Raw genomic sequence first — 143,353 nt, forward strand, 5'->3', positions numbered from 1 at the left:
TGTGAGGTAGATTTTAATTTCAAATTTTTTCCACAGGAAAAACTAACTAACATTAAATGACAAGCAGATGATCAAGGTATTGAATGTCTATCATCGGCTGGAGATGCAGTAGAGAAAAAGGAGTAAGCATTATTGCAGTGTTTGGCATTAAGCTGCAGAGCCATGAGCAAACTCATCTGAGACAGAAGTAAATCCACATGAGCGAGGTTCGTCGACAGATGTCTCTATGTTGGTCCAGATGACTGTCAGGACAGATTAGACAGAAATACACCCTGCCAAGATGTGTGTTTTAACTTCCAACGTTTCCAGCGCTTTCCTGTTTGCGCCTGCAATCAATGCTCAATAGCATCGCCTGGCTGCATTCAAATGGTTTGTGGCATGTTTTTGTATCATGATATTGACCATTGTTCCTCTGAGTCGAGAGCGGTGCTGCACACAGGAGGCCCTTGTCCCATCCAGCTTCCGACAGTTTCTCAACCCCAATACACACACACATCCACACATATGCGATTTTCTCTGGGACGAAGTAAACCCCAAGAACAGTGCCAACGGCTCAGCGCTCATATTGATGGAGTCACTTTTGCTCTTGTTTTGCCGGCTGTCATTTCCTACAAATTCCTGTCTGACTTCACTCCTCCAGCCCTTTACCTCTGATCTGCGTCACTGTCTGCCAGTTGTCTTTTGTCTGTGAAGAGAAACACATGCAAGCTCCAACACACATACTTCATGTAGCCTCCCCTGACACACTGTCCATATTGTTGTCTGCAGTCCTCTTCTCTCGCTCTCCGTCCCTCACATAATTTCTCTCTCATCATGTGATTCCATAAAAAAAAAAAAAAAAAAAGAACCAGGTCAGTCGTGCATCTATGTTGGGTATTTTTTTGCTCAGCTCGACCGCTGTCAAAACAGCCTCCTGGCTTCATTGGTTTACCCTTAATGTGATACTCCACACAAACTCTGCCATCCCAGTGTCAAACGTTTTACGCCAACACCCCGTTGGCTTGAGACGCAGCTGTCAAAGGTTTGTTTGTAGTTTCCTCCTCCGAGCTGAGCACCAGCGTGTGGTCAGCTGCAGTCATCGCAATCAGTTCCAACAGTGGCAAGGTTTCATGATGGAAAAACGTATCAGATTCAATTCAGAAAATAACCAAATGACTCTTAAATCAAAAACTGCTTCTGAACTGTCCGTCTGTATGTTCCGAACACAAAACGTTTGCAGCAGAACTTTGATCATCCAAGAGGTATATGAATATTAAAGGGGTAGTTTGATTTGAGATGATAAACATTTCTTGCTGAGGATTAAAGGAGAAGATTGATACCAACCATACGTGCATCTGGTCTATATGAAGTGACAGCTTGCCGTGGCTTAGATTAGTTTAGCATAAAGCATGGGAAGAAGGAAGAATAACCCGTCTGGTTCTGTCCAAATAGGTGCATAGGGTTGTGTGTTTCACTGGCTGTAGCTTGAATGAATGCGCAAACATTTGGTATAAATCTTCTCATCAAACTCTCTGCAGGATTAGTATATAACACCGGATCACATGGCTACTTCGTTGTTGTTAACACATAGACACTGATGTTCCTACTGAGCAGCTCCTGTCAGCTCTGATTTACCTTCTTTTAGCTCACTGTTTTATTTTAACTCCTTGTGAGATTCTCAGCAAGCAACTGTTCCACTGTTCAGTAAGTCCTCACAATCTAAATGTCTTTATAGATCCTTACCCTCAATTCAACCCTGAAGAATGTTTCTTTATTTACTGCTCTTGCCAGCACCAGTAAATAAGTCACAGATAAACTGTTATAAATGACAAATTTTTACACTATTCTTGATGTGACAGTGGTTTGGGTAAGAACTATGGAACAATCAGATCATGGGAAGTAGATCTTTGTTGTCATGGTAACATTGATAAACATATGCTTAAGGTTACAGAATGATCACAGTTTAAAGATGTTAAAATCCACCCACCATTCAGTATCTGTCTAACACTCACACAAGGGTCTTTACTGGAGCCTCAGACTATTGGTTTTGTCCCTTTCCTATTCCAACACTCATGTTGTTTAACTAGAAAATAACTTGTTCTCATCTATGTGTCCATGGTTGTGTTGATCATAAAACATTTCAGATTATTGATTGTGGTTTTGACTCACAATACACTCAGGGACGGTAAACCAGTAATTTACCGTTGTGAGGGGACAGTATCAAGATGATGATATGCACATACATGGGCTAAATGAATGGCAATGTGCTCTGTCTGCTTTTACTGGTTGTGTTAAACAATCAGCTGTAGGTGACAATGTTGCCAAATCAATTTCACAACGCTAACATGCAAATGCTTAGCAGGTCTAATGTTTCATTCCCACACATTATCATGCATTTAAGCTGTCTCCTACGTAATGACGTTGTCCTGCATGGTGACATCTTATTATGTTTGTGGCTCCTCTTTCAGATATTTGTCTTATCTTCTTTTGCTTTTTTTTTCAATTTTGCGTCAACTCACTTGCTCATTCTGACATTTACTCAAGATACTCAAGGTCTAGCAGGAGAATATCTGAGAAATGAGCAGAGCAGCTGACCTAGACATTTGGATTCTCACGCTGCCCCCCAAAAATGTTCTAGGAAATATCCGGAGCTCAGTCTTAAGGCAGCTTTAGTTCTGCGGAAAGTCCAAGTGAGGCTGATGGAGTGTCACATTAGTTTGATGTATTTGATCATCAACCAAAGACTTCTTGGCCTCATGGTGATACTAAAGGAAAAGCTTAAGTTATTAGAATTCATCCTCTGGCGACATAAGAAGGTCTACACAATTTTATTTGGCCTCATTGATTGTGGTTGAGATATTTCACTGGCAATATAGCACAAATGGGATCCGCACTTGAGGGAAAGTGAATCACCAAAGTCAACAGGCTTCATCACCCTATCCGATACTTGTGTCATTATACTTCATCATACTTCATCGATCTGTCTTTAAAAGAAAGACAAGAAGAAGACCCAACCAAAATGTAGATAATCTTTTTAAAATAACCAGCATGCTTTGTTTCTCTTTAGGAGGTAGGTTTTGAAATGTTCTCCAATGCACCAGACTCAAAGTCAACTCAGAGGAAGCAGTTAAACTGAAATTAAAACATAAGCGACACCACATTAAGATGACTGTGTAAAAAGGTTTTCACATGACGAGGAAGAATGTTGATAAGAGGGAGAAGACAGACAGAATATTTGACAAACGACTGTGATAATGCGGGAGTGTATCAATTTACAGTTTTGTCAGAGTACAGTGTATCATCTGTTGGCTGTGGCTGTCTCTCTCTCTCTCACACACACACACACATTTACAGACACACACAGACACACACCCTCTTCTTGGCTTAATCTGTCACCCACACCATCCCTCCCTCCGTGCCACTCCCCCCCCCCTCACTGTTGATGTGTTTTTCTGTCCGAGGGTCCAGAGGTTAAGTTGGCCCCAGCATGTGTTAGTGCTCAGGTCAGCAGCAGCCAGGACCTGTGATGACAGAGTGTGTGAACACTGGGGAGTGTCAGAGGTTAAATGTCTGTACAGGGGTTGTATGGCAAGCCGGGGCATAAAGGAGACACATCCTACCACCTGGTTACCCCCTGTGCAGCAGCGACATGGTGCAATGATGTTTGGTATGTCGTGAAGCAGTGGTGTGCAGATGTTTAAAAAACATATATTCTGCCAAGGCCCAGCAGTTCTCTTATTTGCCATCAAGCTGCACCAACCTGTTGACACTCATTGATATCAGTGTTAGAAACTGTTTTTTTTTTTCATCTCTCAATTAAATATTTCCCCGGAAATTGGTGAAAATGTCAAAAACAAAACATCACATCTCACAATGTTGAAGAAAAATCCTTCATCTATGCCTTTGTCCAACATGTAATGGTTCCTTCATGTCCAGTGTCCCATCCTCTATAATTATTAATGGCGGATCCTGTATCGTGTTGGCATCTGATAGTGGTGGTGGACCACGATGAGGTGGCAGCTGATGGTGGATCCTATTGGCGGCAGAGGACAACGAGTGTGGAATACGGTGGCATCCGATCTTGATGGTTGATCATGATCGTGATGGCTGCTGACCGTGGACTATGATTACAACGAGACTGCCTGATATAGAATATTTCTTCTCAGATACTAGACCATTACTGACAATAATCCATCAATTAATTGACCTTCCATTATGCTACTAAGTGTTTATTCTAATCAAAGCTGCAAATAGCCTTATCCTTCTGATGTTCCCCTTTCCACGTGGTATCTATTGCACTTCTGTCCGTCCTGGGAGAGGGATCCCTCACATGTGGCTCTCTCTGAGGTTTTGTTAGTTATTTTACCCTGTAGTTTATTCTTCCTCTTGTTGAGGGTTAAGGACAGAGGATGTCACACATTGTTAAAGCCCTATGAGACAAATTGGGATTTGTAAGTATGGGCTATACAAATTTGATTGATTGATTGATCCTTCTTCAACTTTCATGGAAATCTGTTCAGCAGTTGATCCTGCTGACAAACAAGCAAACAAACAAACCAAGCAACAAAGAAACAAACAACTGGACGGGGTGGACACAAAACCTCCTTGAGGAAGGTAATAAGACAAAGTCCCACATCAATTTAAACCCTCAACACTGAAGATTGGATTTCATCCAAATGTTGCAAGTTTTTTACCAATCTCTGAGATACTGAGTCACATTATTTGCCTCAGCAGGCTTGATAGTGCCTGCAGTTGTTTGCTATAGAGATTATGGTTCTTTTCAAAAGTAAACATGTCGATCCAACCAATTCTCTGAACTGCTCATCCTTTTCAGAACTCACACATTCCCATATAGATAGAATTTTTGGTTCCATTTTACCCAGTCTACCCAGTCTGTGTTTGGAAGCAGAACATCTGTGGTTAAGCCACACGGACGCAGGGAGTACAGGCAAACAGCTGGTCATCACATTTCAAACCTGTGCTCTCCACTGTGTCCGTGTGCCAGCAGCTTCCTCTCTGACCACCAAACAATTTTCAAGTTATTCACTGTGGTGGACTTAAAACAAAGAGCCACTGCACACATGGTATAGTCATAGATAATCAGTTTGCACACACACACACTCTCTCTCTCTCTCTCACACACACACACACACACACACACACACACACATACACACACACATTAAACATAGTGAGAATGACAGAAGCAGCTGCTGGCATGATCTTGAGGTCATGTTGGATCACAACACTGAGAGAAAACAAATTCTTTAACCCAGGGGGTTGTCTAAGATGTGAGTTACTAGATCACATGGTCGTAAAAGGCTGTGAATGTTTCCTTGGATGTGTGTCGGAAAAAAAAAAGATTGTGTTGCTTTGTGTGAGTGTGTGTGTGTGTGTGTGTGGGTGTGTGTCTGAGAATGCGCATGTTGTGGGGACCAACAACTGTTTACACAGTCACATTATGGGGACTTGTTTTCCTTATGGGGACAAAAATCAGGGCCCCATAATATTTAAAGGGGTAGTTCACCCAAACAATTAAAATTAAAACACTTTTGGAGTTTCAGGGGTAAACAGTGTTGCAGCCAAATCCAATACAATTGAAGTAAATGAGAACCCTTCTTTAGAACGACAGAAAAACCATAACATGCCTCCATACTGCTTGTTTGGTGTCATCCAAGTGTCCGGAAACCTCGACATTCATATTTGTCTAAAAAAAAAGGCCTTTACGCCATGTTTTTAGCCAAAATGTCATCTGATATCCTCCTCGGAGCTGCTTTCAGTTCTCACGGACACACCGGAAAAACTCACACATACTCACCCAAGGGCACGCACATGGTGAGGGCTGGCATCAGTATGTCTGCTAGCATAGCTTCTTCCAGTAGTGGACTTTTAGTCATAAAACATGGTGTATATGATGCCGTTTCTGTTTGGCTGCAACACTGTTTACAACACTGTTGATTTAAACACTTCACCCACTCCTCCTTCGGCATAGTGGCAAGTAGATAATTACTGTATGTTCAGGTGAACTATCCCTTAAAGGTGAAGACATGGCTTTAGGTTGGGAAGAGGTTAATTTGAGGTTAGGTTTAGGTTAGTATAAGGGTTGGTTGGTTGGTGTGTTTTTGTGTGTGTGTGAGTGTGTGTGTGAGTGTGTGTGCTAGCACATGTGTGTTTGTGCCATTGTAGGGGAATTAAGATCAGTTGGCTGCTATTAAATATTTGAAGACTGTATAAAACGACAAGGTGTATGTTTAAAAGTGTGCATGTGCATGTACACTTGCGTGCACATGCGTGTGCCGTTGTGTGGGCAAGCAGTGAAAAAAAGACCTGTTGGCACTTAAACTGTCCAACAATCCAAAATTTGTCATAATGTGGCAGAAAGAAATGCCATTAAAATAGTTCCATGTAACTACACTCTAGGGTGTATTAGAGAAACAATAGGCTTTTCAGTGCACAGGAGGGTTCATTAATAAAAGTAATGTTTCGGCTTCGAAATTCTGCAGGTGTGATTTGTCTTCATCTTTAATGGTGTGGACTGATTAAGAAAGCAAACAGAGTGTGTGCGTGTGTGTCTGTGAGTGTGCATGTGCCCATGTGAAGCAACGTGCTGGGTGTGTATGCCAGAGTGTGTATCTGCAGGTGATTAGAGCACCATTGCGCTTACTTTTCCAGTGTGTGTATGTGTGTTTGTGTGTGTGTGTGTGTTGGCATGTGTGTCTCTGTCTCTCTCGTCTCATTGGATAAATTGTTCAGGCTTAGCAAACAGCGCTGACAGATTGTGAGTGATCCTAAACGTTGTTATTGACTTAAACTTTATTTATAGAGTGTGTGGTCCGGCTACATTAGCTGCACACAGCGCCGCCCCTTCGAGCAGACACGATTAATCAGAAGAAAGTTATAATTAGGCCTAATACCCTCAGCCTCAGGCGGCATGAGCACACACACACATACACACACACAGAAACAACACTATATGTGAACATGAACATTATGTATGAATGCATGTGGTGCACAAACACACACAGAGGGGGCCCTGTGTGTAAGGCAGGGTGGATGGGCTGCAGAGGTTTTTGGAGGGGCTGGGTGTGCTGTTTGTCCAAAACGCTTTAAGGCCTGTTCTCTTCATCTGAGAGGTTGTTAAACAAAAGTCAGTTTGTTACAGTAGCAGGGGCCAGCGTGGGTATTAATACACACCAATGCAGAAGTCTGAGCATTTAGAGCCATCCGTGAGAAAGCCTGTTGTGTTCGGTGTCAAATCTAATGTCTGGTGATCCCCATTTGGCTGGCCCCTATTTTGGTTGGAGGGTTCACATGAGCGGCTTCAAAAGTACATATTTGTCTCCGACAGCACTTGTATCCTTCTATAGAGTGAATCACAGACACTTGCTTTCTTTTCCTCAAGCCGTGGCACAAAAATAAACACAAAGGCTCCATTTTGCAATTATCGCTCACCCGACCGAAAGTGGATAAAACTATTAATAAAGTGAATAAAGCTATTTTCAGAATTTATATTTTATTATAAATAGTAGAGATAATGCGCTTGTACACATGACATTTGTCACATCGCTTTGTCAAATAATACAAAAAATATATCTAAGAAATGAAAGGGCTGCTTCACTCTAACATAGACAAAACAAGAGCGCGCGTGAAGGCACTTGATGAATTAAGTTTGTTTGTCACTTGTACAACGTGGAGAACGACACTGCTGACACACAATACGTCTGTGATGATAAATATGCCCACAATGCATCAGAACACTCTTTTTTTACATCCCGCTTTTTACAAAATGGAAACAAAAAAGGTCCAGAGCAACACAAAACATTTAAAAAAATACTTTTTTGGCTTTGTCATTCCTGGTCATTTTCTGTTAACATAGCTATTCCCTCAATTTGCTCTTTTCCTCATGATGCTTAAGTCCTCACAAATGTGGTCCCCTCGGTGTACAATTACAGCAACATTAACAATGTTTCCTATTTGTTTTGGACCCAAGAGCCTCCCAAGGCACATCTGTTGTTCCAGAGTTACAAACTAGATCCAGAGTAACCGTTTCGTAAACCATTTTTTGTTTGACTGTTTTAATGGTGAGGTTGACTCTGAGATACATGATATTGCACGTCTAGTCAGCTGGGAGAGTGGCCGTCTTTAGTCTAAACTCTCTCCGTCTCTCAAGTGTCTCTCGGTCGTGACTTGTGACCTGGTGGCTTTTTCTCACCAGGAGAGGATCTTTAAAGGGTTTTCTTTCTCTTTTTTTTTCAACCCTTGTGATCGATCTTGCCTATCCCCCACCCAGGCCTTTACAGCCACTTCTCCGCCGCCGCCCTCCACTGCTCTCTCATCTGTCACTTTCCCTAAAGTCACCTCCTGACCTTCTCCGAGCTCCTCTCTAAAAACTACAAAAGGCCAAGGAATCCTCGTCTCACCGTCCGAAACATCAATGAGAAAGAAGGACAGAGAGGAGAGAGGGAGACAGCGGGGGAGGGAGGGGGTTAGGAGGAATGTTTGAATGAACTCTATCTCTGCAGTACAGATGTGGTGTACATTAGAGTTTCAGATACAATAAAACCCACAGATTTGTTTTTTTGTTTTCTTTCTCTCTGGAATTCATCTCCATGAGTGGGATGCAGAGATCTCAAATAAATGCAATAAAATCAACAAAGCCCTTTTCTATTGGCCCTTCAGCAGATACAATTCAGGGATTAAGTCGGAGATACGTGGAATTTCATACGAACTGATGTGGCCCTAAGATATGTAAACATGTTCCTTCGATAGATTTAGGTCTGCTGTCCTTGCAAAGACCCCTGCAGTCCACAGATGGAGTTTGGTCGCTGTCGATGGTCCCTGACATCTCTGCTGCTCATCGACTATAATGATGCAGCAAAGTTCACATTCCATCAACAGTTTTTGGTCTGATATTCCATCTTGTGGTCCCTTCTTTGCTTTTTTGTCTTTGTCCATTTCTCCACCGGGAATTAATCATGCAAAGTCCAACAGTGGAGAACAAAGTCTTGGTAAATGGCAGTAAAAAGTTTGGTCCAGATTTATTCATGGCTTCCATGGCTGTACACACAAATGTCCGAAGCTTCTGATCAGGTGATCTCAGGCCTCAGATAAGGAAGGGCACCTGTAAAACAAAGGATGAAAAAATTGTTAAATTATTACCAGTGAAGGGTTTTTTGAAATAAGGAATGATGGAAGGATGATAAAAGATGAGATATGGCTGTAATAAATTCCACGCATGTGTTTTAGTGTGCCATTCCGCGAACATATGGCTATTGTTAGCATAGCATGTGCTAACAGTGGTTTGGGGTGTAAGGTCAATGGAGGGAGACGTGAGAACAGAACTGTGAAGACGCTCAAAGTAAATACAAGTTAAAATCTGCAATTAGTCAGAGATAATACAAACTGGAAGAACATTTTATCCCGTTAATGCTGTAGAATAGAGGACATATTATATTCTCTGTAGATAACTTTATATACAGTAGATCCTACATTGTATCACAACCAGTGGCTGGCAGTTACTGTTCAATCAACTCATAGCGCCACCTGCTGTTGTGGAGGGGGATATTTGTAAAAAGTTCCTCAGCACATCACATTGAAATGACACGTGATATAATGTGACTTTCGTACGTATAAAGCTGCTGTATTTGTTTGTGAAGCACAATGCATTTATGTTCTTTCTTCTTTGTTGGTATTTGTGTTTTTTAGTGGATCGTGGGACATTTGCATCTTTGTGTGCTTTCACAAGACCAGAATCTGACAGAGACAATATAACGCAGGCAAGTTTTGCGGAAAAGGGAGCAAATAGATAATAGGCTGAAACCTCATTCAGGAGGAGAATTTGTGAAGGAGTCCCTCCTATGCGAAGCTGCAGAAACCAAACAAAGTACTGAGTATTACACAAGATACTGAAAAACACCTAAGCGACATTGGGAAATATTTCCCATTTTCTCTTTGGCCTGTGATGAAACAAAAGACATATCCAGACCTGCCCAACTAACCATTTTTGTATGTGGGGACCGATTGACTGCAGAGTTTGATACAAAGGAGGTGTTTCTGTCTTTGCAAGCCATGCATGCATTTCCCTACTCTGCAAAAGAGCAACATCTGAGCATGTTGAATCCGCAAAACTCCTTCAGGCATTTCACGAGAGGATTCAGGACATGAAAAGTAAATAAAAGGAACTGAATATATTTGTAAAGCTATTTAAGGTGGAACCAGTTGATGTGCCTGACAACAAACATTAAGAAATCATTGAGCTACAATGAACAACAAACCCAAACTACAATAAACTTCCTCTGCTCGAGTTCCTTGGGATTTTCACATTTTGAGGAGACATACACTGACGTTAGAATCTCTCTGAGCAGCCCTTTATTAAATTGACTGTTGCAGTTTAAGGATTCAAATTAAAAAGGCCCTTGAAAGGAAAGAGCTTCCTTTTGGAAAAAACACATAAGCTGAACTAGAATTACCCCACTGCGGTTGTATGCCTCAGCCAACCAGTGCAGTTTCCTTGTACATATTTCTCTGTATAAAGTCACTGTGACCTTTGACCACTGAAAATTAATTAGAAACCTTAGTCCAAGTGACAACTTATCAAATGTTGAAGAAAATCCGTCGAGCAGTCTTGAGATATAACATTCGAGAAGCCAAAAACATGTTTCTGAAGTCACCGTGTCCTTGACCTTTGACCACCAAAATCTAATCAGTGAGTCCAGGTGAATTGTACTAGATGTTATGAAATCTCCTATTTGCAGTCCAAATATATCCCAATCACAGGGATGTGAGGTCACTATGACATTGACCTTTGATTTGGGTTCTCAAAATGAAGTCCAAGTTCAAGTAAAGATTTTTACCAAATGTGTATTTGTACCAAATTTGAAGAAAAGCTACAAAAAAAGCCATGTTCTTCTGTGACCAGTTATCAGGTCTTTTCTCTGATGCACAATAAGTGATGTGATCTATGTTCCTGCTTACTGGAGCTGGAATTGCCAGCATGGCTGAACTGGTAAAAAAAACCTCAGAAAGAAATACCCTGGGGTATTTGCCACACTGACATACAGGTGACTCATCTCCTTCGCAGCACAGTGGTGCCTAAAAAACTGCAAATAAGTGTTTTATTCATTAACATTAGTGATTTATATGAGGCCGTCCAGTTAAAGCTACATGACATCAACGTCTGCAGCAGTGTGGACCAGTTTCTTACTCTGCACTGAAACCTGGAGCAGCAGCGCTGCTTCCCCAGCTGACCTCAGTCCTAGCACCTGTTTCTAATAGCTGCCCTGCCACAGGCTATTAGGATCCGTCCACCCCCAGAAAGGACCTTTCCTCTGCTGCTCCACAGCCAACAGCACACCAGCTATCCAGTCGCACTGATTAATCACATCAAGATGGACTGCTCCGTCTTGTAACGCTGTGGAGGTGTACGCTGAGTGCATGTGCTGTCCCGGTGGCTGGCTTTCAGCCTTTGCGTGTACATGCACAATGCCACATGCTAGTTGGTTTTCATGTGTGTCACTCTAATTCTTTGTTTCTGTCCACTTTGAGATATTTGACCGAGATATTTCATTAGACATTTGCTGCTCTCGGATATTAAGTTAGATATTCACTTGATACCTGCCGCCCCACGGAGCTACATGCAGCCAGACTCAATGGACCATTTCCAAGCTCTTTGAAGGGCCCGCTTGTCTCGAGGTTGCCACAAGGTCAGTGGATGAGCCTGATTGGTCAACCCCCTGCAGACCAAAATTGGAAACGGTGGCCACTGTAATCACGCGGGGCCAGAGAACGATGTTGCTTCCAAAGTTAGACAGAGATTTGTTTGAAGTTGATTTTAACCCTTAAAGTAACAGTAATGTAAAGTGAAAAGAGCCTCTCAATGCTGGACAGCAAAGTACTCTCTGAGGGCAACAGTCTGAGGAGGGCGATCAGACACCACTGCAGCTACAAGTTACCCTGATGGGAGCTGACTCGACATTGAACCTGACCGCAGAGTTCAGTATCAGCATCGGCCCCACTGCTTCAGAGGTGGAATCAGATCCGCACAATTAACCCCAACACTTGAGACTGCATGATTGGACCCGGACAAATGTTGGCTCTGTTTAACAAGCTGTACCGCAGCTACCTATGTTGCATGTACAGCTGCTTTTTACCTCCAGTCATTGGAAGCTAGAGGTTACAGGGTCGGGGACCGCTACACTAACAGAGTGCCCGATAATCATATACAAGATTGGTGGATTTGGTTCATACCTTCTCTTCTCACTGTCACATAGTAAGAAAATACAATCTATGTTATTTAAACATGTTTTAAATATCTGCCTGCCTCAGGGTTTTACATGGCCTCGCGACTCCCCCACTGAGTCAGTTTATAATGCAGAGGGACAGTAGTGGTAGGGCAACAAGGGCATGGGAGACTGTGCACATGCATAGGAAGTTTGGGCAGACAGTCATCTTAGCCAGAAATACCAACTATCAGAATATTTTACCTGCTGGTTTAAGAAACAATAGTTATCTAACCTTCAAAGGTTCAGTTTGTAAAATGTAATGATATCTAGTGGTGAAGTTGGATGTTGCAGCTGACCACCCCTCACCTCACCCTCCCCCTCCAAACATGACAGAGAAACTGTGGGAGCCTTAACTTGTCATAAAAAACTCAAAAGGTGTTTAGTATGTCCAGTTTTGGTTAAAGTAAAAAACATGGCAGCCTCCGTAGAGGGTAACCACTACCGACACATTCTAAGGTAAAGAAATCAACAATTCATCACTAGGATTTCATTTCTGCCTATAGATCCCTTTCACCTAAATCGTATACATTTGACCTTTAAATACAAAGTTAAGATGTGGCTTCAAGCAAATCAAACTTATGTTATAAAGTGTTATCATTCCACTGTATCTTAAGTCATTTAGTTTACATCTGTATCTGTGGCTTTGTATTGTATCTCAGTGTTGCACTGATATATATCTTGATTGTTATAATGTATTTCGATCCTGGGTTATTGGCTTGTTTTTATCGGGTGTAGTGTTTTAATCATGTTTTTTGGGGGGTTAATTTGGTATTTATAATTCACAGGAATTATCCTTAAATATTTGTAATTATATAAAGATAGGTTGTTTTATTTTATTTCAAGTTGCCTTTTAAAAGCTGGCAAGGGTCAACAGATGAAAATGAACTTTTCAAAATGTCCTTATCAAAAAAATTAACAAATTAAACTCTTTTACTGAAAATAGGTGAAAGGTCACAATAAGAGCAGATCGGTTTGTACAAGCAAAATGTTCCGATTTTGAAATTCCTCACGGTCAAAGATCTTCAGAAAAGAAATCATGTGGCTTTGTTGTTTTTTTGGTCATATTATCTCTAAGCCCTGTGACAGGCAAATTTTCAAAAATACAAGGTGTATAGCAGTTAAATTGGCTAATGCGAGTGTCCAGGTGTAGAGGTAAAAGGTGAGAATAATAAGGTGAAGTCTATTGACCTTACTTTGTCCGTACTGGCCATACTGGTAGGACGCGACGTGGTCGACAGTGTAGCCCGGTGAGCTGTAGGAGGGGGGGCAGTAGGACTGGGAGCTGGGCAGGGAGGGCAGAGCGGACATGGACGGAACGCTGGTTAGACCCTCCAGGCCCTTGATGTGGTCCATGCGCTGGCTGCAGCTGGCAGACATGCCGGCAGGGGGCTCGAGGCCGCCGGTCAGAGGTGAGATGGCGTAGTCACTTTGGGGCTGATGTGGCACGCCGCCTGGGTTCAGCAGACCCATCACCTGACGGGAGAAGAGGAAAGGAAAGTTATTATTACATTATTACATAAAAATTATAAGATACAGGGTAAATTTCATCAAAACAATTCGGATGTTTGATAACTACAGGGATTCTCCCCAACCCCAACACTAGGCTGTTAATAAGGACAACATTTTCTTTACAGATAAGACTAGAGAGATAGAGCACCACATGTCCAAGACACGTTTTCTATTGTGTTTGTAGTTTCTGACAAGGACTTATCATATTTTAAATCTGTCACTTTTAGCGAACAAACATTGACATGTGTATCAGACGGCAAGACAAACACACACTCAGACACACATAGGAAATCCCCCAGTCGCAGACATCAAAAGGCTCCCAGCGAGCCTGTCCCAGACAGAGATAGCACCAGAGAGGAAGAATTAAGCAATTTGTCTCAGATCCACTGCTCCACTTATTCTACAATTCCTTTTTGACACTGCTCCAAGAAACCCATGGCACAAGATAACAGCTTATCTCCGACAGAGATATGTCGACATAGATAACATAAGAGAAAAAAGGTTTGTGTGAGCTCTGGTCTGGTTCAGCCCCGGAATGGGTTTGCAGTTTCAGAAATCCGTTAGCTCTTGACCTGGTCTTTATTAGCGACCAGATAATCGAATTTGGGTGAATATTCCTCAACCAGAGGAGAATGGAAAGAGCCGTGGGGCAAAGTGTTTCAAGTGGGATCAAAACAGACGCAATACCACCGACAACCCCCCCCCCCCCGACCACCCCCCCTCAACGCTAACTGAATGTACCTTTCGCTCGTGCTCAGCAGAAACCATTAATAAGGAATTGAAACTGGCTTTATTACTTATGAGAGTAATTCTAACATAACCTGCCACCTCAATATGTATCATATCCCACCTCCTTCCCAACAGAGCAAAGGCCTCAAGGCTCCTCCATTTGTACTAATAAGAAGCAGGTACACTGCTCTTTGGATCCTCTCGACCCTCTAAGTGACATATTATTCTACATCCACATACACACATGGTCCTGCTTAAATCATTTCCCAAGTAGGGGAGGTGAATGGAGGAGTCTGTGTTGATTTGGGAGAGGGAGCTGTGTTTCCTCCCATGCCAAGTAACATTTTCCTAAAAAATTAACCTGCGTTTGGAGGTTTCGGTCTAAAGCGAGAGAGAGCGGGGATAAAACGAGGCTGCAACACGCCACGAGGAGCACGGATACGTGTCCCTTCAACTAACAACGGACTCGCGTTGGGTGACTTTTGTGTTGTTGCTCTTTAACCTCCTCTACCCATTTTCCCTCTGTCTCTCCTATGCCTCTCCCTGCCTCCTGAGATGGTTCCATCAACGGTGTTTCATATTGGAGCGCTGTCATTGCCAGAGGCCTAAATCACAGCGTCCAGGATTTAGCAGAGAATGTCGGGACCAGAAGAGGGGGGGTGCGACATCTGAGGCAGGACATTCCTTCTCCGGCATATGAAATATATACAAATAAATTAGAACCTCTGTTTTCACATGGAGGAATGTTGAGGCACACATTTTAAGAATGCAATCACGAGAAGGTTCCCCCGGGGTTGACTGGGATGGACTGTGTGTACATTTAGTGTTATATGTTATATGCATGACGCAGTATATCACTGTGTGATCGAAAACAAGTAGGATGGTTATCCTTTGAACCAAAGCAAAAGCATGACAAGAGGTTTGGTGAGATCCACTGATAACACACACTTTTCCCCCAAACTCACACAACCAAGGATTAAATAATTAAAAGCTAGTATGAACAAATATTTCCCTTAGTAACTCGTATCTCTACTTTATTTCGAATAATAAAAAAATACAGTAATCGATCTTCCAATCTAAACAGAGGGTTGAAGCAGACTTAGAAATGCTGCTCAACCATGTCATGTAATATTTGTGTAAAAGATGTTGCAAAATCCTTAACTGATCCTTAAAATGTCATGGAGTTGATCAATTATCTACACCGCGAGTGTGTGTCTGTAAATTTGTGAACCTGCGAGCATGTGTGTATCCGCGCAAGTGTGAGTGTGTCTCTGCACTGCTGTGGCCTGTTCTCGGAGAAGTCCGACTGTGGCCGGCTGAAATCTCATTTTCTGCCTGTTAGGATCTCTAACTCGTCTGTCTCCTCTGCGCTACCCTCTGCCTAGGTGCGGAGACCTTGGGACTTCATGCCGGGATAATTGTCTGTAATTGTCTTTTCACTTCTCATTTGTCATACGGTCAATTGGCCTCTGTACTTCAAGAGGCATCTAGAGTGAGTGAAGCCGTCCTCCACCTCTGCCGAGTTTGTGGTGTAAAGTGGGCGAGTCAATGAATCCGTGAGCAATGAGTATGTTTGTGTATGTTCTCTACACCGGGGAGAAACATTATCTAAACACGTGTTTAAAATCTTAAAGCTGATATATTATGAAATAGCGTGACTGATGATATAAATCTTGAATACATCAAACAGCTTCAGTCTTTGAAATCATTTCCAAATTCTTTCCAGCTTTGGTGTGGCATGTCAAACTGTCTCAAAGGCTCCAGAGACATGTTCAGTCAAACACAGTTCTTTTCCTGCCTAATTGCAGATCTGACAAACTTAAATCCTTTGAATCAAATTAACTTTTCAATATCGATTGAATATAAGTTCTCAATTAAAATATATATTTTTAGGATTAAGATTTTTAAGACTATTTGTAAATTTTATAAAATCACAGTCTCAACAGACTTCCTCTTAAAATTTGCAAAGGAAAAGATTCTTAATTGCAACACAAAATTATTTTTATTTTATTCAATTATTGGAGCTTATACTTTATGAGCTAAATCCCCATTTGATTTAACACGTCAAACACACATATGTAGCCTCACCTGTGGAGAAAGGCCATTTCCTAAGGAGGGGTTCATGGGATTGGCCGGACCTCCGGGGCCCACATAGCTGTCGGAGTAGCCTGAGAAGGAGTGGCGTCCTGAGGCGAGGCAGTAGGCAGAGCCTCCGTCCCCCTGTCCTCCGGGTCCAGAGGCCTGGTGGCCCGAGGAGGGAGGCAGAGGCTGTGGCCGATGCACCGTGCTGGGCGGCTCTGACACAAACAAAGGCATCATGGGTAAAGTTAGAACGCTTTCAAGGTTTGTTTGTGGAAAGTTGGAAAACATAACTGCTAAGTATTGGGAGAATTAAAACTAGTGGAAGGAATGTTACTGTGTTGAAGTCAGTAGAAGATATTGAGTATAAATATAAATTTGATCACATGTCTGTTCAAAACATAAAACATGAAAGTTAATTCACGGAGTGTTCTACAATATATTAATTTCAAAGAATGAAATTCACAGTTTTAAGAAATAATGGTAATGTAATAAAAAAAATACTTCGAGCAAAATATTATTTGTATGATTTAAAAATATAAATTTTTAGGGAAGAAATTCAAAAAGTGCAAACATCTAAAATAATAAAAGCAACTTAGACCTTTACTCTGTAACATACATTCACAGTTTCATCGCAATTAACTGAAACTGCACTAAAACCTGACAATGAAAAAAAACTGTATAAAATAAAGAAGGCATTGTCAACAAGCTATGAACAAAGCTTGCTCTCTCCACAAACTCATAAAGAGAAATATGATTTATATAAATAATGTTTTATGTGATCCCTCAACAACAATAATAACATTAACAATATTAATGAACTGAGTGTGAGCCCTACCTTGTGCTATAGATGAGGCGGGATAGGGGCTGTCAGAGAGCTGGTAGGGAGGGATACTGGACATGGCTGAAGGAGGGAAACCCCCTGGGATCAGGTGATTAAATGCCATCAGTTGATTGGCTCCTGCCTGCTTCCTCCATCTTGCCCGCCTGTTGCTGAACCACACCTAGAAAACATGATAATGAAGATGTTTGATCAGTGTGTGTCAAGTAATTCTCATTGGACTACACACACACACACACACAATCATCCATACACAGGAAGAGTGATTACTCTCACAGTTCTTTCTGGGTGTGAGGCTGAAGACAGTGATGTGCGAAAAGGTTGTGTGTGTGTTAGTGTGTGTGTATTGTGTGTGTCATGGCTGGTTGCACTGAGTGTGTGAGTGACATGCCGTGTCCATATGGTATGGAGCTCATGCTGGGCTTGCTTACACTTCCCATATGGAGCCTGTGGAGGAGAGTTTACTGGACTCTAGATCAGAAAAAAGAATAGTTCCAACTGGGCCCCTGGGAGCAGGGGATGTGAGGTGTGTGTGTGTGTGTGAGTGTGTGTGTGTGTGTGTGTGTGTGTGTGTGTTAGTTTGTGTTATTTTTATGATTTAACTTTTCATGGTTCTGGTTTGTGGTTAAGTCAATAATCACGACCCTTGATCTTATCAAAATGATCTTTTGTTCAACAAGCATCAGCATGAGTTCCTGTATATCTGACATTGTGTCAGACTGTGACACTGACAGTCTTCATGTAGGTGTCCTCTCGTACCTGCACTCTGGCCTCTGTGAGCTTGGCCCTCTGGGCGAGCTCCTCCCTGGTGTAGATGTCGGGGTAGTGTGTCCTCTCGAAGGCCCTCTCCAGCTCCTCCAGCTGCTCTGCGGTGAAGGTGGTCCGACTGCGCCGCTGCTTCCTCTTCAGTGGCAGATCAGGCTCCGACTCCACGTCCGAACCCTCGTCTGAGTGACTCGCTGTTACAACGCGGGAGAAGGAAAAGATAGACAGGGTCTGGATGAGTTTTCCTCCTAATGTGACATATTTCATTTGGTAAAGGTTGACGCAGTCCATCTCTCAAATGATGTTGCTTTCAAAAACTCTACGAGTATTTCCAATCAACATATTCAGTAGTGTCACTCACCTTTGGAATCAAGTTAAAGAGATATATGCTATAAACCAAAATCGGATTTTAAGTGTAAATTAACAAGGAGACAAGGAGGCATCATATTGAGTATTTAGCATAATTGTGAAATGCAAGCTGTTTTGTTTTGACCTAACCCTCCTATGGAAAGGAGCTTTTTTTTTCCTTTCTTCACACCCACACAGAAACATACACACACACACACACTCACACACACACACACACACACACACACACACACACACACCCGGGCACCATCAGTCTTCCTCATGGTCTTGTAGCCAAACAGACCTCCATTCAGGAGGAATATTCCAAGCCTAAGGAATAATCCCACTGGACAAGATTCCCAAGGCACCACAGGAGGACTGGTGGACTAAAAGCCACACAAAAGGCTAATTTGGATCCAGGGGCCATTCTTTGAGTGTGTGTGTGTGTGTGTGTGTGTGTGTGTGTGTGTGTGTGTGTGTGTGTGTGTGTGTGTGTGTGTGTGTGTGTGTGTGTGTGTGTGTGTGTGTGTGCGTGTGTGTGTAATTATCTTTGGATACAAAATCTCATCTTTGACCAATTATGACCATTTTACTCAATTGTCAGTTAATTGATTGGTGATTAATTTGTCAAGTGTAAGACAGAACAGAAGAAAGGAACTTCAGACATCAAGTCAAAGTTCATTCCCCAAACTCATTAAATTTTCTATTTCATTAAATGAGAAATAACTGCAAATAATCACATTTGAGAAGCTGTAACACAATATTAAGATTTGTGTTATTATTATTATTAAGTTATAAAACAAAAAAACTACAAATTGCTGTTGATTGACTTTCTGTTGGTTATTTTATTAAGCACCTAATCTTCCAGCACCAGCTGAACCAATACCTTGAATTTAAGATATATACAAATGTCCACTGACTTTTCATCAACTGGGATGTTCAGCCTGACTGAACCTCTGTGATGTCATGAGCCCTGACAGCTTTTGTATTTCTGCTCTTCATCTCTGTCTCGGATCAGTATTAATACTATTGTGCTCTATGTTCTATAAACCAGCAGTTCGGTTTTTAACTCACTACTTCAAACACTCCATTGGCTCTCTTCTAAGTTCACCAAGGCCAAAGCGCCCCACTTTTTGTGTTACACTTAATTAATTCCCCCTCAGCATTGGGGAAGTTTTGTGTGCAACACTGTATTAGTTCCCCCTCAGAAGCAACAATAAAATACAAGAGAATCCAAATAGCTCAGGGCCCCTCATGTGAAACTGATCCTCTCTCCCCCTTCAGCGATTTTCTCCTCGCAACACATAGCAGTGGGAGTCAACTTAACATGCATTAGGAGCAAATTGGTAAAGAAACATTCAAGCATGAGGAAGGCAAAAAGTAAAATATTTTCAATGGGGGGAGCGAGATAAATGGAGATGTTGCCTTAAGCCTTTGTTGAATATCTTGCAATTTTGCACACATAGATTGCGCACTCTTAAGCAACCTGTGTGTGGGTTTAGAATTCAAGACACGCCACAAAACACAAAATGACCATAGAGGTTTTGATTTTCATTTTCATCAGCTGTTTTTGCAACTTTGTACAAACTGTTTCCTCATCACTGGTGGAAAAACATGCAGTGACTAAACCAATCAGCCTTTGTGGGCGACAACGACTCAAATAACAAATGCTTTATTTGGCTCATGTTTCAGAAGGTGAAAAGGAATTTGGGGTGTGGAGTGTAGGGCTTTTTTGGACAGGATGGCTGAAAAACAAGAGATGAGGCCTTTTTGAGCCTCCCCCCCCTATTCCTGCATAGAGTAGGGCTGCGAGGAATGCTTACTCTCTCCCCCTGCGACTTTAGCAGCATGCACGTTCCTCAGCATTTCACAGGGATTTGGGCCCTGGGAAAGCTGAAGCGCCCGGCAAAATCCTTAATCACTTTGGAATTACCTATCGGTTATGACTGCTACCGGGGCTTCCAGAAGTTTTCAAAAGAAGCGACAGAGTGGCACCTACGAAGTCTCGGGAGTCTGGTCGTGATAAAATCCTGAATCAGATCCTTTATGGAGGAATCAAGTGGGCTCATTTGTTTCACTCCACCTCGCTACATCTCTTGATGTTGAGATACAACAAGATAAGATGATGGAATGAAACGATAACAATGTCTGTGGGGAAGCTCGGCCAGTGCAACATGATTATTTCAAGACTGCAAATCATGTGGCGGACATCTAAAACATAAGGTGATAAAAAGCAGCTATCAGCGTTCAGAAAACAGGGGGAGCCGTCCGACTTTGCACATGTCCCCCGTCTAACACTATCAACTCGTTACTTTTCCCGACAAACACACTTTTTGCACTTTGTCACACCACCCATCTTAAACAAGCACCACCCTCCCCTCCCTCCTCCTGCCTCACCCGCTCTTTGTCTCCCCATCCCTCTCTTTTCCACCCATATTTCTCTCTCTGACTCTCGGCTCTTTGTTGCTCCACAGAGCTGAGGTCTTTGCCGGCGATTTCCACGCTCCATCTGTGGAATCCGTCATGGCTCCCTCGGCCCTTCACAGTGGAGGGCTGTCACCTGCCCCATGGGGGAGCCGAGGAGGGGGTGGGGGGCATAAAGAGGTTCTGCAGAGGGCTGAGAGGGGTGGGGGGTAGATGGGGGGCACAGCCGGGGGGCATTCTACCCCCTTCCTCCCCCCTCCCCCCTAAAAACCACCCCCTTCCTCCAGAGGGAACTGTAAGAGCACCTGAGGGGGTGGGAAGGGCAGTAGAGAGGGGCAACCGGGGCTGTTGTTGTGGATGTAAATGTACCCATGGGGATAGTCTGTCTGGGCATCTGTGTTTTTGTTGTTGTTGTTGGCGGAGGCGTAGTATAATCACAGTTTGTGCGCCCTTTATGCATGAACACTAGTTGAGGTGAAAGGGTTAGGTGCGTTCTCAATGATATATTCACTCTCTTCTCCTCTTCTTCACTTCCTCTAAAAGACTTAAAACCTGTATGTTTCTTTTCTTAATATCTCCATGACTTTTCAGCTCCACATACCTGTTTGTAATATTCTGTAAAAATCCTTCTTGCAATCAGTCAGATAAGTTGTCATTTCACCTGAATATTTTGAATTTATATACAGTATATATATGTAAGCAAGTAAGTGTTTGCATTGCAAACTTAACCTTTTAATTTAATCTACTTTTTAATAATTTAGTTAGACACATTGAGCATACTTCACAACCTTATAAAACCATACTGACTTAGCAGCCCTTTAGTGCAAGATTATTGTAGTCTGCATGAACAGTGTCTGGTTCCAAATGAAATATACTTTATGACATGTAGATATCAAACAAGTGAAAAAAATCTGCTGCTTTGGTGAGCAAACACTGGGCATGGGTCCAACATGTTACATGTAATCTCCACACTAAAGAAAACTTTCAGTGTGACTTTCAGATAGTAAAAATATTTCTTTTGGTTATGGGTAACAGACGTTCTGACACATTTCAAATTTGAATTCACCAAATTGTTTCAATAGAAATAAAACACCAGAGCAGCCTGCTGCTTTAGTGTGTATGTTGAGGACACCCAAAGACCCCAGTCCTTCAAGCCCATGTGACCAAACTTGTCAGCCCTGAGGCATCTCCACTCTAGCATGCATTAACTTGCTCACATGCCTCTAAGTGTGATCAAGCACAAACCAATGAACAACACTATCCAAAATGATATTTGTGATGATGATGCATAAAGTCAAATCAGCATCAGGTTCTACTGTATATTACCTCTCTTACTGAGACAAAAAATAGCAGGATTAAGAGGAGAGATGGGGGTGAAACCTTTCCCTTGCCTCCCGGATCTTTTTCAGCCTCGTAAACCTGTGGTTTCAGAGTGCCCCGTTTGCCGTCATCGCCTCGCTATCCCTAAGATCTGATCACATCGATTTGGCACCGCCAAATAGCCTTGGCCAATCAAATTATCCACTCTAAACCTCATATCGCTCCCTGCCTGTATATACATGCTATATCTTAAAACGCTGTATTTATAGCCCCCATAAACACTTGACTTCTCTCTGTATACTTTTGCTCCACCTCAACTTAAAGGAGCGGGGGGCTGCAGACCTGGTCCCGGCTGTTGTCAGCTCATCGAAATATGAGAAAATATGAGCCTTAAAAGGGTAAAATTATCTAAGTAGGACAAAAAGCAGCCTCTGCAAGATGGCCCGGGAGCTGAGAAGCATTAAGCCACAAAATAAGAGACGAGCAGTTGGTGGGGGTGGGTGGAAGCAGGGTAAGAGGAGAAAAGAAAACTGTTTAATTTAACCAAACTGAAGCCCTGAGAGGCACACAGTGCACGGGACTCCAAGCCAAAACAACCTCTCCGCAGCCAAGAAAGCCCAAAATGGCTCCCGCTGGGCAACGCCATCCCAAGGAAGAGAAAAACCAGGAGAAGGGTTCAGCTGAAGCAGACTGTTGGAAAGACTTTGGCATTGCAGATTTTTTAATTCAAAGGGGGGAGGGGGGGCGGTCGCAGTTGGATGGGGACACAAAGGCTTAAATAAGTCCGCGGAGACAGTACATATTGAGAATGTATGCATGTGTGCGTGAGAGCCAGAGAGAGTGAGGGAAAGGGGATATGTCAAACTTGGATTTTGGGACTTGGGGGAATTAACTGACCATATGTGGACTATTTACACCCCTCTTCGGACATCCCAGTAACTCTTCTGAGGCTTTGGTTAATAGTGAGGGTAAATTGAGCCTCTGACACATTTGCCCCCTCCCCGCCCTTAGTCTCTCTCCACCTACCCCTCTCAAAAAAACACAAAACAAAAGGCAGAGGAGACAAACGCAGCATTTATTTGGGCGGGCCGACCATGCTGCTCCTTTTCAGGAGCCAGGGGACTAAGTGACTGGCCGACTGCATTAAACAGTATATAGAAGTCAAGGCAGGCAGATGCTGGCCCGAATAATGGCTTTACTGACAGCTTATGGACCCATCTGCGACTCTTTCTGGTGGGTTAAGAAAGAAAATGTGTGTGTGTGTGAGAGTGTGTGGGTCAAGTCAAACTCACTTGACTTGCTAAGAAGGAGTTTCAACCTTCACAGCTGTCCTGTAAATGAGTGTGCCAGAGTTATGTGGGTGTGTGTCTGTCTGTCTGTTAGAATGTGAGTGTAAAAACTATAACAAACAAAAAAAACGATGTGTGTTGCCACGTGTGAGCAACCATGTGTCGTTAATCACTGCCTTGTTATGGTGAAAAAAAAAATTACATGACAAGTTGTAAATGTGAGGGGGGGGGGGGGTGAGTACCTGTCATTTGTAGCTAAATGTGTTTCTAACCCTGTTTCCTGTGCAGCGCTGGGGGACAGCGGCCCGCTGCGGCCCTGTGACCCTGCACTTCTTTTTCTCTGTCTTTTTAAAGTGGAGAATGACGACCAGCTCCAGCCAGTAGGGAACATGCTGAGATCCAACAAGGTGAGCTGTGAACAGGTTCACTTTCATTCTTTTTTTTGACAGTGAGGAGGTTTGACGGCTTCATCCTCTCCCTGGCACTGTCAGGTTGCCTCTACGAACAACAGCAGCTATTAATCTTCCACAGTCCATATGCACACACCACCGCAACTGTCTGTGACGCGCTTCCCTTTGAATATTACAGTCACGCTCAAAGGTACTGAGCAGTGAAGAATTTGAACCGGTGCAATTTACCTTAGATAATTTACAAAGATGCACCAATAACAAGATTTAGTGGAACATTCAGAATAGCAGTAATGTTTAATGTGTAAGAGTGCATTCATTTTGAATGAGTGAGGAGTGATTGTACATGAACTTTCAGATGGTAAACATGAATGAGGAACTGGTTTGGCAGTGAATCCAAAATAGAAGAAGGAAATACCTGTGATTGAATTCTACAGAGCGGTACATTCATTCAAAGAACCTGAGCAAAACTGATGACTCTCATCGCACACTGCATTTTACAGCTGACATTGTAAAACCCGAAGACCTATACAATTATTTGTACAACATTCATCTATGAGATGCCAGCATTTCTGCGCCTCTTTGGTGCTTTCCTGTCTGAGAGTGTGCACATGGCACGACGACGGCATTAACACACATTTAAAGCCTCTTTTCCCTTGTGGCACACAAAGCCTTCTCGTCTAATTAGTTAACAAAGCTCTAAAAGAAAGTCAGGCCTCATCAGTCAGGTGATTGACAGCTGCCTGTCCCCCATCAGCAGCGTAGATGCTGCATTTACTGGCCTCTGGCTGGCCTCCGCAAACTTTGACACTCGACCCTAACCCCAAGTACACGCACACAATGACATACACAGACATTAAAAACAATCACGCTCCCAAACACACAAAATGTACGAGAGGAGAAAAAGCACTCACACTCACATTCTTTCGTACTTTCTCACAAACACACACAAACACACTCATGCACATTAAAAAACAACCTCTCTCCCCTCTTGCCCCCCTCCCCCAGCTGTTGTGCATACTTGCAGCAGATAAAGAGGGGCCTTATTCTAAGGCGAGCCATTCTACTTGACCTTCGGCGGGCCTTTTCACTCTTTCACTCCCTTCAAACCGTCTTTGGGGCTCGCTCGCCGCAGCTCAATGTGGCTAGTCCATCACGGGTGAAGGCTGGGGCGCTAGTTCGGGGTCTTGAAGGGGGGAATACCCCAAATACCCCCTGCCCCCTGCCCCCTCCAACCACCATACACACATGCACACACGCACACACAAGCGCCCCCCCTCCCCTCCCACTCAGAAATCACCCTGACTTCAAAGTTGGTGTGCATTCATTAATTGCCCTTTGAATTGATATCAGAGGGTCACAATAAGAGTGTGAAAGGAAAAAGAGGCTTTAATGAAGCATAGAGCAGCCATTCATTTGCAGATAACTATGTTTTCATGCTTGAATAGTCATCATGCATGGGCTTATTAGAAAAAAGCTCACAGGAGAGGGAGGAGTGCGGGAAGAGGCGAAAGGGACAGAGAGACGGAGAGAGCCCCAGGGTAGAGGAGAGTGATTTGGTGCTCACCACTTGGCCCTCGTGCCCCCCTTTGCCCTTGTGCCCAGGGACTCACTGAGTGATACATTCATTCTTTCAACGGACAGACAGAGCCCTCTTCACCAGACACTCAGCTTATAGGCCAGTAATAGCCAATAGCTATTATAGGGTCCATCAAGACCTTATTGGTTCCGTCTTTGTCACATTTGACGAGACAGAAACAGCAACTGGCAAATTACTGAGGCTGTTGCGACTAACAATTATTTTCATTCTCAGTACATCCGCTGATTATTGTCTCGATTATCTGGTTAATTGTTTGGTGTCTAACATGCAAGAGAACTGAAAAAACATTCAAAAATAAAATGTTCTAGTCCAAGGTGACGTCATCCGTCTTGTTCTGTCCGACCAAAACTGGAAAAACCAAATATGATGACAGATAAAAACACCAAATCCTCATTATAGTGAGCCTGAAACACAGGATGACCAAACTGATACTGAAATGGCTGACCTTTACTTTTCTGTCCATCAACTTATCAATTAATTAACTCATCAGCTAAAGTAATGCCTTTAAAATATTTTAGCCTGTGTGTTGGGGAGCATCTTCCATGATTTTAATTTAATGTGCAAAAACAGGTACTTATACCCAACAGTAAAACATGTCAAGTATCACTTGCAATTGTTTTTATCTTGTAGAAATGTTTTTTGTCAGTGAGCGGTCAAGCGAATTCACGTTTCCCTGTTGTTCAGATAACAACTACAAACAGCTCAAGTACAAAGTGAAAAGTCAACCTCAGCTCAATGGCCTCTGCAAACACCAAACACACACTCCACCTTCTCCGCCTCCATCTCTGCTCCTTCACTCCTCTCCCCTCAATCCTCTCTTTCCTCCTCTCATCTCCTCTTTCCTGTTCCCATCTCCTCTTTCCTCCTCTCCTTTCCTCTACTACGTCATGGGCCTGGCACTCATCCAGTGTGTGCCCACATGTTGCATTTGCAGCACGCCATCCTTCACCCCAAGTGGCAGAGAGACCCAAAGTTCTTCATTCACTCGCATTATTTACACAAACAAAGTCCTGCTCCGTTTCTGCGACAAAGCCAACTAAATCTTTATGGCTCTTTCATGTATTGTCTGCTCACGGTTCCCTTTTGTCCCCCAGTCGTTGGCCTGGGCCGTGGATACAATGAGGCCGGGAGAATGGAGGCAGATTGAAGGAATGCACCTCAATAAACCTAATTATGACATGATGACTGCGCTCACCATGGTAGGGGTTTTTCAAAGATCCCGGGCTTATTCAATTAGCCCTTTCCAGGATCCCCTTTCACCATATAAAGTTATCCCTTTGACTGTTTGTATTGCAGAGTGCATGGAATGTGTGTGTGTGTGTGTGTGTGTGTGTGTGTGTGTGTGTGTGTGTGTGTGTGTGTGTGTGTGTGTGTGTGTGTGTGTGCGTGTGTGTGTGAGTGTGAATGTGAGCGTGTACACATGCGTGTGTGTGTCGGCCCTCAACAAGGCTCCTCTGTATTATCTGGTTAATTTCACCTAACGAAGTATGGACCCTAAAAGATACACTGTGAAAATGTGGAGCATGGAGGAGGGAGAGGGGAGAGGCAGGGGGTGTGTGTGTGTGTGGGGGGGGGGGGGGCACTGTGACTGTTTTAATCATTAACTTTGTCTCCAGGGTTAATTACTATGACGCTGGGATTTTGGTACAGCTCAGCCACAGGCCTGGAGGGCTAACGTTACTGCCAAATACATAAATATTTGATAGAAAATGGAGAAGAGAAGAAGAAGTTGGAGGGTATATTTATGAGTATGGACTTTAACTCATATTTACTTATTGCACAGGGATTTGGGGGAAAATGTGTTTAGGTTTATATTTATAATTTACAAAAAATAAGGCCTTGGATTAGAACTGTATTAATACTTGTCATTCAATATTTATTATTAATAACATTCTGTGTTAACATGACTTTTTTTTACAATTCCAATTAACTCTCACCTCTGACACGTAACTGCAAATATTAATGCACTAAAGCCACCACTCAAACAAGCTGCTACCAATCAGGGATAAGCAACAGGTCATAGAAAAACAGGGCATAGAAATGTTGGTTTGATATTGCATTACAATTCGAATACCGAATCAAATTTAAGATTTGACTTTGATAGTTTGGTGTGAATTATTTTTTGTTGACATGATAAATCGACTTAAAATGTCTTGTTTTGAAAAGTTACATGCCTTGTTCCAATGCAGACAGTGAAAACTATTTCTTTACCTATAATGACCAGACATGGGATTTCTATGGGCCTCACATATTATAATTATAACACAAATATATTGTTAATCAACCAGGCAGAAGGTTAATAAAGAACTTAATTAGAAACTTTGCGGAGCAGCACTGACTTTCCTTTGTGCGCTCCGGAGGACGCAGCCCAGATATTAAACGACTAGTGCGCCGCAGGCTGAGAGAAACAGAGAGGAAGAATAGGAAACAGAGGGAGAGGGGCGGTGTTGCTCTCCAGATGAAAGTGAGATGAAATAAAAGAGTCGATTTAATCTGCTTGAAGAGATTTGGGGGAGCAAGAGTTGGAGAAGGAGGAGCGGGAGGGGAAGGCTGTTCGGAGCTGTGCGCAGCTCAGGACGGGTGGCCGGGGCCCCCATTGTCAAGCATGCGCTCCGGGCCAGACCGGGGCTCTCCGGGGAGAACATTGGTCCCTATTCACCGCAAACACTCTGTAATACACTCCCTTCGTCATTAGCTAAATGTGACATAGCACAATATCGACATCATTTAGAAGACATTATTAATGTCCGCGGGGGCACGGGCCGGTCCTCATCAAAGCATCATGGCGAATGAGTTCGAGACTGGAGATGGCATGGTGCTATTCGTCATTCACTTAGTCTCTTTGGACAATTATAGTCTGAATATTATGACAACCACAGCCACCAAACTCAATCAAATACCACTCAATCCGACTTTGTTTATTTTTCCATTTTATAACGATGGTGATAGAAAATTACGCACAGTTTTCTGACGTCAGGAAAACCATATAACCACTGCAAATTGAACGTGTGTACTTTGCAGTGTCACTTCTTCTTATTATAAGCTATTACACAAGTTATATCTTGTTTTGGCGACCTAAAATGTTTCTTATGGACTTATATGTTAGTTATGTGTCATTTTTTAATCCCTTTTCTTAAAAAACGCACGTGCACCCTCTCAATCACCACGCCACACAGTTTGTTACTTTATAAAATGGCCCATCTGAAATCCGAGGAGAGCACTTTCATTGCGCAGCCTGCACAGCCGCGTGTGCGCAGGTTTTGGATGCGGGCGCGCATCCCTGAGCGCTGCGTGAATGGATTTCAGAGGCCTCCATTGTCACCGTGAATGGCAGTCGCGTTCTTTGCGCGACCCCAAAAGGGGAACATTTTGTAGGTGAAAACGGCCATTTTCTGTGCTGCATGGACAGCCCTCTTAACCTTGCCGTGCCAGGCCGCTCCCTGAATAATTCATCCTTCATTGCGGCCCTCATAATGTGTTTTGTCGAGCTTTTCTGTGGCGGAGCTCTCCTCTGCCCTACTCTCCCCTCCCCTCCCCTCGGACTGAATTATAAACAGGTTGCCTTCTTCTTCTCCTTCTTCTTTTCGCGGCGGCCAAAGCTGTTTCCAAGCTGGCCTTTTGTCCGCGCGCAGCCCAAGCGTGAGCCCCAAATGGACTCACGCGCTTTTGTCTCCCAAGTTCATCCGTGAGCGTCCCGTTGTGCGCGCGAGGCGTGTCTTTGTCCGGAGATGGAAACCGTTGAACAAATGTTTGATCAACTCATCTGGGGGACATTTTGTCCTTTGTCTCTCCTGCGCTCTTTCACGGACACAGAGATGGAGACAGTGTCACAGAGGAGCCTGGAACGCATGTTGACATTTCCCTGCTTAAACTCTTTTAAAAAAGTGAAAGGAAAACGATGGAACTCATTTGAATATTTCATTTGTGCGTGTGTTTAAACTTTGGTGCCAGTGTTGGACACGCAGTGCTGTCTTATTAATTGACCATTCAGCCAGTTTTAAACTATAAAACATTTATTTTATTTTTCTTAATTTTCTTTCTAACATCTCCAGCCTGAGCTGTCCCAACCTCCATCCCCTCCAGTGTTTTTCCCTGGAATTATTTGGCTGCCTGTCACACACCGACACCACGAGTTATTAAGAATAATGTCGTTTTCCCGGGTAAAACGTAAAAACATTTAAATTGGTTTAATCGACTAAAACGGTGTCGTTGTCAGCGCAGTTTATTATCTGATGCCAAACTCTCTGATGAGGCCACAGCCTGTTCGTGTTTGTTTAAGAAAAGATGTATGTGCCCGTTGAGGAAGCTGTAATAATTTTGAAAGTACCAGCAGGACAGATTTCCACTCTAATGACGTAGGTTAAAAATGAGGAAATGACATTAAAACGGGCTAATTCGAGCTTTAATGTAGCTGAGGAGCAACGAGTCCACAGCTCCACTTATAGCTACTGTCTGTGAGGAGAATGAGGAGCATATGTAATGGTTTTATTCTCTGGCCCCTGATACCTCAGAAATCTTACACTGAAACTATAAAAAAAAGTATTGCTTGCGCCTACACTGCAAAATTACCATATTATTTTGTTGGCAGGAATTTAATTTTCCTAAAATTTAAATATAAATGGAATAGTGACACTTATTTCAAATCACATCAGAATGTATCATTCTATTCCTCTTCGTTTGAATCCACTGGAAATATAATCTAAATTGCATTAAAGGCAACTTATCTAAGTCATTTTAAATATTTCCCCTTGGTTTCAGGCTGCGCAGACTGAACGTGAGACTGAATAACGTGGCTTGTACAGGTGGTCGATGTTTTATAGTGCACACTGCCGTTGGAGACACTAATAAAAATCGATTTGTTGCATAAAAATAATGTCCAGCCAACTGGCTCAGAGCAATGTGAACTATGTTTCTATAATTCATTAAGGCATTACACTTACATATTAGAGGAAGAATTTACAACACCTTATCTCTGCAATTTGCTTATTCGGGAGAATAAAATAGCTTTTAAAATATATACATGCATACTTATGTCCACACTTACAAGACTTCTGAACACACACACACACACACACACACACATACTTTTCCCGCACATGCAGGGTCATCACCTGCTGTTTGATTTACGGTATGGCCTCATGGGAAAACCATTAGCGGGAGAGATATGGTCGATAAAGAATTCCTAACAAAGGAAGACACACACTCTCCACCCCCATGAAACAAGTTTACAGCACGCTAAAACTTCACATACTCCTGGTTTGTACTATCAAATAAAAGCTTCTCCACTTTAAACTCAGCTCAAAAGCATTCAACAGGTTGGAGGTGCGTTTTATTGATCCCTCCTGTTTCTGCAAAACGGGATTGTGTTGCTCCATAATTTAATCCACTGGAAACCACACCAGCTGCAGATTAAACATGAACATGACGGCTGTTAAATTCTCACTTCACCGGGGCTTCCCTCAGCACAGACACTTTAGCATTGAACACTAAATAAAAATCACATGAACTCGCTGAGAATAGATCTGATCAGACAGGGCTCGAGAGTGTGTGTTTACACACGTTGAGGTCATGGGCATGCAAAGAAAAGAACTCCAGTTAGAGTTAACAGACAACTTTCTTTTTTCTACTTCTACGTATTCAGCGTCAACAACGACCTGAGGAGTTTTCACTCACATCTGTCTCCCAGGATGCCTTCGATGCTGTGTTTGGCCCTGCGGTCGTGGTCCTCCAACTCCTTCCTCTCGATCTCATCCTCATCCTCCTCCTCATCGCCTTTAACCCCAAACTTACTCCGCATGATGCGACTGATTGAGCTCACTGTGAAGGTCAAAAAGTGATAAGAAGGATATCAATATACATATTTAATGGCAACGAAATCCACAAACTGACAGAACATAACATAAACAGATAACTAAAAACGTCTGCAAATTGAAATACTGAAAGAAATTTGTAAGAAGTTTTGAATGGAAAGAAAGTTATAAGAACTGATATAATTTGTATTTGAAGTATTAAGTCGTAAAATAATATTATAATAATAATAATAATAATAATAATAATAATGTGAATATCCAGTAATTTCTGCCCTTTTTACCTGAAGGCACGTTGTTGCGGTCACATATCCCATCCTTCAGTAATTTATCCCGAATCTCCCAGCTAAACATACCCGGGTTTTCCCGCTTGTAATCCTCGATTCTCTTGTCCACGTCCGGTGTTGTTCCCTGCTTCAAGGGTTAGAGAAGTTACACTGTTTATTCACTTGGATGGGGCCCTTGGGGCACAATGCAAACAGAGTGTTGTGACTTATTTTAACAGGTTGCTGTTTTATATGTATCACTACATGGGGTTGTATTGAAAGGTAAATGAAAGTAAAATATAATAAGTAATAAAACACAGCCTCTGATGGTTCGAGGGTTAAAGCTTTATCATCCCTGGTCTACGGGAGCCTGTGCTGCTATGCCCCGCTCTCGGGATCTTTACCTTGGGCTTGCTGCCTCCTATGGCCCCGGGTCTGATGGAGCCCGTCTCCTGGTACCGACACAGGATTTTGGACACGCAGCCGTGGGAAACCCGGAGCTGCCGGGAGATGACGCACGGCCTGATGCCGTGGTGGGCCATCTCCACGATCTTATGTCGGATGTGGTTGGGCAGAGGCCTTCCATTGATGAACACCCCTCCGAGCTGGTTGACTCGGCCTTGACCCAGTGGAGTGGACACTATTTGAACCAAAATATAATTAGAATCTCTCAATGTCTCCACAGTGATCCAGAACTTTTTAACTGACATGCAAAAATATTGATGTATTGAATAAAATGGCTGACAAACAGTATGTTCTCATTAAAACGGTGCAGTTGTAAAACTATCCCAGGGAAATTGTAAAATTATTTCTAACAATACAAAACATTTTGTTAATAGCATAATAATTGCAAACACGCAGCAGAAAAGTTTGCTAAAAGTAGCTTGAACTACACTCAAATTGTTGTAAAAGAGAAAACAAAAGTATGGACAATGAGTTAGTTATGAAAGTAATAATAGTAAGTAGAATTATGACTAAATAATGAAATATGTCAGCTAAAAGTCAAGTTAATATTTTACTCTTGATAATTGCTATACATCTATATAATATATATAGTAATATAGCCTGTGTTTTACGCAGTACGACACTGGAAGAAAGGTCTGTGGTAAAAAAGGGTCTTCTCACTCCAGTGTCCTGTGTGCACCTCCAGCCGCTCCCCGTGGCAGTGTGATGCGTTACCTTCCAGTGGGAAGCCGCTGCGGGGGTAGTTCTGAGCCAGCGTGGGTCGCATCATCATGGATATTGACCCCGCCAACGCAGTCATACCTCCTCCACCACTCCTGACGGGGAGGCTGCTGCTCCAAGCACCGGCTCCTCCGCAGGAAGACAGAAACGCGCCTCGGCCCGTGGAGAAGTCTCCCTGAAGGTTAGCCTCGGTTAGCCTGGGTGACGGTTAGCCGCAACCGGGCTGCAGCCGAGCACCAGCGTTCCGGGACGGCCAGGAGTCCAGATGTGACTCGGGTGGGAGAAAGGTCAGATTCCTGGATGTTCAGCAGAGTTACTGTCTGAGTGGTGTTAATGTGAGGGTTGGTGGTGGTCGAGGCGCTGCAGGGACGAGGGGCTGTTGTTGTTGTTTGTTGACACCGGTTCAAATGAGGAGAAACAGTCACAAGCAGCTCGGCTCTTCTCTCTCCCCCGGTCAGCGCTCACGCCACTGATTGGCTGCGCGGGTGTGCCCGGCACGCTGTCTGGCGCGGGGATTGGCCGAGGCTGAAAACTTTGGTCCAATCGGGGAAGCTGTCACGGGTCCGCTAGCACGGAACGGGACAGGGACGTGAATTCATCTGGAGACGCAGAGGAGTCCCACCTTGTTCTGTCCCATCACTGATCCAACCGTGAACTGAATGAACCACTGTGAAGACATATATGAGGTTTGATCAGGAGGTTTAATCATTTGGTTAATGTAGATGTCACCAAACTATTTTCCAAGCACGCAAACAGTGAGTGTGAGCGTTTCCACCTAAACCAATCTCCTCTCTCCATTATTCTGATTTATTTTCCATACATTAATACATGACGGAATTAATACACAAACTATATATCAGTTCTGTATATTTGCAGACAAATAACAACCTAACTGTGCATTATATATTATTATTCAACTATTATTATTTAACCCAGACAAATGCTAAATAAACATGTGAATGAGGTGAGCAAACTATTAGAAGCGCTTTGTAATCCAATACATTCCCGAAGTAATTATAATAAAAACAAGAAAGACTCTCACACTCTTGGGTTGTATTGCATTACATTAAGATTATGTTGTTGAATTATATTTAACTACACTGAAAAGTCTGTATGTGCATCTATGTGCATGTGACAAAAACAATTATTTACTTTCTTCGACGAAATTAAATGATAACTGCAATCTAACAATCTATACGTAATCGGTCATAATGGCGCATAGACACAGGATATATCACTAGCCCTATATATAGCCTATATATACTTTGTTTCAGATTTTAGATTTTTTTTACGTCGATTTTGCAAAAATAAACCACATTTAATAAATAACGGTACAGTAATCTATAATTTGTCAACAAATCTATCACCTCCAACTCATGGAAGAAAATACACATATTGATCCATGGCATTCATTTATTGTCAATTGTGTCACCAGCCTGTGCGTAAAATCATAAACCAAACTGTTAAAAGCATGCTATCGCAAGCGACCCCTAATTTGTTTCCACCCCATGGCCTCATATATGACACAAATGGTGCTAAAGTGTGTGCACCTCGAGGAATTTATTGTGGTTTTCAGTGGGAGCAGCAGCAGTCTGAAGGGCGACATGCGCCACAGCAGGATACGACGCCAGGGCGGCCGTAAAGCCAGTCTAGCCCTGTGCCACAATAGAGACCAGGGAGTATTTTCATCTCCAAATGTCCAATAATCAATAGTGTCAACGCACAATAAAGAGTTGTTCATCTAATAATCCGTGAGTGAGGTGTTTTGTATCCTTCCTTCTTCCTTGGATCGGTGACTCGACCATGATTACTCGAAGGAACACCAGTGCCTCGTCCACTTAAGATTAGTAAAGTCGAACATTTAGGGAACGAGATTGTTGAATTGAATTTAAAAACACATTTTTCTGCGAAACCTCCTGATTCGGATTTAGCTCTTATTAATTGAATTTCGTTCTTGATTGTGGACACATGATGGCACAGCAGCAGCAGCAGCAGGGCAACACTAGGCCAACCCAGCGCAAATATATATCCGTGCGTTAGAGTCGGCACGGAGAGAAAACCCTAAAAGACTTCGGCTGGCTAATGCAAAACTGAAGGTGAAAAGCGACCCCCGGCACCTGATCACCTCTTTCATGTGCCTGCCCGCTCACCTGAGACATAACGGTGTCCCGATGGGAGGGAGGAGGACTGGAGGACACCAAGCTCCTCTTGTCATGAAGCTTCATTTACACAGGGGAGAGATGTCCCACAGGCTGAAGTAGTTTTCAATTAACATTCGCCTCTTCCAGTGGCTTTTGATAGTAATACAAAAAGAGGGAAAACTCGCACTTCAAATGTTGTCTTTGCCCTCAAAACGCGCGTGGACAATGGGCTGGACGCTGGGTTTAAAATAAGCAGGGCGCCCGGGGGGTCTTTCACCTGCTAAAGAGCTTGTCATTATCCTCTAGGTGAAGATTATTATCACGAATGAGTCCCGCACGTTGCCACAACACCGTTTCAAAGGGAGGGGAAACGTGAGTTTGTTTCTGACCTATTTTTCACATTTGAATATCAAACTCAGAAACTTGGAGGAGGTCTTGGAGGAAAGCTGGATAGTCACTTTTGCCCTAAATCACAATCATTTCATCTTGTGGGTGTATGCTTTCAAAAGTGTTACTAAAAAATAACCCATTTCTATTATCTGTTATCTAGTATAAATAAATTGGTTATATTGATTTCTTTCTCACATTTGTACTGACCTACTCCAAAGGGGGTGAACAAACATCAGTCTTTTACGCAGACGAACGTGACGATTTGGGAGTGTCAGTGATCTTATGCTGAAACTGGATAGTGCAGAGAGGGGGCAAATGAAAAACAGAGAGAGAGAGGGAGGCATGATGCATACTGCGGCCCTCTCTTTAAACGCGACACTGAATCTCCGTGTCCAATCCATTACCGGGGGATGAAATTCAAAGTCAGAAATCTCGCTTGATGAGAAATAAATTAAGTTGCATCACATGCTCTGCGTGGAGGCCATTCACAAACACGTATTTGTCGAATCAATTAGTTCCCAGTGCGTCATATTCAGGGTAATAATTAATACAAAAGTAAGCGTTCAAATAAGGGCGTGAGTCTATACATTGGGAATTATTGTACTTTTTTTACTGCATTTTATTTGTGGATTTAACAGTTATGGGCCAGAATTTTACGATTTTGCTTCACATCTTTTAAATACTTTCAACATTTTACTTCAGGGGCATTTTAATGCACTTGCATTGGAATGCTTTTATACTATTATACTTACTTCTACTTAAGTAGTAAGATAAAACTACCCCCACTGAAAAGGGTGCTTTTAAGGTAAGATGTAATTAAAAAGAGACTTAGAAACAAGGTTGTGTATCACAGTGAACCCACATATTTATGCTAATGCTGTATTTTTTTATGAAACACTTTACATTTATCCAGTGACTTAGTTGTGCTCATTTTACTTTACATTTTATCAAAACAAAAGAAAAATTGTTCATTACGTTAAATGCTTAAATGCACATTTTTGGTTATAAAGGCGGACATATTCGGCTAGGCACAATTTATGCAATTCAAATGTTTAAAATTCTATAACACTATTATCATTTTCACCCCAGACAGAGTATAGGCCAAGTGGATAAAACGTTCTGAAGTTATACAATTGAAGTGACAAACAACAGTTATAAGAGGAGTAAGCCTGACTTAATGCTACATTAGGCTATATATTTGTATCAGTTATATACACAGACCTTTATGGCTAATGAGAGTCATTGAAATGCATTAGCTGAGAGCATCCTTTACAAAAACATGTCGTCTGACTCTGTTTGTTGAAGGGCTCGTTTGCAAACTCACATCGCCTCCAACTCTCTCCGAGTAATCAGTGTAACTGTGGCTAATTGAAAAATACAGCAAGGCTTTGATACAATAGGCCTGAGTGTTGTACTGCCACAATGAAGTGACCATTCAGCGAGCACAGGCGTATCTACAGGGTTCTGAGAATATATGAACACTGAGGTGGAAGGTAAAATATTATCTGAGAAAAGACACTGTGTGGCTTATTAATGTAAAATGTGTGTATAGGGCCTATTCAGTAAACCAGTGATTAGACGGTGAATGGCCAACACTGATTTTTATCTATTTTGTTTGTGTACGGGGGGGGGGGGGAAATCATAACGCTGAATGGCCTAATTTATATAAACTAAATGGGGGCTTTATTAGACAATATAAACACATATGACAAATCTCTGTAATATTAACAGGTCATCAGCATCCAGCCCTTAATGAAAAATCTATTTACTTTTAATCAGGCTTTAGCCCGAGAAGTTTACATAAGTAGACATGCATGAGAAATGTATGCCAGCTGACACTGGAGGGCTGGGATTTCCCCTCTTTTTTGAATATAGGGCATGTAGCATCATCTGTCTTCCAGTAGGGGGCATATTTGATGCACAGCAGGATGCAAACTGTGTCAAGTTGGACCATATTCAATTTATTACCAGTCATTATGTAAGAGCAAGCACGATAACATCCAGCCCTGGTCACAGGATTTTCTTGCAGCTGTGATTGCTCTGTTGTCACAAGAGAACTAATGACAGCTGTGGGTGTTCATGTTTTCTTTATTACTGAAATGTGTTTATGAATGTAAAACAGCACACCAAGAACAGTTCTCTGTGCAAATACATTTGGTACTTTTAACAACAACCACGGATTCTCATAAAAACCAACGACATCGTCTAGGTCCTCTGAAGTAAATACAATATGCGGACATTAGTCAAAGGTGTACCCCGTTACTCGTGTCTAATAAGGGGGGAAAGTGCATCATTTAGAAGTTGAGTGGGAGAAAGGTTGAGCGGGATGATTGAAGCAAGCATGAGAATCAGACTTGGAGTGGGGATGAGGGTTAGGGAATCATTTGGAACTGTCTATTTATCCCCCTGTGCAATGAGGTACAGCGATACCAAGAGTGTGCAAGGGCGGGTGCTCGTCTGAGAGCACTTTGGTGTCTGAATCCTACCCGGATTCTTCATTAAATGCTGTGAGGAAGGTCTGTGAGTGGGACTCACTTGCTCCTCGGACACACACTTGTCAATAATGGGGGTCCTGACACCACACCAAAAGTAAGGTATCACTTTATGCCCAATAAGAATCCAGTATAAATACATTAAATAGACTGTAGCAGGACACACACAATTTACTACCAATTCACAGTTATATAGAAGCCAACTCACTATAGGCCCTTGGGGTTTAGCTATTTTTTGGATTGCATTGATTTGTCTGAAGCTAATTCCCCTGAAAAGTTAGATCAGTATTTTTGGACAAACCGGCCTGAGAGAACAAAATCTATATAAAACCTCATTATATTAAGATCTAGTTTAGTTAAATCCAATATTTGTTTTGTGTTAATGAAGGACTTAACTGTGGCCACTACAGTAAGGTACCACTAATCTGCCACACATGTGGCCATAGGTAATAATGACTGCTGATAGATTCTAAGAATCATGTTGTCCGACCTGTAAATAAGTATCAATTAATCATCACATGCTGCCCTAAAGGAAGCAGAGGACTGAGTTGGAAGTTGGAAATAGCTGAAAGTGGATTTATACCTTATTATTTTACGTTGTTAGACACACATCTATTTATTTGTATCTTTTTTTTCTAAGAATAAAAAGTCGCTTTGCGTCGGAAACCCTGTTTTCCACAACCAATGTGTGGCCTACGTATTGTGACAGGAGGAGGAAAATCCCTGTCGACGCCTCATGCTGGGTGCTGTCGGTGGTGGGAGGCCCGAGCGTGAGTTTGATCGTGATAACAGTGAAGTTTTGCTTCGTTCAGCAATGAGGTGGTGAGGCACAGGAGTCGGGGACATGCACTGTCCCTTCCATTTAAAACAAGACAAGGAAAAACAAAAGGCCTTGACCTTCCAGTAGCCTAACATGCGCAAAACACAAGTTCAAAATCACAAGCTGTCCTTCAGTGTCCCTTTGCTGGAGGAGGTGCAGTTTTCGTCCTCACAATGGAAGTGCCATTCTGTTAGGTAAATTAAAGCACAAGGATCAGGAAGGTCTTGGAGACAAGCTGGTCACACCTATCCAGTACTGCTCATCGCTTCCCTGTTGACTATTTACAGTTTGGATTATGGATTCTTTGCAACATTTCAGAGGCTTTTTCACAAAAACACACAAGTCTCCGGAAAAAAAACAACAACAACACTCTCCTGAAAACTCAGAAGTGAACATTGTCAAATATCGGTACAACACAATAGTGCTTTGTTGAGATATAAGAGTGAAATCGTCATGGACAGTTATCATACAAGGAGTGGCATAGGGGGATATGCATATCATTTAGCAGGATGGGGAGAGGAGAGTGTCAAACCCTGGAAATGAGCACTTCACATTCAGTCATCAAATCTAAGCCTTGAGTTCACTTGTCGAGATGCCCATCAGTCAACTGGGCCCACTGCAAATTGAAGTGCATATTACGTAGAGATTATCAAGGATCATGTCGGCCTATTGCTCTAAACAACATGAAGGCCTTTGGGTGTTTGCTATACTGATTCAAGGCCATTCTGGACGAGAAATTATTCCTAGAAAAGTAAAGGGAGCAGGAGCATCAGTTGTCAGTATATTATGTACATGATCAAACAGCCACAGCACAACAACCTCCACCCACAGCCTGTCAGGCGTTTCTCCGGGAGTTACTGGTGGCGGACGAGCGGCCAGTCTCATGGTCCGGTCTGTATTTGAGCCAGCAGATGAGCCAGGTGACGACCACCGAGAACATCGCCAGGATGCTGGCCACCGACAAGCAAATGGGTCCCGCCGGCGAGGCGGGGATGCTGTGGCTGTGCACGAAGATCAGGCCCATGAAGAGCAACACCAGCATGGACAGGAAGGAGAAGATCACGCACACGCAGCCGGTGGTCAGCGCCACCCGCTTGCAGCTCTGGCAGCTGTCGTAGCGCACCGAGTCCTGGGAGAGGGTCGTGGCGGTGGACACGGTGGTGGACGGCGTCGCCTGGCTGGTGCTGTACGCCCCCGACGCCTCCTCCCGGCGGAGCGCGACGAGGGCCGGGTGCAGCCGCGGCGGGTAGGGCGGCAGGGCGTCCTGGGGCAGCGGGTCCGAGTCGATGTACAGCGGGAAATCCTCCGTCACCTTGGTGTTGTTGGGCAGGTTCTGTATCCGGTAGTCCGGCACCGGGGTGCGGTGGCGACAGACGGGGCAGCTGATGCGCCATGGCCGCTCCTCCCGGAGGTGCAGCGTGTTCAGACACTCCTCGCAGAACGTGTGCAGGCACTCTAGGATCTTCGGGGCCCGGCGGTCAAGGTCGAAGTAATTGTAGCAGATCTTGCACTCGTACTCCTCGTAGGGAAACGCCGAGGGGGCCTCGCCGGGGGGCTCCGCTCCGCTCGGGGCCAGCTCTACCTCTGCCATGTCATCTTTCGCCATTCACATTCTCCGGTGAGCACAAAGGGAGCTGGCGGACAGATGCTGATGACGGTGCGCGTCTCTCCTCCTCTCCCCCTGCTCATCGAAGCCCCATCAGACACTATAGTGATGCTGCTGGTGATGATGATGATGATGATGATGGTGAGGATGATGTCTCGTTATAATCCAGCGTCATTCACACCATGAGGAGCAGGGGCGTCCGGTGCAGCTACTGCGTGTAAATGCCCGGGATCCCGGTGAAATATCAACAGAAACAGCCCTCACACGATGTGAGGCAGTGTGGGAATAGATGATGTAATGGTGGTGACTCCGACGCGAGAGGCTCATCCATCCAAGCACAGGGAGGGAGAGAGAGGGCGGGGGGGGGGGGGGGGGGGGAGCTGTTGTTTCAGCGCTCTGGGTTTGTACATGCAGGAAGCAGCTATGACAACTATGCTCGTTCACAATTACGTACAGAGAGAATCATGGCAGACAATAGGATGCGCTAATTTGGTCAACCGGGGGCGTCAATTCACTGTTTCCTGTCCCAAGCAAAGAGCATGTGAACTCACAGTGTCCAGACCAGGTCCAGACTTTGCAAACACACACAGACACGGGCCTCCATTGTGAGCAACAGACAGGAGCAGTGACAGTTATAATTTCATCAATAAAAAAGAGAAGTGCGGTTAAAGGAGAACACTGCATTTACAACCAGCTCATTGCTCGAAGGGATTCTGGTCTGATGTAAAATCAGCATGGAGCTCTAGATGGATAGAGATAGATGTATAGTTGTATAGATAGATAGATGCATAGATAGATTGATGTATAGTTGTATAGTTTTATAGGTCAATGGATGGATGGATGGATGGATGGATGGATGGATGGATGGATGGATGGATGGATGGTAGAGCATTAAAATAGTATTTCAAAGTCAACTTTTTGGTCAATTACATACAGGACACAAACGGGATTGAAATCTCTCTAATCCCCAGTGTAAACAAAAATAGACAAAACATATAAGTACCCGAGTGACATATTAAGTACTACATCATATTAAGTGAAATAAGTACAAAACATAGTACCCAGTCGGAAATCACAGGTAGGTAGGGGGTCAACAGTGCAACCAGAATAGTGCAAAAATAGATTTAGAAGTGTAAAATACTGAATGAGTAAAATAGCAACGAGAATAGCACTAAATATAGTACTATAGCATCTTTTACAGTAAAATAGTAAAAACAGTATAACAAATCTGAGAACACATGTTTTTGGTACACACTGCAAAGAGCAAGGGGAGTAAAAAATCCCCTACTCATTTGATTGCAGCCTATAGGTTGATCTAATTTTGTAAAACTCAACAAAAGGCACAGTTTGTTCAATAAGGGTTTATTACCACTCATGTTTGAAGTAATATTCTTGCAATAATAAAGACAATGTCAGAGTTTATACTAATGTAATAAAGGAGAAAGAGATAGAATACACCTAAGTCACTCATTACTTACATGACATACACCTTTTTGTATTTTATTTTGTACTAACCCATGTTGTGAATCATTACCCTATGGGTGCAGTCGACTCAACTTCAAAGTGTGCACATAAACTATTGTGTACAGTGTTTACTGCTCTCACAGGTTTTGTTCTGAGAAGCATGAAATGGGTCATGATTTAAGTCATAATGATTAAACTTAATTTCAACTGTTTGACCTCTTACAGCCTATATTTGATTAACTTCATAACATATTCTATTCTTGAAACTCTTAACTTTTAGTTGAGATTGAGCTATTCGCATACAGATTAAGTCAACTTCCCTTTAGTCCCTTTATGGGTTTTTACCACAGTGAACAACACATATAAGCAGCTTTTAGCACAGCTGGGTCTTGGTCTGGAGGGCTCAGGATCAGAGGAATTATTAACAAAAAGGGACATTCAGGGTTTTCATCCAAAATATATTACCCTTACAGACAAAAGCTGCACATGTTTCACTTTTTACTATCAGTTATATCAGTTATATTTCATGTTGAACAACATAATTGAAATTTCAGCCTAGTTTTGGTTCACTGAACTGATTTTCTATAGGCGTTAGTACATTATTATTGAAAATTCAACTTCTAAACTTGCCTGCTTGCTTGTCCGAGTTTCATGCTCTGGAGGTATCCCAGAATTATTCCTTGTCATCAGTGAGTCCTCCTCAAACAGTTCTATAATATACTGTCAATATACTTTATTGTGTATGTGGTGGACTTTGCTTTTTATAGATGGTGCAGAGCGAAGTTAAAAAAACTTTAGAAAACATAGTTTATCTGCAATGAAGATTTTATAGTCAATGTTTTTCAGAAATAGAAATAAAATGTACTTCTTTCATGATTTACTGAACTGCTGTTGTTGTTTCTTATATTGCGTGGTGGCTATTTCAGAGTTCTGTTAACCAATGAACAATCCTCAGACCTGAGCTCGTAACTTTTCATGATAAAAGCTCTGTAATTCAGCACTGTATAAAGCATTGTAGCAAGAAAACAAATACAAATACTTTGAAGACAAATTGCTAAAGAGAAAGTGATTCCAAGAATGTTGTTGTTATGACGGAGATCAGCCTCTGCAACACCCGTGAATTGTCTGTGTCAGTCTGCTATGGTAAAATAAAACAAATATAATGAGATTATCAAAATTATCTGTCAGAACATATATTATTGACTGCAGGCAACAAGTTCTAGACCCCTGGTGAGGACATGGAAGAAGAGGTGTTAAACTCTGTCCGCAGACTGAAGATACACTGCCCTGTCCCCACTTTCTGCTACCACACTTGCTGGTCGTCTCTTTATTCCATTTTTATCGATATTGAATGTATTACATGTCCGAATCACACCAAACTTGGTGCTATACTTCCTCTGCCCATTAACAATACACATGCCTGGTGTGAAGCCAATTAGATGAACAGTTTGCGCGATGTGCATTCCACATACATAGGGGGGGCGGGGTAATTTGGGACATTTTTTACATTTGCTCCCCTCTAGGCGATCTAAAATGATATATCAGTCAAATTTACACATTTCCCATTAATTCAGGATGTTTTCTAGCAATGGAAATGATAAGAATGTCTTCAGGACAAAGGGCAGTGAAAATATGATTGCTTTTTAATAAGTGGTCTTGTGTCTCACTTTACCCCAGCTTAGAGAAATCAAGGGGGGAAAGCGATCCAGTTACTTTTTCCACTTTAAAACTACCATAACAACACATGTTGTAATAGTTAAAATCCTGACAGCTAGATTGACAACCAAAAAATTACAAAACTTATATCGGACTAGTAACATAATCATGGGGATTGGTCAATTAAGCACATTTATGATTATTATGATTAATGTGATTTCTTGCAAACCCTAGCTTACCTGCACATTGTTTCTCTGTCCAATTGGCAGGACAGGGATATTGTTTTTCTATGCTTATTCAAATGCCAGTTCACAGCACTTAACTGGAACAAGGCCATGGAACTGGTCAGCTAGTTATGGCTAGCCAAGGCTTGAAAACATAATGGTCACATGACCACAAAGGTGTACCGTTGCCTAGATAGAGGGCGTGTCTCACATTACCCGATGTCTCACATTACCCGATGTCTCACATTTTCCCGCTCTCCCCTACATACATAAATATTAACTTTATTTGTACATTCACACAAACATACATACATACATACATACATACATACATACATACATACATACATACATACATACATACATACATAAAGACAGACAGACAGACAGACAGACAGACAACAGTTTTTGGTATTAATAAGTACATTATCATTACGTAATAACAATCCACTTACTTGTATAACCCTTTGTTTCTAGGATACCTTACTTATTACCTTATTGTGTCGAACTGGCATAATATGCAATAAATGTCTTCCTCTTCAAAGAAGGTTATGATAACCATCTCAGAGTCAAGATCGCACCAAATCCTACCAGTCATTAGCTCCGCCCCTGCGTGTCGTTACCTGTGGCGCGCAGCGGCCGCACCTGTGCGCAGCTCTGCCCCCGGGGATGCCCTGCCTGCCTGCCTGCCTGCCGGGGAAGAAATCTGCATGACCTATACTCCCGTTCAGAATATCCACCCCTGCTCGCCCCTGAGCCTCTGTGTGTGTGTGTGTGTGTGGGTGTGTGTTTCACCTGACATGCTGGAGCTCCTGGCTTACCTCAACGGCCCCGAGCCCGTGGCCCGGTTCCAGAGACGCTGCGGACTCTTCCTCGTGGAAGCCGCGGGGAGGACGCGCGCTCCGGCCCACGCCGACAACAAACCATGTGGGCAGGTGCAGGGAACAGGGGACCACCAGGACAACAACTCCGGATACAAATACATGGTGAACGGATGTGGCGTTGGCGTAAGTCATTTACTGCAAAAACAAATTGGTCCGCTTTATAGCCTGCGTAACCCTTTAAGCTGGAAATATAACCAAAGTGTCCACACAGACACAACAGGCTGACTAGATGAACATACGTTTGTTTTACTCAGCCCCATGGCGGACTGAGACTTGATTGTAAACCAAACAATGACTGGCTTTTCTCGTTTGTCCGGGTGACTGTCAACCGCCACATCCTCATCTGCATAGCGTGTACTGAGTGTTTACATTCTTCTGTCTGTTTAAGTAAAGACAAAGTAAATATGCAGCCAGGTCACTTCCTGGTTATTTATGGGGGAACTGTTGAGTTTCTCTCTAAATTTGAAAGTCTTGACCTTAACATTAAGATTCGGTGCTCAAAATTCAACTGAATTGTGTACCTTTTGTTTTAGTTCATTCATTTATTTGCCCTGGATTTTGTGAAGTTCTTTGTAACCTTGTTTAGTTAAGTGCTATATAAATAAAGTTAGTATATTTATTTAGCAATCATTTTCATGTTAATGCCATTGAGTACTTGCAAGTACTTGACTTAGTTTTACATATGTTTATCTACAATTTCTTTTAAATTTGTTAATTGAGATGTAGTAGGTGTGGAATATCCTTCAATGTTAGAAGCAAATGGCTTTATATTTAGATCTCGAATTCAAAAGAAGTAGTGGAATGGGCAGGGGTGTTGAAAGATGGTAACTGATTTGCATTCTGGGAAATGTAGTGTGGTACTTTGTTTGGAGCTTGACCCATATTACAGACTAAAAGTCAGGAAATCTCTGGGGCTTTAATTCTGAAGTTAAAGCAGCTGAGGGATTAATCTCGAAATAAAATTTGAGATTAAATCTGAACTGTCTCTTGAGCGGAGCTGGAAACAAAAGGTGAAGCCAACACTGGGTGTGACTGCAGGACTGGCCAGGAAATATAATCTCTGATCTAAATTAGATTTTCATTCCAGGCACCTGGCTCCATGACACTTTGTTTTCTCACTGGGTGTTTATTGTGTGCAGGGCTGCAGCAGGCCTCAGTACGAGGTGAGGAACTGGCTGCTGCACGTCCTATTCCTGTTCTCATCAGCCCTGGGTCATGAAATCTTCTACATCACCTGTCTGCCCTGCATACACTGGAACCTGGACCCATTCCTCTGCCGACGCCTCATCAACATTTGGACTGTAAGATAGACAGATAATCTGTGTGTGTGTGTGTGTGTGTGTGTGCGTGTGTGTGTGTGTTTGTGCGTCTGTGCTGAAGATGTCAGTCAGACCACCTTACCATGTATGAAGCGTAAAACTTCTGTCTGATGTCCTTCTCCCTCACAATGCCACCTCTCTTCTCTCTGTTGTTCTGTTTCCCTCTTTTCACCTTTCAACCTTCCTTTCATCGTCAGCACTGGCCTGTCTCTGACACCAACATGCACATATATCCCCAGGCTTGGGGAGCATTGACCGGGACCGGCCTGACCAAGGGTCCCTGACATGGTTTGAGGCCACACAGGAGGATACATCAGTGGAAAACGAGGGCTAAGATCTTCCCTTTAGATGTTTAGTCTGATGGAATCCAGCACTTTATGTCAAGGGACCCTTAAAACATGTCAAAAGTGATCCCAGAAGGAGAGTACTTGACACTTGTGGTGACACAGCCGGGACACAGACAGCCATACACCCTCACTCCTGCAGAGTGTGTGATGGGCAGTGTGTTTTTGTGGCCTTTGTGTCCCTGCCCCGAGCCCTTGGTGGGTGCCCTGTGTCTGAACCCCTTGTTTGGCCCCCCAGGGGAAAAGATCCCCTTCTTCTGGCATCCCGGCTTCACCAGGCCTCTGTGTGAACTCCTTTCAAACACTCACAAACGCCAACACACACACATGCACACATGCTCGTGCTCCCCACCTCGCCTGCTAAACACGCTCATTGCCCTCCCTCTAGTTAGACATTACCAGTTTACTCTGTGTTCTCCTCCCCCTAGTCTACCAGTAGAGTGTTTTATTGGCCTCCTCAGCGCTCGGAGCTTTCTCTCCCCGGACTGACCATTTGGTCTGTCAGCCCTCGGGGCGCATCACCCCGCACTTCGAACTTCTAACAGCACCCTGCCATTGTGCTGGTAGAGTTATTTAAGGTTCATGGAGGACACTAGTCTAACTCTCTCTCTCTCTCTCTCTCTCTCTCTCTCTCTCTCTCTCACACGCACACACACACACACAGACTGGCTGCTCCTCACGCCAACGATTGAAGTGCATCCATGCAAATTAAGACTTGTATGCGGGAGCAAACACATTAGAGGCCTATGAATAACACACACACACACACGCACATAACAAGTACACGCAATAACACACATATGTGTCCTTCACTACTCTGTGTTGTCTTTACTTGCAGGGTGACTTTGTTTGACTTACAAAACAATGGCTGTCATTAACCATATGGTCATGAATTGCATAGCAGTGTTGTATGGTGTAACCATAGTGCAGTATTATGCAAATCATCCACCTCCTGTGCTGTTTGTAATATCTAAAATCTCAGGTTGGACTTTAGCACAATGACACAAAGGGCTCTCACAAACATATACAGTATGGTTATGGAGAGTTTCCAATGCAGTCGAGAAGACGGGTATTTTGTCCTGATTTGTATGTAAGTAATGATGGCAGGGGAAGGTCACAGTCAAGGACAGGAAGTCACTTTATTCTCAGACGTCAGAACTTTTTTAACTAGACGGCCTCAGGCAGTCCTGGATCAGCCCTCAATGCTGACAGCTGGACATCAGAAATGACTGGGGGAATCATGAGACTTCTGTTCACTGAGAGTAACTCTGTCATGTTATTACAAGTAGACATTGGTCCGAACAGTTTTTAAAGGAATAATAGCCACAATTTACTGTTACAACAAAAGGGATCTCATTAAGAAATCAAGAGCTAGAAGTGCAAAAGAGTAATACTTATTCAAAAAATGACTGCCCTCTCAAAAAATAGAAACAATAAAAAACTCTGGAGGTGCATTACTATGGAATATAAAAAGTTGTGACAGGAGAGTTAGTATAGACATTCATGTTCCTCAGGGGATGAATCCTACAGTCATGTTGGTGATCCCCAAACTTGACTTGTAGCACCACCAGCAGATTGATAATTTTTGGGATCGTTTGCCATAAAATATGGTGCATGCATTCATGTTCACCTCAGGTTTTATTGTAGTAATTTTACTCAGTTAATCTTTCATTATAGCGTCATTATCAGGTCAAAATTTAAATTTTGTTTTGTGACCAAATACCTGCACTGTTCCCACAAGCAAATGTTTGATTAAGATGACAAACCCGCTTAACATTATACCTGCTAAGAATCTGAATGCTTAAGGGAAATCTGGCATTTTCAACCTGGGCTTTATGATTTTTATATGTGGGTGTGTAAATGAATGGTCCTTAAAACACTTTTGGAATCAGTCCTCTCCACAGTGGCAGTGGCTACAGTGTAATCTTATGGGGAATTCCACAAAAGGTTTTTTTCACCAATGCAAGGCTAAAATTTGGTCTTAGTCAAGGCTGCCTGTGGAGGCCATCTTCTGGACCACATCCATATTTATAAACATAGGGCCCAGGTTGAAAAAAATACTGTAATTCTCCTCTTCAAAATTGCTATTATGAACATGTGTGCTTGCCTATAGCACCAAGTGGTACCAGTTCAATGTACAGACTTAAAGAGCCACTGGCTCTTTGAAGTCTTAAGGCCAATACACAGCAGCCCCCGGCCTTCATCAAATCAGTCGGCTCAATTATTTTCTAGGTACAACCCCCACATTGGATAACCAGGCCAACGTCATCGTTTGAAGCTGTGTCCCAACTCCATACTAGACACTGTGAACAGTGTTAAGTCTCATTACATAAGTTCAAATAGATTTACTATAGCCAGAAGGAAAGCAATGGCAGTGGATGAATTATTGTCTTCAGAGGACAAAATTAGAGAACACTCAGGAAAGCACACCGTACAAAGCAAGTTCATAAAAGAGCACAAGAGAATTGCCTTTCAGCAGATCAGCAATGACTGAGCTCAACTTTAAACTTGACCCAGGACAACAAGACATTCTACTGCTTTATTGAGTCTATCTCTGTAAACTTGAGTAGCCATGCTGTGGGGATATGGCTTATTGGCTCGTCAGTCATATTATGGTGTTACAAGCGGTTATATGCTGTACCTACAGAAAATACTTCTCAGTTCAAGAGAGAAGGTAGCAGCATGTCTCCCAAATGCCTATTGGTCAAATCACGCTCCATGATTTGCTGCTGGAGCTAAACTTGAGTAAAGTTAAATTTGTAATGGTTTTACAAGCAGAAATTTATTACACACAAATGTGTCATTGTCAGAAATGCTAGTTTTTTGTGCACTTCTAATTTGTATTCACTATTTGACATCCTCAGCAAAGCGGCAAGTTCTGTTTGCTATATTTAAGACTGTAGGAATTGTTATTTCCCATCCACGGTCCATGTTATTTGAAAAGTAAATGCTCTTGTACCCATATCATTGGCAATGGGGGTGTTGGTCTTAAAGCAGCTAATAGTCATGTCACTGTAGTCCAAAACTAACATCTTTTGTTTTCTCTATTCAAACAGTAACCTGTGCAATAGCCTCTCTTCACTACACAATCTTACACACTTCACTCACTCTGATCCACATGTTGACAGATCAAGGTCCAAAGCTGCTCCGGCCGCCATCAATACACTCATTCATGAGAAAATGCGTACACTTCTGCTGCTACTACAGTGTGTGTGTGTAAGGTTGGGGGGGGAGTCCAACAAATGTATATTTAAATGGCCATTTGACAGTTAAAAGTTCAGAAAAGTAGTGGTTGTGGTTATATATATATATATATATATATACATTACCATATATATATATATATATATATATATATGGTAATGTACATCTCCAATGAATTAATTCAATGTAATGTCCTCAAAAGTGGCCAATGACAGCGTGTTCGTGTGTGTGTGTGCTGACCTGTCTTCAACTCTTCCCTTAATGTGACCACACTGTCCCTGGGTCAGCCCTTTGATGATTTGTACAAAGACTCCAGTGAAACACTGTCGTGATGGCTTCACTGGAGGCAGCTGAATACGGTTGAATATGAAGTTTGTGTTGATGGTGCAGTCCGTGGGAGGGGAGGGGAGGGGTTTCATATAATTCGAGCTGGCAGGCAGATTCATTGTATGACGGGGGGGGGGGGGGGGGTACACTGCATGATGTGTACACTGTAGGGCTTTTTGTATTAATAGACTGCGCTAAATGGGCTTGCCACTGTCCTCTGTTTATTGTTGGGTGGTACCAATTATTCAGTGTGGGCACTCGGGCGTCTACACTGTAGGTAGATACAGATATTGAAATAGTGACATTTACATTCAGACATGCCTAGAGAACAGGGGAAGAATGAGAACAAAGGTTTAGCTTTTGGAAATAGTAAGACAACGTTGGAAAGTTTAGGATCAATAAATCATAAACCATAAGCTATAGCCCACTGGACTGAGTTTTGTCCTACCAAAATGCCAATTTGTGCTTTGTGCTGTAACAACGTCCTGAAAGTCAACAGGTTATCAGCAGTTTAGCACCAACTAAGACGGACATTTTCTAACCAACTTAAACATAACTAGAAATTGCTCAGTTAAGACCAGTTGATATTCCCATCTGCTGTTGTGTTTAGTGCTAATTAGCCAATGGTAGCACACTAACTATGATCGTATTCCCTCTATTTATTGGCATGTTTGCATCGTCATGATGAACATTTAGCTGACACCAGATATTTGGCTCAAAGCATCTCCATCTGCGCAAGAGGAACTAACGTGCCTGAAGTCTTGTTATTATTTTTGTTTGCATGTAAATGTGACAAGATACAATTTACTGTATTTATGATGGAGCCTACCTGCGATATTGAAATATAATATTTGAATGGAAGCAAGGTGAACTGTTTCCCTTGGGTCCTGGTCCAACTTTCTCATCCAATAAGCACCTCTGCTTATCCAAAAGATCTGCTTCCCCAAGGGAAATATTAATGCTACAATAAATATATCAGGCATTTAAAGGTCCTTTCCTCTCTCAACATGATGCTGTCCCTGTGCCTAAAGATGGGTCCATAAAGAAATTGTTTCCCCAATTTGATGTCCAAGAACTTGACTGGCCTGAGCAGTGTTCTGGTGTCCACATATTGACCTATTTCAAATACCATGTCTGTCCCTGTCGCTTCCCGCTCTATCTGCTTCATTCCGCGTCTCTACAAGTTGCTGCACTAATAGCGGGTCACTAGATGTACTTTTATATCTTATTTTCCATGGTAACAGGCATCTTCTGATTACAGTGTCAGTGGAGATGGTAATAACAGCCTCTCTATTCTGTCCCTTAAACACACACATTAGTGTCCTGCTCCCTCTCGCTGCACTGCCTCCCTGCTCCATGTGAAGACAGCCATTCATTAAATATACAAGGCAGAGCTTTAAATAAAACTGGAGCCGGAGCAGGCTGCCCCTCCGACGGCCGCTGGGGATTTCATGAAGGAGAATAGGCAGCACATTTGGCAGGCAAACGCACATAGACACGCACACACACACACACACATTCACACCGATACCTATACATCATTACCACACACACACACCTTGCACTAACTGTCATTATGTCAAGAACCCTCTGTCTCACTCCACCCTCCGAAGACGCTGTGTCAGCAAATCCTGTACTCTTCAATTATCAGTTTCTTACAATAGATTTAGTTACTGCACAACAGCAACATCAGCGCTTTATTCCAGGCAGGGTCTCCATCTTTTGTACACATTTGTCCTCCTCTCTTTCCTTTTTCCTTTGTGGAGTTGGAAGGGGTATTACTTATTTATGAGAGTGTGGTTACTTTTAGAGCATAGCCTAATCAGGATTTTATTTCATCTTCTCATAATTTTATTATCATCTTCCGCCATCTCGGATTTCGTCTTTTCTTGCCAGCACACTGCAGCACTCACTCTATAGTTTTTTTTGTATTGAATCACATTTCAAATGCTAAATAAAGATTCCCATGGAACAGACAGAGACCACAGTCTCTCATGAAAAGCACTATAGAAAATAAGTCTATTTCATCCACAGGAGTTTGAAATCTGCTAGAACTGTACTAACGCACAATCTTAGAATAAAAATGGCAACTGAATATTTATGAGATTAGAGTTCTTCATAGGTCAAAGGATTCGTGCCTGAACCTGAAAAAACCTGGAAATGTTCTCCCTGAACTCACCCGGAACCATCCCTCATTTGAAAGCTGGAACCCAGACTCCTGCAGAACCGAGAAACGCTGGATCCGTACCCAGCAGGGAAACACACACCCGCTCGGCACGGATTTCACATGTGGTTGCTTTAACAAGTTAACATTAATTCACAATATGTCAGAACCAAACTCTAAAAAACAAACTGTAAAAGTCTTCTCCTCTGTGACTGGCCACTATGTAGACAATTCATCCTTCAAGAACATTCGTAAAATACCTCCAGGTTTTCTGTTATTGCTGATTGAAGTAGCTTTGTCCTCTCCAAAGTGATTTATTTTTTTTCCTTTCCCTATTATCCTCCTTTTGTCATCCGACAATAGTGTAAGTTGCAACACACACACGCTATATAAAAAGTCCTCTATATTAGATATTTGTTGGGACCCTTCTTCTGAGACACATGTACTCTAACCTCTCTTTCAGTTGGTGATGTATGTCGGCCAGGTGATGAAGGATGTGCTGAAGCTGCCTCGCCCTCCTTCACCCCCTGTGGTTAAGCTGGAGACGCGTGTTGACGCAGAGTACGGGCTGCCCTCCACTCACGCCATGGCTGCCACTTCCATCTCCTTTACCATTTTACTGAGCGCCCCAGCAAGGCTACAGGTGGGCATCGCTGAAATTTGTGATTCAACACAGCCAACCAGTTCCACAGTGCACTTGTCTGTAGTGAGCTAGAATGTGTGGCCAAATAATCTCTGCTTGAATAAGGTTGTCTGTGGTTTCAACTGCATCTCACAGTCATAAGCAAATGGAACTGGGTCAAGTCTAAGACCGGTCAGAGCAGAGCTTTCGGAAGAGGGTTAAAGTCATTCAATCCATTTTGACATAACACACATTACCTAAAGGCACTTGAGATGGTTAGTCCAAGACCTTACAATATAACACACAGAGTGACTTATATGTAGAGGATTATATAGTGAGCTCATCAGCAAAAGAAAAAGCTTTCGGAAACTACTTATGTCATTGTCCTGGGATTGTCGGTTGTACCATTTCATGATGCGCTGGGATGCAGTGTGTCCATTATGTGGGATTTATAAAATGTCACTAAACATTCAGACAGCTGTACAAAACGGTGAATTCACTATATAGTGGACTATGTAGTGATTAGTGAGGGATTTCGAGCCCAGCCATTGTCATTGTTAGGATTGGGATAGTGATATTAGGTTGTAGCTTAGAGCGCTTTACTGCAGTACACAGAGCGACAGAGAAGCTAGCGTTGCTATCGGTTGTTGGTATTGTTTTATCAGACATGCTCTTCAAAGAGGTTAAAAAATTACCCCTTATGCGCACATTGTTAAATATTATCTTAACACATTTTCTCTTCTGTTAGTGAGTAGAGAAAAAACAGAATTAGTGTCCCGTGATATTTGCCAGCATCAGTCGTTAGAACTACTGTTGAAACATGTCATGATTGTAACTCTGACATCATTACTGAAGCTGTAATATTCACTGCTCATCATTATGAAAACTGGTATTACCACCATAGCTGACTTCAAATGATCTCTATCCACCTCATCAGAGTTAGGGCGCATACACTAACTGTAAATGTGACACGAGGCATTGCAATTACATTTCCCTTGAATTTGATGGATTCCTTTAGGATAAGCACGGCCCAGTAGGTGTTAATTTAGTCGCTCCTAATGGGAAGCTTCTCACAAGTCAGAGTTGAATGAGGTTAAATATGAGGTGCTGGGAGCCTGTGGACGGCGAGTGGGATGAAGGGAGTGGCCCCGCTGTCCATCAGTGAGTCCTGACTGAGCTGTCGCACAATGGGCAGGCAGGGGCGGGGCCAGAAGTCACCATCAGTCACCATCAGCCACACCCGTGGAGCTGCAGTTTGGTCCTCTGATGGACTCGACTGAGTCAATGACTGTCAATCCACGTCACTACCTCCCTCCTCCTCCCGACTCTTCCCGTCTTTATCTCCCCCACTCTGTTGCCAAGTCTATAAAACCCTCAGTGGCTCAATCATGGGCTCTCTTAATCACACACCGTGTTGTAACGAAGAACCTGAGTGAATGCTGGGTCCATCAGTGAATGCTTGGTCCATCAGTGAATGCTGGGTCCATCAGTGAATGCTGGGTCCATCAGTGAATGCTGGGTCCATCAGTTGGTAGTTTACGGTCTCTACAGCTGTCAGACTGATTTGTGGTCAGGCCGTGTCAGCCAGCACTCAGTCGGGGATATTACATTCCTGCTCTCAAGGTCAGAGAAATCACCTCAAGAACCCTGAGACATCCATGTACAGTAGAGCACTTAACCGTGGCCTGAGATTCCTCAAGGATTCCTCTGAGAGAAAAGAGCGTGTATAGCTATAAATGAGTAGCAGGCTGTTGCAGGGGCTCCTGAATAGACACAAGGCCTCAGGGCAACTCGCCCTGATCCCAGAGCAGGTCGGAGGTCATGACAGTCAATCACAGCGTGACCCCCCTCCTGTCCCTGGCATCCTTTGTGGCCATTCACAAAAAACCTCTCTTCATGAACTACCAGTGAATAGGCTTCCAGCTGCAAAAGACAGGAAAAGACACAGGAAAAAAGGCAGAGAGGAGGAGAAGAGGGGAGCACAGGAGGGGAGGGTGGAGGAGGTGAATGAATACACAAGGCCTCTCTTCTCACTGTTATTGAAATGCAGGGGGGGGGAACAAAACCTGCCGCTTTAGGTAAAGGAAGGAGGGGACAGAGGATGGAGACAGTAGAGAACTAAAGGAGCCAAGTGACTGGATGGCGGGCAGTACGTCAACCCGAGAGGACAAGTGGCAGAAAGAGGAGTTCCATGTCTACAGTGACAAATGGGTGGCTGAGAGGAAAGAGGTTTTAAAGAAGTAGAGCGCGACAACTGTTTTTGTGCCTGCACTGAGCAATGGGAAGTTGCATGTGACACACGACATTCTTCTTTCACCGGTTTAATCTTTTATCTTTTATTGCGGCTCAGTTCCAGTTCGAGGTGGGTCTGCTGATCGCAGTGACGCTGTCGTGCCTGGTGTGTCTGAGCCGCCTCTATACTGGCATGCACTCAGTTTTGGTGAGCTAGTCCCCCTACACACACACACACAAACACACACACACACACACACACACACACACACACACACACACACACACACACACACAAACACACACACACACACACACACACACACACATTCCACAGCATAAAATATTCAAGCTCAATGCAGGATTCATTATTCATATCTATGTCTGGTTAAACTGTCTGGCTGAGACTCTAAATTCAGCCGACACTTTAAGTCACCTGCTTTTCATTTGAAAATCTCGATGCCACATTAAGAGACTGCTACTTACTCATCAGTTGTGTACTCATTTATCACATCTGCCAGGCTGGCACAGTGTTACCAAGCAGCTATATTTGCTTACATTTCAAAACACGTTGTACTTGAACCAATAGTCTGTTAAATGTAACCCTACAGCAGCTGGTTAGCTTAGCATAAATACTGAAAACTACCCTGGCCCTAGCTGAAGGTAACTCAATCATTTTAACAGGACCCTTTAAGGTTCAATAAAGATGACAAATCAGTGAAAAAAAACGCACATTCGCGACATCAACACGTCCACTCACACGCTGTGAATTCCTCAGTCATGTTCCTGCTGTGTTCTCACAACTAACTTTGACTTTTTCCAAGTACAGCCCCTACAAAAAATTGCATGAAAATATCTGAGTCCAGTGCATGTGTGAGAGCAGCTGACGACATTGTCGGGTCACTGCTGGCTCACACCTTCTTTTCTTTTACAAATAAAACAGAAGAAACTTCTTCTGTTAGTGAGTGAGCTCTAAAGGCGCTGCTAACTTGGTTTTGTTCCTCCTGACACTCCTGGCTAGCAGGTTCTCCAAGTTTCTACTTTATCTCAGACTTATTTAATGGACACACATGAGACTGGTATCGATTCTCTTATCTAATACGAAAACAAATGCACAAAATGTGAACTATTGTCATTATTCTGCTTTCAGGATGTGATCTGTGGCGCTTTAATCTCTGCCCTCCTCATGCTTTTCACCTATCCTTACTGGGAAACCTTCGACCACTTTCAACTCACCAGCCGCATCTCCCCCATCGTGGCGTTGGCACTGCCCCTCTTCCTCAGCTACACATACCCAGAGCTGGACCACTACAGCACCACGCGCGGAGACACCACCACCATCCTCGGTGTCGCGGCTGGAAGCTCAGTGGGATACTGGGTGAATGAGCAGCTCGGGCAGACTTTTGAGCCCCAGGGCGTGTTACCTGTACCTCTACCCACACTGACAGCTCATGGACTGGCAGTGAGCGTGGCCCGCTGCCTGTTAGGAATCGTGGCACTTGTGGGAACACGGCAGATAGTGAAAGCACTGAGTCTGCGGGTGTTATATTCATGGTACAGAGTGCCAAGAAGCGATGAAAGTGCCAGGAGGAGGAGAGAAATTGAAGTGCCATATAAGTTTGCCACATATACGTTTGTTGGACTTGTTCATTGTATATTGGTCAATAGAGCCTTCCTTCTGCTGGGGCTGTTTTGACCTGCTCACTGGAGACTGACAATGCTCTGAATTTGCAAATGACAAAAATGTACCTCATATTTATTTGAATGTGTATCAGATGATCTTTTTTTTTTTTTTTACATGGTAAAAATTTCAGAAACGTGGTGCCTGTGACTGACCTGTAACTGAGCTGAAAGCAAATAAAGTTTTTCTCATGGAGCAATACAATTTTTACGACTGGATTCTCAGCATTTAACTGCAGCGTTGTCTATTTCAGTGCATGAAGATGTAAAATAAATGCTTTAGCCAGGACGACTGTGATGTGTGTCACAAGCCTCTAAAGCTCATACCAGTCAGATCAAAACCAGTTCACCAGAAACTCTGCGACTTCATTTCAATGAGTACTATCAGTCTTTTTGCTTTAAAGCATAGGACTTGGCATGTTGGAACAGGTCATCTGTTACACCATGTTGGCCTGGTTAGTCTGTTCAGAACAGGCTGGACCGGAATGAAAGAGTGAACCTGCCTTTACGACAGAACAGTTTGAAGGAATGCCGGCGCACCTGTCAGACCTCATTTACAACACTGCTTATTAGCCGCACCGCCCTTTCATACGGGAATTTACTGGCCCCAAAATCTGCCTTTGAGTTGACACTAAAAGCAGCTACAGATAAAATGTGTATGTGAGTCTCTGAACTTTTTACCTCACACCAAAAAACAGCACAACATAAAAGACCCCAAAATAAATATCAATCATTAAAATAATTTTATTCGATGTTTGAGGTAAGAATCTTTTGTACCAAGGATCAATAGTTTTGTTTCAATGCAGGACCTGAGCTTTGTTTTTTTTATTGGTTACAAAGATAGCTACTGAACGTTCTGTTCGATACAGCATCACCTATGTCTCAAAACCTCAGATGGTACCACTCAGTGAATTTACTCGGTGCATGATTCAGATCTTATTGAAAGCAGCCACGTCCATAGACTGAACATAGTCCTCAAAAGCGGTAATGGCCTCCTCCAGCAGATCTGTACCCACTTTGTCATCCTCCACTACGCAGCCAATCTGGAGCTTCTTGATGCCGTAGCCCACCGGGACCAGCTTGGACTGCCCCCAAAGCAGTCCGTCCATGGCGACGCTGCGGACGCACTCCTCCAGCTTGGCCATGTCCGTCTCGTCGTCCCAGGGCTTGACGTCAAGCAGGATGGAGGACTTGGCGACCAGAGCTGGCTTCTTGGACTTCTTGGCAGCGTACTCCGCGAGGCGCTGCTCCTTGATTCTCGCCGCCTCTGCGCTGTCTGCCTCGTCGTCCGAGCCAAATAGGTCAATGTCGTCGTCATCTTCATCACCAGGGGCGTTTGTCGAGGCTGAAGCTGGGAGGACAAACTGACTCTTTGCTGACGGGAGGCTCTCTCTTTCTCTCCGGAAGGACTGGATGTGCTTGTACCAGCGCAGGAGGTGGCAGAGGGTCGTTGAGGGAGCAGAAGGGATGGCATCGAACATCGCCACGTCGGCTTGAGATGCTGAAAAGCCTTCCATGTAGCTTTTGTCTGCTAGAAAATCATCAAGAGCTTTAAGAGCAGCTGGCGTGCTCATGTCACCAAACACAGTTTTTGTAGATGTTGGGCAGGAAGCCGGTGCCTGCCGGGATTCACTTTGCGTGGGGAACTTGTGCTCGATGACTTCCTGCATGGGGACGTCGTGTGTGAGGAGGGTTTCAGCAGTGTGGCCACTGGAAGAACCAAGGCAACAGGTAATGAGTCACTGGGTTTAATTACCATGAACTAACCCCCAAGGCACAAGGGATCTAAATTAAAAACAAGCATGCATGTACAGGCCCAAACACAGATGCGGACCATTCACGTCACAAACACAAAGGAGTCTTGTTAATTTTTAATTCTTCTGACTTTAGTAGAAAGAGCCGTGTTACTGACATATCAAAAAGTAAGATGGCTCCACACATGGTCCCTTTAGTTTAGAGACCATATCACACTGCAGGCAAACAAACCAAACAAGTGATATCTGTTAAACAACTTTCAAGCCTCTTATTTTCTCCCAATTGATCTCAATGCTTTCTGAGAATCTACATTTACATGCATTTAGGGATTACGGGCTTAAGTTAAGGAAGGTGGAATCACAGGAAGGGCTCGACGTCGATCTCCAGGGCCGAGCAGGGCATGGTCAGCTCGAAGCGGTTGATGACGTCTGGGTGGAGAACTCCGAGGCGGCCGACACTCTTTCCAAGGACAAAGATCTCTGCACAGCGACCGGGGAAAAAAGTGGAATCTAAAAGAAAACGGGGAGAAATTAAGCCTATAGAAATCTAGGAAGACACCATTTCACATATATCCAGCTTTCTGTTTTCTACATGGTTTAGTCCAATTTTAAGTACTACATTGATTGCATTGTTGTGTATGTACTCTCCTGGTCACATGTCTTTGGACCTCTGTATTTAAATCACTTTCAGCTGTAAACAACAAAACAAAATGGTATAATCCTAAAAGCAATTTCTGGAGTAGTCAAGGACAGTTTTCCCGACTCCCTAAAGAGGCACTTGCATCACTGCTCGCCTGTTATTTCATCGCTTAATTAAAAGAGGAGTCCTCCTTCGTATCCTCAGGGATTCCAGGAGATGATGGGAAATTGAATAAGGAGACAGTTAGGTATTCGTGACACGGATCAGAGGAGAAATATTACAAATACTGGTCATTTATTTCCCATGTAGTAAAGGTATCTCTAGAATGAACACTAATATTCCCTTGACAGGTGATCAAAAAAACAAAAAAACAGTTGCAGAGTATATTTACAACTATAAAATCTTCTCCTAGGCTGATTGTGAAATTATTATTATAAGTGGTGCATTTGGTTTTGTTTTAGTCTCTGTATGTACCACATTTGTACTCATTTGGATTTACATGTAATTCTCTATACACTGATGCTATGGATCACATAGGAATTCAGATTTTAAATATTTGTTATGATATAAAGTTCTAAATGAGGATGATTTGGAATACCACTGAAAATGTTTCTGCAGGCTTTAAAAAGTTTAATTCAAAACGCTTCCTCATAACAGAAGACGAGGTGAAGTAACCTAGTAGAGAAGAACCCTGAATAGTCTTTCCCAGAGAGAAGTTAAGGCTATCTTCCAGAAGTAGGAATACAAATTTGATGACGTGGTTATGAGGCTGATAAGTATTTTTTAATATCAACAATTGACAGAACAGTAAAACATAGACTGTTTATGTGAAAATGTCACAGGTCGTTACTCTGAGGAAACTGCCAACAGAGGCCATTTGACCATAATTGGATTTTCTCTCTCAGTTACTTCCACACACACTAAAGTACACATTTCTCCTCCTGATTCAAATCTGATGGTCTTGTGTGTCAGGACCAAAGGTCACTTCAATCCAGATGGAATAAAAAGCCTCCATCGATACTGAGATGAACCCACTCTTGCCAGAGTGAGAGGCGTTCGCTCACTTTTTCCAAACATGCAGACAGACAGAAAGACGGACTTGTCAGAGACCGAACGAGATACAAGGGTTGGCATGACAACAGCCCCACACGCAGGGACGTGGCTTTCTCCCATGGTGCACTGCTTCTTCCCACGCTGTCTTGCTAATGGCTTCCAGAGCCCACTGCTTAGATGTTCACTCATCACTATGGATGAAGGCTTATAAAACACATGGACTGAGCTTTCTCTCTCCCTGTGTGTGCGCGTGTGTGTGTGTGTGTGTGTGTATGAGAGAGAGGAGGAAACTCTCACTTCAGTTGCCTGTTGTGTGTCTGTTCAGTGTATTAAATCAGTGAAATGTACTTGCGTCGGTTCACACGTCATCTACTTGTACCATGAGAGGGATGCCATGGCAACACTATAAATAGCCCTCTTAAATAACCAATCAGTCAATGGAAATCGTACACTTGAGCCGGGCCAGTTTCCGCCCACTCTCCTCCAACTTTCAGCTGAGTTTTCAGCGGAAGGCAGACATGGACAGTTACATCAGATAACAAATATGATTGGTTGATAATGAACTCATTTTGACAACTGTACAGAGAACTCACAAAAATTCGAAATAATGCCTCACTCTGTGTAAGAGGCTGCTGAACACAGGAAGTGGCTCTATAGCAGGGGTGCCCACACTTTATAGGGTTGTGAGCTACTCTTGAAACGACCAGCTCAACAAGATCTACCGACCAAATAATGTTGGCAAATTCGGTGTAATACACAGTATTGTGTAATAATGTGTTAGCTCATCTGTCCATTCTTATCTTGTGAAGATATGTTCACCTAAACAATATAGAGCGTTATGTATAATATAATTGTTTTTAAAAACAACAAATCATTCACAATACTGCTGGACACATGTTGCCATGAAAGATGTCCCCCCCCCCATTACATCCCCACTACACAGAAGCACGTGGGTGTACTGTGATTGGTGACATCTGTCCGTCTTCATCATTCTAATACATTTTGGATTAAGCTTGGCGAGTTGGTCAGGAGTGGGGTCATGAGCTGCATGATTCATTTATTTATTTTTAATCCATCAAAGTCTAGATCAAGGTTCTAGCCTAATGCTAATGCATAGGAAATAAACAGAAAGCACATAAACAAACATACCCAACCAAATCCATCTGTGGTTCAGGTATTGATTCTGCTAATAACTATTTTCACATGTTCCTGGGCAGGATTGATATCACTAGCTGCACCAAACATATTTCCACAATAAAAATATATTCTGCTCATCAGGTTTCATGTGGCATTATCATTGTACTATTATTTTACTGGCCTGCACCCCCCTTACATACAGTAAGTTATAATATTCATTACTTTGTTGTACATTGTACAACAGTAAAATTCACCTGTGAATAAAAGTTGAAGCTTTTGACACATTTTAATATCATAGAACATTTTGAATATTTAAACTGAATGCAGCACGAGTGTTGCTCTCCAATTGCTTTTCCAGTTTAGTCCTGTTTGACTCAAACAGGCATGGACCAAGACAGGAGCCATTCAATCTTAGCATGGACCCAGACCTAGGGGTGGAGCTAGCATTGTACAATTTTAAGCCACTGCTGTCAGCCGTTTGTAACAAAAAGCTTTAAAAGCCAACTGTACACTCCCTGCTCGACAATACACTGTAGACTTACACAGCGACCAACAGGTAAACAGGAAAGATGTGCAGAAACACAACCTTAAATTAATAAAGATGCTTTTCAGTTTAACGTTGTAAAAAGACAGTGGTTTGCTAACAAGTTCACCATATATACACTTACATACAATACATATTTACCTAAAACAATTGTTCACAACTTCTTTAAACTACCCCAAAGTGGCAAAGTCAGTTGTTGCAGGTTTAAATGAACATAGCAAATCGAAACCTCAAACCCTGAAAATTGGTACTAATCTTCTATTATTCATAGAACAACCTAACAAAGGATGTATGGACCTGGGAACTGCATTGGACACAGTTATTAAGTGAAACACAGGCATATGTCTCTTAAGTGGCTTTTTTCCTCCACTTCTGATTGTCTAACTCGATATTTCATCCCTCCACCGGCTGAGTGGAGGAAACTCAGCTGACATGTATTCCCTCAGCCCCTCACCCTGTCTGTGATGGTGATGGTTAGTCATATGGACACATCCTGAGGGTGAGTGTGTGTGTGTGTGTGAGTGTGTGTGTGTCAGGTAAGCTCTTAGATTGGGTCATGACCTTGTAATGGGGTTAAGGACACACTGACATATGTGGGGGAGATAGGCTAATGGTGCATACAGTGTGGAGGGAAAACAGGAGAGGAAATTAACTGAGTTGGTGAGCTGGGGTTTCTGTGTGTGTGTGTGTGTCCAGTGCGTTAGAGCGCACATGAGAGCATGTCCATTTCAGCTCCCTTGTAAGATGGTGCCTGTCAGATGAACAGTCTTAGCACCTGTGGGTGGGTGTGGTATGTTCCATTCTGTCTTGCTGCTCAGCACTGCAGTGGGTGATGCGGTGCCCCTGCACTCCCCCACATTGCAGACATGCTTATGCCTCTAGCCATCTCTCTGTCTCTCACCTGACCCCCCCCCCCCCCATCTCTTTTTTTTGGACTCTCTAGTCTCCACATCCCTTCCTCTGTTCTTCTGTCTGACTTCACCCTCTCCCCCCCCTCTCTCCACTCTCATTCACTGATACTTGAGCCCATTGATTTGCAGTCTGAACAGCAGAGCCAGCAGAGCCTGAGCAGACATCCTGCAGTGTGACCTTGAAGCATGCGAGCCAAGTGGGAGAGGAGACAAAGACATAAGTGGTGAGGTAGAAAGGATGGAGAGAAAAAACTGAAAGAGGAAGGTGAAGAATCTAAAACTCAGAAGATGTATGAGAGTCTCTTTTGGAAAACAGGAGCCAATTTAGGGCTTTGCAATAAAACAATATCAGTAATTATAACAATATAATTTACACTTGATCTGATGTAATGCTCATGTATTGTACAAGTACACTGAGGAGGTACACCACATTAATGAACAGATTTGTAAAATGTTTTGCCGTTACAAGTGTTTCCTATTAATTATCTAAACTGTGGCTGTCGATCATATCCCATTATTCCAAAGTTTCATACTAAACCAAACACTTACAGAGATCTCGAAGCTAGTTAAATATGGCCAGATCACTGCGACCCAAGTCAAAAAGCACACAGAGAGTCTGCGGCTCAAATCAAACCTTTCTGATCACTAAACTCAAATCATCAAAAAGATGAAACCAAATTGCCTTTCTGTCACTCAAACAAAACTTCTTTACAAATATTAATGTCACATATCACCACTGGTTAATGTGACAAAACTGAAAACCTGTGCTATCTCCATTAGTGAGGAAAGCAGCTTTTCAGAAGCGCATCTCAAAAAGCCTGTATTAAAAAACATGAGCACTGATGCATAATGACTGACCTCCTCATTTCATTCATTCTGATTTTACTTTTACGCAGACGCATTTCATCATTAAAGACACAGTGACATTCTGGAACAGAATTGGACAAAGGGCTCTGTCTGTATCTGTCTGTACCTCTAACATTGAGCCTAACAAGCAGCAGCATTGTACCCATTCAACTTGAAGGTTCACATTTTGTTTACCATGAGGTGCCTATACTTTCCTTTATATTCTTCTATAAAATGAGTTTCATTTTGGAAAATAAAAAGAACTCTGGAGAGTAAACACAAAAGAGACTCTCGTTCCCTTTCGTATGTGAGAAAAGCATCTTGTGACTGGTTTATTGAGTCATGATGAGTTAGTGTTGCGTGTTTCAGTTTTCAATATTCGTCTGGATTTTGATGCAGAGAGAAAGAGATTATATCAGATCCAACAGATGGGAAGGATGAGTGCACACATTACACTATCATTCCTTATGTTATATATATATATATATATATATCTTGTGTTTTATATGGTTTTCTGTTTTAAGATGCACAGAGTTTTACCTGTGTGTGTTAAATGTTGTATATAATGTGCAAATGTTTCTTTTTATCAATGGAAAATATAATCAATGACAACAAGCGCGTTTGATTGGAAAATCTGGACACGCTTTAGTTTTACACAGCACAGGCAACTGCTCTTGTATATAAAATTCTTCGACTGTCTCGAGTGTAGAGCTAATCTTAACTGTCAACCCATGATTTGAGTTCATTCTAAGTGTAATAAAAATGGAAACTGCTGCCTCAAGTAAACAGGGAACATAATGTCCTGGAAACAAATAAGGCCTTTACTGTTCATCATAGACTGGATTTACATAATCTAAGTAAAACCTGCCTTTTAACCTTGTGTGACCCAGATTTATATTTTTCACCAGCTTCTACATAAACATCTTGTATATCCAAGGGGCTAAAATCTGTCACTAGGATTAAATCCAGTCTTAAGATACTCACCACCGTCAGTACATTGCTATAGTCATGATTGTTAGTTTCCATCCCCCTCCCCATCTCCCTCCCTGTCTATCCAGCACTCTTACCATCTGCAGCCTGGATGTGGTAGCCCTTGTCCCGGGCAGGCTTCACCTCCAGCAGTTGCATGGTTCGGTCTAGCAGGCCGTGGATCACCTCGAAGCCCGGGCTCTTATTGTAGTAAACAGCACACAAACGCCGGCTGTTTCTCGCTCCAACATCTGGTTGTCAAGATGAGGGGGAGGGAGAGTGAGGAACATTCAAAACAGGAATAAGCCAATGAATGATTTGATACATCAAGTCAATACTGGGTTTTCATTAAAAAATACATCTCTCACCAAGTGTCATTCAACTGCTGATATGAACGCGAATGATATTCATTTTTTGGGTTTATGTCTGGAGACAAATATTTGTCTTTAATAGTTGATTTCTAAAATACTAAATACTATAATAAGAAACTTGTTTTGGTTCTTGACATATTTAAATTGAATCATAAAATAAACTTTTCCATCAGCGAGTTTATCCCTCCTCCTGTGTAAATCTGAAAATATGGATAATTGAATGTTTTGCACTGCAACTGCAATGATTGAATATTGACCAACATATATCAGCTATGGGTTTGAAAATGTGTTTTATTGTTGTGTTAGGCCCTGATAGATTCTCAATTGACCCTTTTTCCCAGGGAAATTTGCAGCCACAGTCTGTACGCAGCCTCTCACACACATACACAGGTTGAATAAATATGAGCACATACCTTTGCTCTCATCCTTCATCACCACATCAGATATCTCAAACAGTTTGAGGGGAAGGGGCATCTTCCTATTGGCAGCTATGGTTTTCAGAAGCCCTGGAAGCAGGGTGGTGCGCGCCACCTGGTGGAGAAATACCAAGGTTCAGTTGAAAAAAATGTGTATAGTCTGTTAGAGAGGAGAAGAGTGCCCCCTTCTGGAACAATAACACTCTAATTTCAGAGCACAGAAATAAAACTAACGCTTGAATGGGTAAACCTTTTTAGGTAAACTATCTTTTAGGCAAAAAGTTGGCATGAAAAAAATCAATTTAGCAATTTTAAATAAATATACCACTTCACTTTCTCTACCCTCTCAAACCATCTAGTTGTGTTAACAGAATCACTGTTTTCTTCTTTACCTGGAAGTCTGCTGTCTTGGGGTTGGAGATTTGCACAGCCTTGATTTCTGAAATCTTCTTACCAAGCTTGTCTGCTATATCTTCTTGAGAACACTAGAGGAAGAGAGGTGTGACACATTCCATGTAGCATTTTTAAAAGGACAGAAAAACAGTGTTTGTATGTTTGAGTATTTGAGTCTCTTTCTTACCAGGGCAAAGTTGAGGGCCTCTGTGAATCCAGCAGCTGCCAGGTCCTGTCTCAACAGTTCTGTCAGTTTATTCAGTGGGAACTATGAACAATATAAAGAAAAACACATAAGCACACACAACATATTTCACGAGACACACAGCAAACATGCAGAAGAAAACCCAGGTACCTGGTTGGCTACGGTGTAGGTGCGTGGTGTGGTGTGGGGGATGTTGTTGAAACCGTAGGAGATGGCAGCGTCTTCCATGATATCACAAGCATGGATGACATCTGAGCGTGTGGGTGGGATCTCGACCTCCAACTCATCACCAACACCTGTAGCCTGGGAGCGGAGGCACATCCTGGTCAGCAGCTGGGCGATTTTCTCAGTTGATTCACTGTCAGGGGAGAAGACATGAACAGTTTTGTCAAGAAGTAAGATGTATCGTGTTACTGAGGACACAATGACAGCAAACAGCCAATGAGCAAATAGCTGTTTCAAACTAGAATTTTATTAAGTTTAAAATAAGTGAATGGTTTCTAATTACAGGAAATAAATAAATTGTAGCAAGGGCAAACATAAGCTCCGGCTCAACTGGTAGCATTAAGATTATTCAGGATTACTTTGGCAGGTATTTGGCACTGACTAATTGCCCGTTACACGGCACACACTGTGGCAGGGTCTGCTAAAGTGGGGGCAGTAAACCATCCAATCCCGTGGCTTGTATCGCTCATGTGACAATGCCTGTCAACTCAGGAGCAAACGCTTGTAAAATGGCTGACACTAACAGCGCTAATGATACAGTGGAGACATGTCATCAAAAGTGTGAGAACAAGTCTTCAAGAAGAGAGTTAGCTGCAAACTGTGTAAATCTGATTTCACAATGAAGAGCTACATAATACCACGGGGGAATGAAAACATGTTGGGAGGCTTCTGCTTCTCCCTTATCTTCTTCTCTCGGTTTACTGGAGGAAAGTTAAAAACATCCTGCCACAGTGATGTTGGGCTGCCGTTTCATGTTAAATCAGCTTAACACAGGTTTTCTTTGAGATTTGAGATTAAACACACACTTTTAACGACTGTCCCTTCCCTGACAAAGAGAGGAGAGAGAGAGAGCAGCAGTGGTAGAGACACCTGTAGACTGAATGAAGACAGGGATCACTAAACACAAAGCAGTGTCGCAAAGACACTCAATTTCATTTTGTTCTAAAGCACAAAAACAACCTGCTGATGATGTTGCATCGCTTAGATTTATATAAATACAGGGATGAATTCAGCTCAGTGCAGCTGGTCTGCTGTCAGCCACAGATTGGTATCAGACGCATTCAGGACAACAGTCTATGTGACTAATAGAAATCACTGTATTACATTTTTATCAACAGTCTCACTGTCTGTTGACTGAACACTGTGGATTTAGTTTAAGTTGTATTTAGTCTTGGTACTGCAGAGGCCTATTAAATACTGAGCTTCATCAACTTTACAAAGTTTAGAATTGTCATGGGTTGTGTAAGGCAGTGCCTGTTAACACCAGTAAGTCACAGACTTTGCTCAGAAATGCAGAAATTTACAAAAAGAAATCTGAAACATTTACCAGCAGGTACTTTCCAAACTAGTATATCAAGTATCTCAAGTATTATACTTAGTACAACCACATAACTCACTTGATGCCGACTTTGCGGTTGATGAACTCGCTGGACAACTTCTCCGTCCTGTACGCCAGCTCCTGAAGTACGAACAAGGAAACAGTAGCAGAGCGTCAGAAGACAAGAAAAGTATTTCAGCTAATGTTTTAAAAGACAGGATACAATCTATATGATTGAAGTGAGTACAGTACTGGATATATGCAGGTCTTGCCATCTGGGTAGACCACCTCAGCCTCCTCTACCCTGAAAGAGGAGGAGATACAAGTTTGTTTTAACTAAAAAATAATAGAGTGAAAAACAAAGCCTGTAATTGAGGTCCAGCAGTTGCATTCAACAGCTGTTGGCTGTGGAATCATTCAGGTTTCTGGGATCCACAATCTCCCGGAACCTGAAGTGGGAACCCAACATCAATAAAATCCTCAAGAAGGCCCAGCAGAGGTTGTACTTCCTGCGCCAGCTTAGGAAGCACAACCTGCCTCAGGAGCTGCTGATCCTGTTTTACACTGCAGTCATCGAGTCTGTTCTGTGCACATCCATAACTGTCTGGTTTGGATCGGCCACCAAATTGGATAAGAACAGACTCCAACGGACAGTCAGGTCTGCAGGAAAGATCATCGGTGCCAACCTGCCCACCATCCAGGACCTGTACACATCCAGAGTCAGGAAACGGGCAGGAAAGATCACTGCAGACCCCTCTCACCCTGGACACAACCTTTTCCAACTCCTCCCCTCTGGTAGGCGCTACAGATCGCTGTTCAACAAAACCACCAGACACAAAAACAGTTTCTTCCCCCTCGCCGTCTCAATACTGAACAGTCAACCCACTCTGGCACTGTGCAATAACTATATTATAATTATATTTAATTATTATCACTCTCACTGGATAATTGTAATATGCACACCTGAACTTTTTTCTTAGACCGTCGCACTGTTCGGACTGTTTGTATTGTTTTGTTTTGTTATGTTTGTTTTTGTGATGTGTATTCTGTGTAAGCACCTGAGAGCCACTTTACCGAGTCAAATTCCCTGTTTGTGAAAACTTACTTGGCCAATAAACCTGATTCTGATTCTGAAATGTAAAAGCTTGGACTTTTCAAACACCAGCATATTATAATTGTCTACCCTCAGCAGGTTTACTTGAGACAGAGGAGTGACTTACGTGAAAGGCTGTGAACAATACTCGCTGAACATGGTCACCATCATGTCCAAGACAATCTTGGCCTGGAGAGCAAGGTCAGATTAAAGTCAGGTTCTTGTCACATCTGTGACAAAACTTGTTTTTCTTCTTGTTCTCCACTCAGTGTTACCTTGGTCACGTCTGTGGCCGTGCACTCGATGAAGACGTTCTTTGTCTTTAGGCTGATTTTTGAATGGTCTCCTGGAAAATGAATGACAGAAAGCTTTTGATTATTTTATCAGTTTCTCTAATGTTGGCTCTCTATGTATTCATGATTTTCTGTTGCATTAAGTTAACACTCTGTCCAAAAAATAAAATAATTTGTTCGTTGTTTATTTGCTGCTAAGAATCACATAAAGCAGCATTTAACTTAAACATTGAATGTTGTAACTCCAAACACACTGTGTGTAATACATTGTGGTAACAGGAGCAGAAATGAGAACACTTGCCATTGATGATGGGAGGCATGGAAAGGACGATGCCGTTGCTGTCGTAGATGACAGGGTACGCAGGCTTGTCTTCAACAATGTGAAGGTAATGCCTCAAGTGGCTGTCTGTCTGTATGCACCAGGAGTACAAAACAGCATTAGCAGCAAAAGAAAAGAAAATATGCTTATCTAACAAATGTCCAGTAAACTAGCTGTGTACCTTGTAGAGGCTCATGAGCTGAGTGGCCGTGAAGTCTTTGGTCTGGTTCAGAGGTTTGAAGCAGATGTCTCCAGGGGGTTTGGCTGTGTAGGTGAAAGGACCAGAGATGGTGTCCAGGTCATGAGTCCCGATCGCCACCAGGCTCCTCTTCCTTCAAAAAATATTATTGATTGAATTATCGGCTGAATACATAGAATTTTCTTTACATTGTGATATCTGCATCTGCTCTTATCTCCACAAGTTCTCTGGACTTCTTCGTCAGCGTTGTCTTCATCCTGCGATATTTATTATATATTTATATACATTTTTTTTGTTTTGTATTGCATCCGTCGCGTGTTACGGATGCACGCCTGCTCGTTAGCAGTGAATCCACTTGCTGTTTCTCACAAGAGCTCATTTGTACATTATCCAGACTTTTTTACTTCATATAGATTGCTGTTTGGAGTGGATAGTCCTAAAAGGAAACCTGTGACAAACTGGCAACAGCTTGTTGCGGAAGAATATTTTGGGACTCCTAAAGATACATTTAGACAAGTAGAAAAAACTGTTGTAACACAGTGTTTGGAGAAGTCTGACATATGTTTACTGCATATTTTGAAACAAAAAAGCATATTAAGAGCCCTTTAATACTTTTGTGTGTTAATTGAGTTCTACAGCACAGACACATGATTAATATCAGCCTCTGACAGACAACATTTGTCAGAGGTGAGTAATTTTCGTTTTCAAACATAACCGTAATGTGGAGGAAATCTTAGTGTTTCATGCGGCCTGACCTGCAGATGTTTTGATGGAGTTTGTCCTGCAGCTCAATGAAGCTGTCATAGCGCTGCTGCGTGAAGGTGATGTTCCTCAACACCGCTGCCACAGCATGGGGTCTCACCTCTGCTGTCTGCTCAGAAATAAAAGAACAAACTAATTGACCACCATACAAAAACACTAATGTATTTGATATGTAACTTTAACCGATCTTAACTTTAGGCCACAAACTGCAACTTTACATTAGGAATTATTCCACCCACCTCCTTAGAGATGATCAGCTTCTGACGCTCGCCGCTGACTGGGCTGACACGTCTGTAACGAGGTGCCTCCATCCTGTGACACAAAATCAATCTTTAAACATCAACTCTACATGCACCACACAAAGACAATGGAGAATAAATACACAGGCAACACAGATAAAATAAGACCTCAACCATGGAAGAAAATGTTTTCTGGTAATCAAATGATACTCCTAAATTGGTGTCTAAATAAAACCCATCTTCCATCATTTATATATATATTTAAGGAGGCTTAACAAAAGATAACTTTGGAAATCTACTGACTTGTTCTTGAAGACCTGCAGACCACGGACCAGCCCCTCCAGACAGAGCAGGTCATAGCGGTTAGCTGGCACATCGATCTTGTACAAGATGACGTCAGAAGCTCCAGATGCCTTGGAGTCACCCTGCTCTCGGATTAATATCTCCTTCTCTGAGGTCTGAAATATCATACGACAGCAACAATGAAAAACATTTTCCATTACAGCAACAATGTAAATACTCTGCAGCATAGGACGAGGAACTGCAAATTCATCACGCAATCAGAAACTCTAATAAAACTATCTTTTAAAGTTATCTGTGGGTCCATGCATGTTTGTGAGTATTACTACTATTATTAGTAATATTGAATTCATGGTAGAGTTACTCAAATAGAGCTACATCACTAAAATGTGTTTTCTTGAAGATTATGTGACATGATGAAATGATGTTTGTGTTGTCTTCAGACTCTTACTCCCTCAATCTAATGGTTTCACATAGAAAAATAAAACGCACACCATGAGAAAGGTCTCACTTATTTTTATCAGGAAACCACTTGGAGTCATTTACTCACAATTTCATCCAGCTCCAGTCCAAACTCAAAACACAGCTCGTCAAACTCCTCATCAGCTAAAACACAAAGCAACAGCCATCAATACAAAACAGGTTTATTACGTTAAATACTCAAAAGTGACTTTTTTTTTTTCCTTAGGCAATCATCTTTAAATGACAGGAGCCAAGGAAATGATGCAATCCCGTTATCATCCTATTCACACACGTCACTACCGTTTGAAGAGAGTCTAAGGTCACTATTTCATTCTCCTCACAAATTGTAAGAATGTCCAAATTAATAATTGGCGTGAATTCCCATTAAAATTATATTTTTCATTCAGTGCAGGCACAGCAAACCCAGATCCAGCTAGGTTGAGTTAGCTGCTGCGCTGCTAGCTACAAGGCAACGAGTCCAGACATTCCTCTGACTTCCTCTGTCTTTAAGAGCCACTGGGATATTCAATAAATAGACCGACAGTTTGTCCACAGTTTGGAAATGTATGAAATACCACTAACTGTATTTTCTGCCCAAAGCTCTGAAGAGAAGATCCCTTTTCACTCCGACAGTCGGCATGTTGGCAGCTAATCCTACACAGCCCAGTGAAAAAGGACCCCGCCAGCCGGCCCGGGCGCAGCTGTCTGAACGGTGCCTGACTGAAAAGCAGTTACAAACATTTAAGGATACAGAATCAGAATCAGAATTCTTTAATTGCCTAGTATATTTACACATATAGGAAATTGCCTTGGTGTGGTTGGTGCATTGGACATAAAAACTACAATCTGTCATAAAACAATACAGTAAGAACAATACATAAATAGTGGCACGTGCTGTGCTAAGCTGCAGTGATTTGGGGATGGTACCAATAATATATAAAACACAGTGTTGTTAATTTGCGAACAATATCATAAATTCAATCTCAAATTTGGCGTCACTAATGTATTAATTTTAACATTTAATTTAGGTTAATTTGATGAGTACACAAATAGCATTAGTTTAAAAAATAACTTGATTTAAATGTACTTAAAAACAATTGATAGGCTCCAGTAATAAAGAAAGTGATATAAAAAGTTGGCATCAGAATGTCTTGAAACTTTGAAAACCACAGGTGTCATTATATGATTTCATATCACTTATGTGTTCAGTTCAATTCTAGTGTCATTGCTGATTTTGTCGATTAGACCTTGAATTTTAATTATTCACACAAAAAGGGTCAATGAACATTAATCAGCATTCATACAAATATAAATGCATCCAATTAAATGTTCTGGTGTTGATCCTGCAGGGATTATTCCAATACTTACATTGTCAGTGAACCGGCTCTGCCTGTCTCTCTGTAATACTTCAGCATTCCACTTTATTACCCTGCAGAGTGAGTCATCACACTGAGCTACACACACTTTCACAGCTCAGTGCTTTCTTTAAAAGTCGACATTAAAAAAGCTTTATATTCACAGGGCATGACATATAGTAGTATATCAGATAATCACCTCCTGCTCTCAGTTCACCTTCCCTATGTTTAAGAGTCCACTTCAAACCTTCCTTTTAGATGAAGCTTATAGTTAGACCTGGTTCAGGTCTGTCTTGTACCTGCTCTCAGTTCTGGGTCTTGACGAGGGACACTTGACACACAGAACTTCTCTTTCCTCCTCTTCCTCTTCCTCTTAATCACATTAAAGTCTTATCAATAAGTGTTGGAGTCCTTTTGCTTTATTTTAACTAAATAAAATTTGCATTGTTTTTATCCTCGTTTATTTTGGAGTCTATTGTTTTATTTCTTGTATTTATTTGCTGCCTATGCTTAGTGTTCAGATTTTATTTGACAATAAATCAATAAATCTGAATTTTTTGCCTTCTTCTTCTTCTTCTTCTTCTTTTCATCAATAAACCCCATCATTGCACTGCAGAAATGTTCATATAAATCCAGCTGTGACATTGAAATTTGAACTCTGCTTGGCCAATAATCAGACATCCTGAATGCACATTGCATATCTAATCTTCTTGTCTTCTTATTTTAAATTGTTTCTATATTTATTGTGTGTGTGTGCGTGTGTGTGGGTGTGTGGGTGTGTGTGTGTGTCTGACCGTCAGTAACCCACAGTCACCTCTTGCCCTGCTCTCATTGTTTGGGCTCTTCCCCTTGCACGCGCCACCTCCGCGAGTCCAATCATAACGAGGGGAATGACAACCCCCCCCTCCCCCCCTACACTCTGCTCAATCACTTCCGGGCTCGGGAAGCGGAGGAAACGCGGCACCGGCGACAAATTAAGAGCCTGTTGTTGTATTAATGCCGGAGAGACGCTGCCGCTGCCTCCAAACACAGAGCTGCCAGACACCGGGCTGTGGCTGCCGTCCCCCCGCCGCTGAGAGCTGGATCACCCGCTGACAGACAGACACAGAGCCGGGAGCCGGGGACCTTCCACCGGTGAGTTTTCACCTCGCTCCGGTGTCGTTTTACCGACGCGTGTTTGGTTTCTACCGCCCAGATGTGCGCGGATGCTGCGCTCACGTCAAGCTGCCCGGGCTGGACAGTGGAGACCTCAGTTGAAGCATCGGGGGGAATTCTAGAAGAAATTTAAATGGTTGACTCTTTTTTTTTTTCTTGGTGATTCCGAATCTTGCGCGATGCAGTAACTTCATAAAGTTATTAACTCAACCAAAGGGCAGAAATACTCTTGTGACTACAAAATAAATTCATTTTAAATTACCCTCAGGTAAATGGCCATGTTTTTTTTACCTGTCACCTGTTGCTAGTGACATCTTGTTAAAAGTCACATTTAACAGCTGCTGATCAGACCTAATGTGTTTTAGTAGAAGTTTTGTAATTCAATTTGATGATATGTTCCGTACTCAATTTTTTGTTGTTATTACCATTGACAGTACGGTTGCAATGATGAAAACATTTTAACATGTGAAGTTTAACCGTTTTATTTTGAAATTTAGTACCGGAATTTGTATTAACATTAATGCTGGTTTGACATCAGTCAGACAGACTGGGAAGTTGCAGTGCACTGCTGAGACCATTGAAATCCCTCATTCATTTAACTCATTCTTTGTTCTCTCACTACCGAGATTTACAAAGGGTCAACACCAAAAATACTTGTCACAATGACTGACTAATAATCATTGATTGATTCATGAAGTTAATTTATTATAAACGTTTTTCTCATTTCTTGCTTGTACACATTTATACAATGAAAAAGTAGGTGAAACTTGTTGCAGCATGCAGTGAATCAAAGGCCCCAAGTGACAATCTGTGTCACCTCACAGTAATCCTCGCCCACATTTAGAACCTCTGGCGGTTGGCCTCTGTTTACTCAGCTGAAGTGAGCTGGCCTGTGGCAGTGGTTATCAGGTCACACCATGCAGGGATTGTACTATGTGCTCAGAAAACACACAAACACTCCTCCTCTTCCCTGGAAGCCACATGTCTCAGACGCCGGAGCGAGGCGAACACAAGTCTGCATTATTACGGCGTTATAATAACAAATCTGAGGTCAATCATTTTTTAATATCCCAATCTGTTTAAAAAGGTCAACGTTTTCTCAATCCACGTGTAATGAAGACAATCACAGCAAATCAGATGCAGTTGAAGGATTGTTAGCAGCTCCAGCAACACATTTAGATCAATTTCAGAGGCATATAGCAGAGAGAGGATTAGTTTGGGGGCCGGCATGTGTGACAATAGTTTGTCACCATGCACACACACACACGGAAGCAGAGAAAAGCTGCAGTCTGAGCCACATAATCCGACCAATTGTGTTTTGTGCTATTTTGCGAAATCACAATTAAAACTTGTATTTATTGTTTCGCAAGCTTCTGATTATGTCATTATTTAAAACAGGCAAACGCAGTTCTTGTATGCAAAATTGTTCTGCACCCACATCCCCTACCCACACGTACAAACACATCACATGCACCTCCCTTCACTCACACAAACACACACACATACACACTCACAATCTGACCCTGTGGTGTGTTGGTGCGTCGTTTCACCACAATGGCCACGTTGAAGCTTCTGCAAGACTTCAGCCCGCCTGCTTAGCCGAGTGGGTGAAAGCACAATGACGTTGACTCACAAAGACCCCATTGACACAATCTCTTGAGGAAGCAATGATTCCCTCATGCACACAGACACACACACACACAAACACACGAATGAGCCTGCTCACGCCACTGCTACGTAGACCATGCCACAATATTACTCCATTTAATCCAGTGGGTGGAGGCTGCCTGCAAAGCGCCTGCTCATTGCATTAAGCCACCCATTAAGCCACTACCAGTTTGCACATTGCTAAATGCTTCTTGTTCTTTAAATGAAGAGATTAGAGTCGGGGCTCGCTTGTGTGCTGCTGTGGTGCAAATTAGGGTCTTGACCTTTTGCTGGGACAGGAAGGTGTTGGCCCTTGTTAATCAGGTTTTGTGTGGTTTGACCTTTCAGATAGCCCCAGCCTGCTTGTCATGGTTGGTTAATGGCTGATCAGCACAGTAAGCCATGCATATAGATTTGGAATGATGTGCTACTCACACAGATCCATGTTAGGATCTTTGCCTGCAGTCATGCATACAAAAAGGCGTTCAGCAGACATTCCTATTATTCTAGCTTTTCCAGTTGAGGGTCCCTCCCTTCTGTGGCTACATCTCCTTATCTGCCACTGTGTGATCTGACCACTAGTACCTGGCACAGCATAGTAGCTTTCATAACACTTAGTTCAACATTATACTGGTCGAGGCAGATGACCGAGTCGGGTTCTAGAAACTTCTTCCAGTTAATGAGGGAGTTTTTCTCTCCACAGTTGCAAAAGTGCTGCTCATTGCGGGAACTGTTGTTTTTCTGTATAATGTGTTTAGGTCTCGAACTAACGTGCCTAGAGTTAATGTGTAATATGATTTGGCGCTATACAAATATAATTTATTTATTATTTTTTATATACAGATCAAAAAAAATATTAAGTGTATAAAAATGCTCCAACCAATTCAGTAATGTTTAGCTCTTCCAGACCCACTCCAAAGTTCCTGAACTTCTGAGATGTAGTTCCCCCCCCGAATATTCAGGCATTTTACTTTAATTCCTGGTCCTTCACTAATTTAGTTCCTGCATAGGTTCCTTGTTCTGGGGGAAAGTTCCTGGGGTTGAAACACGGCTTATGTTGCTTTTCTCTGGTTTAAATCATAGTCATGATTATACAGTGTAAGTCCACTTCAGGCTGATTTGCTTCCCCATATAATAAAAAAACAACAACTTTTGAACACAGTGCTTGGAGGCGAGGCTGAGACACACATTTCATCAGGTTAGTCAAATAAAGTAAACAGCTCGTCGCCTCCAGAGTTTCCTGTTGTTTAAGACGATAGTCACGCCGAGCCGGTTGAACCGCCAGCACAGGCGGCTGGTGCCGAAACAGCTGCGGCTAAACCGTCTATGAGGAGTGAGGTGGTCCAGAGCCCATCGAACCACCGGCATAGATGGCTGTCTAAGTCAGCGGTCCAAAGTGTGTGTGCTTGTGTGTGAGACAGCAGAGGATGGGTATGCCTTTGAATGGTAGACGATGAGGTTTTGTGGGGATTAGGGGGTGTTAACCTTTTCAAATAAATGTCATCTTGTAGAGATATCCAAACAATTGACGTAAGCATTGGCCCCTGAAAGGTTGAAGATGGTTTGAAATGCTGGGTGGCATACTGAGCCATATTCAATCCACAAAGGTAGATTAATTTATCAATTTGGTAATAAATGTGATATGAAGACCAACAGTAATACATTAACTTTTTACTTAAAGGTCAGATGCTTGTTTTATGCTTGGCAATGGGTGTATTTTATTTAATTGAAGCTGTTCCAGCCTTGCATCCAGCCTAATAGCTATATTTATATAAAATGTACAGCTGACCTAAGTCATCTTCATAAAACCACAGTGTTTTATGCAGTCTGCCATCGTCCTGCTCTCTGAATTCTTATCCTCTAGTCTGAGAGTTTTTTTTACTGTAGTTGAACCCACTGATCCTCTGTGGCCTCTATTTCAACCACCTTAACGTCTGTTAAAAAAAAGTCAGTGTACAAGAGACAGTAAGGTAACCAGTGTACACTGGGTGATAAGATGTGACAGGGTGCATTATCAGTTCCACCTTTGTGTATGCATTTTGATAAGATGTGGTGTCCAGTGATGACGCAAGGCTTCCTTGGTGAGTAACGAGAAACCAGGCAGAACAATGGTGCTTTAAAAAATGGAGTCAACATCCCACAGGGAACAGATGGTAGTCCAGGAGAGCGCTGCTGGTTAAGTCCTTCATTTATGTATGAGTCTCAAAGGGACACTTGACGGATGAGTGTATTTTGGAGGGCGGCGGGATTCAGTGGCCAGTTATGACAAGGGGGAAGGATGTGGTGCTTCAGGGGAGCAAGCTGAGCCTCTTTTACCTCTAAATAATAAATTACTGCTGTGAAAATAGATTGTTTAGGGGCCTTTTGACAGAATGTGTATGTGTTTACGTGCTCTTTTTTTTGTCCTCCCAAATTGCAAAGACATTTAATGAACAATAGGAATATTAACATGCATAAGGCTTATTTCTGACACTTTGTGTTCAAATGGCAACTCAGGGACCTCATTACAGGGCTCTTAAAGTAGTCTTTCAGTGGTGAGTCCAGCTCTCTCAATCTTAAGAGATGCACTTTTGTAGTTTTGCTCAGTAATCATAGCCAACAGATGCATTACTAAATCATTAATGATCATAATTACTTTCAAGCTCTAAACCAAAGGTACTGAAAAAGTGAACTCTTGAACAAACCTCAGTGTGATAAGAGATCTAAAATGATAGAAACCAGCTTTGAAAGAACATTTATTTGATTTATTTGGGTTAGGGTCACCCTAGTTCTGGCAAAGCATCCAGTTTTACTTTATATCACAACTTTCTATAAACAAATTGTCTAAATATCATAGTTAACTCAGTTAATGTGTGTTTTATACTGTTACTTTTCGTCATTGCTGAGCTTATCCCAGAACTGAGGTTATATATGAGCAGCATTTTGTGAGAGGATTGTTTCAGGGTTTTTCAATGAGGGAGAGGATTTGGTTTAGTTGCTACTTAAACTTATTTGTCGAAATAAAAATAGAAAGAAATCATAATCCAAAGGAAAGCATTTTAATACAGAGTACACTCTATACTCCTATTCAGAACTGAGAACAGTTGTTACAACAGGCACTGGGGTAATCAACCAGACATTAATTCTGGTGTCAAATTTCAATAGCACTGGAAGTATTAGTCACTTATGTGCACACCAAACATTGGAGACTGTCAATTACAGAAAGCTGGTAGTCAGATTAATTATTTATTTATTTATAATGTATTATTGTATCAGATTGGCCCAAATGTAGAAAAAGGTCTACTAAGTATGTTTTGTGGCGGACCTTTAAAGCACATGGTGTGGTCTTCATCAGCTTTTTGCAGAGATAGATGGAAAAAGCTTGTTAATGAACCTTGAGTTGATAAAGTTTTGTCAAACTTCACTAGTTCAAGTTTAAAAGTGAACTCTCAAGATCAGCTAAGACCGTAAGGGTAGGAAATTATAGCCTAGTCATATGTGTGTTAATAGGGACCATTCAACATACAACTGGAGTCTTTATTGTTGAAAAAAATATACATTTTAACATTTCCACAGCAGTTTAGCAGGGTCTGTCTGTGTGTAGTCTGCTTGTTCTCCCGGTGTCTGTGTGGGTTCTCTCAACGTTCTCCGGCTTCCTCCCCCAGCCAAAGACATGCAGATTATGGTTAATTGGAGACTTACATTTTCTGTAAGTATGAAAGTCAGAGTGAATGGTTGTTTGTCTCTGTATGCTGGTCCTGTGATACACTGGCGGCCGGTCCAGGGTGTACCCCACCTCCCGCCCATTGTCAGCTGGTTTATAGGCTCCAGATCCCCCTATGACCCTCAGAGCCTGAACAGTATGAATGGATGGACAGTAGTTTACTAAAGTTTCCCAAAGCCATATTGATAACACACCATTATAATGACAATGTCAATTGTGGTATTAGGAAACCTGTTGATCAGGATGATGAGACGACCTCAGAAGTGATGTCAGTTCAGGACTCTGGACAGCTAACACTCTCTGCCAGCACCTACAGCCTCCTTCACCAACCCACTCGTTTGTAGTGAATGTGTGTCTGTTTGCGTCCAGAGATACAGTGGTGTTAAACATCAAAACTAGGATGTTATATAACTTTAAAAAAAACACACACATGTGATGCAGATGCTTTTTACTCAGTTTAGTTAAATGTGTGACAGCCAAACTTATTACACACTCTGTAAATTTTACATAATGGGGTTTAATGGGTACAGTGTGACCCACTACTTGAGCTACAGCTTGTTCTTTACTTTGTACTGATCTGCTTTAGCCATCTTCATCTGAATAGTGGCTTGTAGCCTGTCACACACACTCTCACATGTGCTCATTCAGAAACCACTTTCACACCCTCTTACACTCTCAGTGTCGTTTACGTCTGGTAGTTACATTGCTTCTTTTAAAATGTCCTCCTTGTCATCTCTTTGAATCTAATTTTTCTTCGTTTCCTTCTCTCTGTTCCCCCCTGCATTTTTCTGTCCTTTGCAAAACCTCTTTGCGTTGACCGCTTCTTCATAAACTGGGAACTTTTGACGCACAGAGCCTATATTGGGTTTGACAGTAACAAAAGCTCTGTTCTGCTTTCCGTGAGGTGCTGGAACACATGTGACTCGTCGTTGGTGTGTTTCAGTTTCTCTATGAGTTGATTTTATTTTGGCAACAAGGCTGCAAAAGCTCTGGATCATTATAAGCACGGGAATAATCTAATTTTGAAACTAGTTTAACAGAAAAAAAGAAATAAGAAATAAAAAATATCCGTTGCTTCTCTAACGCCAGATTAATGCCATTTATTTTCCAGGCCTGGTCCATTGTGCTTTTTATAACAGTGTAAATCTCCAAAAGAAAGAAGAAAGTTGAAGGGAGCAGAAGAAGAGAAACACTGCAACAGCAGGAGTTTTCTCACAGCTCATCCTCCACCTCACTCTCTGCCCACGTCATCGCAGCTTCACCGAGATGAAGCTGAAGGAGGAACTGAACCCCTTGCTGCTGCTCCTCTTCCACCTTATGGTGGGGATCTACACCTTCATCACCTTCCTGCCATGCTGCCTCGTCAGCTGGGTCTCGGTGCCAGAGGCAGGGTTCTGCGGCTCAGAGGAGGAGCGAGCCAAGAGGGTGAAGGCCCTCTCTGTGCTGGGATGTCCCGAGGGACCCTACAGGGCGGTGGGGGCAACCAAGACACTGGCGACATCGCTGCAACCTGGAGTTGACACCCTGGATAAGATGTTTGAGTTCGCAGCCAAGAGGTTCCCCCACAGAGACTGTCTCGGGGCCAGGGTGGTGATCAGTGAGGAGGACGAGGAACAGAGCAATGGGAAGCTGTTCAAGAAGGTAAAAAAGCTACATTTTTCTATAGTTGTCAGCACAATAGCAAACAGTAAGAACATAAATAAAAAATATGGTGTAGAGAACTTTTTTAGGGATTTATGTGTTTTAAAATAATAGGAAACAAGCTTGTTTTCATATTCATCGTCAGATCAAAGAGTGATGAAATTGACACAACTCTCACATAGGTTCATGTAATGTAAAGCTACAGCCATGTAGCCAATTAGCTTAGCTTAGCATAAAGAGTGAAAAAGGTAGCTTCATATTAATCAAATACATCTTCCCATGTGGCTTTATGGGTCTTAAAGGACCTAAAGGAATAGTGACAATAGTATATATTTATTTGTTCAAACTAATCCAATCAATAGACCAAAATCAAGACTGTATGTCAATATTCAATGAAATCTGACCTGTCTGCAGCACTCAGCGGTAACAACAAAAAGTTACTACATTTTTTTTGCCCTGCATTATCTCATCCCTCAAATTTGTATCAGCTGCTGTCTAGACTTCCAAACCTCCAGTGAAACTGTTACAGTCATTGTTAACGCTTCTGCTGCCAGTTTGTTAGTCTTTTCAACGCCCTGGATTCCATTGACCTTACAAATGTTGAGAGGGGACAAGGGGACAGAGCAAAGTCTGAGAGAAAGAGAGAGAGAGGTATTTGTTCAAGAGTGTATCCGGAAAAGGAGGGATAAGGGTTGTTTCATAAAAAGAGAAAGTGAATTTCAGTCTGTTTTGTTGAGAACGTAAAACACTTTGTGGGGAATGTTATTGTGTATTCGCTAATACTCATGGCGCCTGTGCAATCGGGAGTTAGCTAACGTTCACTCTGCTGATCTGAACAGCCTAGTCCCTCTAATCATTTAATCCCACTGTTGAAAGTCTGATTGCTGCAAGAGACCACGTCTTAGCTGTTTGAGCTCTGTACAGTCATCGTTACTGTGTGCCTTTCTGTGCCTGTGTGTGCAGTGTGCACTTCCACTTGTTGACCATTAGGAGTCAGTGTAACCTCACTATTTCGTGTACAGCGAGCTCTGACGCGTGTCTGTGGCCATTCAGTGTCACCGGTGTGTGAGTGTATAGCGAAGAGTATTTCCAGAGCACTGTGTTTATCTTCAGAAGAGGAAGTAGCTCTGTTCAGAACAGTGAACTGTGGCTCATTTTCCCGTGACTTTTTTAATATGAAACAGGCCCAACATATGACTGTGGTCATTTAATAAAGTGAACTGAACTCCTGTGGTCAAAAGTACCCACCAACTCACAAAATAGAATTTAAGGGAATCCCTCATATGTTCTGTCTGTTTCACTAATAGTCTACTGGGTATTAAGCCTTTAATTGTACTGACTGTACCATGTGTCTTTCCTTCCTGCTTATATCTTCCTCTTTTTTTGTTATCCCACAGTTCATTTTTGCTCCAACCCAAAAAATAATTCTGCTGTACTCCTACCTCTCACTCTCCCCCCCTGCAGGTGGTTCTTGGTGAGTACATCTGGCGCTCCTACCACGAGGCCTTCACAGCAGCGGCCCAGCTTGGCAGCGGCCTGGCATCGCTGGGTCAGCGGCCGAAAAGCAACATCGCCATCTTCTGTGAGACGCGAGCAGAGTGGCTCATCGCTGCCGAGGCCTGCTTCATGCACAACTTCCCATGTAAGTCCAGGAGCTCTGTGAGTGTGAAATTAAGCTGTGTTACTTTGTCATTTTACTATCTGTTGTATCCCTGTTGATTTGGTGAAGTGTTGATTACTTTGTGTGTGGGTGTTTGTATTCTCCATTATAGATTACACTGTGTATACAATCATTTTGCTGCGATTTGGGCACAAAATTATTCTCTTTGAGGCGACCACTTGCTTCAAATCTGTCATCTGAGCCTAAAAGACGGTGCTCTTTGCTAATAATGTGGTTAAAATGTGTGGGGATGTGGGAGCACAGAGGTGTAGGTGCTTGAAACGTAACAATGTAGCAACTTTGTGCTGGATGAGCAGGTGCACAAAGACATACACACACTAACACACACACAAAAAAACACATACACTAACCCTGACACTATCACAAAAACAAACACACACACGCACAAACAGCAGGCCCAGACAGAGTGAAGGTACATAGCACCTGCATTTCAACACTTGGGTCCTGTGGACTCACACCACATATGATATATACAGTAATGTGTAGGGGGGAGTGTGCAGTCATTGAAAATGTGTTCTATCTTATGTTCTTCCCAGACAATGAGCTGATTTGAAAAAATCAATAATCAGTAATCAATTAATAATTTTCCTTTTATTTAATATTGAAAATAAGCCCGACAGACCCGAACACTACTGACTATTATTAAATTAAGGTTGCAATTAGAAATTATTTTCATTATTGTTTGAATTTATTCGATTTTCATTATTGATTGATTGACTAATTGTATTGAAATAGCTTCTTCTGAGATTTATTTATAACAAAATGAAGCAGAGAAAAGGATTCAAATATATTTCACAACAAATTTGTTATCAGAGTAGTTAGTGATACAATTTCTGTCGATCCACTAGACAATTAATCAACTTATTGATTAAAAACTGAAATGAAAGTTTTCCCTATCGCATTGTTCATCAACCAAATCTGGTTTCAGACATTTCCCATCCAGCCAGATGAAAACTTTCATGTGATGAAACATTGGAAAACAGGCCACATCTGCTTCACTGCACACCTATACAATATACACACATTCTGAAAAACACAACCTTTATTCTGGATCTTTTTAGTCTTGAGATATTTGAACTTGAACATTTTCGTTCTGCATTGTTTCTAGTTTGATTTAATGCACAAACGTTCTCATTAGTCTGTGCAGATGCACCTGCAGGAGATGAGACACTGGGGCAAATACATCCAGAAGATGTGTTTTAGTGTGCATGGGTATCATGAGGTAACAGCAATTAAGCACATCTGCACCTTGACCTTAACCCATACTTTCAGTTATACAGACTTGCTTTTGTTTTCTTTGGTTTATTGTTTCTTACTGACCATCTTCCAAATGTGTCTGAATTAGGCATATCTATTTTTTGTGGGCGTGCTTGTTATTGTGGCCGGGGGACAGCTTGTAACATGCCGGACCCAGCTGAGACAGAAGAAGGTCACTTTGTCCCTTCTGCCTCGTGGTTATATAAGTGTCCCATTTCTCCTCATTCACTCCATTTTTACATCTGTTTTATTTTCTTGTGATGGAAGCACTGATATGCACAGTACATTACAATTTTATACAGTGAGGTCACTTACATTGGCTGTAATGAATCAAATGTAATGAACTCCTCAGCCCCCATAATAGTTTTTGGTTTCCTCAGGTGAACACATCCATATTACTCAACTTAACATTAGCACAGGAGTCTGTCTGTTCTTTTGTCTGCATCAGGAGTACGGAGAAATGACTGAACTGATTTTCCACTATGTACAGGGGTGGTGTCTGGACCAAGGATGAACCCATAAACCTTTGGAGGGAATTTGATTAATGGGGCGGATTCTGGATTTTTTTTTTATAGAATGTTGCAAGACAGGGCGTTGGCCTTGACGGATATGTGCACTCCGAGTGCCCTTCTAGTTAGAATTGTGACAGTTAAAAAGCATAATTACAAATACATTAGAATATCATAGAACGCATATGTTCTCGTAGGCCCAACAGTACCCTCATGAATTCAAATTTAAATGAAACTGGATTGTATTTTATTTGTATCTGCTCCAGATTTCACACTCTTCATGTAATCATGCTGAAAAACAGGCAAACAAACGCAGATGAAAACATAACCTACTTCGTAAAAGTATTTTTTTTATGTTTGTGACATTAATGTGAGCAGCAGCTCTGGGAGTCCATGCTGTCTTGCTCTTTGATACGTATTTTCTTCATGAGCATCCACGAAAGTACTTTATGTTCAATAGATCGTTTTGATTGTCCTTGAAGAACCCCTCATTTTCTCAGCGTGCTTCAGTTTATGCTCCATTAAACTGTCATGCTTAAGCACAACCCTATGAGGCATCCTTATAAAGCATCTCTCTTTCTCTCTCTCTCATGTAGACACAAACACGGGGACAGTGGAAAGCCCAGGGCGGCAGATAACACATAGTGGGGGGGGGGGGGGGGGGGGTTGGCGAAGGGGAGGGGGTTGAGAAGAGCTAAAGGTTGAAAGGAGTGATGGAGGAAAAGACAGAGGGGAGGAAAGAGAGGGAGAGCAGTGAGGGGTGATGGCGTCAGAAGAGGGGTGAGAGAGTCTACGTGAGCATCTGATGTTGACAGAGGCTTCAAGAAGTCAGCCAAAGGCCCCCAGTGAACTCGAGCACTCGGTGTGTGTGTGCGTGTGTGTCTCTGCGTTAGTGTGCAGAGATTGTATATACGCTGTATACTGGCTCACTGTTAAAAGGGAAACGGTGCTCATGATGTGTCATCATGAGTTTTCTGCAACATGTGAGTTTAATAAACAGCAGCTTACATTCTCTAAAGTAAGGCTGTTGTCATGTCAGCGTGTCAGTTGACGGGGTTACACATTCCTCCCTGGAGTCGAGCAAAGTCTCCTCCTGGGACTCTTCTAAAGATCCGATTTGATTGACTGAAAAATGCAGAATGACGCGAGGCTGAAGTTCACACAAATCTTTTGGTTTGACAAAATGGAGCCTGGACATTTGCTCAGGTTTCTGTTTTAAAATATGTGTGTGTGCGTGTGTGGGTGTGTACGTGCCCATGTGTCTGTGTGTGAAGCTTGAACCCAATCTGTGTTTAGATCTCACGACTGGAGGTGTCACGGCCCTCGTTCACACACACACTCACACAGTAGAAGAGCAGGAAGTATTTGAGCTCCATGACGCAAAAAGGAGATGTCGCTAAGCCCGGTCCCATAAACTCCTGAGTCAGATGCAGTGCAGCGAGGCAGGGTTAGAGCTTGTGCTCTTCTGATTTTCCAGTTTCCGTCTCTTGCTTTCTCTTCCACTTTCACCCCATTTGTCTTCCTGTCACCCCAGACGCATGAGTATCTGCCTGATTCAGCTCACCACTCAAACATTAATGTCTTTGTTTGTACGTCAAGGCTCAGTCAAGCATCGTCATGTGAGTCCTCATACTGCAATAGCTTCAATCACCAGCTGAACAAAGGGAATCTACACTTTGTATGCTTCTCTTTTTTAGATTTATGAGTTGTTTTAACATTTATTACATACAAACTACAAAATCTTCTTATCCCATGCATTCCATGTCTTATAAAATAATTTGTGGAAGGCTGTTTCCTGTTTCTACATGACAAAATGAACTATATTTATTCAGCTTAGGTTCACTCCCTATCCCCCCCCCCCCCCGGTCATCTGCAATGGCTCTATGCCCCTATACTCCACACTGCTTTGAGCACTCAGCCAGATCCTGGAAAGCACTTGAATGATCTGACCTCAACTTCAGCCAGAACCACTGGGATGAGCTAGAGCGCTGACGAAGAGACAAACCTCATTAGCCATCAACAGTGTTGCACCACACTAATGCTCCTGTGGCTCAGCTGCAGCAAATCACTGCAGCCAGGTTTCAGAATAATGGGGAAAGCCTGAAATGAGAAGAGCGGAAGCTTTTAATAACAATAGATTAATGCCTGTGGTTTTGGAAAGTCATGCAAATTATCACTGTTAGATGTTGTTGAATAATCTGCAATTAAATTAGTTAATGATATACAGGGTAAGACACTGATTGGTCAATAGCTAATTATTTATCTAAGTGCAAATAAAAGTGCTCCATCAGACATGTGCAATTAATTATTTTCTAACCAATTTTTTCCACAAATTGAAATGTCTTTAAATACACATTAACATGCATCCAACATTATGAGAAGCTGATTTGACCCTCTGCCTGACAACCTCCATCCGTCCAAGGTTAGATAAGTTGTGTGCTTCTGACATCTCACTGATGTGGGAGTATGTGTGGCATCCACAGATGGCTTGAGGATTCACTGTCTCTTCTACATGTGTTTAAAATAAAAACATGAATCTGTGAATTACTTTAATAGCTCAGTGTTGTATGCAAGCCACCCTGTACCTTGCACATGTTTAAATTAAAAACATGAATATATGCACCCGTGTTGTATTTGAATAGCTTAGTATTTAATGCGCAATAACAGGGTAGCTATGTTTATATATCGCACTAGGCCCAGTGCGATGTATACACATAGCTACCCTGTTATTGCACATTTTATAAAAAACTATTTTATAGAATATATAGAGTAGGGGGTCCCTGCTCCATCTCTACATCAGTTTGGGGATCCTTGGCCTGAAAAACGTTGAAGACCCCTGGATTAAAACCATTGAACGGGTAATCTATTACCTCCTTCAAGAGAGCAATCATAGCAGAGAACATCTTAAAATCTGTATCATTAAATCAGTGTCATTTGTCCAGTCTTACTAAGGGTTATCTTCTAGGTACATACCCCATCTGCATTCCAATCAACAGGAGCTGTCCTGTTCTGTCTTTATATTTTAATAATATTACTTTTATGTGTGTGTTGCAGTGGCCACTCTTTACTCCACACTGGGAGGTCCAGCCATCGCTCATGGCTTGAATGAGACGGAGGTCACACACATCATCACCAGCAGAGAGCTCCTTGAAACTCGACTCAAGGTAAGAACACAATCATGTTTGTGTTGTGCTGAAAACGTAATAACAGGAAATGTTATTATAGGAAATGTAATTATATACGATATATAATATTCTTTTTTAGTGTGTTGAATCATCTACAGGATGTCTGCTGAGTAGTCATCACCCTCTTGACTGAGCAGAAATGGGACATGTGTGTACATGCGTATGTGTGGATAGTAAACGAGGATCACTACTTACTGTGTATACTCTATAGAGAAACACTCCACTTGAGTCTCTGGCCTTCACACAGTGAGCAGCTACTCTGGGTCATCTGGTGAAACCTTTGGCATTTCCCAGACCTCCCACGGATGTATTATGAGCTACTGTGCAAGGTCACTTCAGCTGTTTTGTGGTAAAAAAGCAAATGAAGGGTATTTTTTTGGGACTTTGTAGCCCAGTATTAAACCGCTCAGTCAGGTGTATATCAGGTTTACAAATGGTCCAAATCTGATATAAGAAGTCAAATATAAGTTAAACCACAGCTGTACAGAAGGTTACATTTTGAGAGATGCAGTATTTCCTTTGACCTCGGCCTATAAAGGTCGATACACCACGCTACCCTGCAAATAATAAAAGTAAACTAAGTTATGGGTGTTTTAACTTCCACTAGATCACGGTCAAAAGAATGCCAGTAGTTCCAGACTTTGACACACGTCCTCTGTAGAAAGATCATACTAAAACATCTTCCAGGCCACTATTATCATCTGAAAGAATCCAAAACATTAGACCAGGGCTGGTTAGTGAGGAGGAGAGGAGCTGTGTGAGTCCACAGAGATAAATAAATAAACCAAAGCGGTCTGGCTGTGTGTTAAGGCCTGTCTTAGACAAGTTCAATCGCTGAAGACAAATGGTGCTCTGGCATTTCATCTTCCCTTTTTATCAAAATTGCATAAACACAGCTCCTCTATTTGCTCCTACACATCCTGGCCTCTAGACCAAATACTGGTGAAGATGATGCACATGGGAATTCTGGTTACCTGTCAAAGATGGAACCTGGTTTTCATCCTAATGTACAAACAACACTTTTTTGCTTTTAAGCTCCTCGTCTTTGTGCTCACATTTATGAGTGCGTTTGTGTGTGTCAGGATATCCTAATTGAAGTTCCAAGGCTGCAGCATATCATTGTGGTGGATGACGCACCAACCTCATGGCCCGGCTATCCACGTGGCATCACTGTCCACAACATGGCTGCTGTTCAGGAGCTGGGGGCCCGGCCTGAGAATGGTAAGGTGTTTTTTGTATTTTACTTTTATTTCGTTACTTGTATTTAGTTACTACTATTTGGTTTTATTTTGAAACTTCACCAACACATTGTTCCTTCTAACCTGTCTAAAACAATTGAATTGCGTTCAGTGTCTCATAATTTCCTAAATTATATCGTTTTTCCATCAGAAATTCCGGAAAGTCAAACTAAGTTATTCGAATTAAAGGGAAGGAATATTGAAGATACTTACATTTAAAATGTGTTTATAATATGGAGGGACATTTCACCAATTATTTCATGAGCAATGAATACCAAATGGAGGCACTTTCTAAAGACTCGGAAAATAACCCAAGTGATGTTTATCAGGGATGTTGGCCTGCGTCCTCGATATAATTTAATTTAGGGAGCAGAGTTCCTATTACATTGGATTTTGTTGATTTATCATTGATATAGTAATGGAAACAGAAACCATGATGAGAGAAGGTGTTACCAGAGGCGTAGCATGTAGAGAATGAACAGGAGAGGACCTGATATTGAGCCCTGGGGGACACCTTGGGACAGTGGAGTGGTGAGGGAGGGGCAGCTTCTGATTGAGGGTAAATGAAGGAAGCAGTAGGATAAAAGCCTCCATGGATCACCCCTCCAGAAGGCTCACAGAGATACTCTGAGCTTATCCATTGGGGCTTCAAACAGGGGAGCACTGTGAGCTGCTAGTACAAAACCACTGCCCTTTGATCAGGAGTGGCGTAGGATTGGAAAGCTCATACACGAGAATACTCAACTGATAGGGGCATTGTAGGTTGGGTTTGGAGATGGGGTGACGTTTTGGTTTTGTGACATGAGCATATAATTAAATCATAATTGGTTTATAACAGATTTATTACTGCAAATACAGTAAATTTGATTAATTCAACTTTTGCCAAGTAAGGGGTCAAATCTGAAATACCTTCAGGTCTGAAAATAAACTTGCCTTAGCCATAAAATGCACAATACCCCCCATGTCCAATCTGCTCCACTCAGTGCATCTAGCCCCACTCTTAATGGGATGGTCATGGTTTGGTTCCTCTCAGGGTCGGAGGTTGGGGCAGATTGGTATCAGGGCCATTAGGTCATGTGAATGTGGAAGCACTAACATCTGTGTTATATTAAGGTTAATACGATGCTTATTCACTCTGTGCATTGGATGGATCCCCCCCACCCCCGTCTTTATAATCCTCGCCCCTTGAACCGACCGACCCAAAACAAGAGAAGTTGGCAGTTTCATGTGCAGATAAAGAGGGAAGGAAGTAGGTCTAGAAAGGGAGGATGGAACACGGGGATATAGGGAAGGGTCATGTTTACACATAATTATGTTAACTTCACATGACATCAGCTCTCAAAGAACACACTTCTACACTCCTAGTATCCGAGGAAGAGGAAAGAGAAAGAAGTGAGGCTCTCCCCTTGTGACTCTAATGTCATTTACAGTCCCGTCCTCTTCTACATGGCTCCCTTCATCCTCTGCTTGGTGGCCTGCTGTGCTCAGACGACTTAGTTCTGCTTTTGCTCCACACGATGCTAAACCGATTGGAAAACAAGAGCAGACTTTCATCCCCCCCACATGAGGGGTACTCTGCTGCTAGACTAGCAAACCACCAACTGCTTTTGTTTCCTCCTTTAAACTGTTTGGAACTTTACTTATTTATTTAGACAGTAGGAGTCCTATACCAGAGGGCAGGGGACTCATTGCTCTCTGCTCTATGATCTACAGTTACTGTAAAGTGTTTCCTAGTTGTGCTCTTTTTTCCTCACAAAACCTGACTGGGTCACTAGATACTTAATTCTATAACGGCCACAGGATTTCGGGGCCAAATGTAACCCATCACAGTGCTGCTCACAGTTGGTGATAAGACCAACTTTACCCTCTCAATGTAAAATGCAGAGTTTAATAACAACAGCTGTTTGCAAAAACTTCTTTCACTCTTACTCATGAAGCTACTTCATGTCAAGTGTTCAGCATTTTTTCACCCATCTGCAATTGAATGGAACTGGTTCAATTCAAATGAATGAGAGGGCTGTATTTTTTTACTCACATTGATAAAGTATGTCTGAACATGCACTAACTGCTTTTTAGTCACGCATTAGGGTTTTAAAAACAAACAGGGATACAATATAAGAGATGATTTTGGCCAACAATGTGACTGGGAAGTCCATAGAAAAACAAACACACACACAGACACACTAAGCTGACAGCCAGGCCTGGATTACTGATTACTAGTATCAGTGGTCCCAAATAATCAGGTTTCTGTGTGTAGTTCTTGAAAAGTCCAATCCTAGTTTACATTGAGCAACAGGCCTGGTCCACTCTGACATACAGAGACAAACAACCATGTACACTCACACATGGGGTCAATTTAGAGTCTCCAATTGACTTAACCCTAATCTGCATGTCTTTGGACTGTGGAGGAAGCTGCAGTACCTAGACAGAACCCACACAGACATAGAAAGAAAGACCACCACCACGCCATAATGTTGCTCCTATATTTTATTAAATTCTATGTATGTATAACCAGTGTACAAACATGGATACATTGTGCTGTTTGAGGCAAAACATCATTTCTGAGGTTAAGGTTAGGGGTAAGATGTAAATTGATAGGTTAATGTTAGGGTTAGCTATTAATTGGTCCTGGTCTATGTTAGAGTTAAGGTTTTGTTTAGGTTGTTCACAATGACGATAATGCTAAGTCCTAATCAGGAACCTGTATGTGTGGTGTAGTCAGTTTATATATAAAAAAAACAGATTAAACAAATCACAGTCATGTTAAATGCAGTTCTGTCATATTCAGCTCACATGTCCTGTGTGTTGTCTCTCTCATTACGTCACAGCCGCACGTGAGCGTAAGCGGCCGGTTCCTTCAGACATTGCAGTCATCATGTACACCAGCGGATCCACGGGCAGACCGAAGGGCGTCATGATCTCCCATAGCAACATTATCGCTGGGCTCGCAGGGATGGCGGCGGTCATACCTAATCTGTGGTAGGGATCATTAAGCATGTTGTATGTCACACTTTATGTCATGTTATGTGTGCAAAGAACGTTTGACTACTTATTCCTACTTTTATAGTAAGACTGTTTGCATGAAGCACATTTCCAACTAGAATAGCAATAGAAGAGGGCAGTCCTGTGCAAAGGTCCAATTTGTGCCATGGAGCTAACTACCAGACGAATGAGGATGAAAACGTAACCTCCTTGGTGGAGGGAATGGCACCCACTACAGTGCATACTCCGCCATGGACCAACAGTCCCCAATTAAACCAAAATAAAAAAACTACATAGAGAATTGCATCAACGAAAATGTTGAAAACAGATTATCCCACAATGTCAAAGAAAGGGAAAATAAATGTTGGACTGGCCACAACATGTAATGGCTTCTTCCCTGGGTCATGTAGCACCCCTCCCCAAAATTTCCTGGAAATTGGTGAAGTTGTTTTTGCGTAATCCTGCTAACAAACACACGCAGATGAAAAAACCCCTAGCTTGTCAAAAGCATCAGCATCTTGGGGGATGTGCTGTTTGGAGGTAGTGATTGCTGGTGGTGTTCTTATTACCATAATTATACACAAGTGCATTTTATGCCTTTTGAACAGGGTAACCCTAACAGTCTCCTCAGTATCTCAAGAAGAGATAAGCTACGTAAATGCATTATATCAGCACAAGGACGACAATAACTTCCTCTTATCTGCTGTTTCTCCCCTTCGGCTAATCTCCACTGTCACTGGATGTATGCTGTTTGGCTTTGAGATTGTGTGATGGGTCTTTGTTTAAGGACAAAATGCCAAATGCTCTTCTTTGCTTACTTCTTGTTCAGGGCTTCCGTGTCCACTGAGCACGTGCACAAGTAGTAGTCAGCCAGTTCAGCGCTATCATACAGCAGAAGTATTTACATAAAAATAAAAAAGCGACCCTTGTCACATGGGAATGAGGAAGGGGTGAGAGGAAATGCAGAGGAGAGGGAGCTGAGTCAGAGCGCAGGAAAAGGCTGGGAGGATGGGACTGCCTCCCATCCTGTGAGAAAGATGGAGGTCAGAGGGGCTGTGGATGTTATCATCACAATCAGACATCTTATTAAAAAGAATGGCTTTCCTGTGTGTATTAAGTGTATTAATAAGGTTGTGTAAACTTCCTCAGCACGTGTGCCTTGAATTTCAAACATCTTATATGAAATGTGTTTCTCTCATATTCCAAGGATCCAGAAGTACTTGTGCTAACATACATAAACACGTGGCCAGTGGATCATAGTTAGTTAGGATCAAGTCCAAGCAAAAGGAAAAAAATGGTTCTGTTTTTAAAGATAATGTCTCTGATGCACAGCATTTATTATCTAAAGATTTATGATTTCCGAGCTCAGAAAAGTTTGTATAAAACTAATTTATACAGCAGATGTTATATGAATAACTACATTTATTCAGCTTGAGCAACATGGATCGAGTTTACGTTTGAGTTAGATGGCACAAGCTATTTTAATGGTTGTTTTGCTGTTTACAGTGAGGAAGACACCTACATTGGCTACCTGCCTCTTGCCCATGTTCTGGAGCTCAGCGCAGAGCTCGTATGTATTGCTCATGGCTGTAGGATCGGCTACTCCTCGCCTCAGACTCTTGCTGACCAGGTAAAGTAACACTACAGCAGCACTGTTCATATCATGTTATATTTAAAGTACACAATATATTCATGAACCCTTTTCTTCTTCTTGTCTCATTACTTTTGGTGAATCGACTACATTGTGTTTGTTGATTTGGGGATGCAGAGATAACGTAAAGCTGTGTCAAACCATAACTTAGCATATTTTGGTCAGTACACACTAGTATATAAAGATGGACGACATGAACCAAATCTGCCTGATTGCCTTCTGGTGGCTGGCTGTAGTATAGGTCATCATTAACTCCACCTCCATGTTAATTGAAAGGACATTGACCAAATTTCTAAAAAAAGTACATTAGCACACTCAATTTTTCTCATAGATGTTCAAAAGCAAGCTGGCAGCACCTGTATTCTGGGTAAAGAAATGGAGACATGTCGTCCAAATTTATATACAGTCTATACTGTACACCTAACACTGTATGTAGCTGAAGCCAGCAACTTGTTCGCTTCATTTAGCATAAAAACTGGAAACGGCTAGCCTGTTTCTGTCCAAAAGTAAAGAAATCCACCTATTCGTATCTCTAAAGCTTGGGAATGAGCATCTTTTTGCTGAAACCTGCAAAAAAACAAGGTATAAAAATGTTTATACCATAAGATTTGTATCAAGCACATTTCCCAAAGTATTGAATCTTTACTTTTAAGACGGGACTAAATGCTGATATGTTTGAAAGATGTAGCTTATTTTGTTTATATTCATGAAAAAATGGTTTTGAAGAAAACTACAAAAACATTTTATATTTTGTTATGGATACTAAAATATTGCATTGGCCCCAGTGCCGAAAAAGGTCAAATGATACCCAGCACTGCATGTATACTTTAACACTGTAGTTCTCACTGCAGGTTGCTTTGTAAACAATGTCAATATAAAAACTTACTTATGGCATTTAATATCCATAACGTTTACATACACTCTGTTTGGTGGATTGTAGATCTAATCATAGTATCACTTCAATATATTTGGCACTTTACGACTCTGTTGCACTGTACCATTCCAAATCCTCATCCAGAAAATGCTGCCTGTCTTCTTGGTGAACACCAGCAAATATAATCATGTTTTCTAAATCAATGCATTCCTTTTATTGCTCGTAATACGATGTTGAGCATGAACCAGTGGAAAGTGCATGTCTAGTTTAGATAAAAAGCTACAAATTAAGCTTGTGATACCATTATTGTGATTTATTTTTTTTTCCCCATACAAAGTCAACAAAGATCAAGAAAGGAAGCCAGGGAGACACCAGCGTCCTGCAGCCCACTCTGATGGCAGCTGTTCCGGTATGTCAGTAATGTCTGAGAAGCCTTTTCGCATTTGCTTTATCCCTGGTTGAGTCACTCTTTTTGTTTTTTCAAATATAGCTGGCAGCATGAGTTTGGCCCTGATCGGGAGCAGGATAGATTTATTCTCGTTCATAGTCCAGCTGTGGAGTAAAACATCTGTCTCTGGACTGACTCCTTCCAGCTCCCAATTGGTTGTTTATCTCTTACAATTGTTAAACACCACCAAGGGGCTTAAGTGGCACATTTGATGTTGGCCAGTCTTGCTTATTTGTAAAGTATATTTTAGAGATTAATCATCTTCAGCAGTATTGACGCCACAAAGGGCTTTACTCAAAACCTAACATAGTGAGTATTTATTTTGTCAGTGAAAGAGCAGAGCGGGTGTAATACTCTTTACTGCTTAAATGCTTTATTAGTTTTAGATGGAGTTTACAGTTTAAGGAAACAAAAAGCGGGGCATGCAGTGCTGAAAGTGAAAAGCTGTCGTCAGCATGTTTCCAAGAATTTCATCTTGTAGGGTTTCCAAGCAGCCGTCAACATTTCGGATAGATTTCACTCAAAAATGAAAGCGATTAAATCTGCTATAAATAATATTTTAATACAAATAAGCCATCAAATAACTTGTGTATGTGAAAGGCTTCGCTCACAGTGATAAGACACCCTTTGGTTCAGTCATGATAGTCTGAGTATTGTTATTTCTAGTAGCAGGCAACTTTTCAGTTAGCTCTAAAAAATGGAAACACTGTACCTGCCCAGAACCAAACAGCAGATTTACAAAGTCTGCTGACATAGTGCAACATTTACCACATTTAAAAAGTGAATTAAGCCTTAAATGCATACACAGTATGTGTAATTCATTATATAACTGTTTGCTAAAAAGTTCAACATATCAACTTTATATAGTGATAGTGTTTATTCCTCTGCAAATCAGGGATCCTTGTCATACTTTTAATGTGATTTACAGTAGCTAGTCAACTAGTGCTATTTAGGTAGCTGACTGCAATCACTCACAAGTTGTCTACACTTCATATCACTTTATTTTACCTTTCGCAAAAGGTTATAACAAATAATGAGAAGTAGTTCTACTTTTTGCATGCTGCTAATTTACAGTAGCTGGTATGGAACTGCTTTAAGCATTTAATTCCATCAAAATGGGTTTTCTGAATAAAGTTATACTGTTTACTATTCTGAAGCTTTATCACATATTGTATAAATCATGTCTAACTTTTTCATACTCAAGCCTCATATAAACCATGAATCCCTGAAGATTCTCTCGTGACGCTTGTTCCACCTTTAAATCAAAGAGAAAGAAAATAGAGAAATTTCAACTATTACAATAAAGACATTTTAAATGACTTAAAGGTTGGTAATGCAACATTATAATTCCGTTGCCCAAGTTAGAAAGAATGTACATCAGCCAGTCTCCAGCATCTCCCAGTGGTCGTATTGTAAAGGTCAGCGGGCCCCAGTGTCTGGAACCATTCACAGCTGTAAACAGAACGTGAGAAAGCCCCATGTGGTTATCCCCACGACTCACACAGTACACACGCACACTAACACACATACAAATTGTTTGCTGTGATATGACAACTGGCTGGTGCATGAATCTTGTTTCGACTTCCTCTCTCACTGCATTAGCTACACAACCAGACACACGCCCACACCCTCAGGGACCAGCTGGTTTTTATTGCTTCTAGTTCTTTGTGCCTTGTTCATTAAACCGAGTTCAACTCTGCTTCAGAAGATGAAGTGTTCTCGATATTCGGGTTTCATTTGTCTTCACTTATGTTCCTTTGAAAGAATGAATCCACAAAATAATACCAACTGCTTTTATTGACTGTCCTGCACCATCCTCTTGCTATCACCAACTCAGCCCATTTCATCAAGTGTATCCCTGACTTGGAAAGCTGAGCCACTCACTCAAACCTGCAAACACTTTGTTAACACTTTTATAAGGTCCCTTCATATTATCCGCTGCCCATCATACATATATGTTGGCCAACTTTTACTCTCTTTTAGTTGACTTTCACTCACATTCACCAGCCTATACAAAGTAAAAAATTGTTATTTATTTAACCGACCCAGAGTTTCACTTTTGTGGAATCCTTTAGCTTTCCTCTGGTTTTGTAGGTCACTAGTTGTGATTAATCCATTGGGGGATGTTACACTGTTATGCAACCCAATGCATGTGCTTCACATTGTGCTAATTTGTTCCTCTGGACTTGTAGTATGGACATGGTGGACTTGTGATTTTACGATGTGCTTGTTCTGTTCTTTAAACATTCTGTTCTTTATGAACTCTGATCACTTTAAAATGTTTATATCCGGCACACAAGACATTAAAAAGAGATTAATCTCTTCATCCTCTTTTCTCCTCTTATCTCCTCTTGTCCTCCCCTGCATAAGTCTTGCTTTTAGTGTTTTAAAAAATTATTAAAACTATTATTTATTCATTCTCATCTCGGTACATACGTATCTCTTGACGTGTATCTTTCTCTGTATCTCCCCTCCGTCCCTGTCCCCCTTCCCGAGTCCAGGAGATCATGGATCGCATCTATAAAAGTGTGATGACCAAGGTCGAGGAGATGAACTGTATCCAGCGAACACTCTTCACTCTGGCGTACAACTACAAGCTGGAGAAGCTCAGTGAAGGATACAGCACACCTTTATGTGACAAGTACGTAGACACATGACACAGGTGCTGGGAGAGCCTTTTGAGCGTTTGTAAAGGTCATAGAAGTCCTTAAACCAGTGGAAGATCAGGGTTTTTTATTCTTCAAATGCACATATCATCCTCCCTCGTTCATTTATCCATCCAGGTTGGTGTTCAGGAAAATTCGCTCTCTGCTTGGAGGTCGGACGCGGGTCTTGCTATCAGGAGGAGCGCCGCTCTCCGCAGCCACACAGCGCTTCATGAATGTGTGTTTGTGCTGCCCAGTGGGTCAGGGATACGGCCTGACGGAGACATGCGGTGCTGGAACCATCAGTGAACGTAAGCAGAAAAAAATATATATGCATATAGCAGTACAACTAGCACCAATTAACATCTAGTAATAATCCAGCAAAACACAAATAAATAAAATAATGTCTATCTATCAAATCCAAGGTTTACACTGTTGTACTTCCTGCAACTCAAGATATCAGTAGACATTGTCAGAATAGCGATTATTTCAGAATATAACTTTGGTTCTCTGAATTTTTGACTGCTTCGAGAAACTATATTAAATATCATTTAATTTCGCACAGAACTCTGTTTCTTTGAGTTAACCTTTTTGTTTCGATAGTAAAGTGAAAGGTCAACGATTTTAATTGAAACTCACTGGGCAACAAGACAATGTGACTGATTTAGCTTTTTAAAAAAAAAAGAGCCATTTGTGATGATATCCTGTGTTTATGTCCTTGTTCAAGATAAAATCAGTGTTAGAGTTTAAGTTAGTGGTTCCATCACATTTCAGCTATCACTGGGTGGATTTTATGAGGCTTTAAGTGGAAAATAATGCTGTTAGCAGAGATAAAACTGTAAGACATGGAGGTGGGTGTTTTACAGCAGGGGGGAATTGAAGGGAGGGAAATAATGAGATTATATATTGGGTGTTGGTTGTAGTAAACAGAGTGGGGAGTAGGTGAACTGTTTTGAAATGGAGGATGCAATGGTTTGGAAAAATAAACACGACAACAAGCCGTTGTACAGTGAGGATCCACTTAGTATCAGGTTTTTAGCCTGTTGTGAAAATACCCTTGTTATGCAAAATAACCCTAAAGAATGTCCCCCTCACAAAATGCAAGTGTTCCTTAAAGTTTCTCTGAAACAGTGAAATCATTTTTATTATCTCTGGACAGTGCGCATAAAAAACGCCACTCATACAGAGTCACTGCTGATGATAGCTGGCCCAGGCATCTGTTTTGAACTATGCAGCTGATCCTCTGGCTTTCATTACCGACACATTTGAGAAATCCTCCCAGCGTTTCCCAGGCAGACTAAACCAACAGAGTGGCCCGCTGCTCTCCACTGCAGTCAGATGAGGCAGGAAAACACTGTTTGGTGGATAGTCCTTTGGGATGGGGTTTCCATGGCGAGGGAACAAGTGAGGTCATGTTGCTATGGTAATGAATGTCGTGCCTTGATGCGAGCGTGCTCCCTGATCCTGTGTGGGTGTGTGTGTGTTGTCTGTTTCAGTGTGGGATTACAGCACTGGGAGAGTGGGAGGGCCTCTGGTTTGCTGTGAGATAAAGCTCAAAGACTGGGTGGAGGGTGAGTGGTACTGGGCCCCTCCCAGCTACACAAACTTCATCACACACACACACACAGAAATATGATGAAATACACAGTGTCAAATGGAGTCACAGAAACATATTCAGTCCTTGTTGCTTTTCTTATTTGTCATTTTCATGCAAACACTTAAACCATTCGTTCCCAAATTGGCCAGGTCACTCAGACCATAAGTATTTCAGGAGTGATCCTTGTAGCTTCATCATAACCTTGTAAGGAAAACAGACCACTTTCCACTATACTCCTGCACACCTCCATCTTTGAGATCATAACTCATTTTTATTACACTCTGTTATATCTGGATGCTTATCAAGCTGACTTTATTGCTTGCAGAGTAGAAACAGAATTCGGAGTTAACACGCCGTCACGTTTTTATCTACAAGTCAAGAGAATTGAGTGGTCTTTTTATTGCACTTTTTTGTTTGCATTGCATCCACCTGACGTTAACCCCCTGCTTTCAGGTGGTTACCATAGTGCAGACAAGCCACATCCTCGAGGAGAGATTCTGATTGGTGGACCAAACGTAACCATGGGATACTACAAGAGCGAGGACAAAAACCAGGACTTCTTTGTAGACGAGAGCGGTCAGCGGTGGTTCTGCACAGGAGACATCGGAGAGTTTCACAAAGATGGGTGCCTCAAGATCATAGGTGAGGAATGAGTCGAATGGATAAATTGTTAGATACGCGTTTGTGTGGATTATGAACACATGGTTTGAGGGGCGCAGATAATCAACCCCCCCCCCCCTATTCCCCAGCTTTCTCCCTTCTTTCAAAGATAGACACACATGTCCACACTTGTATGCATGCATTTGTACATACACATGTTGTTATAGGTAGGTGTCTCTGTTGTGTTTCCAGATCGTAAAAAAGACTTGGTGAAGCTGCAGGCAGGAGAGTACGTCTCCTTGGGGAAGGTGGAGGCCATGTTGAAGAACTGTCCTCTGGTCGACAACATCTGTGCCTATGCCAACAGGTGTGTCAGTATGAATGATAAATAAATCATAATATTTAATTACATTTTTATTTTATAATCCACATGATGAAATCCAGCTGTAAGAAAGTGTTCGACATTTTGAATAACTATGCTGCTCGTGCTTGTTTGTGTTCACCTGGAGAAAAGAAGAAAACCCATTGAAGTAGCTGTAGTGTAGCCTCTTCTCATTAGGCACTGATTGTTAGAACTGCTCTCAATATTATTCTTACAGTCAGAACAAATACAACTACAAGTAGTTTGGAAAGAGACACTTGTGACAAACTCGCACAGAATTATCAACCAACTCAACTGCAGCCCTGCTAAGAATTTAGCCTCTGTTAGCAAGTTGTTGTGCTCATTCATTCATTAGCTTTACTGCACATCCTTCGAGGGTCGCAGGGAGCAAACCCCAGCTGCCATTGGGCGGGAGGCAGGATACACCCTGCACAAACTCTCAGTCGGTAACAAGGCTGACATACAGAGACACACAACCTTCACCAGCTACTGGCTTTTTCGAGTCGTCAATTAATCTAACCTGAATGTCCCTGGACTGTTGGAAGAAGCAGGCAAAACGTTTTAAATGGTAAATAGACTGTATTTATATCACACTTATCTGGTCTTATCAACCAGTCAAAGCACCTTGCAGTACAATTCACATTCCCCCACACATTCATACAGCTCATCTATACATAGCACTATCACCTGCCACTCGTACACTGTTAGCACAGCCATCACAGGGCCACTTGGTGCTCAAATTTTTGAATTTACTCTCCCTACTTTCATCAATCAACAGCCCGTGGCCGTTCACAACAAAACCGGGACAAGCTTAGTGCCAAGGCTACTGCTGTAGAATCTGTATTACCAAGCTGCAGGGCTTTTAGTGAAGTGTCAGATGTTATATGGGACCATGAATCAGCCTCAAAATGTTTGTCAGAAAAGGATTTAATTTGACAGACTCATGAGCTACAGGGCTGCACGTAGAGCAGAGAATAACTGACATTGAAACAGTTCCAAACAAAAACTTCACCACAGTCCTTTCCTGTGACAAGAACGAACCATTCCTCATAACAGTAAAGGTTGGTTCCCTCCATTATATTTCACTCCAAAGTCAGGACTTGCTTTGACTTGCTGGAGACCATTGTGTCTTTATAAAGACTGTGTTTGACATCTGGTCCCTTCTCCCCTTCCCGCTCTGCAGTGATGAGACATATGTGATTGGCTTTGTGGTGCCCAACCAGAAACACTTTCTGGCTCTGGCTGACCAGTATGGTATCCGAGGATCTCGAGAGGAGCTGTGCAACAGCAAGGCCATGGAGGAGCTGGTCCTCAAGGTCATCACTGAGGCTGCTCTCACTGGTAAGAAGGGCTCAAAGACTTGATCAGAGGTTGAGATACAAGCTGCAACTACAACTTGAAGTTCTTTGAACCGTCCAATATTTCATCTCCATTTGTACTGATGTTCCATTTTCTCCTGTTGCAGCCCAGCTCGAGCGCTTTGAGATTCCTCGCAAGATCTGTCTGAGTCCAGAGCCTTGGACTCCTGAGACTGGATTAGTAACTGACGCATTCAAACTCAAACGCAAGGAGCTGAAAACACACTACCAGGATGACATTGAGAGAATGTACGGTGGGAAATGATGGCAATGATAGGCACATCGTCGTTGATTCTCAAAGCACAGACCAACACTTGACTGAGAAAAACTTCCACTGCCCTCTCACTTCTCCCCTCTGCTCCCTATTCCACCAGTAAAAGAGCCACAGTGACCTTAATCCGTGCTAAATCTTAATATTACTTAGATCTAAAGAAGGAAGGATAAGGATATGACGTCACAGTTTCCCCCTTTACTGCGCACTTATTTGATTTTGCAACTTAAAAGCAGGTTAAAAAATAAAGAGAATCCCTGTCCGCTGCTGCTTTCCCCCTGTTGTCCATCCAGGTGTGTGACCTCTGTGTGGAGATCTTGTTGTTCCAGATGTGAGTTATGAAACAGATCATGTGTGAGCTGACGTCGTCTGATGAACTCCTCCTCGAGAGCCGCAGCAGAAGCTCCGGTCGGATAGACAGGACTGTTATGTTGTCCCTTGTGCTCGTCCATGACACTCGATTAGTCTCAAAATGTTTCCTTTTTATCATAAACCTTCTCCACTCTTTCTTTTAGTCTTTCCTGCAGGTTAGGAGACGGTTAACTCTTGATTATTACTGTTTTTGTTCAGTTTTTTTAAAAACACGTTTTGTTTTCTGTTGTTTATTTTGTCTGCCACCCGCAGTCAGACTTTGACTCCCACACTCGTGGGACGTCTTAAACACCTGCACATCTTGATACCAAAAGCACAAAAGTCATTTGAGTGCAAATGAGAGCAGGCTGGTAAGACACTGCAGTTTTTATTTTTCATTATTAACAATGTAGCTGTTGCTCCTTTTTGAGGAAAATTTAAAAATTGCACCTTATAGGCTTTTCAAAAGAAAAGAAATGAAGAAGTTGTTTAGTCTACGGAGTTTTCCTACAATGAAAATATATACTTTTCTATGAGGTGCACAGGTTTGTGTGCATAGGAATACACAGTTGAAATAATTGTGTAATCATTGTCATCTTTGATAAATCGTGCAATATTAAAATATATCATTTCTGTCCCAAGTGAGGCAGTTGATTACAGATACGGTGTGAAAACGTTCTCAGTGAATATGGGGGCATCCGCTGGGAAATTGTCCCACTTTTACATGTCTATGTGTGTAATGCCAACATTTGTTTTGCAAAACTGTCATCAGCGGTTTAAACCTTTGTTAGCTATTTAAAGGAACAGTATGTAGAATTTAGTGAGATCTAGTGGTGGAGTTGCATGTTGCAGCTGAATACCCCTCAGGTCACCCTCCCCTTCCAAACATGAAGGAGAACCTGTGGCAGCCTACAGGTGGTAAGTTTGTCCATTTTTGGACTACTGTTAAATACACAGGGCCCATTCAAGGGGTAAAGAAAACAATACTACAATTTAGGTGAACACACACTAGTGAGAACCTCACTAGGATTTATTTATATTCAAATCTTACATACTGGACCTTTAGTCATCTGCATTTGTATGACAGTGTGACTGCTTATGTCGATACACAGCAAAAACATGGCTCCAGCATCCCTCGTAATGCATTACGCTTTTCTAATTCCTTACTGACTTTTAATTTGAAGTTTTTCTTTAACTGTGCATATGCTACATGTGTAGTATATTGAGCAGCGATCAGCAGTGGAAACACAAGTCCCTCCTTTATTTTAACTTCATGACCGTGGACCATTTTGAAGTTTCACCCGCTCTCTGTATTCAGAACCTGCCTTGTAACATAAGTGCATCCAACTATTTATTTGTAATTTTGCTTTTGTAAAATACTCAAATGAAGTAAATAAAGATTGTGTTTGGTCTACAAACAGGAGTGTTTCATTGTTTTATATTTCTGCCACAGTCACTGAGTCAAATGAGTGAAAAACAAAGTGGTGATCACATTAAATATTCCGATGTGAAGGCAGACAGATGATGACACTCATTCATGCCTGATCACACGCTTAAGAGTGAAGTCCGCCTTTACTGATTCAATAACAATGACCTAATTCAAAATAACAACTGATGCTCACCACTCATTACAGATTTGAGGGGTGAATAATACTCGTCCCCGGCTGAGTGGTGGAAAGAGTGCAGTTCAGTCAGACTATTGAATTAAATCAGTCATTTAGAGATGATATTAAACCAGTGCTATTCATATGGTGAAAAAAACAAACACTTTAATGCAATCAATATACAATTATTTAATGTAAAGCAATAAGACACTGAATCCCCACTACATCTTCTGTATAAGAAGTAGTGGGGATTACTGGTGTTTTACTGGTTCCACCAAATCACACCAGACCATCACAACATTAATAAAGTCCCACGGCTCCAGTGATGTAAACACGACACCCAGGCCGACGTTCTAATTTTCACCTCTTCTCCGCACGGTGACGTCTTTTAGAACACACAAACACTAAGAACCTTCTTGGTGTCAGCTGCTCACCACGGTGCTGTTAAACCAGAGCCACCACGGCTAAATCGTATCTTTATACAATACATAGGTTACACACTGCATGGCTATGCTAACTACCTGCTAGCTGCCATACACGCTCACTAAGAGTGTGAAGCATGACTGTTTTAAAATCCTTTGTTTCCATTATCTGCGCTTTAACACATCATTTTGCTGTGGTGGAAAATAAGTTAAAAAACGGTAACCAGCCGGTGAACAGAATGGAGCATTTGATAGTTAGAGACAGATCTATCTCCAAACGTTGGTGGAGACCGAAAATCGAGCTAAAAGAGATGGATTATTTGACTATCACCCCCTGGCCAGAAACATGACTCTAAATGAAGGTGTTATTTGTTCTTTGGCTTTTATTCTGTGCCATCGTTACGTGGCTCCATTTCTCTATATATAATCACAATATAAACAATTAACAATAAATTCAAAAATTATTTATTGTGTTCAGTTGATATGAATTTACAAATCAAAATCACCCCAATGAATTACAAATCTTGTGAGAATAAATGTCATAATAAACACAAACGATTGTTAATAACATAAGGATAATGTTGCTTCATAGCTGCTATATGTGATAGCATCTGTTTGCTGTTCACCCTGCCGACTGGACTGATTCCACTGTGGGTGAAAAATCAGTTAATGCCGGTTTGAGTACTTGAAATACTTGTTTAACATTATATATTCAGCTTGACTACATTTCAGAGGAAGATATTGTAACTTTAAACCCCACTATACTTGCTTGGCAGTGCCTGGCTGGAGCCACTTGTCATGTCTGAGTTGTTATCATAAAAATTATCCTTGCATCTTTATCACACAAATTACACAACAAAAGATTGCAGAAAAACACCCATCAGTCACTATACTACCACTCTACCCTGAACTATCAAAATTTACATAAAGTAATACATAAATCAAGCAGCCCCAACAGTTAAATGCTGCCAACACATTTAGACTAATTTTGTATAAAATCAGTAACAGGGGATAAAGTACTTTTACTTTACACTTTTGCATTATGCATGAATACATTAACTTATGTGTGCATTGTTGTGTTTGCACTATCCTTCTCTAAAGGCTCTGGCTGCTTCTGCAGGCCTACAGTAAATGGTCAGAATATTTACTGGTACCGATGCAGTTTTCCTCTTGGAATTAAGGTATACCTGCCTCTCTCTCTGCATCACACTGGTGTTGTTTGCTGTGGTTGTCAGAAAATAAATCCTTTTTTTCTTGATTGTAGTCTGTCCATCATGATTTGATTCATATGGTCTTAGGTTCATTGCAAGGAAATTGAAAAATCATGTGTGATGAGATGAGGAGAGAAGATATTTAATGACATATTCTAAATAGTTTTTCTATGTCAAATCTATTTTTCCATTGCATCCCCACAAAAACTTTTTCTGTTGGACTCTAGAAATGGTGTAATACTTCTTTAAAAAGTTAGTATGTTAAACAAACCTATTTATTTAGTTGTTTGTATTAAGAATCCCACAGAGGTATCAGTGATGTCTCTTTATATGATTTCATTTTTTAACAGGAGTTCCTTCGGGGCTTCCACAGCTACAGGACTCATCTTACAATCAGTCCCCGTCACGTGACTCGTGATGACCATCCAGGCTCTCTGTATAAATAACTTGATCCATTTGTTAGTGCTGCCAAACTCCAGAAGAGCTGCAAGAAGAAAGAAGCTGAACCAGAGACTTGCTCCTCGCTTTGGTGAGTTGACTCATCACAACATTAATGTTGTTTATAGACTATTGGATTTAGTTTGTATAGACTCATGTTATTTTGGGTAAACTTTTAGTAACTTTTTTAAACTACTGAGAAGTATTACCCTAAGTACAAAAACAAAAAATTGTGACATAAGATACGAACATAATATATAAATTATAATCATAAATGTGAAAAATACGAAGTTTATTTATTTTAGTATTTTTTTAATTTTTTCTAACTTTATTCTCTCCTTCCTAAATTGCATTTTAAAATGACAAACAGTTCCTTAACTGTGTGTGTTAGCACGTGTGTGTCTTCGTGTGCATATGTGTGTGTGGAATACAGTATTTTTTGTCATTTTGCCGCCAGTGGATAAATGTCATCCTCATCTAAAAATGAAGGTTGAAAAATCTTCAATACGTGATGTCACAGCTGCTGATGTATAGTGACGGTACATGTGTGTTTTTATGATATTCGAGCACTTTGTAAATAACGACAAAAAAAAACATTTGGAATAATGTCCTTGTGCGTAAACCGTGCGTAAAAGTGAACCAAGGTCCTCATTCTAATGGATGTATCTTTCAGGGCAACTTTAAAACCATCCACGAAGTTTGCACCTAACAAAATGGAGCATCTGGAAAACTCCACAGCGTCCCAGAAACACCTCGTCCCGCAGACGCAGAGCAGCGCCATCTCCCAGGCGGACAAGAGCGGCGGGAACGCGTACCTGTACATCCTGATCGTCATGTGTTTCTACGGGGTCTTCCTCTGCGGCATCATGCTCGGGTACTTCCGCTCCAAGCGGCGCGAGAAGAGGAGGATCAACATCTTCACGCGCCTCGTGCACGAGGAGGAGCAGCGGGAGTGGGGCGCGCTGCCGAAGAAGCACAGCCTCACCTTCCCCGTCCCCGCCGCGTCGGGACTGCGCTCCATGAATGTGTCCCTGCCCTTCTATGGTAACCACGGCGACCACTTCGGACACCTGCATGGCGAGGACGCGCTGCCCTCTCCGCTGGCGTGCACTCTGTACACGGAGCAGAGTAGCGTCAGCTCCCTCTGCTCCTCCGCGGACACGCGCTTCGCCATAGAGGAGGAGTCGGACAGCGGCACGGTGGAGGCATCAGAAGAGAAAACCAAGGGAGGCTCGGGCAAAAGAGGGGACGACTCAGGCTGAACTCCCCGAGAGACGGTGCGTGGTCCATCTAAAGAAGAGGAGAAACATGAGCTGGAGAGAAGATCAGGAGGCTGTGAAGCGTCCTTGCCCAAAACAACCCAACCAGAAGTCATCTATTCTGCAATAAAACTCTGATCAATAACATCAGGATCTGATCTCAGGCCTGGATAAAGTCACACAAGTGTTTTAAATCTTAAACCCAGGCCACATGGCCACAGTGGAACCTTTTCTATCTTACTTCTACTGTCCTCAATTTAAACAGCAGCAAGATAAAAACAATAACAACTACACTGGTCTTTTTTAAATGCTTTATGTTGGGATAATGTATAACAATACATAGTGAGTGCAGCAGCTCAGGTCATCACACATGTTAAATAGGTGAGGAGAGAAAAATCAAAATGCTTCATCACAAAGTCAAAACAGTCAAATGACTTGTACTCAAAAACGACACCATTCCAAATCTACAATAATAAGAGTGCTAAATATGAATCTATAAGAAAAGCTGACCTGAAGAATAAATGTTCTTTTAGAATCAACTTTAACTATATACGGTCATATCAAACATGTTATTACTGCACAATAAGACTATGCCTCATTTTGGTGGGGACCGCTCCCTGCTGGAGCCCCTCCAACCCCCCCGACACCACACTGAGGAGAAGCATCAGACTGGTTTGGTCGGATGACTCACCCTGCAGGGGACTGGGAGACTGTTGCTTTTTTTTTTTTTGGGGCTGTTTGGGCTGAACTTGACTCGCTCTTGCCGACGTGGTCTTGAGTATCGAAATGTACCTGGAACCCACTTGAAAGATAGAACTAAAGTGTTTGTTTGTTGTGGCTCCATAACGAAGAAGGAGTTCATACACAGTCGATGATGTAGGTTTACTTGACGGAAGAAATTCACTGTACATATGGTTTGTTTTTGTCACTCTGTATGGTTTAACTTAAGACGGAATATTTGTAGTGTTTTCAGATATAAAAAAAAAAAAGATGCTTTTGAATTGAGACAAGCTAAAGTTTCTCTATTTTTTTGCTGTACTACGATAAACCACCTTTGGGGGGCAGTGTTGTAGTGGTTACAGGCTCTGCTTCTTCCACATGAGGGAGATGAAAAGAGATGAAGTCCGTAAGTATATTATCATCATGTTGCTTTTAGACATAGGCAACATTACATTTATGGGAGATTATAACTAGATCAGTGCCACTAATGCACCATAGCTCCTCTTTTGTGTGCATATCCTCAGCTAAACCCCTGGGTCTCTAACTCAGTTTTTTTGCAGACACCAGGTTATGTCCCAGTTTTCCAAATAATGTATAATACTTGAAACACCGAAACTTTTGGTCACGAATCAGGTTTTTGTCCCTTACCAATAATGTGTTTTTTGGTACAGGGATTTAAGGCAATACAAAATACCCCCTGATAGATCATAGACTTTATTTCAAAACCCAGACCCAACACAACACATGATCACCTTCGTATTTGACATAGCAGACAACAGCAATGATTCAGTGAAGCTTCCTCTTCTCATGTCTGAAGACTGAGGGGGAAAATGAGGGAAAGCCACACACACACACACACACACACACACACACACACACACATTCACAGTCAAACATCAGCTGCCTGCAGGCTCTTGGCTAAACAAGTCACTGCAATGACAGCTCGCAACACAACACAGGCAGCTATAATGGCCCGAGGGAACACAAACATAGATCGCATGACGCAATGTGCATGCATTGACAGGGTAAGAGCTCCCATAGGTGAATGAAGGGTCTGGGTCGCCTGCTGCTCAGCAACACCTCTGCTGGTTTTCTGTTATGCCAGAGCTCCTGTTATAGCAACAGGTAATGGAGGAATAATTCAGGCAAATGTTTGAAGCTAGAATCGGCCTCAAAGACAGAAGAAGATGGGTAAAGTTGTACAATCACGTACAGGTCAATATATCAGAATGTTCAAGTATTTAATATATTGCTCTCTAGCATGGAGCTTCAACTTGACTACGTTATACAACAGCTTATATTGTGTATATTTCAGATTGGTCCCAATCACCATCTTTAAAGTAGCTAACTTATCAAACTTAGCTAATTTAACTTGCAGAATACATTAGCTCTGTTTGCTAAGTTAGCGCTCACGTAGGTAGCTTAGGAATCTTAGCTGATTTAAATTGCAGAATACGATTGCTATGTTCGCTGCAATGCTGCTAACTTAGCTAATTTAACTTGCGGAATACATTACTTAAGTTTGCCAAGTTAGCTCTGATGTTGCTAACTTAGTAAATTTAGCAAATTCAACTTGCAGAATACGTTAACCCTGTTTGCCAAGTTAGATATGACTTTGCAAACTTAGCAAACCTGACATAAAGCAGTTATTTCCTCCGTACGAAGTGCCAGAGTCAAACCAGTATTTCTGGCCGAGAGCCATCATTTTGGCCGTCAAAACACAAAGAACGGCTTCAAGATGAGGGAATGGCTCCGCAGCGGCCCCAGAACCATCCTGGTGGAAGAGGGTATGATATTCGTGTGGGCTCAGTGCAGTTCCAAGGTGAATGAATGAATTAACTTGACTACGTATTTCACTCAGGATAGATTTTCACACAAAAATACATTTGGACGTGTTCAAAAGGTTAAACACTTCATTTTCAGTGTGGGGGGGGGGGGGGGGTAGGGAACTAACGGCTGTGTTTTTAGTGTTTCTGTGCGTCTATCTTCTGGACGGCTTGACACGGATGCAGACTTGTTGAAGCATTCTAAATCATACTTCCTTTACAACATAAACACCCCACTGAATAATTCATGTTCAGAAAAAACACACACGCACTCATTCAGCGAACCATTCATTATCAGCCAGGATGTCGAGGGGGGTGCACTGCTTTGAGCAGGATATAAACTGTATTTGCAAGCTAGTCCTTTTAAATTGTTTTAATAACGAATGTGTGTGCATGCGTGTGTTTGGTTGAGAAGCCGAGTTTTTCCCAGGAGAAGGAGTGAGCAAGAGTAAGCAGGGTGAGATTAAGAAGCAGATGTGATGCATGGAGCATCCACTGCACCATGAAGCAGGATGTTTGTCATTAGGGTCCTCCTGTGGGAGTCAATAGTAAGGCCAGTGTCCTGCCTCAGTCTCCTTTACCAAAAATAAAATGGTCCTCACTAAGGTATAAGTACAAGAACACACACACACGCTCCAGTAATGAGCCTGGAGATGAGTCATTTCTAAAATCTATCTCTCTCCCTGGTCCATGCGTACCACTGCTTTCTTACTCTGCTGTCTCCTCATTAAACTTCTTTTCATAACAATAATTGATCCATAAACACTGCACTGGTTCAGATTCTATAAAAACATCATTATCAATAATATAATATTTGGAGAAATGTTTTCACATTGCCATTGATCGGTGTGAACGTGGTCACACACATTGATGAACACACAGGGAATCATGAGTCAAGTTTGCAGTTCTAAATTCTACGAAGGCACTTTGAGCGCAGTGTGTTGGTTTTCTGACTCATCAAATCCCACTACTGCTTCTCTTATAAGCCCTCTGTACACTCTCTGCAAAGAACCAGGCAGAGCCAAAGTCAGCCACCAAGGACCCAGACTTCTTTCTAAGCAGTTAGTGGAGACGCAAACGGAGCTAAAGGGAGACTATATATTTACAGTTGTCAGGTCGACAGAAACATTAATCTAAATATTGCAAATCTTCTTCTGTATCGATGTTATCAGGCTGCCCCCAGGTGGTTGAAAAGAAATACTGCCGCCCTGAGGCTGAACGAACAGATCAAATGCGCTATGTTGGAATCCACGGAAAATGCACACCTGACTAAATTAGAAAGTCAGAGGGTCTAGACCAAAAAAGGCTTTTATCCAAAGCGACTTACAATAAGTGCGTTCAACCATGAAGGTACAAACCCATGACAACAAGAATCAAGAAAGTACAATGTTCTTCAAGAAAGCCAGACAACAATGTGCTATAAGTAAGTGCAGTTTAAGTGCTATGACATTTTTTGTTTAAACTAAAGATTTTTATTTTATGTTTTTGTATAATTTTTTTTTATTGAAGGTTTAGTCGGTAAAGATGTGTTTTTAGTTTGCAGCGGAAGATGTGTAGACTTTCTGCGGTCCTGATGTCATTGGGGAGCTCGTTCCACCATTTAGGAACCAGGACAGCAAACAGTTCTCAGCGAGGGAGCAACAAGCTGATTGGCAGATTCAGAGCGGAGTCAACAGGCTGCGGTGTAAGGTTAGACCATGTCCTGGATGTAGACTGGACCCGATCCATAAGCAGCATGGTGCGCAAGTACCAATGTTTTGAAACAGATGCGGGTGGTAACCAGTGAATGGAGCGTAGAAGCAGAGTAGTGTGAGTGAATTTAGGTTAAAGACCAGTCGAGCTGCTTCATTCTGGAAGAGCTGCAGAGGTCGGATGGCACTAGCAGGTAGACCTGCCAGGAGCGAATTACAAAAGTCTAGGCGTGAGATGACCGGGGCCTGGAGCAGAACCTGCACCGCCTTCTGAGTGAGAAGAGGAGGTATTCTCCTGATGTTGTGCAGCATGAATCTACATGAATCTACCTGTATCGTGTTTACAGGTTGCTTTACCGCCCCCTAGTGGCTAAAACAATAAAACAACGCAGATTTAAAGGATTTCACCCACAATTTCTGAATTAATCTCTTTCATAGGGAAGTACTCTTACTTTACGTAATGTCCTTGAAGCAAAAATTTGTTTGAAAGGTTTTTCATGAAACGTTGAAGTATTGCTTTGTATATCCCAGCAGCTTATAATAAAAAAGACTGTATCCAGATTAACCTAAAAAAAAAAACACATACTTGTCACTAAACATTGCTGGGTGTCTGAATCTGTCTACCAAATCAAAGTTGATTGATTTCCAGTTGATATGCAGGCCCGCAATGAATTACCAGACCTTTTCTGGGTCATGGTGATCGAGCCAGTAATTAAACAAAGTCAAAACAATTATGGCAATGTAGCAGGCCTGCGTCACTCAGGCTCCCAGCAAGGCTAACAGATATCTACAGGGAGCAATCTGAAAATTGATGTTAGAAATAATGTTATTCTGTTAAATCAAAGTCAGTCTCACTGACAGACTCAAGAATACTGACAGCCAATTGATTCCATGACAATGCTCGAGCACAGTTACATGAATGGTAATGTGCTTTAAATTTATAGTTTCATATAATTTAAATCTTTTGTGCTTTTTTGGGAAATCTGATCTGTAGCAGCTGTCTCATCGTTGTCATGGACATGGTTAACACACTGTAGATCAAAGCCTCTCTGGGCACTAGTAAGCAGAGGTACCACCGTGATGGAAATGTATCAGGCGCTGTTGTTGAGCTTATTACATGAACCTAAACGTTCTCTGGTGTTGTCACAGCAGCTTTGAGCGTCGTCATTTCAGAGACAGTGAAGAATCTCAGAAAGCTTCTCATTGTGTTGGTATAATGCTCCTGAGCAGATCAGATCCACCATCTCACACAACCTGCAGCAGTCCCCAGCTGCTCAAACACTTAAACTTGGCAGATGAGTTTTCGTCTCAAGAACTAGAGGTGTCCAGTTTTTCCCTTTGAGCCTGCGGCACAACTATTATTGGATTGCGTGCTGACCTCACGCTCCTTAAATAAACTGTCATTCTGTCAACTTCTGTTAACAGACCCGCACACGTGTAAACACCAACAAAAGCAAATGCAGATAGGCTTAAATGTTTGTCTGTCCACAAATTAAATGTGCATCTTTCCCAGTGTCTATTCTGCACAGTACCAGCAGCCAAGGGTCAATATTTTACTAAAGATTGTTACTATGGAAACATAGGCCAAAGGCTAATTTAACTCTGGGCTGCTGGTCTGGAGAGATCACCACTACGATCCAAAATACTGAATTAACTGAAAAGACAGTGAATTGCAAGTTTCATCCTCTTGTAGGTTGAGCTGGAAGAGGTTCAGTAAAAACTGTCACTGTAAATATAGAGCATATCTGATTTACGTGAGTTCTGCTTAATATTGCTAAAATTAAAATGTCCATCTCATTTAGTCTGTGAACATAACAAATTGGTTGCAAGGTTTCCAACTCTATATTATTTTTCAATAAATGATCAAGACGACACTGTATATAAAAAGATTGATTTTGAAAGGTTTTGCATGTAGTGACACACTCCTCAGAGAATTATCACTCAACCTCCAAATGCCATTCACTCTATGGAGCATTTTAGTGTTTTTCAGCTCTTTCAGTTTTTCTGTTTTGGTTCAGTCGAAGACTTCTCATCAACCTTGTCCACAATGCACTACCTGTACAACACTGCCAGCAGATGATCTGGACATTTTTCCAAGGAGTTGGTGAAGGACAAAACAGAGATTGAAGTAGAGTAAATATGAGATTAAAGTTTGTTGATTATGATACTCTCTGTATCCACTGGGACAAGTTTCAAAACATGATTGCCAGCTGGTTTTGAAGCAGCACTTTTGATGCTCACTGATTGCCAATGTTATGAATATACTATATTTTAAGAGATAACGTTTTCCTGCATTAATCTAACTCCTAGCACGTAGCAACGATGAACTATTCCTTGTAATGTCAGAATTGTTTAGGCATAAAAATGGAGATGCACTTACACCATGTCACGTCTCCCTTTAAATATAATGACACCTGCTGCATGAGCTGTTCCTTTTATAAAAGAGTCTGACTGAACATTGAGGTTGTGTGGACATGAACACTCATGTGACATCAAGACAAACATAGCAAGTCTTGCCAAGGTTTGAAAATACTTGGTGACTGCTTTGTAGGGGCCACTTTTGAAGCTTCAGTAAGTCAGTGGCTCCTTCCTGCCAGAGCAGCTTGGATCACCACTAATGAGAACAGTTAGGTGTTTACGGTCGAGCCGAAAAAGCTCACTGGACCAACGAGGGCCACATGTTTCTGTCTTCTGCTTTTCATGGTCAATTCTGCTGTCTGATAAACATACCTGTCTAATGAGCGGCATGTGGTTACTGGTTGATACCGGTTAATTACACACTAAAGGAACTGTCCCCTGGAGGCTTGTTACCGTGACAACCGTATGCCAATGCAAGACCCGCTTCAAATAAGACAAAAACAGTTCATCCTTATTCCGGTCTGCCGTCTGTGTGGCTGAACGGAGATCAGGTCGTGCGTGTGGCTCCTCTGAAGTGTGGTGCGCACTGGGGCCGACAGCTGATAGACGTGATAAATGTGTCCCCTGTGGAGGGATTCCATTCCTCTGATACCTCTGCAATGCTGCGACAGCTCCTTCCATCACATTCTAAATCACGCCTCGTCTGTGTTTAAGTCTGCAGCACAAATATGGTAATTGCATATTAACTGTCATGTGGTCTAACTAATTATAAGATAGAATTTCAATTTGCATGGGATGACAATTTAATAAAACTAGATAATGAGTGACACACAAAATAATGTTATTATTTCAGGGAGTGATTAACATTTTTATGAGCTTGAAATGTGTTATACCGCAAACCTGTTTGGAAATGGAATATTATTACTTATTATCACATGGTTAAATTCATAAGGAGCCTCCTGTGTGGCTTAATTGAATAAAGTTCTGAGTTGAGTGCTCCATGCACGAGCAAACGTATCTTATCTTTGCCTTAAGTCAAACTTTTAAATGAAAATACTGAACGTTCTTGAGTAAAAAAAAAGTTGTCAAAACAATTTAAAACTCAAGTTGTTACCAGTTATCAGTTTTTCCAAGGTTTGCAACAGTGTCATATGTTCATCATCTGCTCAGTTGTCATGGAGATTAGTCAGTTGATGTGAATGTTCTAAAGCTGTTTTCAGGACTACCTCAGTTGCATAAGAAAAATTATCATTATATCTTTGAAGAAGGTGTGAAAAAAAGTAAGCAGAACTTGAGTTGAGTCGTGTTTTGCCCAAATGATTAGGAATCATATGTTATGCAAAGCTTTAGTTGAGAATGTGCTAGCACACTACTGCTACTGTTTTCTTTCAAGACTTAAAATGCACTTTTGATGGAGGTTTAAAATTTACATTAACATTTGCAAATTCAAAGAGAAAAGCTTGATATGGATTTTGTTTGCAATTCATGCACTCTTGTGTCTGCCTTTGTCGTGTCTACTTATTATATCAATCAAACTTTATTCAAAATAAAAATAATTAGAAATTAGTTAGACATTTGGATTTAGAGACTCTAAAATGAAGTTGAGATAATAAAAGTCATCCTAAAATATTTAGATGTATGATTTAAAGATTTACACCAAAAACCACAATAACAAATTACAAAGTGCATCATTAAATACATTTTCAGTAAAAGGTAAATAAAGCAAAACATAATGAGATATAAAATAAAATTAATGATCAACACTAAAGTTTAGTAAAACGAATTTGAATATAAAATATATATATATATATATATATATATATATATATATATATATATATACAATATACACTGCAGGCATTAAAGAGACAATCTGAAGTTGGAACTGCACAGGCCAATATTTCCTGACTTTCAGTCTTTAAAAACGCTCTATCTGGGCAGCTGTGGCTGAGGGGTACAGTGGTTGTCCTCCAACCTGAAGGTCGGCAGTTTGATCCCCAGTCTGACCCATCTGCATGCTGAAGTGTCCTTGGGCAAGATGCTGAACCCTGAATTCCCCCCCATAGAATATCAAAGGGCTGCTCATAGATGCACTGTATGAATGTGTGTGTGAATGGGTGAATGTGAAACTGTACTGTAAAGCGCTTTGAGTGGTGATCAAGACTAGAAAAGCTTTATAAATACAAAACCATTTACCAAACCATATCTATCTTACATTTTGATATGTTTCAGTCATGCTTTTTTAAAACTCCACACAGAGGTGTTCTTCTCACAAGCAGAGGAAATTGACCGACAAAGGGAATTCACACTCATGTCAGGGAGAATTTCATCTTTATTTTTGAAATTTTAAAACACACAATCTATCCTATAGTTACAGGGGTCACTCTTAAACAGTGAGTTTAGGCCAAACAAAAATTCAGTGCTTTGCTCATCAGCACAAATTTTAAGTGAGAGTATTTCCTGCCTCATTAGCAGTACGCAGGCAGCACACAGCCTTTAACAGTGAGATGCTGATGTTATAACTGCATAACACTAGTAAGTATGGTGGCTGAGTGCTGACAGGCTGTTGATGAGCAGAACAGTTATTTATACTAATGAACAAAGGTGGGAGGAGGAAGAGGAATCATGCAAACATATATTCATTAAGCTTAATTAAAGCTTTATTCTTTCTGTGTGTTGTTCGTCTTGCAGAAGCATCGTCACCTCAACTTGAGAAGAATTCTACAGAAAACTCATTACTTGTGATTTGGAAGTTTGCAGCTTTCTAGGTGTTAGTTCGAAACAATCCTCCCCACTATTCATTCTTTTTCATATCTGCAAGAGAAATTAGACTGAAGTCAAAATTATTGCTACTTGCATGGCATCATCAACTAGATTTTTTTTATGCACAGTGATTATAATGTGTACAATATATATATATATGGGCATCATAATTCTTGCAAATACCTATTTTTTATTCTAGTTTTAAGTCATGTGACCTTCCATACATAATTAAATGTCCCTGTTTTCCAGCTTGAGAAATCTATGGAAGGATGTGTAAACCCATATGAGATCATGTAGCTACAAATCGTGAATGGACTGTACTTATACAGCGCTTGAATGTACAAATCACATTCACTTGGCCATTTATACAGTGCTTTTATAAGCAGTGCTTATATCACACCATTCACCCACTGTTGACTAAGCCATCAGGGTTCAGCTCACTACCTTGGACACTTACCAATGCGGAATGGAGGATCTGGGATCCAGCCACTGACCCTTTAACTCCTGCCAGCCTTCTTTCAATGAAGAATCAAATGTAATGCATGATAATCAAACATCCGTAAGAGTCGAACCCACATGCAGCTGTTTGTTTGGGATGCTACATCAGTCTCAGTCTCCAGCCAATTCTCCAAATGGCTGACTTCATCCATATTGACAGAAACATATATCAGGCCCAGCGATGTTGTGTGTGATGTTTGTGCTTTGGGACGAAAACAAGACGACTTGCATGGAAACACAGCTCTGCCCGATGCCTCCCTGTCTCCTGAGAGGTGCTCAATTAAAATGGAAAAGCAAAAAGAGAATCAGAGGAGGAGCAACAAGTCCTCCAGTCTACAGTGATCTGCTGCCTCCCACAACCACAAGACTGGGAATCGTCTGATGTGGCACTGCTGCGGTTAAAGAAAGCTTCTGACCATTGCTCTAAGCAGCTGGAGTCTCTGATAATATCCTTTCACTCGTTTTTACTACATGTTCCAGTGCAACTCTGTAATATATAACCAGTGGAGAACTCCTCCACTATTGATATGGATTTAAATTCTCCAGATGTGATGACAACATATTTTGCCCTTAAGAAGGACGCAAAGACGTCCTGATCTGAAGATCCTGCTGTGAAATGGACAATAGTCTCCCATGTCTTGTAGACGGGCGTGCCTCGGTCAGCATGTTGTCAATTCAGATATTGTATTTGCTAACTTATTTGAATTAAATGCTGTAGAACCTTCCACTTTAACAGAGAAAATAAATCAACCCCATTGTCATGTTAATTTGGTTGCCACTGAAAAATCACTCTGGTATTACTACAGACAAAAAGAAGGTCCTTATCTTTCCAACATAAAAACTTTTTCTTCTTCTATTGATAAATGCTATCTCAATTTCCTGCAGTTGGTCAGCAAGTCCAAACAATCTCCCCCAAAAAGTGTTCACACTGCAAACGAACCAAACATTGATCCGGACTCAGACAACCTCCTTTGGTCGCATTGAGTTTTTGTCCATTGTTTGACATTAGCCAGGGTAACCCTTCACACCTGTTATCTTGGTTTAGGATTAAACTTAAGTTTAGGCCTGGATCAAACTTAGCACGTGTGAAAGCGACGTACAACTTAAAACTTTGGATACTTAAAAATACAACGATGTACATGTTGAATATGTAAGACTGCATGCTATGCACGTGTTTTCTTCTTTTTATAACTACAGAGCAAGAAATAGTCTCTTTTATTTATTATTTATTTTCTATAGCAACTTCTGTCTATACTTCTCTATTGTGTTCATCAACCTGGTTGTATACCACAAGGAGAGCCGGCAAAAAATAAATATTTTCATGATCCTTTCAAGCCATCTTTGAAGTCTTCTGTGGGCGACTGTCTGGCTCGGAAAAGAGATTTTGGATGGAGAGTCACTGTGTCCGGGCTGCGAGTGGACTGAAGCTGTGACAGCGGCCCATACAACTGTTGCATCCTGAAAGTACATCTCAGGAAACCCACGCATCTTCGGAGGGCGACATAAAGCTCAGATAAACCCCACTCACATTCACAGAGAAAGTCAGCCTCTATAGTCAACTCTGACTATATTATAGGGATGGAAAAGCGTTGTAATGTGGACTTTTAAAGGTGATCTACTATCAGATCAGATGGAGATAAGGCGAAATCATAGCCTCTGTATTGTAATTAATTAAACATCTGAACCCCTCATATGCATACATACACTACATAAGTGCACACAGACTGTGATCATGAAACATCTCCCCTCAGACTAAAGCATAGTTTAAAGCAGAGTTAATATAGAAATTACATTTGCCTTGTCTGCAAACCTGGATTGAAAATGTGCACGGACCATCCGAGGGCATCGTTGGACTGGTGGACCTTCTGTTAGCTGTTATTCAGGGTGTGCATGAGACTGGGCTGATGTGTTCAATGTGTCTTCTTCTGCAATGAGAACAGACTCTTTTCATCTCCTCACTCACAGAATAGTCAACGGTAGAAACGTTTAACATTGAAGGGAAAATCAATAGGTGAGATTTAATTTTGACAATAAAGTGGTAAACAGTGTTAAGTGGAAGTACAGAAAGCAGTGACTGTTAATTGTTGTAATTATATTACAATATGTAATGGCTTCTTACTTAAATGTCTAATTTTATATGTTGATGAGTTCAGGAACATGCATGTGAATATTCAGATTTTATGAAAAATTAGAAATCACTGTAATGGATATTATGTTGAAAGAACCGACATTGACGTTTCTTCCTTATCGTGAGACACACACACACACACTCACACACACACACAGCTACTGATATATCATCATGTAATATCTCATGGATCTCATTATCAGAAAATAATTCCTCTTCACTTCGGTGGAAAGTTGCTATCCACGGAGATGGATGAATGCTCATTGGGAGCATCTGGTTAGTAATGTAATTGGCTGGCACACGCACACATGCACACACACATCCCCATGAATTCAGAGAACATATTGACAAATATTTATTTCCAGGTGACTTACTCTGACCTTAACCATAATTACTATTTGCTGAACCTTAACCATGACAAACTCATGCCTAACACTAACCTTAACCAAACCACAATTCACATTTTACCTCTTAGAGGGGGAGAGGGAGGGCTATGGTCCCCATGAGGTCTACTAGTACCAGTACACTTAGTATTATCTGGATAATAAAATATGGATCACGTCTGTGTTTACGAAATCACTTCTCATGTGATGTCTTTCCAGCAAATCATGTCCTCCCTGTCTCATGTTTCCAAATTAGAGCCTTGTTTCTGTACAATAAATCCCTTCAGAATCTCGATACAGCTTTGAAACATTAGTATTGAGCATCTCATACCTACTCTGGTTGCATACAAATACCTCAAAATACGATAATGTTAAGTTTCTGGTATGATACTTCAACATTACCCATCTGGCAACGCTGACTGATTGTGACAGGGTCAATATTTATGCTGGAAAATGTCCTCAAGTGGTAACAAAATCAAGTATTTACACACAAGGCAAACACAAACACAACTCACCTCTTGCACTTTTCCCCTCACACCAGTGACACAGATAATTGCAGTAATTTCTCTCTCGCAGTAATCAAATGCTCTGTGTGGGTTTCATCAACACAACAGGGCCCCCGAAATTCGTATTCTCTTCTGCCGAGAGGGCAAAATGAATTCACAATAAACCTCCGTTAACACACCTCCGATATGAACTCCCTCCACGCAAGGCTCTGAGTTCTGTCAGTGGTGTTGTTTGGTGTGAGGGAGACGTGAGATTAAAAGTAGAAAGCAGCTAATACAGAGCGCTAACGACTGAGGATTTCAACTGTGTGTACCCTGCAGCCGTCTGATGTGTGACAAGGAAGAGAGAACGGAGTGTGTGGAGGATCTCACAACCAAGAAATAACTGATGTGTTGTTCTACAAGGGGGGGGGGGGGGTGTTGGCTGAAGGATTCCATGATTGTTCAAATATCCTGAGGAGAAAGATTAGAGGAACAAAAAGACAGAAGACAGTAATCCATAGAAAGCTTATAACGACATGCTGTATTAGTGTGTTTATTAATCAATCAATCAAATTTGATTTGTATAGCCCATATTCACAAATCACAATTTGTCTCATAGGGCTTTAACAAGGTGTGACATCCTCTGTCCTTAACCCTCAACAACAGTAAGGACAAACTACTAAAAACCCTTTTAAGGATAAAACGAACTTAAAAACCTCAGAGAGAGCCACATGTGAGGGATCCGTCTCCCAGGACGGACAGAAGTGCAATAGAGACCACGTGTAGGGGAGATCATCAGAAAAATATAAGTATTTACAGCATTGATTAGAATAAACAGTTTGTATCATAATAGAAGGTCAATGAATTGATGGATTATTGTCAGTAATGAGCAGACATATTATATATCAAGCAGTCTTGTTGTAATCATAGTCCACGGTCAGCAGCCACCACGATCATGATCCACCATCACAATCGGATGCCACTATATTCCACAGTCATTGTCCACTGCCGCCATCAGGATCCACCATCAGCTGCCACCTCGATCGTGGTCCACCACCACTATCACATGCCAACACAATACAGGATCCGCCATGACGATCACGATCTCTGATTCGTGATCCACCATCATTATCCACGATGGATCTGCGGACGATAAGGCACAGGGACTCTGGGGAAGAGATCAAGACAGTAATACGTATTGATGAGACATTCATTTCTTTAAGGTTCAGTATGTGTCTGTTTCACATCAAAGTTGCAATCTTAGAGTGGTCATCTTTTTATAAGAAGTCACTGATGTGGTTATATTCCTTGTTTTCTTCCAGACACACATTAGCAGAGCAGGGACTGAATCAAAACAGAAGAGTAAACAAGATAAGGGATGATGAAATAATCCATATATCTGACTGACACTGCAGAGATGGGTGATCACCCACCACTACAAATCACACCTTTAACATTATACATAGTCATTGTATTCAATGTTTGGGTAAAAACATTGATTTGTTCAGAGAAAATAAAAGGGCTTTTATAATGAATTAAAGGAATGAATCACACACTGTTGCACACAGAGCACGAATCAAATCAGATTTGCCCCTGTCCTAATGTTTGCTACAGGACTCTTGTAGAATGCAGTGTGCAGCTCTAATGCAAGAGAACCAGGGCAGTCAGTAATAGCACAGAGACTGTGTTATAAGCAAGAGGTCTCCTCTAAATAGCCTCATGTTTTGCTGATGTATCCTCTAGCCCAACAGTGCTGCCGACTCCTCCTGCTTGAGATGAGAATATAAATGAAGTAAATCATCACTTTGATGTATTTTTATAATCAGGGTTGTAAAACTGTGGTAATGAATTAAAGAGGGCAGACGCAGGGTGGAGGATGGAGGGACCTGAATACTTCTGATCTCCCTTTAAAGAAATGTACACACCGGCACACCGGCACAACTTTGTATAATGTCCAAATGATGAATTGTGCTTTCACACAGAGGTACACACACACACGCACACACACACACACACACACACACACACACACACACACACACACACACTTTCTCTTTCTCTCAAGCAGACCTGACCTATGAGTCATCCTGGCCGCACTTCCACATGCCCCTCCCTCCCTTGTGCTCGCCCCCTCCCTCCCGTAACCCAATGGAAGAGTCACGCAGCAGACAGATTCAGTCCTGGTGCTACTTCCTGTCTCTCTCCGGGCACTTAGCAACCGCTAGACTCAGGCCGAGTTTAACCAGCAATTAAAGGAGCGATTTGTCATTGCTCACCAACATGGAGAGGGTGAAGGTCTGCGTAAAGGAAACGCTTTGAAATATGATCCACAAAGACGAAATGCGAAATTGGATTTCAATCAATCATATTCCCACCCTGAAAGCCGGGACAAATCTGTGAAATCTTCTGCACAGTCTTTGGTCAGAATGACTCATGGCTTTATGGGTAATTGAAATGGGTCTGTCTGTTTCCTGAATTGATCATCTGCGAGTGTTGGAAGGAGACGTTGAGAAGCCAGACTCCTGTTTGCAGGTCAATCACTTACAAATGAAGTAGCTTGGTGGTAATATATAGAAGACTTAAAAAGCATAAATGAGAATGAAAGTATCGAGAGGGGGCAAACCCTATAAAATAACAGAAAGTAATTGTACTTCTTGATGTTCAAAGAAGGATATTTACATGTATAAAAACATTGAATTCCATATAAATACAGTGCTATAACACAAAACTAATTTATTATATAATTTAATATAAACTTCATGTGTATTTAATCAATAGTTAATTAAATAAATGATGTTCCACCCTTGATATATTGAGGTAGCTTTACAAAATGGGAGAAAAAAACACCCCCCCAAACAAATATTGGACTGGTAATTGGGTCTGCTGTATATTTTAGATCACATGAAGTGTAAAAAGAAAACATGTCCCAACACTGGTATTAAACAGATAATTATGATCAAAATTTTTAATTATCTACTGTTAATTTTAAATCAATGGCAATCAGACCTTCTACTTGAGCGTAACATTCTATCAGCTTCTGATCAGCCTCAACATGTGACCACTAATCAAAGTGTCAGGTGGAGGCAGACTGAGTGCAGCGTTTAGACTGAGACCTCTGAACAGGCAGCGTGACAGATGTGAAGGTAACATGTTATGGCAGCTTGTTGGTTGAAGCCAAATCGAGAGGGACGACTGTAACACTGGTGAAAACTCAGTTAAAATGAAAGCTGCAGAGGACTGCCCATTCCAATACTCAGACTTGTACGGTTTTAGGATACATGGAGTTCATGCAGTTGTCTTTATCTATTTTATTTAAATCATATGTGGGCTATAGTATAGCTATAGCCTGTGGTATTATTTTATATAAGTTTTGCAGGTACATATATTTGTATCATCCTCAACAGGTGAGGTGATTTTATATTTTATATCAGGTAAAATCCCATAATAGTCTTTTATGTGGAATACTAAATAAGAGCAAAGCAAGGCTGTGATGCAACGCTTGGATAAAAAATCTGATGCTTTGATCGAAACATTTAAATAAACCCTCACTACAGTTTCCTGACTGAACTGAAACAACGACCACTACATCCTCTCTAATTCATCAAACGCACAGTCACCCATGAAGGTATTTGTTGTGGGATATTGTTTACATACATGTAGACAGAGTTATGTTATTAAGTTCATCCCCTAAATAGATATTGATGTCAAACTGCTGAACATTATTGGAGATATTGTGTTTTTCTGGGGAGCTCTTGACTTTCAGCAACAGTTTGCTGGAGCTCAGTGGGTGCGAGAGCAGTCCCACACTCCATCCATTATCCTGGGGGGTCACAGACACGGATATTAAGTGTCACTCCCAGAGAACTCAAACTCAAAAACCTGACATTTCTGTTGCTGCTGTAAGATGTTGGACAGATTTGTCGCCCACTTGATGTACCTCTAGAGGCTGAAGTTGGGGGAGTATAAAGCAGCAGCAAAAGGGGAAAATATTGGCAAAAGTTTGAGTCTCGCATGTGGGAAAGCCCACCTGTCAGCTGCTGGGTTGGCAGCGGCCTCTATGCTCTGAGGGAAGCTTTTTTATTTCCTGAGCCGAGGACAATGCAGGATAACGTACCAACCAGAGCAATGGTCGCCCCCCCCCTCGATTCATATTAGGTAGCTGTGACCTTTGACCACTATTGAAATATAATCTATTCATCTTGGAATCCAAAGCGGTTCTGAGATGTCACATTCAAGAGGCTAAGGACGTGTTTTTGAGGCCATCCTGACCTTTGACGATTGGCTACCAAAGGCTTATGATTTCAAATCAGGTATACCTTGAGTCCAAGTGAATGTTCGTACAAAATTTAAAAGCATTTTCTCAAGGCGTTACGAGACCTCACGCTCACAAGAATGGGATAGAGGGACTGAGAAGGATTTCCTGGAGATATCATGTTTAAATGCCAAAAGTTTACTTTGGGAGGTCACACTGAAGTTTGACCTTTGATCACCAGACACCAAATCGAATAAGTTCAACTTTGAGTTAAATTGAATATTTGAACCAAATGTAAAAGGGTTTCCTCAGGGCATTCTTAAGATATCATGTTCACAAGAAGCGTACGGATAGACAATCTGAAAATGTAGTGCCATTGACCAGCGGCGAAAAGATAGAAACATTTTAGAAAGTAATACATTTTAAAAGTTTAGACTGAGTTCATATCAGAATCATAACGTAGCCAATGTTGCCATAGTGTCACGTTTTCCATGAATCTTTTAACAGTTGAGATTCGAGTTGAAGTCAGTTGAATTCTCATTCACATTATATTACTCAGACCAACTACCTTTACACTGCAATGCAAGAACAACTAGCTTCTTCATGTCCATGTTCTCTATCATCTCCCAGCTTTAGCCTTTTAATATGATGTGTATGGAGTCATGAAGCCATATTTAGCCATATTTGGGTCATCCATTCCAGTATTCTCACTTATTCTTAAAATGTTCTCACTTCCCAGTACCCTCATTGTAAAATGACTCAGCTGAAACCATTTAATAGTCTGTCAGAGAGGCCTTTTCGGCTCATGTAGCTCATGTTGAATTAACTTGCTGGCTGAGGCTCATTTCAGTCACACAAATCAATGGTCAACGACAAGAAACAAGAGGCCGGACTGTTTGTTCTACTTCTGTCTGAAATCAAGGACGTATTGTATCAAACGTTTCTATTATTTTGGGTATGTCCTATAACTGAACATGTAAAAATAAAGTAGACATGAATCATTAAGTGTGATCAAAATTATATGTAAAAAGTATAATTTATAATTCTATCTCAGGCTATATTTTATTTCTAATTTAAATTGCCCATGACATCATGATGACAGCTTATTAGCATTTCTAGAGGGGGCCTTAGGGAGAGTCAAAGGGCTCTGCCACATGATAGATATGTCTGGCTTTCACGAGACAACACCTCCAGATGTGTTGTGCTTCTAAGAGAGTGTGGGAGCTGAGGCTGATGTGTCTGTGTTCTCATCTTTGCAGATCTTTGTTATCACAAATCTCGAACAGAAAAAGTTTGCGCTCTACAAGTTTAAACAGAGTTGATACTTTTACATATGTTTTAGCATGATAATTAGCTCTAGATCCGTTTTCATTATATTTTTATGTAGGAAATTGTCTGCATGTGTCTGCTGTCAACCAAGATTGGTTTTAAAAGATAATGGTGTTAACAAATTTGCACGCTGAGTATTTGTTGCAGGTGAGCTGGAGGGGACAACTTCAGCAAATGGAGATTCCTGCACTTTATTGCATCAGTACATCAAGTTAGTTTGTATCTGTGCATTGGGAGCTCAATAGGACAATCAATAGCCAGAAGCAACAAATGCAAGGTCCAAGGAAAATTTAAGTCAAGTGGAATGAAAAAGGAAAGCAGTTGAGGGTGCAGGTTATAAAGGGCAAAAAAAACTGAAATTGGACGGTTGAATCCTAGAATACAGCTGAGGTGAATATGAGATTGAAGCCAAGTTGTCGCCCTTAACCCGCCTGGTTCTGCTTATCGATGCTAACCTGTTACTATAAAACACTTTTATTCTATTAACCACATCTCTGACTGTGTCTGCACTCTGAGTCAAGCAGGGGAAACAAATGAGGGCGGGACATTCGATCAGCAGGGAGCGGGAACGCAGACAGAGATCGGAAACGAGACAGAAGGGGTAAACCAACAAAGGAAAACAGGAAGTAACCCAAATGTGCAAGAGAAAAAAAAAAGAAAACAATTGTTATTTTCTCAAACGTTCTAGTCCAGACTGGTGAACACTAAAGTGATAAATCATCCTCAAATCAAATTATCCCTGTTATACATACATTATAAGGAAATATATAAACATGAAAATAGTATCAAATAAATAAATAATTAGTAAATAGATGTCGAGGTAGTAAATGTGCATAATCATATCAACTTTGCAGGGCAGTGAGGGTGGGGGGGGGGGGGTTAAGCAGAGAATGGGATCAATATTGTAAATAAATAAATATGTAGTAGTTGCTAATATAAATATGATAAATGAATATTGCAATGTGGAGAAGTTGCTATTTTAAACTAACTGAAAATCCATTTGATGATGTATTTATTAAGTAGACAAAAAGTTTCATTTCCCATAAATTCTCCTCTAAGCTTTCATAAAAAGTTGAATTATAGAATAAAGAAGTTCAACATCAGATCCTTTCATCGACGTATGTCCCGGGTCCACAGATGTTATCCCAGTGTCAATAGGTATATTGTGGGTTCCCCTGGTATCTGTCTAATTGGTATCCACTGTGCCCCTGGACTTGAGCGTGAATCCACCGCAAATAGATCATGAAACCAGGGAGATCAAACTGGAGCTTTGGCTTTATCCCTGCAAAACAGTCTGCATTCCCTGCCAGGGCTTGTCCTCTGTCATGTCTTCTTCTGTATAAATGTTAAACAGCAATGCAATACATTTCAGAAACCTCCCATTGAGACCCCCTGCTCCATTACAAGTATCCCTGCTGTTTGCTGATGTGTCACAGCAGAAAGAGGCTGTTTCTTAGAGATGCTGGGGGGGGGGGGGGGGGGGGGTACCAGAGCAGGGAGGGGCAGGTTTATTTTTGTCTTTCAGAAGGAAGTAAACATCAAATATTCCCTGATGTGCCCGCAACACAACATCTGCTCTGTGACTTTAAGATGGAGGCGGATTCAGAAACAGCAGCATCACAGCTCAGGACCATGAAACAGTAACACGAGGCAACACACAACATTCTGCATTTCGTAAGCAACTGAGTGTGGCAGGCTGTTTAATGTTGCTCAAGCAAAAGTCAGCGACCCTGATGGTGTAACTTGGCAGAAGTAATATGAGAATAGATGCTGATGCTTTAAGATGCTAAACTGGGGGAATAAGAGAAAAATGAGCTCGCTCTTAAAAAAATCTCTTTGGACAACTTCTGTTCATCTGTTTTTCTTTTTACTCGATCTCATTAGCTGCCTTAGGCAAGAAAAGCGAGAGGGAAGAGAGAGATGTGGAATACGTCACAGAAGGAAGATCATGCTCCAGTGTACCATTACTCTGATAACACCATGTTGCTGGATGTGTTGTGACATAACCGATAAAGCTGATAGTGTATAAGAGGTGAACAACAACATTTTGTCTTGTAGAGACTATGAGACATTTTGTTGTATAAAGGCTTAGATAAATGTACGCGACGTATGAAGTACTATGATGGTTCAATCTGATATAGAGAGACAGAACATTTTCAATATTGTATGAATAAATGTGTAATTATCAAATAATCCCATGACGATTTATAAAATATAATTCATATAAAACTTTGTGAAATAATTTAAAATATGATAATTGTTATACATAAAAATTCTGCCTCTGGCATTTGGGTTTATCTTTTTGAAGCTGTTTTAGTGGCAGTTTTATATTAAGCATGTGTCTTTTTATTTCATAGTATCAGGTTCACACCCTCTGCAGGTGGCTAGCTCAACAACTGAGAACAAATTTAACCAGATAGCTCCTGTTATCTCCAGCAGTCAAAATACCAAAGTAATTTAAAAAAAACACATGCTGCTGCTGCTGTAAATAAATACATGCAGTGTAAAAGGCACAGCTATAGTTTATTTATTTTAACAAGGTTGTATGTATTAGCCAGGCTGGCTTGTGAGGGTTTGCATCAATGGGAAGAGACATTCTCAGCAGCAGAGGCTATAGCTGCTCTGTCGCCTGCACACAACATAAAGACATTCTTCCTACAAAACAAACACTGAATTTACATATTGATGCTGGGTAACAATTCACTGCTGCATTCTCATCCACACAATTTAAACTACATAGAGTCAACAATCAGCAACATGGCTGCCAATGAATCACCACAGACAGTTACATTCAAAGTACAACTGGATTTTTTACATTAAATCCAATGGTACTCGCCCAACTTAAAATGAGGTATGCACATCGCTGTACCTAGGCTATTACTTGGTAATGAACAGTGATATGTATAGTTGCTAAATGTGCTAATCCAGTGTGAGGGGGAAAAAGGTCAGGAACATAGATGGTACATAAAGATGGACAACACAGCTTCACCTCCTCCCACTAATCTAGAAACGAAGCTAAAACATACTGAATACGAACATTACCATCGAGCAAATTGGAAACCAGAGTTTACACAGTGGCGATCAGGGGGTGGAGCCGCAGTAGCAAAGTCCAGTCGATACATCCCCTCGATCAATAGTAAGTCAGTCTCAGCTGCCAATCGTGACATTTCAACTAGTTTATATTGCACCAGATAACTAATTCCAACCAAACTTACCAGAAAAATCAACACACAATTATCAATGTGATAAGGATTGATGTTATAATTTTATACGTATATATATTCAATGAAATAGGTTAATAGGTTATATTGAGGTTTGTTCAAACATTAATTGAATCATACAAATCATCTATTTGTTCTATTTATAGTATAACCCACTTCATTAAGTGCAAATATCGGTGTAATGCTACAAATCTCAGTCAGATCTGTACAAAGCCCCTCCCCCCTGTCGTTGGCTCCCCGTTTTGAGTTTCCATTCGTGCTAAAGGTCCGGCCAATTCCATTTCTATTTTCATAAACAGCCACAGTGGTCTGATTGTTTCTGCTGTTTCCTCCTCACAGAGCGTCAACAGCCAGATGAGTCATACTGCTGTGCATATTCATACCAGACAAACACAAAAACACAACATGAACCAGATTCAGGCTCAGTTATATAAATTGTCAGATATCAAACATTAGTACAGAACCCTTTTAATAGCTGTCTCACAAAAGTGTTTTGTAAATATCAGGCTGTCTGTCTTCTTCTTTTGATCCCTTTCTGTCGCCCAGTGGCAAACAATCATTCTCCTGTAGCCACACCTCCCAGACAGAAGTGACGTCTATAGACATGCAGGTTTCAGAAATTAACTTTATTGTCGTCATCCTTTCAGGAAAAGGTTACAAATGTGTTGGGGAACATTTTGTATTTCTGCTCTGCTGGGCTATAAATGCCCTGGAGAGACTCTGACCCAATCTGGTGCCACATCTCACATTTCAGAAAAGATAAAAAAAACTGACGCATCACAACTATTTATTTCCCTGACACACACACACACACAAACACATACACACAGGCACAAACACTTACACATACACACATAATCACAAAAGAGCTCACACGCACGCACACACACACTCACACACACACACACACACACACACACACACACACACACACACACACACACACACACACACACACACAATCGACCAGTAAAGACAGAGCTGTCTCTGACGTCAAACTCTGTAAACCCATTCACAACCTTTCCCTCTCCCTCCCTCCCTGTCTCTCTCTCTACATTGTGCCTGCCAAGCATCTGATTACCTGCGCTAAGGAGCAGAATTATAGGCTGTCAAGCTCGGTGGTAATGAATGGGGAGCAGCCGGTGTCAGTCACCCAGGGACAAACACACACACAGAGGAGAGGGAAAGAGGAGGGAGGAAATGGTGCCGTCGACCAGGAGAGCGTTTGTCTGTAAAGACGGATTCTAATGTGCGTTGATGGAGCTGAGTACACACACACTGGGATTTATGTAAAGTGTTATTAAAGTCTGTATAGAACATCTTTTTTTGACACAATAGGGTCCTATATTAGCGCGATTGTTTTTCTTCTTGTTTTTGCAGGATGAATTTTCAGCCTTTAAGACTTCAAGCAAATCCTCAAAGCCGGGAGAGGCTGCTTCAAGTCCCCCATGGCATTATGTGCAAAATATCAGTTTGTAATGGCTCTGGGTTATTACACTGTTTTACTGCAGGGTGTGCACATTACCAGCGCAAAATCCCAGTGTAATATAACAGTGCAGACAAGTCATTTGCTGAGCTTTCAACTGTATCAAAAGGCTGTCATGAGCATTGAATGTCCATTTTTCATCAGGGATAGGGATTCTAATCACCAGATGAAAGATGTGTTTTTTCTATTCTTATATATACCTCACCAATGAGGTCATGTTTTCAATCCTGTCCCTTAATTTGTTGAACAAATGGATGGAACCATAAAGGATGCAGTATGGGTCAGGGAAGAAACCATACATTATTTGGTGTAGATGCAGATCAAGGGGAAGATTCAGGATTCTTTTCTTTAAAGTTGTGAGATTTATATTCATTATTCCAACTTCCCATGGAATAATTGATAGATTTTAAATCAGACATATTAGGGAACTGATAGCTATGAGTTTGATTTGGTGCAAATCAATGGAGCATATAATGGTACCATTGGGCCGTTGTGCAGGTACGTGCTCTACTGAGAGCTATTTAAGATCTAAAAGTATTGCATTCCCCTGCTGTTGAAGACCATGTAATATGTCTGAAAAGCTGAGATAAGTCAGTAGAGATGTCTTGAGGAATCCCTGCACACAATGGAGATGATAGCAAATGCGAGCTTCATTGAAGATCACAGAAAGGCAAGGGTCAATTCTTAAGTTTTGTTATTTAGCATTGGTTGTTATGTTTAAACTCAGTTCACTTGGACCCAAACAATAGCCACACCATCACTTCCATACACCTTATAATAAGACTTTAGTCTGAGGTGAAGGTGCACGTGCCACTTCCTGCACCGGCTACAACTCAGATTTACCGTTTTACAAAGAATTGGAATACGAGCAGTCACACCACACTGCTGTGAAAAATGTGACTGGAGCGGAAAACTAGTAGTTGCCAGTAAAAAAGTTCTCATATGACCTGAGAGAAACCTTGTGTGCGTCTTTTTTTCAGAGGAAATCAGGGTGGAACTGAGCTGTAATTGGTTTATGTTTACCAGTAATCCTGCCACAGACACAACCACAAGCAATTAGCCAGACAGCTCCTGCTTTATCGCTACAAAGCTTGCACTGTCTGTGTGTGTGTCTGTGTGTGTGTGGGTGAGTGGATGTAATTAAGCTGAATGAGATATGAGATTAAAGTCTGCTCTTTTGTCCTGGTTTCTTTTGGTCTCCTGGTCATGTGACATCATTAGAAAGGTGGGCTCCGTTCTAATGGACGGAAGGAAGGAAACTGCTTTCCTCCAGGAAGAAATGAAAACATCAGCACAATTACATTTTTAAAACAAGACTCAATATGAATCCATATCTAGAAGCTTTTAATGCCACAGGACTGAACCCTTTTAAGGACTTTGAAGCAGCATTGCTGTATTTTTATTTATTGCAATATATCAACGCAGTTTTTTTTTTAGCTCAGGGAAATTATTATGTCCGGTAACTGCATGTGCTACAAAGAAAGTATTTTAATCTATTTCTGAAAGCCCCCACTTGGAAATGTCATCGTCATCCGCTTATCCGGGGTCGGGTCGCGGGGGGAGCAGCTCAAGCAGGGGGCCCCAGACTTCCCTTTCCCGGGCCACATTGACCAGCTCTGACGGGGGGATCCTGAGGCGTTCCCAAACCAGTGTTGAGATATAATCTCTCCACCTAGTCCTGGGTCTTCCCCGAGGTCTCCTCCCCACTGGACGTGCCTGAAAAACCTCCCAAGGGAGGCGCCCAGTGGGCATCCTTACCAGATGCCCGAACCACCTCAGCTGACTCCTTTCTAAGTAAAGGAGCAGCGGCTCTAACCCGAGTTCCTCACGGATGGCTGAGCTTCTCACCCTATCCCTAAGGGAGACGCCAGCCACCCTTCTGAGAAAACTCATCTCGGCCGCTTGTACCCGCGATCTCGTCCTTTCGGTCATCACCCAGCCCTCATGACCATAGGTGAGGATAGGAACGAAGATCGACCGGTAGATCGAGAGCTTTGCCTTGCGGCTCAGCTCTCTCTTCGTTACAACGGTGCGGTAAAGCGAACGCAATACCGCCCCCGCTGCTCCGATTCTCCGGCCAATCTCACGCTCCATAGTACCCTCACTCGCGAACAAGACCCCGAGGTACTTGAGCTCCTTCACTTGGGCTAAAGACTCATTTCCTACCCGGAGTAAGCAATCCATCGGTTTCCTGCTAAGAGTCATGGCCTCAGATTTAGCGGTGCTGATCCTCATCCCAGCCGCTTCACACTCGGCCGCCAGCCGATCCAGTGAGTGCTGAAGGTCACAAGCCGATGATCCCATGAGGACCACATCATCCGCAATAAGCAGTGACGAGATCCTCAGACAACCGAACTGCAACCCCTCCCCACCACGACTACGCCTCGATATCCTGTCCATGTATATCACAAACAGGATTGGTGACAAGGCGCAGCCCTGGCGGAGACCAGCACCCACTGAAAACGAAACTGACTGGCTGCCGAGGACCCGAACACAGCTCTCGCTTTGGGAGTACAGAGATTGGATGGCCCTGAGGATAGACCCCCTTACCCCATACTCCCGCAGCACCCGGTCATACGCCTTCTCCAGATCCACAAAACACAAGTGGACCGGATGGGCATACTCCCAGGCCCCCTCCAGGATCCTTGCGAGAGTGAAGAGCTGGTCCGTAGTTCCACGTCCGGGGCGAAAACCGCATTGTTCCTCTTCAATCTGAGGTTCGACGATCGGCCGACCCTCCTTTCCAGCACCTTGGAGTAGACTTTACCAGGGAGGCTGAGAAGTGTGATACCCCGGTAATTGGTACACACTCTCTGGTCCCCCTTTTTGAACAGGGGAACCACCACCCCGGTTTGCCACTCCTTTGGCACTGTACCCGACTCCCACGCGATGTTGAATAGGCGTGTCAACCATGACAGCCCCTCAACACCCAGAGCCTTTAGCATTTCTGGCTGGATCTCATCAATCCCTGGGGCTTTGCCACTGCGGAGATGTTTGACTACCTCAGTGACCTCCACCAGGGAAATTGACAACGAAACACCATCAACCTCGAGCTCTGCCTCCAACATAGAGGGCGTGTTATTCAGATTCAGGAGTTCCTCAAAGTGTTCCTTCAAACGTCCGACGACCTCCTCAGTTGAGGTCAACAGAGTCCCATCCTTACTGTACACAGCTTGGATGGTTCCCCGTTTCCCCCTCCTGAGGTGCCGGATAGTCTTCCAGAAACACTTTGGTGCCGACCGAAAGTCCTTCTCCATGGCCTCTCCGAACTTCTCCCACACCCGCTGCTTGGCCTCCGACACGGCAGCAGCTGCAGCCCTTCGGGCCTGTCGGTACCCTGCAACCGAGTCCGGAGTCCTCCAGGATATCATATCCCGGAAGGCCTCCTTCTTCAATCGGACGGCTTCCCTGACCACCGGTGTCCACCATGGTGTCCGAGTGTTAACGCCCATTGAGGAGCCTAAGACCCTGAGACCACAGCTAGCCATCGCAGCTTCAGCAATGGAGGCTTTGAACACCGCCCACTCTGGCTCAATGCCCACAACCTCCACAGGAATGCCAGAAAAACTCCTCCGGAGGTGTGAGTTGAAGATACCTAGGACGGGGGCCTCCTCCAGACGTTCCCAGTTCACCCACACTACTCGTTTGGGCTTACCAGGTCTATCCGGAAATTTCCCCCATTCCCTGATCCAACTCACAACCAGATGGTGGTCGGTTGACAGTTCCGCCCCTCTCTTTATCCGAGTGTCCAAAACATGCGGCCTCAGATCAGATGACACGATCACAAAATCGATCATTGATCTTCGGCCTAGGGTACTCTGGTACCAGGTACACTTTTGAGCACCCTTATGTTCGAACATGGTGTTTGTTATGGATAAACCATGACTAGCACAGAAGTCAAATAACAAACGACCGCTCAGGTTTAGATCAGGGAGGCCGTTCCTCCCCACCGCGCCTCTCCAGGTGTCTCCATCGTTGCCCACGTGGGCGTTGAAGTCACCCAGCAGAACTACGGAGTCCCCTACTGGAGCCCCATACAGGACTCCATTCAGGGTCTCCAAGAAGGCCGAGTACTCTGAGCTGATGTTTGGTGCATACGCACAAACAACAGTCAGAGTTTTCCCCCCTACAACCCTTAGGCGCAGGTAGGCGACCCTCTCGTCTACCGGGGTAAACTCCAACACCGCGGCGCTCAGCCGGGGATTTATGAGTATCCCCACACCCGCCCGGCGCCTCACGCCCTCGGCAACTCCGGAGAAGAATAGAGTCCAACCCTTATCCAGGAGTACGGTACCAGAGCTGAGACTGTGCGTGGAGGTAAGCCCCACCCGATCTAACTGATAGCGCTCCACCTCCCTCACAAGCTTCGGTTCCTTTCCCCACAGCGAGGTGACGTTCCACGTCCCCAGAGCCAGCTTCTGCCGCCCGGGTCTGGTCCGTCGAGACCCCTGACCTTCGCTGCCACCCATGTCAATAAAATTCAAATTTTAATTTTACTATTCATTGGTATTTCAACAATCATATGCTTTTTTCACTGCGGGAAGCATCACAAACCATGTGAGTTGATGAATTTTTTGTTATTTTCTATTGACAATGTGCCACCGAATATCAGACAGGGTTAGTGGTAGCCTGAACACAAAAGATAACAGCAACAAGGGGTTTATGAATGGAAGTGCAAGCCACCACACACACACATACACACACAAACACACAGATTTGACAGGCAGCCAAAAATAGAGACCACAGCGCGCCTCGCTGACGTCGAAAGTTCTCTCTCTCTCTCTCTCTCTCTCTCCCTCTCTCTCCCTCTCTCTCACACACACATACACACACACTCCTCTGCAGCAGCCCCTCTGTCACCCCGCCCATCTCAGGCTTTGGCGGAGTCCATATGTGAGTCATCGGTGGACTTCAACTGTCTACGTCCCTCAGTGCCGCAGCAGAGATACAACAGGAGTCAATGGCAGCAGCCAACAGTGCAAGATCATATACTATTATAAACCTTCACAGTGTTTAGAAAAACAATGGACCATAAACAACGTCTATGGAGTATTTAGCTACAATTAAACAGCACAGTTACTCTGTGATTTAGTAAAAAATCCCAGAACATTAAGATGAATAATCTGAGTTTAATGTCGGTTTTCTACGACAGGAAAATGCCTGCATGTCTAAATGTGAAACAAGCATATATGAACTTCATCTTCATTGTACTGTGCCAAACGTGAACTTTTACACTGTAGGAAAATAATGAACCATAAACAAGTCAGCAATATAACAGCATTTGTTTAGTGATTTAGTAAGAAGAAAACAGCTAAAAGCTGAAAATATGACTTTAAGCAGCTTTCTAGTCACTTAAGAAAATGCCCACAACATTACATCATATCTCAAACAGGCATATATAGCAGACTATATTTCATATAGAAGCAGTGACAGTCACAGCACTCATTTCCCTCACTGCTCTTTTGTAGCAGCATTATGGATGTATTCATTTCCCCATGAGATGCGACAGAAAGACATTGTGTTGCCTCCAAACTATTTCAGCTCATATTCAAAGAGCCAAGCACTCGTTTATTTTGCTTTGGCTGACTCAAATCACCGGCGCGTGCGTGTGTCTGCTGTGTGCGTGGGTGAGTTGCGTATACGCCCCCTCGCCTCTGTGTGTGTGTGTGTGTGTATGTGTGTGTTCGTGACGCACGAGTCAGGTGCTCCCTCTAATAGCGTGAGGAGCTGTCCGCGGTGCTGAGAACAACAAGGACTCTGTGAGGCACAGAGATGCTCAGCTCCCGACCAACCAACTAATTACAAAGGTAACTCTTGTGTTTGCTTTCTTTCACACTCTGCAGCACGGCTGGAGACATGTTTCCTTCGCACTGAATGCAGACGGATTTCCTGTCTCTGTCACTTCAGCCGCTGTGTGTAACAGTAGCTGTTTGCCAACCTGATGCTCCGACACAGATGTGGAGGCGAAGAGGTTGTGTTTGCGCTGCTCGCCGCGTTTCTTTGTTCTCGATCAGCGATCTGCTCCTTTATTCAACCGTCTTTCAGCGCGAACATTTTGCCTGACGTAAAAACGTCAGAAACGATTACTGAGCCGAGTTTTTACATTTAAAAAGTAAAACTGGCAGAATAACAACAATTTCTCGTCGCGTATTGTCAGTTTTAAATTATTTGTGTATCTATATTAATACAGAAATACCCAACTGTACCTATAACCTATCTATCTATCCATCTATCCATCTATCTATCTATATATCTAACTATCTATCTATCTATCTATCTATCTATCTGTCTGTCTGTCTGTCTGTCTGTCTGTCTGTCTGTCAGTCTGTCTGTCTGTCTGTCTGTCTGTCTGTCTGTCTGTCTGTCTGTCTGTCTGTCTGTCTGTCTATCTATCTATCTATCTATCTATCTATATTGATATAAATAGATATATACCTAAAAAAATTATATATCTATATAGATTTATATATCTAAAAAATGTATACATCTATATAGATATATAGATAGACATAGATATATAGATATATACATCTTTAAATCTAACTATACCTCCATTTTGCATGTACTTGCATTCAAATAAACATTTAAATACATTATTACCCTTCAGATTTTATTGGCCAGACCAGTTTGTTTAAACAGAAACTCGGTGAAAACAGAGAGAAACATCAGCCTTACCGGGTTGCCCTGACAACGGGGCCGTGACTCACAGAGAGCATCAATTTGACGACTAATGAGATTTGTATGGGAGCTGAATGCCGCTGCTATTACTGCTGCTGGCAAACAGGCGGCAGGACTCCGAAAAATAACTACAAAAACAACGACAAAATAATAATAGGGTCATTAACTTGGATTTTGTCAAGTAGTTCAGATATTCAACATAAATATTAAATGGTGGATGAATCCGATTTTCAGCCTGAGCTCTTCACTTAGAATCAATACAGTTGTCGTATTGGTCTGTGATGCGGTCATCAGACCAGACGTTTTGAGTGATGATAAGGTCGACAGAGCACTAACCGCTGGGAACCTGTTAGCTTAATGTGTAAAGGTTAGTGCTGACATGTGCATCATTGTCTTGTCCTCTGCAGGCGTCGCCATGCTGTCCCTCCCAGAGACCTCCACCACGAGCAAACTCTTCCTCATTTGTTTTACCAACCTTCCCCTAATCCTCCTCTTCCTAAGTTCCTCTGGTGTTCATGGGGTGCCACTCAGAGAGCACAAACTGTGGGGGAGCGAATCAGGCTACCAGAGAGGAAGTGTCCCCCTGGCTCCTAACGTTGACATGATTAAAGCCTTGGAGTACATCGAGAGCCTCCGTCAGAGAAGCGGCACGGACTCCCAGCAGCACATCCCTCTCTCTGTGGGCTACGAGGCCAACCACATGGATGATGCAGAGAAGCTACGTGCAATGCTGAGACTGGCTTCTAACCCTACGCAGAGTAAAGATGACGATGAGGAAGAAGAGGAAGGAAGGGAGGACAAGAGTGAAGAGCTGCTCCAGGCCGTGCTCAGCACACTCCAGCAGACGGAAAAGGCATCCAAGCTAGATTCACTTCATCCAAGTGCCGAAGGAGAAGGCATAAAGGACAGCGTGTATCCCCGGGTGCAGCAGAAGCAACAGGGCATCCCGCTCCATGAGAAGCTGCCGCTGATGTTCGAGGATGAGGAGGAGGGTGAGGGGGGAGAGGAAGAGGGGGATGAGCGGCCAGGTAAAGAGAGCCACTTCAAACGCACCAATGAGAACGTGGAGGAGAAGTATACACCTCAGAATCTGGCCACGCTACAGTCTGTGTTCGACGAACTGGACAAGCGGACTAGTGCCAAGACCATGCACAAGCGCCAAGATGAAGAAGGTGACATGGAGAATGAGGACGAGGACGAGGAGGAGGAAGAGGATGATGACATGTTTAAGGTGAGGAATGTGGCGTACGATGATGCACTTGACTGGGGTCCACTGCAAGAACAGGAGGAGGAAGAGGAAGAGGAGGGGGGGGACAAACATGATATTGACCGAGGGCTTGATTATGTTGACGACAACGACGAAGAGGTGCATGAGGATGATGAAGAAGAGGAGGCTGAAGGTTACCCAGTCAAGAGGTCAAACAATCCAAACGATGTTGCCAACCTAGTGGACTATTACCTCCTGAAAGTGCTGGAGAAAACAGAGGAAGAAGAGCAGAAACGAGAGATGGAGGAAGAGGAGGAGAAGCAGCGGACTGAGAGGAGAGCAGCTCAGGCACAGTACAGAGACGACATATTCCCGCGTACCATCTACGAGTTCATTCAGATCTCCCAAAAATACCAGATCCCACCTGAAGACCTAATGGACATGCTCAAATCTGGTGGAATGATGAATCAAATCAAGTCACAAAAGATGAGCAAATTAAACAGAGCACAAAACCAGCTCTCTCAGGTATCCAGCAAAAAGATACACAAGATTCCCGAGGCTACATTCTACAGCAGACGCCTGCCCGACACTCACAAATCCCCAGAGGAGCTGAGGACAGAGGAAATCCTCAAAATCCTGGGTTTAGGCGGCACGGACGACCGAGCTCCTGTCAGAACGCAGAAGCAGTACAAGAGCTCGCTGTCACGACTTCACACTCAGCCTGCGCGAGGTTTGGGGGAATCCACTCCCACGCAGCGGCGCTTTCCCAGCACACTGAAGAACGACTACGACGACACCCTGGCTGAGGATGAGCTGGCAGCGTATTTGGCAGCTCAGATGCCGGCCCAGTATCTGAACCCCACGTACAGCAGAGGCAGCAAGTCGAGCCAGAAGCGTGACGAGGCTGGACAGAGCATGACGGGCTCTTTTGAACAGGCCATACAAGACTATTTTGGTCACATGGACTCAGATAAAAGCCCGAATGAAAAGAGACAGTCTGAGGACACCGAGAGGGGAGGGGGCACGCAAATGCAAGACTTTGAAAATGAGGCCGTGATGAAACTGCTGAGCTACCTGAACCCAGAAACTGAAGAAAGTGATAAAGATGGGAAAAGTGTCCAGGGATATAAATAAAGGTGTAAATATATATATGTATGTAAGTATGTATGTACAGGGAGAGAATGAAAACATAGAAATGCCGTCAAATTCAGTTATTATGTAGGTTTACAAAAGTTATTTATTAGCAGAAATATGACTGGTCTGACTTTCATGGTTACTCATTTGAGGTTTGTTTTTTTAAATGTTCATCAACAGCACTTAACATCCAGTACATGTCACTCACCAGCCTCACATTTCAACACACACACAGACACACACACCAACACACACTATCAGTGTTGCATCCCTAAGATTCACTTGTGTTTATCTCTATTTTTTGTTAAATCTTTCTCAAATGTGGCCATATGTGACAAATCTGAGGTGAATAAAGCATTGACTTAATTTTTTCCTACCGTGTGGTGTTTCTTTATTAAACATGTTTTGCCTGTTACGTCTCAATGTGGTTGCAAGAACATATTTAAAAAGTTAATAAATAAAAAAAACATTTCATATCTCCTCATAAATGTTAAGATTAGAAGGCACTTTTAGACAAACACAATAACAATTCTTAATAACTTAAAAGTTATTAATCAACCACAGCATGAGGCAAAATCAGTCATTAGAAGTCATTCCGTGAAAATGTTCCGGAGCAATAAACCTTTTGCTCAAAGTTTTGATATCCTTGTGCCGTCTCGGCTCAGTAGGCTGGCTTGCTCATGTATTCCTCCATCGTCTGTAATGAGAGAAGCGAAACGTTTCATATGAGTTATTGCAAAACCTACACCAACTTTTGGTCCACCAGCTCAGGCTGTACCTCCTGGAAAGTGTCGGCCTCCTCTATCGATGCACCCACAGCTAACTTCGACGTTTCTACGACTTCTCCTCCCATCAGGAATTCGTCCAGGATGAAGTACGCCTTCTCAAAGTTGAAAATGATGTCCAGCTCACACACCTGACAGACAGAACAATAAACAGTCCATTAAAATGTAGATACGTTGCACTTCCTCTGTGAACGATGTGGAAGCTAATTATACCCATTAGAGGAATTATTCCAACAACTATTTCTGCTCTTCTAGAAAGGATGAGCAGGACCGAGGTGAACCTTATGAAGAATTCAATGATGACAAGTTGATGAGAGAAATAACAAGCAGTGAGTGGTGGTAGTAATCCACTTATTGTTGTTTTTTCTGTAAATCGGAATGAAGAAGCTGGACCCCAAAGTGGTTTTGAAGCAGATGCATCATCTGAACACCAGGGGGAGACTGTCCACATATACTGGACACAAATATCTATATAACAACTTTAGCTCAGAGTGTTTGTCCTGTGTATGATGGTAAGTTTTAATAAAAACTGTTTCTGAGCCTTTTCACATCTGATGTTTAGAAATACAACAGAGTGAATCCCAGCATCCAAATTAAAAAGTTCTGTGAAAGAATGGAGGCTGGGGCAGCAGAATAATGTCCATTAGACTCGTGTTTTCAAGGATCACGTTGTTTTTTATAAATAATCTTTGTTACAACTGCATGGCTGTTTGTTTCTGGATAAATCAACAGGTACTCATTAAACAAAAAGTCATAATCTGACGTGTAAGCACTTTGCGACCCCTGTTGTCGCCTAATGGGACACACAGATAAATCAATTTCAATAATTGTGTTGTACATCAGACTGAAATCAAATTATGTTTGAAACGTGATGGACACTTTTCACATCAAATCCTTTCAGACAAAGTTACAAGCAACAAGTTAGTCTGGCTTAACAAGAATGACCCTCAGTAGAGCATATATCTCCACTAAGGCCCGACAGTCCCCTTAGATTCAATCTAGCTGCACCAAACTACACACACTCAGAGATATCTGTTGCCTAATTGGGCCTAAACTTTTTTCATCAAGTTCCCTGAGCTATTTCCTGGGAAATCAGTGAGAAGAAGAAAAAAAAAACAATGTCCAAAAATTAAATATCTGGACCTGCCCCAACATCCAGATCCACACCAATATTGACTGGGTTCTTCCCCTACCCATTCCACATCTTCCCACTAAGTGTCATGGTAATCGGTCCAGTAGCATTTGCGTAAAGTTGTTATGAATTACATTCATGTTGCTGTTGCCTAGCAGCAATGTTCTCCATGAAGGCAGCAATAGCTCCAATTCAACCTGGGTATAAGAGTATTTAGCCAGAATCATTGAAAAAAAACCTTTTGTTTACATAATTAATATATTAATAATGATCAGGATCCAGAAATGCAGGTCTACTTACATTTCCAAAGTATCTATCCAACAACTCTACGTATCGGTGCAGAACCTCAAGGGCCAGCAGCTCATTATCCTGCTCATCCAGCCCGACACTGAAATACAAGCTGGCGTACCTGAAGTTTCAAAGGATCAATGTCACATATTTACAGCAACAAGGTTGTCAAAATAAATCAGAAGACGTTTCAACATTACATGACATCAGTGGAAAGAAGGTGAAAAAGACCTACATTTAATTGTGAAGGTTTTTTTTCCCATTGACGAAGGGAATAATTCATGGATCTTGATGAAACAAATCAGTCATGTTTGTGGTGGAGGTGTTTCTATATTTTTGCAAAATGAATGTAAATTTAATCAGCGAGACGATCTTACTTTCTATCCTGAGTGTTTTGATGTTGAATCCCTGGTTCTTGAAAGTTCTCTGTGTGGAATCTGGTCGTCTGATTGGATTTCAGGGGCCTGTTGGGCCTTGGTAGAGGTTTGTGCTCCACTGAGTGACATTCTGCAACTGCACTGGATCATGTAGTGATGTGACAGTGTGTCCTCCATTAACTCTACCTTTATAACAAGATTGTTAGAAGATAAAACGCCGAAAGAGGATAGTGCTTCTGTTGCACCATCACTAACATGGGCCTGTCAGTAATCAGGGCCATACTCTGTGTGTTAAACTTGACCTCTGATCTTTCCAGGTCTTGTTAACCATTGTTGAGAATGGGTGTGTCTAAAACATTTCACTTACAGACACTCAGACAGTCTGTGTCTGCCAGGAAAGACCTGGCGATGACAGCACATTACAAAAGAGCAATAACTTGTAAAAGACACACAACTGTGTCTCTAGGCACCTCTTGTAAACAATCTTGAGGTCCTTCCACTGGAGGAAGTTGCAGGTACGTGCTGGACGGGCCAACACTAGTGCTACCATGTCCCGGATCACCTTCTTCTTCTCCCGCTCCGACAGCGGCGTGAACCACTTCTGCAGCCGCAGCTTCCCCTGCCGACTGAACAGCAACAGGAAGTGCATCTGAAGAGGAGGGGGGAGAGAAGCGTTGAGTGACTTGTGACCGTTCGACAATATTAAGAATGACTGCAGAAAATTGGAAATAACCTAAAGGGGGAATCTTGTGTTGTGAGGGTTAAATCCATGTAGTTTGACAACAGGGAGAAAACAGACACAGATGTTTCTGCAAACTATATTAGCTCCTCAGCTGCATCAAAAATCCAAACCACTCAATAGTCCGGGTTGCACCAATCAGCTTTCACATCAGTGAAGGAAAATGAAGATCACCAAGGAAACATTGACACCTTCTTCAACTCAGGTGATAAAGATGTGTCAGAGTTCAATGCTGCTATTGTGCAAGTGCAATTAAGAGCCCTTTGCCCTGAGGTGCAGCCGCACGCTGATAATGTCTGAGTGAAGATAAGGAGGAGAGACAGCAGGTGTACAACACTATATCACAGCTACTGGCTGTGAATCTGGATTATTCAATCTCAACCAGTTCTTTTTACAAAGAGGATTTACATTCAGCTGCCTTTGGGACATTGTTGTTACACAGACAGTGTTAGTCCGTCTATAGCTTTTCACTCTGACACCAGCTTTTCCAATAAAACATTTATATCTGATAAATTATACATTATCTATCATTTCCATATGTTCAAAGGAACCAGGATTGATCAGGATCTTAAAACACTCCATTGAAACTGTATTTCAATGTCATGACTTTTGGCCATGGAGTTCTTCCTCTGAGAGGATTTGCAACAATAGAAAAAAATAATACTTTTGATAATTTTTTAAACTAGTGAATTCGAGAAACTATATCTAATAAAGTACTGCAACGTTTCTTAGCCCTGTATTGTTTGTATAAGCCACGTGCACGGACCCAGTTACTCACCATGTTGTCACAGTCAGTGAGAAGATGTCTCCCACATTCAGATCCTGCAGGTTTCTGATCCTCACTCACACGTTCCCTCGTGGGTTTCGAGAACAGGAGACATTGTTGCTGCTGAGCGCGCGCGAACACCTTCTCCGATCAGCGCCGCGCCCGCGCCCGCTGCTTATTGGCTGGCCGGGCAACACATACACACACACACACACACACACACACAGACAGAAACTGATACATACATACACACGCACACACAAACTGACCGAAAATGAAACACAATGACACACAGTGACACAAACAGACACACAATGACACACACACTCACACAGACACACAATGACAAACACACACACACACACATACACAAACTGACACACGCATACACAAACCCACATGCACACACACACTGACACAAAATGAAACACAATGACACACAGTGACACAATGACACACACACACACACACACACACACACACACACACACACACACACACTCACACACTCACACACACACACACACTCACCCACACACACACACACACACTGATGCAACTGACATACAGACACACACTGACACTAACTCACACACATACGCAGGTGAGTCAGCCAGTGAGCTGCTGCAGGCACGAGGTTATGCATCAAATTTGCAGAAGATGTTTTACTTCTCTAATATGTAGGTTTAAGGAAAAGTTGTTTATAAAGTTGAGGTGCCAAATAGCATCATGAGATAAAGTAAAGTTTTTGAGAAGCTTATTCAAATCATGAGATTTACTTGAGGTGCTAAGT

The 143,353-nt window shown here is 42.1% G+C and overlaps 8 protein-coding genes across 10 annotated transcripts; 4 read left to right on the forward strand and 4 right to left on the reverse strand.

The window, feature by feature from the left end:
- Positions 1–8,316: 8,316 nt before the first annotated feature.
- On the reverse strand, positions 8,317–33,222 carry pax3b (paired box 3b). 3 transcript variants are annotated; one of them, XM_062386831.1, is made up of 9 exons: positions 32,824–33,222; positions 32,049–32,284; positions 31,663–31,789; positions 31,245–31,388; positions 18,178–18,377; positions 17,416–17,581; positions 16,587–16,795; positions 13,454–13,733; positions 8,317–9,100 (listed from the first exon to the last, which is right to left on the reverse strand). In XM_062386831.1, exons 1-9 carry the CDS (start codon positions 32,906–32,908, stop codon positions 9,066–9,068), a joined length of 1,482 nt encoding a protein of 493 aa, XP_062242815.1. In that variant the 5' UTR covers positions 32,909–33,222; the 3' UTR covers positions 8,317–9,065. The 3 variants fall into 3 exon arrangements, with proteins under 3 accessions (XP_062242815.1, XP_062242814.1, XP_062242816.1); XM_062386830.1 differs by having other exon boundaries at positions 31,663–31,792; XM_062386832.1 differs by having other exon boundaries at positions 13,449–13,733; positions 31,663–31,792.
- Positions 33,223–37,397: 4,175 nt separating this feature from the next.
- Positions 37,398–40,571, reverse strand: LOC133951324 (E3 ubiquitin-protein ligase RNF182). The gene has a single exon (XM_062385200.1). The coding sequence runs from the start codon at positions 40,276–40,278 to the stop codon at positions 39,508–39,510; it is 771 nt and encodes a 256-aa protein (XP_062241184.1). The 5' UTR covers positions 40,279–40,571; the 3' UTR covers positions 37,398–39,507.
- Positions 40,572–44,274: 3,703 nt separating this feature from the next.
- On the forward strand, positions 44,275–56,579 carry sgpp2 (sphingosine-1-phosphate phosphatase 2). The gene is made up of 5 exons (XM_062385150.1): positions 44,275–44,629; positions 45,646–45,807; positions 52,328–52,507; positions 54,837–54,926; positions 55,869–56,579. The coding sequence occupies exons 1-5, from the start codon at positions 44,333–44,335 to the stop codon at positions 56,412–56,414; spliced, it is 1,275 nt and encodes a 424-aa protein (XP_062241134.1). The 5' UTR covers positions 44,275–44,332; the 3' UTR covers positions 56,415–56,579.
- A 543-nt stretch (positions 56,580–57,122) lies between these two features.
- farsb (phenylalanyl-tRNA synthetase subunit beta) lies at positions 57,123–71,569 on the reverse strand. The gene is made up of 18 exons (XM_062386108.1): positions 71,430–71,569; positions 70,936–70,991; positions 70,389–70,543; positions 70,086–70,158; positions 69,840–69,955; positions 69,067–69,217; positions 68,868–68,976; positions 68,549–68,619; positions 68,401–68,462; positions 67,433–67,484; positions 67,260–67,321; positions 65,788–65,995; positions 65,620–65,700; positions 65,432–65,524; positions 65,037–65,154; positions 64,351–64,503; positions 58,515–58,662; positions 57,123–58,108 (listed from the first exon to the last, which is right to left on the reverse strand). The coding sequence occupies exons 1-18, from the start codon at positions 71,485–71,487 to the stop codon at positions 57,328–57,330; spliced, it is 2,547 nt and encodes an 848-aa protein (XP_062242092.1). The 5' UTR covers positions 71,488–71,569; the 3' UTR covers positions 57,123–57,327.
- Positions 71,570–73,141: 1,572 nt separating this feature from the next.
- On the forward strand, positions 73,142–102,795 carry acsl3a (acyl-CoA synthetase long chain family member 3a). The gene is made up of 15 exons (XM_062385332.1): positions 73,142–73,336; positions 79,819–80,348; positions 81,813–81,990; positions 86,850–86,959; positions 88,063–88,201; positions 91,047–91,197; positions 92,707–92,830; positions 94,063–94,134; positions 96,675–96,814; positions 96,957–97,129; positions 98,315–98,389; positions 98,869–99,057; positions 99,268–99,382; positions 100,581–100,738; positions 100,863–102,795. Exons 2-15 carry the CDS (start codon positions 79,974–79,976, stop codon positions 101,018–101,020), a joined length of 2,157 nt encoding a protein of 718 aa, XP_062241316.1. The 5' UTR covers positions 73,142–73,336; positions 79,819–79,973; the 3' UTR covers positions 101,021–102,795.
- Positions 102,796–105,031: 2,236 nt separating this feature from the next.
- Positions 105,032–106,602, forward strand: kcne4 (potassium voltage-gated channel, Isk-related family, member 4). Its single transcript, XM_062385233.1, has 2 exons — positions 105,032–105,143; positions 105,726–106,602. The coding sequence occupies exon 2, from the start codon at positions 105,766–105,768 to the stop codon at positions 106,312–106,314; it is 549 nt and encodes a 182-aa protein (XP_062241217.1). The 5' UTR covers positions 105,032–105,143; positions 105,726–105,765; the 3' UTR covers positions 106,315–106,602.
- Positions 106,603–135,162: 28,560 nt separating this feature from the next.
- scg2a (secretogranin II a) lies at positions 135,163–138,844 on the forward strand. Its single transcript, XM_062385682.1, has 2 exons — positions 135,163–135,261; positions 136,540–138,844. Exon 2 carries the CDS (start codon positions 136,548–136,550, stop codon positions 138,471–138,473), a length of 1,926 nt encoding a protein of 641 aa, XP_062241666.1. The 5' UTR covers positions 135,163–135,261; positions 136,540–136,547; the 3' UTR covers positions 138,474–138,844.
- Positions 138,845–138,997: 153 nt separating this feature from the next.
- Positions 138,998–142,727, reverse strand: ap1s3a (adaptor related protein complex 1 subunit sigma 3a). The gene is made up of 5 exons (XM_062385686.1): positions 142,573–142,727; positions 141,526–141,704; positions 140,691–140,799; positions 139,252–139,389; positions 138,998–139,170 (listed from the first exon to the last, which is right to left on the reverse strand). The coding sequence occupies exons 1-5, from the start codon at positions 142,573–142,575 to the stop codon at positions 139,135–139,137; spliced, it is 465 nt and encodes a 154-aa protein (XP_062241670.1). The 5' UTR covers positions 142,576–142,727; the 3' UTR covers positions 138,998–139,134.
- Between the last annotated feature and the right edge of the window lie 626 nt (positions 142,728–143,353).

Source organism: Platichthys flesus, chromosome 4 (assembly GCF_949316205.1).
Source record: "Platichthys flesus chromosome 4, fPlaFle2.1, whole genome shotgun sequence".
In the NCBI taxonomy this organism is placed as follows: Eukaryota; Metazoa; Chordata; class Actinopteri; order Pleuronectiformes; family Pleuronectidae; genus Platichthys; species Platichthys flesus.

Coding starts and splice junctions, on each gene's coding strand:
- pax3b (XM_062386830.1), bottom strand. CDS start 32,908: ATGACTGCGTTGGCGGGGTCAATATCCATGATGATGCGACCCACGCTG. Junction 31,793..32,048: donor TAGGAGGCAGCAAGCCCAAG/GTAAAGATCCCG, acceptor TAACCCTTGAAG/CAGGGAACAACACCGGACGT. Junction 9,101..13,453: donor GTATGGCCAGTACGGACAAA/GTAAGGTCAATA, acceptor TTTGTTTTACAG/GTGCCCTTCCTTATCTGAGG.
- LOC133951324 (XM_062385200.1), bottom strand. CDS start 40,278: ATGGCGAAAGATGACATGGCAGAGGTAGAGCTGGCCCCGAGCGGAGCG.
- sgpp2 (XM_062385150.1), top strand. CDS start 44,333: ATGACCTATACTCCCGTTCAGAATATCCACCCCTGCTCGCCCCTGAGC. Junction 44,630..45,645: donor TGAACGGATGTGGCGTTGGC/GTAAGTCATTTA, acceptor TATTGTGTGCAG/GGCTGCAGCAGGCCTCAGTA. Junction 54,927..55,868: donor CTGGCATGCACTCAGTTTTG/GTGAGCTAGTCC, acceptor TTCTGCTTTCAG/GATGTGATCTGTGGCGCTTT.
- farsb (XM_062386108.1), bottom strand. CDS start 71,487: ATGCCGACTGTCGGAGTGAAAAGGGATCTTCTCTTCAGAGCTTTGGGC. Junction 67,322..67,432: donor GCAAGACCTGCATATATCCA/GTACTGTACTCA, acceptor TTCGTACTTCAG/GAGCTGGCGTACAGGACGGA. Junction 65,525..65,619: donor AGGCCCTCAACTTTGCCCTG/GTAAGAAAGAGA, acceptor CTCTTCCTCTAG/TGTTCTCAAGAAGATATAGC.
- acsl3a (XM_062385332.1), top strand. CDS start 79,974: ATGAAGCTGAAGGAGGAACTGAACCCCTTGCTGCTGCTCCTCTTCCAC. Junction 81,991..86,849: donor CTTCATGCACAACTTCCCAT/GTAAGTCCAGGA, acceptor TGTGTGTTGCAG/TGGCCACTCTTTACTCCACA. Junction 99,383..100,580: donor ATCTGTGCCTATGCCAACAG/GTGTGTCAGTAT, acceptor CCCGCTCTGCAG/TGATGAGACATATGTGATTG.
- kcne4 (XM_062385233.1), top strand. CDS start 105,766: ATGGAGCATCTGGAAAACTCCACAGCGTCCCAGAAACACCTCGTCCCG.
- scg2a (XM_062385682.1), top strand. CDS start 136,548: ATGCTGTCCCTCCCAGAGACCTCCACCACGAGCAAACTCTTCCTCATT.
- ap1s3a (XM_062385686.1), bottom strand. Junction 139,390..140,690: donor TGGATAGATACTTTGGAAAT/GTAAGTAGACCT, acceptor TCTGTCTGTCAG/GTGTGTGAGCTGGACATCAT. Junction 139,171..139,251: donor AGGCCGACACTTTCCAGGAG/GTACAGCCTGAG, acceptor CTCTCATTACAG/ACGATGGAGGAATACATGAG.